The sequence below is a fragment of the Perna viridis genome, chromosome 1, assembly GCF_037379345.1.
Source record: "Perna viridis isolate PV_CMFRI_1.1 ecotype Kerala chromosome 1, ASM3737934v1, whole genome shotgun sequence".
Taxonomy (NCBI): domain Eukaryota; kingdom Metazoa; phylum Mollusca; class Bivalvia; order Mytilida; family Mytilidae; genus Perna; species Perna viridis.
The window spans coordinates 60,216,337-60,323,563 of record NC_142445.1 but is presented as its reverse complement, the minus strand read 5'-3'; the positions used below and the strand labels follow the sequence as shown (position 1 = coordinate 60,323,563).

At 32.8% G+C, this 107,227-nt stretch overlaps 4 protein-coding genes and 1 long non-coding RNA gene across 8 annotated transcripts; 1 reads left to right on the top strand and 4 right to left on the bottom strand.

Moving 5' to 3' along the window:
• Nucleotides 1-17,574: 17,574 nt before the first annotated feature.
• Nucleotides 17,575-22,165, bottom strand: LOC148629656 (BTB/POZ domain-containing protein 19-like). Its single transcript, XM_088564773.1, has 7 exons — nt 22,083-22,165; nt 21,321-21,546; nt 20,713-20,766; nt 19,954-20,082; nt 19,361-19,492; nt 18,421-18,546; nt 17,575-18,127 (listed from the first exon to the last, which is right to left on the bottom strand). Exons 1-7 carry the CDS (start codon nt 22,163-22,165, stop codon nt 17,963-17,965), a joined length of 915 nt encoding a protein of 304 aa, XP_088420899.1. The 3' UTR covers nt 17,575-17,962.
• A 2,605-nt stretch (nt 22,166-24,770) lies between these two features.
• LOC148629655 (BTB/POZ domain-containing protein 19-like) lies at nt 24,771-34,245 on the bottom strand. Its single transcript, XM_088555035.1, has 7 exons — nt 34,059-34,245; nt 31,552-31,762; nt 31,107-31,160; nt 30,308-30,436; nt 29,210-29,341; nt 28,045-28,170; nt 24,771-26,545 (listed from the first exon to the last, which is right to left on the bottom strand). The coding sequence occupies exons 1-7, from the start codon at nt 34,142-34,144 to the stop codon at nt 26,423-26,425; spliced, it is 861 nt and encodes a 286-aa protein (XP_088411161.1). The 5' UTR covers nt 34,145-34,245; the 3' UTR covers nt 24,771-26,422.
• Nucleotides 34,246-34,266: 21 nt separating this feature from the next.
• On the top strand, nt 34,267-62,832 carry LOC148629654 (kynurenine/alpha-aminoadipate aminotransferase, mitochondrial-like). Of its 4 annotated transcripts, none has more exons than XM_088555004.1 (13): nt 34,267-34,403; nt 37,786-37,939; nt 39,829-39,928; nt 42,249-42,317; nt 43,527-43,656; nt 46,084-46,158; nt 50,170-50,445; nt 51,745-51,827; nt 54,205-54,234; nt 56,413-56,509; nt 57,228-57,354; nt 59,345-59,550; nt 62,491-62,832. In XM_088555004.1, exons 2-13 carry the CDS (start codon nt 37,873-37,875, stop codon nt 62,542-62,544), a joined length of 1,314 nt encoding a protein of 437 aa, XP_088411130.1. In that variant the 5' UTR covers nt 34,267-34,403; nt 37,786-37,872; the 3' UTR covers nt 62,545-62,832. The 4 variants fall into 4 exon arrangements, with proteins under 4 accessions (XP_088411130.1, XP_088411146.1, XP_088411131.1 ...); XM_088555005.1 differs by having other exon boundaries at nt 34,304-34,327; XM_088555010.1 differs by lacking the exon at nt 34,267-34,403 and adding an exon at nt 35,570-35,591.
• LOC148629652 (uncharacterized) lies at nt 59,755-106,685 on the bottom strand. Its single transcript, XR_015917074.1, has 2 exons — nt 105,916-106,685; nt 59,755-60,813 (listed from the first exon to the last, which is right to left on the bottom strand). It is a non-coding gene; the product is annotated as an uncharacterized LOC148629652 (long non-coding RNA).
• LOC148629653 (uncharacterized) lies at nt 94,405-95,748 on the bottom strand. The gene has a single exon (XM_088554990.1). It carries the CDS (start codon nt 95,462-95,464, stop codon nt 94,574-94,576), a length of 891 nt encoding a protein of 296 aa, XP_088411116.1. The 5' UTR covers nt 95,465-95,748; the 3' UTR covers nt 94,405-94,573.
• Nucleotides 106,686-107,227: the final 542 nt, after the last annotated feature.

Here is a 107,227-nt window from a genome sequence, read left to right as displayed (position 1 = left end):
TTAGTAAATTTTGATGAACGGAAGGCTCACCAGTAAACATACAATTTTATACTCAAAACAAAGCACCAACCATGGCACTGAAGTAGCTATCAAAGCAAAAAACCAACCATGACACCAGAGCAGCGATCAGTATGAACAAAGCACAAACCATGGCACTGGAGTAGCGATCAGTATGAACAAAGCACCAACCATGGCACTGGAGTAGAGATCAGTATGAACAAAGCACCAACCATGGCACTAGAGTAGCTATCAGTGTGAACAAAGCACCAACCATTGCACTGGAGTAGCGATCAGTATGAACAAAGCACCAACCATGGCACTGGAGTAGCTATCAAAACAAAGCACCAACCATGGCACTGGAGTAGCTATCAAAACAAAGCACCAACCATTGCACTGGAGTAGCGATCAGTATGAACAAAGCACCAACCATGGCACTGGAGTAGCTATCAAAACAAAGCACCAACCATGGCACTGGAGTAGCGATCAGTATGAACAAAGCACCAACCATGGCACTAGAGTAGCTATCAGTATGAACTAAACACGAACCATGGCACTAGAGTAGCTATCAAAACAAAGCACCAACCATGGCACTGGAGTAGCGATCAGTATGAACAAAGCACCAACCATGGCACTAGAGTAGCTATCAGTATAAGCAAAGAGGTAGAAAAACCCATTATCACTGTGGCTGTCAATAAATATCAACTAGGCTTAACTCCAAATCTGCAATCTTACCAACATTTGGTATGCTCCTACTAATGATTCGGATGAAGAAGACCAGAACGAGTGTTATGAACAGCTATACAAACTGTCTACTCCAAGATTCCACAACACGAAATGATGTACATGATTTATATGATTAGAATGTGATTGGAGATTTAAATGTACAGTTTAATCACAAAATACACAAATAAGACAAAAAGGACAATGTATTGACTACAGAGGTTTGGAACAAGTTATACTTTGGGTAGGACATTTCAAAGAGGTTATGTGCAGATCACTTGTCTACAGCAAATCCTACACCAGTGGCTGAATATATCCATGCTTCCAGCAAATTATTCCACAGTCTTTTTAAGAACCTCTGGGAAAAGGAGAGTATACCATCTGACTGGTCAAAAATAATATAAGGACAGGCTTGCATTCAAAAAAATGGCGACGATGCATTGATTAGATTTTCACGATTCGCACGATTTGTAAGCATTGAATGGAACCTGCCTTTAAAATCATTCATATTTATTTACTTTGACATAGCCTCTGACACCATTCAAAGAGGCACCCTGTTGAAAACTCTTGGAGCGTATTGAATTCCAACCAATTTTATTACTTATCAAAATTAATGTTTCTACACAAACTATATTAGGAAATGATTTGTTTTCCTCCTGAACCTCCTTTTTGTTTTTTTATGGTTTCTGGGGAGAGGAGCTGATGTATCACCGAGTGCTCACAGATTTTCTAGTCTTTAACAGTGTTTTACAGTATACATGTACTACTAATTTAACTCACCAGGCGTAAACAATCATATACTGATGCTTTTTAAAGTATATTGATAAGGATAATATATAAGACTTCTTTCTAATAGTCTAAGGATATTTAAGTAGCAGACTTTTTAGATATCAGACAGAAGGTCAACCTACATATCAAAAGCCTACACCATTCATTTTTATTTCTCATTCCCGCCAAAAAACAGTCTTAGATTTTTTTGATATTGTATATATTTCAATTTCAACCATTTTATTCACAGAAATTAATTTCTTCAAGCATGACTTGATTTTGAATATTTCTCCACTCTCAATAGTAAAATTTAGATTTGACATACTCGCTAAAGCTTGAATAGAGAAATAAAATAAAACTAACTTCTACTTAGATGAGAATCTATATGGTATTTCTGTCACGACTTAACTTTAAAATCATGGAAAAACTCTGTGTAATTGTATCCACAAAATGTCTCCGGATACATTGACGTTTTAATAACTTTTATAATGCATTCACTGTATATATTATATAAGTGTTTATCGAAGTCTGACGAGATAGCCATGGCGACCATGTGATTTTTATCTAGGAAGGTAAAATTGACACTTGTTCTGACCTTATGCATCCTATGTTGTTGGACGGACCTAAACTTACCCAAAGAACTCATAACCAGTCTAATACTCATTCAAATAATTCTTTCAAATTGACCTTAGCCCCATAAAATCAAATTTTTGATATCTAAAGAACAAAACATACAGAATCATAAATCGGTGTGAAAATTAACTAAAAGTTCTAAGTAGAGCAGTCTTAACTGCAAATGTTACTAAGACTTGTTTTACAAATGAAACGGAGGACAGATAGCCAAATTTGTTATATGTCATCAATTTCTGGCTTGGCTCAGCACTACAACTGCAGATTAATTGCAGTTTGCTCGTCCTTGATTGTTCAAACGATTTCAGTTAAATTAATTTACTTTAAAGTACATTAAATATAATGGAGATTCCAGTGTAAGCGGAAAGTCAATAACTCAATCGATGACAAAAGCTAATTTCATGATGTAATTTTGACACTGATAAATGGAAACTTGACAAAAAAACTTACATAAAATAACAATATTGTATTTGCTGTCAATTTTTGTCTACGATTGAAGCGGGACACGCAAAGCATTAATCTGCCTGTCATTTCTAGTCACTAAATGAGTATCTTTCTAGCCACCAGGAAAGTGCCCCGACCGTCTTTTAGTGACAACACATGTTTCTTTGTCTATATACTTAAGTTTTCAATTATGTAAAGCAAAGCTTTCAGACAAAACTTTCTTACGCTAGAATACAGTAGTTATTTTCATTAAATGGCAGTTATGACCGTCCTTTTTTATCTACGATAGAAAAAAAAACGATTATGGTGAAAAAAATGCACCAGTGTAGAACATAACACCAAAAGGTTTTCGTGCAGGATTTGAAAACAACGCTCCTCGAAAATTTCATTGTAAGAAGTGCACCAGTACTCCAGGTTTTGAACAATTAAAAGAGTTATCCACTATCAAAATATAAACAAATAAGTTGAAGTTTATTCTTATGCTGGTTTACTTTATCATTAAATCCTGATGAAGTGTTCTCAGCAAAAACGTCCGTGATAATATGTCTAGTTTACGTGTAACACATTTAAGTTTTAAAAAATATTCCAAGAGTAATCATATAATTGATTGCATCAATCTACATTGGAAAATAAGATATTCCAGTGTTTTTAATGAGGAACATGACATTTCATCATTTTTGTTGACTTTTTTGTCGATAAAATTTCTTCGAGTTTGCTACAACAAAAAACTCTGATTAACTTATCTCTGACCTATCTGGACGTTCAATATGCTAAATTGTTACAGTGAGTTGACTGTGACCTCTGACTTTGTTGAACTGGAAAAGTCCAAGGTAAATACTAGCTTTGCTAAATGAATTCATCTACTGACTTATTAACAATAATTCAAACTCTGTACTCATTTAAATAGACACCATTAAACAGCTGTAAGTAGGACATTTTTCCTACAAGATAGGAAATTTTTTACCTACATGAAAAACACTTGGTAGTAGTCAAGTTTGAGCTCCTTATAATTTTTGGATGAAAGTGGATTAGCATTGACTTAATGGTGATAGATTTAAGCTGTATCATTTTTGTATAATTTGTATGACTAGTGGACATAAAAAAAGATTTTGGTTATGTGCAAAAGCTGATATGAAAAAAATACTAATCATTTCTATTATTACATTAAAATAAAAATTACAAAATTTGCAATAGGATGGCCATTTTATCCAGAGTGTATCAAGACTTATTTTCCTCTAAAAATATGATTACACGTAACATAAACTTTTAGAGAATATTGTTATTTGAACACTAATTTCACCAGGATTTTTTTCTTTGCACGTGATCACCTACCTTATAGGTAATATTTTTTCCATGTTAAGGAAAACAAATTCTCCTACTGCATGTATGATCTACCATTCCAACAGATTAATTCATTTAGATAAACTGGTATTTACCTAGAGCTATTCCAGTTCAACTAAGTCGGAGGTCACAATCAAGTCACTACATAAGAAATGCACCATATTTTGTTACTTGATGAAAAATTCAATTTTGCACAAACTGGAGTGAAGAAAATGGTGGATTCCTGAATTAAGAATGCACGGGATAATTGAAGAAAAATCAGATCTCTTTGAACGATGTTAGAACTGTTAAATTTGCAACTCTGACAGTTCTAACATCGTTGGGATTTTTTCAGACCCTGCAAATTTGATAGTTCTAAAATCGTTCCTGGTAACCAATTGTTTTGATTGAAAAACATTCGGGTCATCACGGTTACGAAAGAGTAATCATATCAAAGGAATCAAGATTCTAGCGGAAGTCACCCGATTATAGAGCATATCGCATTCGTGCCATTTCGGAAAGCAAGCAAAAATCAGTGCATAGAATATTTGACGATTAGCGACTTTGAAGACTTCAGTCTGACTTATTCTGTCGCACTCCAGTGGCTATCTACTGAAACCCCTACCAGGTATTTTTTTCTTCGTGAAGGAAAAATCTTTCTTAAGCAGTTTAACTGCATGAGTGAAAGTACTTATTCAACAGATGAGTTCACTTAGCAAAACTGGTACTTACAACAAGGTCAGATCATTTGGTCAACTCGCTTTAATGATGTTAAGGAGCCCAATACTCTGACACAATCCCTTCTTTCTATATCTGAAGGAAGCCAAGAAGGATTAGAACATCGGGATACATGTAGGTTTTACCATTTACTATGAATTTAACAAACGAATCCGACATTTGAGAAGGACAAAATAATCTTGGTTACTAATATTGAAATAGAAAATTTTCAATGTAATTGTTTAATGATAGGAAGGATACGTTTTGTTTACAATTTTAGAATTTTGGGTTTTGTGTCTATTTTTTAATGTTTCCCAACCAATTTTAAAATCGTGTGACTATTCTTGAAGCATCAAGTTGAACTTTTTACTAGTTCCTTTATGTAATGTTGGATATAATTTACGACAAAAAAAATCAAGAATCCCTTTTCTATACCTCAAACGGTTCACTTGCATTCTAACAACCACTAGCTTATTTGTCGACACAATCTGGGCCAACAATCTATTTAGTAATTGAAAAAAATATTACATTGCATTTAAATGATGGAACTGGTAGCCTTTATGAGTATTTTTTTTTAATTTGGTAAACGCAGATCGAAAACATGTCATCTATATAATAATTACACGTGACTAGTAGAGCGGTTCAAAACTACTATGCTACATGTCATTTGCATTTCAAGTACGTGGGCCGAGATAATCCCCGAGCTCCCCAGCCTTATACCTCCCATTTGCGAATCAATATGTCGCTAAAAATAATCTAATTTGTATTTTTTGCCATTTTTTAGGCAGACATCCTATTTTTATTCATCAATCTTCTTCCTACTTCTTTCATAGTCAGAATTTTTCAAAAAATGCTTAAAAAGGGATTTTCGGTTTTTCAATTAGTCATAATTTTTGACTCAACAAGTTATTGTGCGACGAAAACGCTTAAATTGTAGTATCAATCGATAGATACTTTAATTTCCTATATCATGAAACCCATAAAGGTGAACTTGCATGCACGAATTGTCCAAAACAAAGTTAAAATATTTCCCCTACCCCTAGAATCAAATACGTCTGTGTCTCATTATCAAATTGCTTGTTCACAGCATACCGACAATAAAACTCATATTTAGGCATTCATAATTAAGATAATGATGTATCTAATATATCTGGTAAATTAAGGCATTTAGTCTTTCATTTTGGGTTTACAATTTTTTTTAATCGTAAAAATGGTGATTTGGAGAATTTCACATCTTCTAATTTTAAATATTTCGTAGTTCAAACACGCTTTTATATAATACAGTACATTTATGAAGTATCTAAGCTTTCAAATGTCTCCAACTTTTTTCTAGTCCATTTAGGTGAAAAATTGCCACTCTTTCCCCTAAAAAAAATACCTAAACATGAACCTAATTGCTGATTTTTAAACACTGTGTAAAGAAATGTTGGGCACTATTGTTTTACAATGTTTCTAACATATCTGCTCATTTCAGGCGCTTATTTTATGTTCAGTTTTAAGGTAACAATAATGATCTTATCTTAAAAAAGGGAAAGTTTCAAATTTTAGATTTTCTACCATTATTGGCAATTTCATTACATCATTTGAAGAAGCGTATTTTTGACTTACAAAGTATATTTTCTGATTGAACTCGAAATAATTTCCATAATTCTTTACATTATGAAGCCTGCATTTACTTTTGTTTTGACTTATATGTAGTGCCATAACTTTTAGTCAGTGTTTCATGTAGATCATGGACTTCTTGTAAATAATGATATAAAACGTTCCAACGAGCAGACAGTATTTGAAAAAAACTTTATACTTGAATTAATTGAACAAAAATCTTTAACACCAAAAAGCATTTGTGACAAACAAATTTTAAAAATCTTGTAATTGATAGAGTAGTTCGAATTTTGTGTAGCCTTTTTAGAAGTGGATCAATAAATAAAATTGCTAATGTCATAAAAACTAACTGTTTTGTCTGCAAGTATTTTATCCAAACTTCATATGTAGAAGCTATGGTTTTGTAAAAAATGTATTTTTTTTTATCTTTATCCAAACCTACACATTTGATATCTGTTGTATAGTACATCTGTACTAAGTACGTGTAATAGTCGTAAATAAATATAACATATCATATACTTAGCACTTTTCTTTTTTTCAACATTCCAACTATATCAAACTATCTGTGTAGGAGTTATTCAGTAAGATTCTTCAACTAATCATTTTCACAGTTTTTATTCTCATCTTATAAACAAGTTGGAAAATAAGTGTTAATAGAAAATTATTGATATTTGAATGTCTGCTTCATTGCAAATTTTCCGTCAAATTAGATACCCGTTTAAGAGTTTTGACACTTGCAATATCATTTTAGAGTTATTTGATTTCGGTATTATAATTGTTACATGTTGCAGTATGATAATGTTTTTATTACCTGTACCAGTGTGATAATGTTTTTATTACACGTACCAATGTGATAATGTTGTTTTATTTCATGAATTGGTATGATTATGTTTTTTATTACATTTACCGATATAATAATGTTTTTTTATTACATTTACCAGTGTAATAATGTTTTTTATTTCATGTATTAGTGAATTGTTTTTTATTACATGTATCAGTGTGATTATTTTTTTTAATTTTATGTATTAATGTGAATTTGACTGTTTTAATTACATGTATCAGCGTGATTATTTTTTTTAATGTTATGTATTAATGTGAATTTGACTGTTTTAATTACATGTATCAGTGTGATTATGTTTTTTATTACATATATCAATGTGATAATGTTTTTTATTACATATATCAATGTGATGTTTTTTATTACATATATCAATGTGATAATGTTTCATTGAATAACCTTGTTGTGGACTTAAGCATGTAACTTGAAAATCATAAGTTTCAGTTGTTAAAATGATCCTTATGAAAATTGAGCTCCAAGTTGTACGACAACTACTTATTTGAGGAATTGACTTTTAAATGCCAAAAAATATATTCTAACTTATTCATTTGTAGCTTGAAACCCTTGATAGATAAGAAATTCAAACAATGTAATGATTCTTATGACAAAAGAGTGATTGTATCCAATTTAAATAGAGCTGTTGCCTTTGAATTGCCAACAAAGATGTTTTAACCGGCGAGCGAACCAATCCTCTTGTTTGAGGTAGTTCAGTCTTAATATCTCTAGTCAAGGAGTTCTAGTGTATAGATTTTCTTAGTTTTTCTCAAAGTTGATCTTGAATTAACATACTTTAGAATTGTAATGTAATAACTTAGGTCATCGGACTTTACTTTATGAAAATTGAACCTTAATAAAGGCAACTGTTTACTATAATTAATATAGATTATACTGAGAATCTTCACTATTTGGCATATTATTTATTATATAAATCATATTAAAACATTTACGGATTTTCGCTGCTTTGTTAAGAAAATGACAAGGATTTCAAAGAGATGTGGGAAATCTTTTAAGATCTAGTTTCATGCTAGAACAATATGAATAGAAACAAATAATGGGTCAGTGTGCTCGTTTGTGAGGCATAAGCATTTTAACTTTTGTTGGGAAAAGGATTTCTCTGGATTTTCAAAGATTTTGTTTTTAAAAGTTTCGTCTATACAAAACACAGAAGAAATAACAAGAATTTCGTAGAAACTTCCCAAATGGCATTTTATGGTGTGTTTTATAAAATTATGAAAGAAAAATAGGGGTCACTGGGCAAAAAATATTTGTGCTATGAAATGGATGAGTTAAAAAATGAGGAGTTAAAAACTGACAAAAAACACTGAACATAAGCAGCGGACATCCTTAACTGACATTTTTCGATAGTAAAGGAAATCTATTGACCAAACTATACGACAAAGTCGATGACTTTTCATTCCGTATTGTCAACTGTCCTTTCATCTGTGGCAACAGCATTTCAGCAATTGTGTTTGAAGTTTTCATATCGCAACTCATACGTTATTTCAGAGTTTGCCGTAACTACGCTAGACTTATTGCAATCAGGCTTCTGGAACAGGGTTATGTTGCTACAAGATTGAAGTCATCACTACAGAAGTTTTATGGTTGTCATCATAAACTCGTGGATTATTACGATGTATCCATCTGCACCATGAAAATCTGATTTGTTCAACGTGTCATAGTTTTCCATTCCTCTTTCGTCTACCCTGGACTTGACTAGCAACGCGGTGGGTGTTTCTAGAAAAGCAGAGGACGCTTACCCTACCGGTGCACCTGGCCCTTGCTCTCAGGTTTTTATAGGAGTCAGAGTTTCTCATTTACTTTTGTTACTTTGTATGTATTATTTTGATTGTTTTATGTTCTTTGTTGTTTTTTTCTGTTATCCATGTCTGGCCATGGCTTTTGTCCCTGAATTACATTCTTTTGATTTCCGCTGTGATCTTGGTTCCCTTGATTCTTGAGTATTGAGGATTCAATATTTCACAAACGGGAAGAATCTGTCCGGATTTGGACCCATCCGATTCTAAACTTATAGTAAAACTTCTTGATTTTTTCACTATTAATTTTTTTTTCTTAGCTCCTCGCTTCGCGCCACTTATTGAACGGTTAGTGTTCTTTACTTCTAGTGAAATCTAAATATTGTTTTTAGCGCCACCCGATGGATAGGACTACATGTACATCTACTATTTTACAATTTTTTTCAAGAAGAAAATTAATTGCCCTTTCTGCATCCGAGGTTATTTTTTAGTGTAACAGTAATGGCAGAGTAATTCCCTTTGTTATTGTTTTCAATTTTACCAGAAAAAAAAACTTTTACGCCAAACATTCTTTTAAAATTATTTAAATACATTCTTTTTGTATAATTTTAAACACTACTTAAATAATTGAAAATAGATATGTCTGCATGATTTTGCACGATGACCGATCGAAAAGAATGCTCCGTGTAAAATGTATGATCTACCTTAACGTGTGTAGCTATCCGTAGGGCCTAAGATATAGTTGTATAAATTACGCTACCGTGTTTGCATGGTGTATCCGTTGTTTTCAAGGTTGAGATGCTTGAGCTGTTTTTGTTCATTTTTCTAGTCCGTAGAAAGTTGACACAAACCCATGTGTTGTTAGTGCCAAGTAGTTAATAATTTTTCTAATCTTTTTGCACCATTTATAGAGTGGTCGAACCACAATGATGGAAATATAATTAGGTGACACTAATCAATAGCTCTGATAATCAGAAATCAATTCTCTAAACACCGACACAGGACTCTATTATTACATTCCAATTATTGAAGCTCTCTAGTAATGAAGATAAATTTGATATTTATTTGGTGTGGAAAAAACGTGTGTTTACCAGAAAATTGCCAGATTTGTAGATCGTATTAATAGGAAGGGTTCGAACCTTAGATTTTATGATGTTATGTAATTAAATTCTTCATGATATCTTGTATGGGATTCTGGACTATTTAGTTTATTTCATGGTAAATTTTAAGCTCAGGTTCAACTTGTGAAAAATTTGAAGAACTTACTCAGTTACTGTAAAAAATGCGTTAACTTTCAACTGACGACACTAAAAATGGAATTATTCAAAGAAATATGATGTACACATTGTTTTTACTCCTCATTTGGACCTAAGAAGATTCTTTACAAAAATTGGATTCCTTCACCTTGAAATGAATATATTTAAATGACAAATGATGGGACCAAAGGCTACAAAATTTTGTAACACATAGGTCCTGCTATAGATTAAAGAGCATCGGACACCCGAGCCCTTACCTTCAACAGATAACAATTAATGTTTCACTGGAAACTCTAATCTAAACAGAACGAAGTCTTAAGTAATTTGCAGCATACATTCAAGATTGATGTTTCATAATACCACTGTTGAGTTTTGCAAAGCCAGTGCCAATAACTGTGATTTCTTGTAAATACTAAAGGATCGCACATAAACTCTTTTTGGCTTCAAGAGTATATATTTAACAGCTTCATACACTGAATACTGACTTTTCTTCAACTTGGGTAGTTGAATTAGGGTCTTTAGACTTCTGTAACTTATTTACGGTGATTAGAGGTATCCTATTATCCACAATTTATAATGTGTGACGCTGTTTCTCAGTTTGTTTTAAATGGTTTTTTTTATCTATCAAAGCATGGCCACAACCTCATTACGTTTGTCATTTTGCAATTTTATAATTCTTTCCTTACAGTGTCAATTTAATTCAAAACTTTCTCCACTAGACGCAAAAAAGAGGCAATAGCTGTTGATTTTAAAAATGAGACCTAACTTTTCCTGTCAAGAAATCGGACCGGTAAAAATTATGATAGATCCATCAACTTCGTGAAATCTAAGTTTCTCTTTGTATAAAATACTGACTTGTTCCGAATAAGCTCCGGCCAGATTCCGACAAAGTCACAACAAATTTTAATCAGTCAATATTCGAGAACTTAATGTTCACTATAGATTTTTTTTCAAAATGATGCTTAAATTTTCTGAAAATTAAAGAACGTGCTAATACGACCAGGGTAAAATATGTCTTCAAATATCAAAGCTGTTTAGATAAAGTACTGGGATGTATAAAAGTTTAAACGGTTTGTGTTTTTTTTGCGACTGCAATTGTCCATGCAGAGCTTCAAAATTATTCTACCATAATAGCTTAGGTAGGTTTGAAGGATTTATTGTTCTTGTCTGAAGCATTGCTTGCTATCGGAACCTTTAAAGTGTTTGGAAAGCTAATATTTTGTTGATTTGAAAAACAGCAGTAAATTATTTTGGTAAGAGCCGTTTTCAGTTAGAAAACTCTTTGCTTTTTTGGGGGGTGGGGACACAAAATTCGATGTTTGTCACAGATTGATGGGCAGGCTGTCCGACTCAGTTCTGTTACAACCTGAATTAAACCTAGTAGACTGATATTAATGTTTGACAACCAATTTGTGTTTGGTGCCAGTAAAGTTGGAAGTCTGAAAAACATTACAGGTTCTTTTGATTGTCCATGTGTAAAAGCAGATCTCGTCAGGTACTGTAAAAGTTCTGTGATTTCAAGAAAAAAAAGGTTCCTATTAATCAAAAGAAGCTAGTAAATACTGTTAATTTTAAGAAAATATATTCATTAGTGATAATGAATAGTTCGGGGTCTAGGGTTTTAAGGGGGTCTGCATAAGACATTCATTTTGTATACAAATATCTCGCATGCCATATGCATGTTAGTATACAGGTACATAACAGTTATACATGCACACGAATTTTAGAATGGGGAGTTTTTGTGCATTGGCTTCATTTGTAGCTTTTAAAAATCTATTCGAGGTAATTTCAGTAAATAGATATAGAATAAGGAATTGTTAACATTAAAACTCAAAAAATTGTTCAAATGATTTGTATATGAAACATGCATGGAAATGACTCGACCTGACAAACAAAACCGTCTACACATTTTTAAACATTAAGATGCTACACAAGGAATGCGACCTTAATCTACTAATCTGCTCAATTATTCTAAACATATGGCGTACTAAATAATTATGCTTTTCTCACCTCCACTGATCCACAACAGAACATTACAGCTTTCCGCACTTCTTTCGGCAGACAGCAAACCCACGGCAAAAGCATTGATACTCCCTTTCTTATTCCGAAAAGGCATGCCTCCTATGAGTTCCCTTTCAGGGACACATTTATAAAACAGAGAGATAAATATCTGAACATTCCAATGAATAGTCTACCATTCTTAACCTCCCTGGCAGACGACACTTTGCGTTGCTAAACTGTCAATACGAATATTGACCCAAATGTTAGAGAAAGCACAAAAGATTTAATTATTCAGTAAATTATTTTCGTTTCATCGATGTGCTCAATTCAAACACGGAACAATCTTCCTTTTGAAATAACTGCTTTAAATATAATTTGATGAACTGACGAGTGTCGGATTCCCGCCTTCAGAAATCTTACGTTGATAGCTCACGTTCAGTGAAACATCAAATATTTATAAGGATTGTAATGGAGTAACGTGCACAGCGTTTGGTCCGTAACAAGAGAGATGGTCTCTGTATATTATGAAGCCATATTAACATGCGTTGTAAATATCCCTTCCTAATTATTAATATTACAATCCAGGATCAATGAGAATTCTCGGACACAACTTACTTACTGCTATTGATTAAACGTTGTCATGGATACGAAAATGCATTGTCAACTCCATATTTATTGTATACTTACTGTGTATGCAAATATTTGTAAATGTTTGATGTTGAACCGGTCCCGAGTCCTCGTGTTTTCACGTAAAATGTGAAACTGATTTTAATTGTTTATGACATAAACTCATACCGTAAATAATGTAAAAATCAATTAATTTTATTGTGTTTCACACAGATACTCCCAGGATTATTCTGCTACTTAGAACATAAACCTGGACTTAAGACTAAAGTTAAAGGAAGGTACTTGAACGTACGGAGACTTCAAATCTTATCAAATCTCTTAAAGGAAATCAATATTTTGAAGTTTTCCAGCAACATGTCATGCGAGTGTGAAACAAAATACCAATCTCATCTTTAGTTGTTCTCGAGAATCGGCGGAATACTACAGTGCTATTATAGCCTTCAGACACCAATCTAATATAAAACCGTCTTTAGAGGGTAGACATGCATGTTTCAATAACGAATAGTAAAGGAATAGGTTGGAAAATCTTCAAAAAGTAACATTGTAGTATGTAGGATTTTTTATCACGATTATATATAATTTTTTAGAAAAATCGTGAGCATCAAAGAAGATTTTTACAATATGTGTCAATGAAACAAATTTTAATATAGATAAGAATATAAATTTCCTATGTCATTTCATTCATCACGATTTGTTTCCTAATTTCCATGTATTGTTTGTTACTTATATCCTTGCAAGTTTCTTTGGGAAAGCATGAAAATAAGCGGCTATGGAATTCATCTAATGAACTATATTTTTTTCTGATACAGCAATTCTTACTGTAGGTGTCTGAAGACAGGCTATTACCGATATAGACACAGAATGTATCAGAAGATTTAGCAACACATTATAAACGATGCCATCTCATCTCTCAGACATTCTTGGAATCTACTAGTCTGTGTTTTTCTTTTTTACTAACCTTGACAATTTATGAATCTTTGAAATGAAATATTTGCGTAACGACATACACGCCAATGTCGGCTTCTCTTTAATAAAAATGACCGTATATGTTACCTGTCAACCGAGTGGGTTTTTTTTTCAAGATGAATGCTGTGTATAGATTAACATAACTTTTGATTAACATTAATGACAGGTAAGCAGTTGATTAAACTATTGAATAGAAATATAAATAAGAAACGCTCGTCTTAAAATTAAGTAGTATTATTATTTCCCGGTGAGTTTATATACGAGTTTCACATGCACTGTCTCTTCACCTTTCACATATCTCGTTATAAATTGATTTATTTATACCTTAATTGTAATTTTGTATAATTTTCTCATTTTCTTGATGCATATAGTATTTTTATCATGAAGAATCAATCATGTGAAATTAAAACTAGAATCTATGGGGTCTAAAATAAAGACAGTCAGAATTCTGAACGAGAAGTTGGTCAATTTACATTAGGTTTAAAATTGAAAAACAAGTCTAAAAAGAAATTTAAACGAAGAACACATTCTTTATTTTAAAAAATTGACCAACAACAGCCCCATGAAATGATAAATGGTTGCTCCCTAAAATACTTTGTTTATCATTTAATTCAAACACAATGACATATTCAGTTTTTGAGCAAGGTATGGCAAGAATATATTCCATGCAGAATACATATCTAAAATCTAATACAAGTACCAAAGACTTTAATTACGCTTTCATTTTTGAAAAAAAAAAAATCCTCCTCGAAACGATGTATCATTTGTACATGTAGCATAGGATTGGTGTAACAAGATCGATATATTAAAATATGAAACCAAAAACTTCACTGAACGAGCTCAACTTTCAATTTGCTAAAGTTTTAACCTACATTTTCTTTTTATTACATCGTCATCACTGAAAATATGAACTACTAATGATATTTCCTACTTTATGCAAATAATACTTACAGCTCAGTCAAGCCTATTTCCAGGAAAACGCCAGAGCAATTATAAAACTTTAGAATTTCTGTCTCTGTGTTGTGTTTTGCTAGGTGACTAGATTTACCCAGGGAATTTCTATAGCATGGTTAGAAACTAAACGCGACGTTCTTTCAGTGATAACATCATATTTCAATACGATATCGTATGATATATTTCATGTTTCTTTAATGATAGCATGCGAAATACTATGAAGTCTTTTATTCATACAAAGCCGGTATTGATATTTTCTGCTCAATTTATCCGTCTTCGTCTGTTTATTGAGCGAAAGAGGTTGACAATAAAAATTGGCTCCGTAAACTTAGTAAGTTGCCGCCATTAATTCGTTTGATTGTCCAGAAAATAAAGCTAGGAGAAAAACTAATCATCATAGTTGGTCCGAAGTACATTAATGAGATATACGTACATAATATTTATTGTTTGAGTTGAAATGTACTTAGGTTGCATGGTTTATGATTTAGGCAATGATATATAGTGACACTTACGGAAGTTAAAGGAAGGAACCAGATGAAAAGGGACAGATGTGGTGAAACGACGCACCCGCGTGGAACCTTAATCAGAGTGTTAAGAAATACATTTGTGAAATGGGCATGAAATTACTGAATGAAGTCACAAAAAAATGTAATCTGTATTTAAGTCGATATGTGAATTTTTTTAACAAACCTGAAACAGCCTCGTTTCGTTATTTTAAGGCCCAAAATTTCATTTGACAGTTCACGTGACCAGTACCAATTATAGGGTTATAAAACCCAGAAACCAAGCAATTTCTTATGATAGCAATAAGCAAAATATGTTTTCATAAAGATCTCTCAAGTTTTTCTTGCTATACTTTATCGCCTTTTGTAACCTTTATAGCTTGTATTCATAAGTCCTTTTTTTTGTATCTTTTAACGACGCAATACAAAGAAGCTCTGTAGAAAATAGAATATACAAATGCCCTTGGGCACGAGATATGGATGAAGTCGGTGTATGATATGATTAGAACGTACTGTAATAGTTCAGGATTCGTTGACTCGAAGAAAATGTTCAAATCAGCTTTATATCAATTTTTAAGCATATCTATAGAGTCTTTTGGGTAATAGAAGCAATAACTAAATGCTTTGGAATTATCCAATTGGGATAATATTGCTTAAATAAAATTATGATTTGTCGATTTTTTTCTTTACCCTTTATCTGAAGCAACACAGCTTTGTATATTTCATGGCAAGCGTTTTCAATTAGCTTACATATAAAGACGACTTCCGTAAATCAAAATTAAAAATTATACCACTAAAATGATAAGTCAGATGACAACGAAACATTCAAAAACAGCAAAACATAGTGTAAAGCACAAATGCACACACGCGCGCAAAAACTAATATCAATATGATTTATCCGGAGTAACATTAACCAAGTGAGCCGATAGGGTAACAACCATGAAAATTCTCTTATTTATAGTAAAATTTCCAAACCTTGCTAGTACCTGCTTTTGGTGGAAATTTTTTTTTCAATACTATTTCTTTTGACTAATACCGAGTAATATGTTTTAACTACATGTACATTACGTCGTTCAACCCCGTATCGTTTCTGTTACATAAGATTCTGGTCTGATGCACAAAATACAATCGACATTGAGTCAAACATTGATTCATAAAGTTATGTAATTTTTCATGCAAGATGTGCTACATTCAAAGCCAATTTCCTCCTATTACAAATAAATTAGCGCTAATTTTAATGCGTTGGTTGAAGTCAATATTCAATTGTTATATCAATATGTTACGAGGGCTTTTCAAAGAATATTTTATATTGTACTTGTGTTAAAATAGCTCTTTCAATTTACTTCCATTAATATTGAATGGCTTAATTGTATGGTGCTTAGAAAAGGGAAGAAAACAGGAAGGCTGTCATTGCATTGTTATTTATAATTATAACACAATGCAGTTGGGATATGTTGATATACTCGGCTGTCCTGTCTACTGTAACAATTCTTAAACTGCCAGATTTCAGACCTACAGTGCCTAAGGATTGAAATAAAAGACAATGTTGGACAGAACTTTCTAGTGTTTTCATAAACTATTTTAAGGCCTATGTCCTGATAGAGACTATATAAAAGAATCCCAAAGCTTTCGAGAAGATATTTCTGTATAGTGAATAGTGAATACAATGTTGTCTTCGGTTCGTGGCAAGGTTCACTTAAATGATATTTGCATCATGGTTTACCAGTTATTTATTTTTTCCGTGAGCTCACAATTTTGTGTAAAGTGGCATATTCAGTGCCGACTTAATGTTTTCTAAAGGGTCGTCTTCTTAACTTAATTTAATTAAAATGAGCACTTGTATTTTGTCCACTCCGTTTCCTATGATACGCAGTTTCTACTTTTAATGAAAGTGCGCGGAACTGAATTGACAATTCAATAGTTTTGTTATAATTATACACTATGTGCGCTGAGAAAACATCATCAAGTTCGTATAAATTAACTTTTTGTATTCGCCCTCACGAATTTGTTGGAAAGATGTATATACCAATATAAGACCTCTGGTCTTGAGTTCGTTTCTGTTTTATTATGACACCTATTCTCGTTAACTTTTTTACTACTTTAATGTTCATCAAGCTGATTGTTTTATATAAAAATAAATGTTTCAGTAACATAGAAGTTATGTCCGGTATACCCGATAACTGTACAAGTTGCTGATTTTTCACGAGAGAATTGCATTAAAAGCTTGATTGACGATCTTGGTTTCATTCCTTAATCCTTACTTTTAATAGACATTTCTCCTTATCTCTGTTAGCGGTTGATCATATAAGTCAGAAACATGCACAAGTGTACGCAGATCATCCGTTTATCAATAACCCTACGCAGGCTGTTGCTTTGATATTAATCGTCGTGTCCATCTGTAATGGAACTTTGTAAAGCACAAGTCCTCAAGTCAAAGGAGATTTTTTTTATTATACAGGATATTACATATGCATATATTTAAACGCGTGTGAAGGAATAGAATGGGAGATAATCTGATTTAAGAGTTCACGTTTAAAATCAAAGAGGGTGCGGAGTTATGGTCAGCTCACAGATTTAGATTTTTCATTCGTGTCAATTTGGTCATATCTAAAGCTATTGTGTACTTTACGTTTTGAGTCTATTGTCAACGTTTGTAATATGATATTGGAACTAATGATATCTAACCGTCTCGACACGTTTTATAATCAACAGAGCTGTGCTTTGTACTACAGAGTGTAATAATATCATTTATGGACAAAGTTTATTCGTTTAATTAGTCTACACAGTATGATACTACGCTTCCTGGCAAAATTTAAGACCAACACAGTACAATTTATTTTTTTAAGTTCAGACAAAAATAATTTATTTTTTATCTGTTGTTTGCACTTGTGGCACTGGTGGTTGCTCACATGAAAGGTTGGCATGATGTTCTCGACTCTCTGTTCCCTGGCGTACTCTCATTAATGGGTTGTTTGGGTCACCTTTCTTTGTAGCATGGAACTTCCACGCGACACTAAAACACTCAATCTGCAAAAACATTCGAAGCATCAATAATGTGTAAATTACATATTGTGTATAGAATTCTGCGTGTAAGTAACTAAAAAAACTATACCGTATGAAAGCTTATTTGGGTCAAATAAAGCGAGAGAGAAAAAATATCCGTGAGTAGATCGTGGCCATAAAATAGTAAATCGATTTTAAAAAGAAATAATCTGAATATTGTCTAAAACGAGCGTACAGAAATGATCAAGTTTAAAGATCAATTAAAACAATATGCTTAGGTGAAATCTATGTGTTTGAACTCGAACTGGCAGACTTACTGGTATGAATGCTTCCTTTCTATTTTCAGCTTCTATTTTCTCAATTTCCTCAGATGTAAACAACGTCAGTCTGATCTGTTTGACTGCTTTCTTCCCCATTTCTATATAAGGTCTCTTCATTACAACCTAATTAAAACAATGTAATTGGTTTTAAAGTGTTGATAATACTCATTGACTTCCATCAAAAGGTGTAGTTGCAAACAGATCAGTTGTGCAAGTTTAATTCATAAATTATTCAAATTCACCCAGTAGGCAATAATAGTAATCTCTATCTAAATCAATAGATAATTAATTAACTTAAAAATTGTGCATGTACACTAAGGTTTCAACTCCATTTTCAGAATGTAAAATGATGACATGGCTCTAATTTGGTGTGCCCCGTGCAGGTCCGGGTGTTAAAAGAATAGGCCTGCAGCAGCGCTAAGCTTGTCGTATAAGGCAACTAAATAGTGCTCAGAAACCTAGCCGGGGGCTAGGCGCTTTGCCCACAGAGCAACTGGGATGTGTGTCCCAGGTGGTGGAATGGGGTACCCCTGGCGTGTTACATGCTGGGGTTGTCAGGCTATAATACGGAAAACCTGACCGCAAACCATAGTGGTGCACCGTGTTGGGAAAGATGCCACGTTCCTCGCTCGTTAAAGAACCCTGCTGTGGTATTCGATAGGAGTAGGAACCTTTGCGCTCCGCCACAGGAGGCTACATTGCCCGACCTTACCCATCCCCCCTTTTTCCAGTGGCAATCAAAATTTGTCGACCCTATTATCCTTGTGACCCATCCTTTCTTTTTTTTCATTTCATGTTCATTTTATCATCCATTTCATGTTCATTGTCTGAATATAGCTGAAATATTGCTGCTCGGACGTTAAACCCCAACAAACAAACAAACTAATTTGGTGTAAATGGAATATAGAGCAAAACTCCGTTTATCATGTTAGCTTACTGAGTTAACTTGAGCCCAATCTCGGACGAATTTCAGTATCTTAGTTTCGTCCATCTGTAGTCCGTCACTCTTTAATACCTCAACCATGGAGTCCTCCGACAGTTCAGCAAAACCTTTTGATTTGAAAACATCCTAAAATATATAATTGCGTACAAAATGAAGAATATTTGTTGAAATTTGTACCTTCTATGAAACATATAAAAGTATGGAATATCATTGTGAAGGTTTATCAAAGTTTACAAGTCGTGAACAAAATCAGCGGAACTATTTAACAATAACAAATTCATTGGTGTATCTATTAAAAAACGTAAGTACTATACTATACGTACTTTTTGTTTATTTTCAGAATATGGGCAATTTTGGAAAGAAGCATTCCAAGGGAATTTGGAAACGATTAATGGAATAAGGGAAGCGGGGTGTCGGTCAAGAAAGCAATGCACCTCAATGCCATCCATGGCAGTGAAATAATGTTTGTTCTCGTAGGTAGTGTGACTTTTCTCAAGTGTCATTTATATATACATACGGTTAAGCTTGATTCTACCTTGATTTTAAGACACTCCAGCTACCAGTGTAATGGTTGTTAGTTTCCTTACCTCTGTATGGTTGTCTATGTAAGCTATTGATGCTCTCCTCAGTTCTTGTTGAGTATATACTATAGATGCTTGAAGACATTCACAAACATTGTGGACCGCTAAATTCTCTATAAGGTAGTCGCCTGCCAACTGACAAAAGTAATGAAAATGTTAATGACGACTAATATGAGGCAGGTGTAAACTGTAAGAGGAGGAAGTTGAATATATTTATTTTTTTAAATGATATGCCCTTTACAGTTTTACAACAACTAGCTAGAATTTATTTTTCTTCATAATTGAACAAAACTTTAAGACACGAGTACAACCATCTAATGCTGTTAAAGATACGAAACTAAAAATATCCTTGCTTTATATTACACTTGAATTTAAAAGTTAACTTCCTTTCAGACTGAAATCAGACTCTCGGTTGATCACCATTATGAGGACTTCGTCCTCTGTAATCATTTTAAAAGGTGTTTGATTTCAGTTAATATTGAAAGTTCTGTATAATCAGACTTTAAATTTGTTTCACCTTCATGTGTATGCGCGAGAACGTAGCATTATAGCTGTTTTAGGTTTCAGCAAGCCAATTTTGTGGGCACACGAACTGGGGCGAGATATTATATGCGATAATCTCCGAAAAGTTGCGTGTCCGTCCGTCTGTCCTTCCCCTACGGTTTCCAGGTGATTAGTTGTTTTTACTCACAAAAATGTTTGCAAAGTGGCAAGGTTTCAGTTGTCATAATTACATATTTTCCTGACAGAAACTAAAAAACTAACTTTTCTAAGTTCTTCTAAACCATATTCTAGTCCAGCGCCCAACGCATCTATAGCCTGAAAATAGAATGAAGCTTAGATAGTCTACTATCACTATATATTGACTTGTTGTATTTGTTATTCAGACAAGGATGTCATAAAAAAAATCATAGTTGGACTGAAACTCTCCATCTAAAAAATACAAACTTCGATTAGTCAATTTCACATAAACTTTACACAAGACGAAGAAAATATTGTAACATTTTTGTATTTACAAAATGTTTGTTAAGTCAATTTGAATAGAAAAAGGACGGATGGTGAACGCAACAAATGCACCAGCGTATAACCTAAATCCAACGGAAACGATCACCAAAAAGTCTTTAATCAGTGTAAACACAGCTTTAAGTAATCTCTGAAGGGCCCAATAATATCCACGGTACCAGAACGATAAAAATTCTTCAAAATCTGCACTGGGGTTAAGTTGGTTCTTGAAAATTCATAAAGTACTTGCAAATGCCGATAAAGTGATAATCAATTTAACAAAAAAAAGGGGAAAGAAAAAAGCTAATACCAAAAATTAAAGAGTAGTGTACGCATTTTGTCGTTGTAACCCAAAACACATATTTCCTTACGATTTTCGGTGTAAGTGTAACACAGTTAGTGTAGACGAACTCCATCATTGCAAGAAATATGTCTGGTGTCATATCGGCTAGAACGAATGGGATATCTTTGTCCACTTGTCCGGCTCTCTGTGCTTGGTCTTGAAACATTGCCCGGAAAACGGCGCAACGGTTAGCTAAGATACATCTGTGTCCGTATATTGGTTTTCTATTTGGTCCTATCAGGAATTTTATATCACTGCAATTTGTACAATATTTTATAGGTATTCATGTCAAGTCAATTTTATTGCACAAGATATACATGCACAATACGGTTACCATACCTTTTAAATTGCCCATACACTGCTGAAATTTCTTTTAAGATTTGCCCTTGTTGAATGATTTGTGTATAGAAAATGAATTTTTGTATAGGAAATGAATTATTGCAGTCTCATATTTCTTGAAGCGGAATTCTAAAACATTTGTATTATAAATATTTTGTCAAAGATGTTTTAGATTCTTTACCTTTTAAATTAGAATATACAGTGCATATCTCTATCATTTTGTAGAAATTATTAAAATCAGATTGAAAGCTCTGTTAACATACATTACCTGTATATAAATATGAAGATAACTCGAATTGTTATTCAAGACAGGGTACATACATGTAATGTTTTGAATGTCAATATAATAATGGAGGTCACAAAATTTTTTTGATACCCATAAATTCGGTGACTCTTGTCAACAGACAAAATTTATCATAAAAAGGTCAGATGAACTTTTAATTTAACCAACCTTTGTTCCTTAAGGTTCACCAATCTCTTCATCTGCATTGCGAATTCAGCAATATTCCCTTTCATAGTTTTTTCGTTCGCCATTTTTTTTTCTGTTTACTATATTTTTTCTGTGTCGTTCAAACTTGATCTATAAAAATTAACTACTAAAACATATCGTTACCTACTTAATCAGGATTAATTCTGTTTATTATACTGTATAAATCTCTTAGGATTATAGAATTTAATTTAGAATAGGTAACAACCTGTAATTGGGCGTTAATTTTACCAGTTTGATTTACATGAAGTACTTCGAAAAAGGTTGGACTTATAAACAAAATGTCTGACACTCCAAAATGTGACTTCAAAAATAATTTGTTTTTCTGAAAGATGTTAAATAAATCTCCGTGACAACGATGCTATGATGGGATATAGTAATCACCATCGTCCTTTAGCTCTTTTGATTTTTTATTTATCAATATCTTGAATTGGTTCGTACATGAAATTACTCTTAAGCAATCCTAGTTTTTCTTCGAAAATTGAATCGTGTTTACGCAAGTAATTTAGAAATCATTGATGTACATTTATTTGAAAGTTATTGTTGCCTTCATATTCCGTTGTTTTTTTTTGTTTTTTTTTAGGTAATTTCAAATATTTGCTCCCTTGTTTGATTTTTTTTCTACCTGTCTGCATTTACTTATTTATTTTTTCGCTTTGCTTTTCTCACAATGCTTACTTGTTTTATCGATGATTATTTTGACAACACTATGGTCAGATTTCAATAAAATTTTGTAGTTAGATATAGACCAAAGGAGAAGTATATATGACACTTTAAGTATGCAATAATATTTCCAAATTTTTGTCACATAATTTGTGTTTATATCAGATAAGTGGGATTATTATATTTTGAAGCACGAGAATAATCCAAATTAAAAAAAAATCTATTGTGTAATTAAAACTATATGAGAACAGTACTCCCAGGTTCAATCACAACTAAGAAACCGATATTTTTCGTCAGAAAGCAGGTGGCGGTTGCAATCGCTCTGTGACTTTTGATAAGCATATTCATTTAGTGTATAACATAGTAACTTCATTATACCATTGTATCAATTACTTATACCAGTATCATCTATCATGGATCATTTTCAATTACTAGTATAATTACTTATTTTATCAGCAAATTATAAGAATGTATTAATAGGATAATTAATTGGAAGGAGTGTATAACCAAAATATATTCACGAGTGCCGAATAACGCCTAGATTTAACGAGTGAACAATTTTTTGGTTATTCGCGATAACCTCTTGATTATCCTATTTATTATATAGATACCCTCCATTATTCTCAGTTATTTTCAACACAATTTTAAAATTTGTGAACGGTAGAGCCTATGTTTACCTACAGAGCTTATGTTTATTGTTTGATATATCGACTTCAAATAAAGTTGACTTGACTTTTTTTTGGCGGATTGATATTCGTGTTGTGACGTTTTGGCGGGAGAAAGCGCGAGAGTGAAATCACCGAATTTATTTCACAATGTGAATTATCGAGAAAAAAATTACACTGGGAGCAATCGGTAAATCACTGCTATCTATATAATAAATACATTTTATTACAAAAAGAAATCTGAAACATTGCTCTGTAAATTAGGTTAAATGAAATTCTGAATCATTTAAAGATTGTTTTCCGATCGTAATCGATGTGCTGTAATGTTGAAGTTTATCTGTCTCCTGAAAATTTAACTCGGTGTTCCATGTGACTTCCAACCACTTTAGAATGCATTAAGTAAGATTCTTTATAAAATTAGAACTTCTTGATACCAACAAAAAGGAGGATTCATAACTCTAGAAAAGCAGAGGACGCTTACCCTACCGGTGCACCTGGTCCATGCTCCCAGTTTTTAGTGGAGTCCGAGTTGCTCATTTACTTTTGTTACTTTGTATGTATGATTTTAGTTACTTTATGTTCTTTGTTGTGTATGTCTGTTTTCCATGTCTGGTCTTTGTCCCAGGATTACATTCTTATGATTACCGCTATAACCTTGGTTCCCTTGATTACTCTTATATGGTAATACCAAACCTTTTAAGCTTAACAAGACAAAGGTAAAGCTTTTTATAAAAATCCATGTCCAATATTTCATTTGACAAAGAAAAAAAATCCACAAGTAATATCCAGAGATACTGATGACAATACAGCCAATTCCACTTAATTTCTGTTCATCGCATAAAAACTTAAAGAACAAAAACATTTCCCATTTTATCCATGTAAAAATATCCTCTTATTTGCATAACATGAAGCCAAAAATATGAAATTCTCTCTTAGTAGCATAAATAATTTTTTTTAATTTACTCAAAAATGTACCAAAATGTGTAAAACAACAATACATCATCAGTGAAATACCTCACTTTTGTAAAAGAAATTCGTTTTCACAATATTTTCTCTTTCTTTTGACTAGACACACTAAAGCAGGAATCTAATTAGACATAAGGAAAGAATATACCCCCTGAAAATATTAGGTATTTTCCCTTGAAAAGACAATTTCTGTTAATAGCATATTTTTTTCAGGAAAATAGGTTATGCCATCAACAGAAATCCATGGTAATACAGTGTAAATTAGTGTGGAAATTTTTGTCCTCATATTAGGAATGTAAAAATACATGTAAACAATAGTAACATATAATTGGCAACCAGTATGTCAAGGTACTATAAATTCTAGTTTAACAATACTTTATTATATATGACATAAAAAGACAATAAACATAGATCTTAAAATAACATTTTCGGCCACAGATATCAGTAAAAATAGTTAGCAAATAACACATAATCTAGAACGTCTTCATAGAAGTATACATTACACCAAAGTCTGGCATATACCCAGTGATAATAGATGGAGAACAAATAAATATTGTAGAGAGAACCCACAGATCTTTTCATCTCTCCTGATTATGTAATATGGAGGAATAAACAATTACAATACTGTTCGAACATGTATTCATTCCAATATGCAGTGTACCAGATTTATGTCCCATATCCAGAGTTATCTCCCTTTATAGAAGGTCTTTAAAAACACAAAAGATATATGGCAATACCAGACCTTTTAAGCTCCACAAGACAAATGTACAGCTTTTTATAAAAATCCATGTCCAATATTAAGTTAAGAGTAGTCAAGGATATTAAAAACCCCATTAGTAGTAGTACATGTTTCATGGGAAATAAAAACCCCATTATTAGTACATGTAGTACATGATTCATGGGAAATAATCTATATAAATATTTAACTAAAATAGTATCAAATGAAAGTTCTATACAGATTTATCAAGTGCAAGTTACTATTGACATTGAAATCATTTTGTTTTAATAACACTGTATCACAGTTCCTAATAAAGACAACCATAGCACATATCAAATACTTAACAAGTACACAGTTAACACATATAACTGAACAGAATTATTGCTGAAAATTTCTACAAAGATTATTCACACTAATGTATAAGCACCTAATTTGTAAAATTGCTAACAAACCACACTGATTATAAATACTAACAATCAAGACAGTAAGATTTAATTTCTTGGTTTTTGGACAAGTTGAGGTAGGAAGAATTTTATTTGTGAAAAGATAAATGTGTAGTTAAGTTAAATTTTATGTCGTGGTTTCAACTCAAAAGAAAAAAAAAAGAAAACACATTGTCTGAACCAAGAAATATATTTTAACTGTCTGAAAATGTAAAAAATTCAAAATAAGTTCATTCAAATTTGTATAGTTGGCTGACAAAAAAATAAAACAATCATTATAAATGAAAAAATATATAAATATTTGCTGTAGTTGATCATATAATTTGCTAATAACAACACATGTAGATCTTGTCTTTTGACACACATATTATCATTATATAAGACCCACCGGAATCTATCTAAATCAAGTTTATCTGTCATGTTGGTTTGGCTCTGGACTTTAGTCCCTTCACACATTTGAGCAAATGACAAGCTTCTTTTAACAGATGTTTAGATACTAAATCAACACTTCAATATGATAAAAATCTATAATCATACAATTAATCAATCATATATATTGTTTCAAATACTGAAGCCTTACAACAAATAATTTATAAAAATAACAAATAACAGTCTCCTTTCTCAGTGTAACAAGAAAATTCATTAAATTCTTCTTTTGATTTACAAAAAGGGAAAATGACTCTTTAAAAAACCACTTATCACTTGTAAAGTGTTCATGCTGTAAACTGGCTTTTTACCTACCATAGCCAAAACAATGTAAAGTATGAATATGTCCATCAAGTGATATTTTTCCTAGCTTTAATACTAGACAAACCATTTTGATTATCAGTAAATAATATCAAATACTGGTTATAAATCAAGGAATTTTAAGTGATCCCTGTTTTCTGTACCCTTTCTTCTCTTCATTAAAGGATTTGAAGAATCACCCTTCTTGGTTGCATGGAACCTCCAAGCACTGTTAAAACTTTCAATCTGTAAGAAGAAAATATAAGTTTGAATGAAATCCTACTATTTGATTTGACAGATGAAAGGATAAGGTAGGATATGGGCCATATTTGGCCCCCTTTTTACTAAAAAAATGTGTAAATGACAAAAAATGTGTTGTGCACTGTAAAATGGTTGATTAAATTTGTTAAGTATGGTTTTAAATTTTCACCATTTCATTAGTGTTTAGTTTTATGGAAGCCTAAAATATGCCCATAAAAAACCAAGAGGCTCCCAGGAGCCTGAATTCTCACCTAGTTAAATTTTACCTTTCAAGGGCAATAAATTTAACAAGTTGTCCAATAATTTTGACTCAAGAAGATTTTGGCAGTACTTATCATGAGAATCATTTCAGCAACTGAAAGTTTCTTTTTATCTATCATAGTTTTTAAGACATTGGCTGAGAACTTAAAAAAAAACTTTTATCACCTTTCAAGGGCAATAACTCTCACAAGGAGTCACCTGACAACTTTGATCGCTGGAGACTTTTCTAGGCTTTATAATGAGGATCACTTCAGCATTTGAAAGAATTTGGATAAACCTAACGGTTTTGGAGATATATGCGAAAAACTACTGTCTGACCCCTATGTTATATTTTTAGTAACAACAGCCATGTTTTTGATGACTCAAAAATCTCCACACCAGTTTTATGCAGGATACCCCAAGGACCATTCATACCAAGTTTGGTTCTAGTTGGTCAAGTTGTGTCAGAGGAGAAGAGTTTTGAAAAATTACTAACGACGGATGACGACGACAACAACAGACACCAAGTGATGGCATTAGCTCACATGGCCTTCAGCCAGTTGAGCTTAAAATAGGGACCTAAAGATTAATATTGAATTACCTCCCTTTGCTATATGCGAATCTCCACAAATAAAATAAATATATATACAATTTACATAAAAACAAAGTCCTTACATTTTTTAGGAGTATGGAATTCAATGTGCATATTTTTTATGAAATTTAAACAATTAATGTAGGTGATTTTATTTTTGTTTCTAAATAAAAAAAACTTGAGAGTCAACGTCCTATTTCAAATCTTAATAACCATTTTGGAAGGTAAGTAATAGTACAAAGTTAAGTTGGAACAAGTTATACATACTAGGATAAAGTTAAGTTGGAACAAGTTATACATACTAGGACAAGATTTAAGTTACTGTGAAAGTTCATTTATTCGTGGGTACCAATTTTCGTGGTTTAGGGAAAAATTATCAGTTCATAGATTCTTGATTTCGTGTATTTGACAACTCTACCATATAGACGTATAGAAAATTTCTTTTTGTTGGGAACCAAATTTCGTGGTTTACCCAACCCATGAAAACCACAAATATTGGTAACCCATGAACAATGATACTTCCACAGCAAGTAAATAAATACACACTGGTACAAGATTAAGTAAAGTTATACATACCTGAACTTGTACAAGATTAAGTTGAAATAAGTTATACATACTAGTACAAGATTATGTTAAGTGAAGTGATACATACTGGAACAAGATTGTCTTTTTTATTGTCCTTCTCAATCTTCTCAAGTTCTTCAGGTGAGAATAATGCAAACCTAATTTTAGGGATGACTTTCTTCGCTACTTCACTAATAGGCTTCTCCAGTACAGTCTGTAAGAAAGTGGAGATAGTATAATGAAATGAAGATTAAACTAAGGAATTTTGTAAATGACTGCGCATCTCCTGTCTCAAGGTTCATAAATAAATGCCTTAAGTTTATGAAATAGCCCTTGTATAGCACTTGATATAAGTCCCACAATTCTGAAATAAAACAGAAAAACAAAAATTCTATAAAAATAAAATCAAATCTCTCAGAATATTTCTGGATATTTTTTGTATGATAATACATGTAATAACATGTCTTTCAAAATGCAGGCATTTAAATACAGTGGTTATCTTTTTAAACATGAATATGCACATATAAGGTTTGTTGTAGGCTAGTTTTTGCAACTCTTAAGTTTATTAGCAAAGTCAAAACCAAGGGATAGGAGATATGTATTTATTTTGTTTGACCAAGAGGGTTAGTTCTGAAATCATGTACATATATAATAGATTAATATTTTTATACTGTAATCATTCTATCTGAGCAACCAAAATGCATTGACAGTATATATTTATTGATTATATACAGTCAGTGACAGTAGATAACACTTTGGATTCTGCCTACTTTCCTACTATTCCATGAACTACCTGTTTATCTTAATGTCACTATCTGGGGCCACTAGTGGAAGAAATGTAATAAACATGTCGTATAAAAATTAAACATGATTTAAAAAGTGATTAGGTAGCAGTAGATATACATATTCAGCATGTATAAAAAAAATGCCAAGAAAAGCTCATGTTTTACCCTGATTCTAAGCCTCCTCAGTATACTGTTTTTATTTCAAGTCAAAACACTGTTATTGTCTATATTTTCATTCACTTTTCTTAAAGAGTTTATGAGGCACTGAGTACTGATCTACAGCTTGCCTTTGTGTTATATAACATGCAAACATCCCCAGATTTCAGTAAACCTGCACCATATGTATTTTATTACTTCAAAATGTAACAATAAATTTTAATGAATGTAAACCTTTGTCTAAAATCACTATCAGAAGCAAAAAAAGCTTTCCCTTGCTTTGAAGCCTGTTCAGACCAATGTCCTACTTACTGAGTTAATAGTTGCCCAGTCTTTTACATATTTTAGCAAATCAACTTCATCCATTTTCAAGTTGTCACTCTGTAGTATTTCTATCATAGATTCATCAGAAAGTTCCTGGAATCCTTTTGACTTCAATACACTCTAAGGACGAATAAAAGAAACCAATTATTACCATACCTTAAATCAGAAAGAATACACAAGTGCAGGATTCACACTAACTTTCAGTTAGGCACAGGCCATTTTCTTCTTAAAGGGGGTTGGGATTTTATGTTAAGTTAGAATTATTTTCATGCTTGTGTGAAAAAACTTCAATCATATTTTTCACACAAGCACAAAACAGCAACAAATCTACGTTGTTAAGTAATGGGGGAAATATAAAGTCATAATTTTTTTTCTGTCCATGACTGAGTAAAAAAAAAAAAAATTTTTTTGTTAAAATTTTGAATTATTTTACTTTTTTTCAAAATAATCCCAGACCCCCCCCCAGTATAAAAATGGTCAGTTCTGTAGTGGTACAAAGAATCAGTAAAAGGGATAATTAACTAGTTCTCCTGGGCTGTTGTAATTATATGGTGACAAATGGGATAATAAACTAGTTCTCCTGGGCTTCTGTAGTTCTATGGTGACAAATGGGATAACAAACTAGTTCTCCTGGGCTGCAGTAGTTCTATGGTGACAAAAGGGATAATCAACTAGTTTTCCTGGGTTGCTGTAGTTCTATGTTGACAAAAGGAACTAAGCAATTTTAGTAGATACAAAATCCTGCATTCTGAGAGTTCGTATCACAGTTTTGTTATGCAGTATACACACACTGTCTGTATGGTCCTGTATCATCTGTTTATAACACTATCCAGATTCTGGTACATGTGTACATAAAAACAAAAGTGCAAGTTACAAAGTATTCTATGATTCTAGCATTGTTTTTAAATTTTAGAAATTTTACATTTGTTGACAACCAGTAGTCCCAGTTCTTCTAATAAAGCATTCTGTTGAATCTTAAAATTTGTGGCTTCCTTATTTGGTACAAAAAAAATTATAATTTATTTTTCATGTTTTATCCCTTTCACAAAAACTGTAATTACAAACAATGTATACTGCTTGTGTTACCTCTGTATGTTCTTCAATGAACCTGAGAGTAGCACCTAACAACTCCACATTACTGTAGGTAACAGCCACTTGTAAACACTCACAGGCATTGTGTACACTAAGGTTCTCCACCAAATACTCAGCTGCCAACTGAAATGAATAACATCCCATGACAAACAGCAAAGAATCTTTTGAGTAATGGAATTTTGAACTACTACCCCCTTAAAAAACTTGAAGTAAGCATAAACAGTCATCATCACACCCTTACTGTCATTAGCATTGTCTTGTGAGCATTTCAACTTAATTCTTCATGATGTTTAGTAAATTTTGTATCAGATATACATTAAAATATCATTTTGTCTATTCTTTTTTAAAACTGCTACTTCGTCAAGTGTGTGAAGTCTAATACACAGCAAAATGTGCTTATGGCTATCATATGAAAATTATTGAGAAGCAATTATGCAGCACTTTTGGCTATGTATTGTAAACATATAATTTTTTGTGGTTTCATGGCAAATTTGAACTGATTCTGTGAACATATTCCAAGGTATCAATTTTCATGGATCCAAAAATTGATTAGTATTACATGTATATATAGTGTTAAAATTTCACAGGTACTATTTTCCGCGGTTTTCTGTCCAACACAAAAATAGCAAAAATTAGTAAGTTTACAGTATTTAAAATAAAACAATACAGACTCAAATGAAGAAAATCAAATATAGAATTTACTTTAAAATAAATGTGAACTTTTTGCTTCACAGATAACTCTTAAATGTAAAGAGAAAAGATTTTGATTCAGTAAACAAAGTAAAAACTGTACCTTTCTTAATTCATCAAGTCCATATTCAATTGATACTCCAAATGTATCTAGTGCCTTTAAAATAAACAGTCATTTAGAAATTCATTATAAATTACTCAATTTACTTATAAACAATAAGATTTAACTGGAAAAGGAACATTAATGGGTAACAGTTGATAACTTCAAAATGAGGTTGCACTTTTCAGGAGACTGTCTTGATGAAATATAAGTATACATAGATGTTATTTTAAATGTGTGCATATTGCTTGACTTTAAATCTATCTGGTAAATTAGATGATACTATCTTGTAATGGTGTTTTTCAAGTTAATTTTATTCAATATCACATGCCTTGCGTATTAAATGAATAAATTTCCAATTGTACTACTCTTAAATGTTATGCCATACCAGCAATGAATAACAATAAGATATTTAATAGTAGTCTACTATAAAAAATAAACTACTTACAATTTTAGGTGTGAGAGATACACAGTTTGTGTACATAAACTCCAACATAGCTTGGAATATTTCTGGTGAAGTATCAGGTAAGGGAATTTCAACATCTCTGTTGGGAGTCTGCTCAGCAAACAAAGCTTTAAAGATGGCTGACCTGGCAGACAAAATACACCTATGGGCATAGAAGGCTTTTCTGTTTGGACCAATTTTAAACTTGACATCACTGAAAAAATAAGTATATAAAATAATTAAGATTCTTATTACAAACAAGAAATGAAAAAATACTGGTATGCAAGTATTGTTAGTCGTAATAAGAATGAGAGTTACAATCTTCACTGTTAAAGGAGGTTGATCTGGGGATCACAGATATATCCAAGACAGTTTTGAAAATGAGATCTGATAGAAGAAGATGTGATGTTCTATCCAGATGTTGAAAACTGCCACCCCAGTTGATTTGTAGTAACTTGCAAATAAAAAGTATAAGGCAGAAAGTACAATAAATGTTTTGCAAAGCACAGTTAGATATGCCTCAGAGGTTGAACCTTGAACAGATTGGGAAACTACGGACGTAAAATTCAAGCTTGATATATATATATATATATATAATTCACGGTTGTTGATTTATGTGAAACACTTTTATTATTTTAATAAAACATTGTTCACTATTGTACTGTTCAAAGGAAGATTAAATTGTACTGAGTTCCATTAACAAATCTAAATTCATTCATTTAAAAACCTTTTTTTAATCTGATAGAATAACATATCAATTCAACTATCAAAGAAAGTAATATCTACACAATCACGGTTAAATTCTCTTCATTCAATTTGTGTGAATCAATTCAGTTTTAGTCAACTTAAGTTAGACATATTTGATTTTTAAAATCCTCTCGAACTCAAAATGTAAAGCAATTTCATCTGCTATTTCATGAAAATGCAAGTCAAGTTCTAACTGCATTTTTAATTCTAATTTATAAACATTCTTCTAGTGCATCAAAAGTCACCTTTAAAAAAAATCATTAAAACATGTACATGTACCAATATCCAAGAATCTGTGAATGAGGATTGTGCTTTGTGATACCTAAGGATCCCTAGAAAGGCTTCGCCAAGGCTAACAGAGGGATTCATAACAAAGGGCTCAAACTACTTGAAAAACATGTACATGTTCCGGTACTTTTGGTATGAGATTAGTAAGTTGGATATTACACCTCCATATCCACTCCCAATCAAAGCAGACCCCAAAATGTTAATATTCCTGACCTACTAGTATAATTCAAGTATTATTATACAACACCACAAGGGATCTGATAAATGTATGCTAATTCTACCCTGCATCATCACAAATTTATAACTCTGAAGTGAAAAAATGGATAGTTCAATGTGCTGCTGTTGCTAAAATTCGGACAATATAAAAAGGACGGCATAGAAATATCCCTGTTTGAGAATATCTATGTACAGTTTGTAACTCTGGGCAGATTTAAAATGAAGAACATTGCTTGCTTCATTGTACTCACTATGAACAAGAATGACAAAATCTAATGAATACCATAAATACGTGTAAATAAATAAATCCCTGGCTTTATGAAACTTAGCTCTTTACCTAAAATAAATGTTCTTTTATATAGAAAATCAACATCTATTCTGAGAAGTCCTCCACATTTGTATTGAATTGAATTAAAACTATCTAGAGGGATAAGTCTCCAATAGAAAAGTCATGTTATTAATTAACAAACATATACTGTTTTAATATTACAGTTACCTGTCATACATGTATGTTCATTGTTATATTTCTATCTGTTGTAATAGGCCATAACCAAATACAGTTTGTGTTAATAAAAGTATTGTATTGTATTGTTATATGAGGAAGGTGAAACCTTAACTACTCCCAAAGAAACAAATTCAAAACAACTTTCATAATTTTTTCAGGCTTAGTTAATATAATACATCAGTCTTTTTAATTTCCTAAATTGTAAAATTTGTTATAATATATGGTTTTTATTGTCCTAATGCATTCTCAAGATCTTAAATGTCTCATTGTCTGGCATTCATAAGGAACTATGGGTTGTCTAAAATGTCTTTAGGTCGAATTGTCTGTTATTAATAAGCTGTTACATCATTTTTGTAAACAATTGGGTGCCATATTTTGACCATCCCTGTATAGGAAAAAGCTAAGATTCTGTTTGTATTTCATCACTTGAAGCTAGGTAATGATTTCTGAGACTGGTTTAGTTCTCAATTACTTTACAAAGTATACAAGAATAAAGCTGTCGGGATGCTATTTTTAAACTCCTGATTTCACATGCACAAACCTGATATTGATGTTTTTTTCTGGCCGTAAGTATACAGGACCCAGATGATAATACAACCATAAACGTTCCCTATGGGAGCCTATTATTCTCAAAACAGTATTAGATAAATCCTTTGATAAGAGGAAAGGATCCGTTTTTTGTTCAATGAAAAAGAAGACAAGACGTTTCTTTTAAATCTCTTCTACAACTAAAATTAAACTTCATGTTTCAAACCTGTGCTCTTTGTTGTTAATTAACTTTTTCATTTCTTTAGCGAATTCGGCAATATTGCCCTCCATTCTCATTTCGTTCGACATCATGTATATTTCCTGTGCAAGTCTTCCTGTCGATGAACAAAGGATGAAAAAGAGAACAATACTGCCTCTGTATCCAAGCACTTGTTTGGGTGGATGTAGATTTAGTGACGAGCTTTGAATTCTACTTCCGGTTTCTGTAGTAAAGGGTTGATTTATGAAAACTCTCTTGTCCTCTTAACAACATAAGTTCGTAATTACTTAATGTGTTGAACGTTAATTTTTGCCGTCTTATGGGAAAAGACACAAGACCAGTTGTTTTATGGTACATTTAGAATATTTATCAGTATTTTGTCAAAGTTCTATAACATGATGAAAACCACAGGCGCTTGTTTTATGTGGGGGGGAATACTATCAGTATCAATGCCCAAGTCTACTTGATTTGATTGATTTTGATTTTGATATTTTTTTCTCTTGTCTATATTAACATATACTCCTACACTGTAAGAGGTTGGAATTAGTTTTTCCGTCATACTGGCATCATGACATTCATGTCATACAAACACTAGCATTGTGTAGAAATGCTGCTGAAGTGAAGATTTGAAAGTCAAAGATATTCCTATCATATCTTGGTCTGCTATTTCTCTTGTTTAATTGTGACATGTTTTAATGTACCAGAAACATCTTTTTTGCCATCTTGCTGGCATTTGTTTTACCATAAAATATCCACAATTTCTATTTTACCGTTTTTGGATTTCTTCATAGCTACTTCAATCTTCCAATCTTTGTCGTTATCAACAGAATAACTCTCTTGTACTTGAGTTATCTAATGTAATAGGATATTGTCTCCCTTGTAAGTCCTCATTTGTATTTACCATAGCTACTATTTAGTTCTATTACTAACTTACTAACTCACTGAGAATAGGGTATGTTCGTCTCGTTTTAATTTCATTTTCCTTACCGGAATTTCTGATGTAGAACGTATCTACATTTTATTTTTTACTTCTGGGATCTTGAAACGCTGTATTACAATGCAAAATCTTTTATTGAATGCTTTTCTTAACCTTTATATCATGTAAAAAAAATTAAATTTGTCATTTTTTATCAGCATTTTTACACAAAAAGATATTTGCTTTTAATATTGAACTCAAAGCTCTGTAAATGACAAATCTCAATGCATTTGAACGATAGACTAGGACCCATTCTTGTGAAACAATGGAGTCACATGACGAGACTTACATACCCTATTAATCCAAAACATCAAATATAGTACAGACTGTAGCTATGTATAGTCCATTTGGTTTCTATAGGATTATGAAAAAAATTCTTTAAAAATTAGGTTTCATCAGAAAATAAATTTTGGCAAACACATTTCTAACAACATACACTCTGAAAACATTACTGAAAATATCATCATAAAATGAATAAAATTTCTGATTAACCCTAATGCAAAATTTTTACCTAATATTACAATATTTATTGTAGGAACACTCAAGTAAAAGGAGTGGCTCAGGTAAATGTAAAAAAAATAGAAACTATGTGCTTTTGGTATAATTTTAGCTTGAGATGTATTCAATCCACTGAGGGGCTTTTGATATTTAAAATAGGTCATCACATGTCTTACTTAAAATAGAGCAAAAGCACATGGTTTTTGTTTTTTTTATATTCAAATGTTCACTCCTAGAAAACATTTCTAGAAAAGCAGAGGACACTTACCCTACTGGTGCACATGGTCCATGCTCCCAGTTTTTAGTGAAGTTTGAGTTTTTCATTTACTTCTGGCCCCGTGCAGGTCCGGGTGTTAAAAGAATAGGCCTGCAGCAGCGCTAAGCTTGTCGTAAAAGGCGACTAAATAGTGCTCAGAACCCTAGCCGGGGGTTAGGGCGCTCTGCCCACAGAGCAACTGGGATGTGTGCCCCAGGTGGTGGAATGGGATACCCCTGGTGAGTTACATGCTGGGGTTGTCAGGCTATAATATGGAAAACCTGACCGCAAACCATAGTGGTGCACCGTGTTGGGAAAGATGCCACGTTCCTCGCACGTTAAAGAACCCTGCTGTGGTATTCTTCCGGAGTAGGAACCATAGTGCTCCGCCACAGGAGGCTAAATTGCCTGACCCTACCCACCTCTCCCTATTTCCAGTGGCAGTCAAAATTTGTCGACCCCATTGTCCTTATGTCCGATCCCTTTTTCATTTCATCATCATTTCATGTTCATTTTATCATCAATTTCATGTTCATCGTCTGAATATAGCTGAAATATTGCTGCTCGGACGTTAAACCCCAACAAACAAACAACATTTACTTCTGTTACTTTTTATGTATTATTTTAGTTACTTTATGTTCTTTGTTGTGTTTGTTTGTTTTCCATGCCTGGTCTTTGTCCCTGGATTACATTCTTTTGATTTGTGCTAGAGTCTTGGTTCCCTTAATTACTCTCTCATTAACAATATTTTAAAACTGATTCAAGGAACTCATTCTCATATATAGATGAAATGTAAAACAATTAATGCTTGCAGGTATTTACCACCCAATATTTTATGGTAATATTCTTCACAAAGCATGGAAAGCTCAATACTCACCAAATAAGTTGAGTTAACTGTTAAATAGGATTATCTGTAAGGAATAGAGTTATGATATTGTTGTCAAATCATTAAATGTAGCATTTTTAGCTCACCTGGTCCATAGGCCCATGTGAGCTATTGCCATCAATTGGCATCCGTCATCGTAGTTGTTGTTAACAATTTATTCAAACATCTTCTACCTTGAAACTACTTGACCTATTAGAACCAAACTTCATATGAATGTTCGTTAGGATGTTCTGCATAGAATGTTGCTTATTGCACAAGATGAGTGATTCAGGCTCTTTAGAGCCTCTAGTTTGGGATTAACATTGACTCACTCTTAGGGTCTTTACAAAGAAACTAACACACTATACTTCAAAGGAGTTTTCGGCATGACACAGATTGTGTCCTTATTGTATGACTTATGTGGTTCTCAACTCTGCATGGGAAGAATTGGGATTGATATTGCATATGATGAGGACATAACTTTTTGTAGGTTTAATCTGGTCTGAAGGTGGTATGTCTGTTAATTGCTAGTTGTCCTTTGTTTGTTCATTTGTGTAACATTAATCAGTTTCTTTATATCTGTTTAAGAAGGGACTCAGACCGTTTTTGAACTGATTTTTAGGTGTGTTTAATTGTGTAATATTTTTTCCACTGTGGCCTGATTTAAAAGGGGTAGTATTGTGATCACACCAAAGTTCTTTAACCTTGTGCATTTTTTGTGCCTGTCCCAAGTCAGTAATTTCTGGCCTCTATACGAACTGTTTCTTGTTCGCTTTCAGTGTACTTCATGTTGCTGGAGAATATAGGGGCAACTATTTTGCTGTACCTGTGTATAATGTTGTTTTCGGGCCAACTGCAGCTTGTCCTGTGGTGTGAGGATTTCCTCATTGATGATTGAAGACCCATTGATGGCTTTGAGCTGACATTTTTCATCCTGTGGTGTAGTTGTCGCATCAATGTATTCACCATTTCCATTCTCGTTATATGCTTGACTAGTAGCATCAAGTACATTTATACCAATTTGAACATTTCTACCATACTGCTAGCATATGAAGGTATTGATAAATACTTATAATTAATTATTTTCAAAAATTACTTATTATTTATGGTTTATAAGATTGCTTTTTATTTATTTCAGGCTCTGACCATTCACATTAGTCAGTGAATTTGTCAGCAATGACTTGGTTAACTTCGTAAACAAAGAAACTTCAACTTTAAAGCAGCTATGAACTACATGAGATATTTTAACAGACTGAGTTTGGCCAGGAAGCCATCACCTATTCGTATGCTAAGTAAGCATGGTGAACTTTGATACAATACAATAATTTTATTAGTACAAACTCTTACAGTGCATGGATATGGCTTATTACAACAGATAGAAACAATAAACATGACAGATAACTGAGATATTTAAACAGTACATTTTCTTTGCTAATGTGTATTTTCAAAAAGCAACAGTGTCAATTGATATTAATTATATTAATATTAAGTAATAATTGATATTAATATAAATAATAACAATTTTGTCTCAAAATAATCAAAGACATTTTTTTTTACATAAACCTATTAATGGCAAAACTACAAGATCTATATTTATATTGCTCAAAACCAAAAATATATTGAAATAGGAAGCCAATTTCAGCACAAAGAAATTCCACTGAATGAAGTCTAAACAACCCATGTTATGGGAGATAAGTAATATAAATGTAATAGGAATATGAATACTTTTTAAATAACAAGAAAATAAGATTGGTGATCTCTAATTTTCTTTTAAGAATATCAGACAAGTTTTCTTTTTACAAATTAATGAAAAAAATCTAAGTATTCAAGAAATGTGTAAAATTCCCTATGTAGTCTTCATAAAATCTTCCATAATTGATTATCTCAAAATCAAGTTGGGATACCTTTGTTCTTTAGTACTAAAATTTTTAAGTATGTTCATCCAACATTATCTCTGAGAAATAGGAAATTATACAGGCCGAAAATATTAGGCATGATCTAACTCAAACTAAAGTACACTAAACATTGACTGCTGTTCCAAGATATAGATGAATGTGGTGCCTATTTGAAGAACACACAAAACCTTAGTTCACTTGTATGTTATAACAATCTGATGCTTGAGTTCAATGTATTTATTTCATTATACAGTAGCATGATAAAAAAATACACAAACTGAATGACTGTTGTGAAGCATACCTAAATTCTCTCACTAACCTCTCATAGATTCAAGCTGATACAATGTTAAAACTCCTAACAAGTCCTACAACGACCTTAGATATCAAGTTATGATAGATTTTGGTATACATATTTAAAAAAAACTGTTTTGAATTCTTTAAATCAAATGCATCTTCCAGCATCTTTTCAAATAAATATACATGTTTAGTCCGTTTTATAAATCTTCAAAAAAAAAATTCATATAATAATACACTTTTCAGAATATTTTAACTTTTCTACAGCATATCCATTTCTACAGTACTTACTAATTCTGGGAAATATTTTCAGAACTTTATCTCAATAAACAAAAAAATTCCTATTAGGCTTTATGTAATTTCCATTTTGTATATTTCTATTATTTTGTGTATGTCTTAGTACTGAAGGAGCTATTTGAATATTCAGGTGAATAACTAGGTCATATGACATCAACTCATTTGACTAAATATGTCAATTGAACATCACAAAATATCCATTATAATCCTGTATTGACACCTATAGATATTCAGATTACTTGAAGTAACCTAGCTTTATTATGTAGCCTGAGCACATGGCTTTTTGTTTATATTTACATCAAGTATTCAGATAGCTGTTCCAACATTCAAGCAGAGTTATACTTGAATAGTTAAAATTATAACTGCATAAAGCCTAATGGGAATTCCTAAGATCTGTTGTGATAAAATTCTAAAAATATGTCTCAGAGTTTGTATGCACTATAGAAAACCAAATGCGGTTGAAAAATAAAATAATTTCGAAAAAGGATTTTATAAGGATTTTTTTTCAAACATTTATACAACTAAAACGGACTATAGTTTCTTAGAAAATTTTTCAGGATACAAAATTGATTGTTTTATATATTATTTGCTCTCCTCCAGTATTCCGTTAATGCAAATAACATCAGAAATATTCTTAATGTCTGTATTTTCCTAATTTTTTAGAGCATTTCTAATTTTTCTTTATTTCAACACAGCTGCCATATTAAGTAAGAGCTCACCTGACATGATATCAATGGCTGGTGGCATGCCCAACCCAGAGACCTTCCCTATTACTGAGGCTTCATTTAAACTAAGGTGAGGTATGCCCAACCCAGAGACCTTCGCTATTACTGAGGCTTCCTTTAAATTAAAGTGAGGTACCCCCAACCGAGAGACTTTTACTATTACTGAGGCAACATTTAAATTAAGGTGAGGTATTCCCATCCCAGAGACCTTTGCTATTACTGAGGCCTCATATAAACTAAGGTGAGGTATGCCCAACCCAGAGACCTTTGCTATTACTGAGGCTTCCTTTATATTAAAGTGAGGTACTCCCAACCCAGAGACTTTTACTATTACTGAGGCAACATTTAAATTAAGGTGAGGTATGCCCAACCCAGAGACCTTTGCTATTACTGAGGCCTCATATTAACTAAGGTGAAGTATGGCCAACCCAGAGACCTTTGCTATTACTGAGGCTTCATTTAAATTAAGTTGAGGCATGCCAAACTGAGAGACCTTTGCTTTTACTGAGGATTCATTTAAATTGAGGTGAGGTATGCCCAACCCAGAGACCTTTGCTTTGACTAAGGCCTCATATAAACTTTAAGTGAGGTATGCCCAACACAGAGACCTTCACTGTTACTGAGGCTTTCTTTAAATTAAGGTGAGGTACCCCCATATCAGAGACCTTTGCTACTACTAAGTCTTCATTTAAATTAAGTTGTGATATGCCCAACCCAGAGACCTTCGCTATTACTAAGGCTTCAGTAAAATGAAGGTGAGGTATGCCCAATCCAGAGACCTTCGCTATTACTAAGGCTTCAGTAAAATGAAGGTGAGGTATGCCCAACCCAGAGACCTTCGCTATTACTGAGGCTTCCTTTAAACTAAGGTTAGGTATACCAAACCCAGAGACCTGGCTATTACTGAGGCTTCAATTAAATAAAGGTGAGGTATGCCCTATCCAGAGATCTTCGCTATTACTGAGGCTTTGTTTAAGTTAAGGTGAGATATGCCCAACCCAGTGACCTTTGCTATTACTGAGGCTTCCTTTAAATTAAGGTGAGGTATGCCCAATCAAGTGTCCTTTGCTATTACTGAGACTTCCTTTTAACTAAGGTGAGATATGCCCAACCCAGAGACCTTTGCTATTACTGAGGCTACATATAAACTAAGGTGAAGTATGCCCTACCCAGAGACCTTCGCTATTATTGAGGCTACATATAAACTTAGGTTAGGTATACCAAACCCAGAGACCTTCGCTATTACTGAAGCTTCCTTTAATTTAAGATGTGATATGTCCAACCCAGTAACCTTTGCTATTACTGAGGCTTCCTTTAAACTAAGGTGAGATATGCCCAACCCAGAGACCTTTGCTATTAATGAGGCTTCATTTAGATTAAGGTCAGGCATGCCCAACCCAGAGACCTTTGCTATTACTGAGGCTTTATTTAGATTAAGGTAAGGCACACTGAAACAGATTCTTTTACCCTGATAATTTTGTTGTATCTAGTTTGCAGTTTATCATACTAGTACCTGCACATTTGTAACAAGTGTAGAAAAGTATCATATGTCTTCACATAGATTATAAATATTTGAATATTTGCTTAAACAATATACATGTATTAGTAGAAAGAAAAATCTTTCCTCTTAAAAAAGATCTGATAAAAAATTACAAAAAAATAAAAATAACCAACAAAAACTAAGGGAATTAGGGTTACTACCCCATTTTGTTGTCTGTATTATAACTGTAATTTTAAGTAAGAGTAGATAGATGTTAAGTAGTACTCCAGCTAAGAATCATGCAAAATGTGATACATGGTTGGAAAGCCTACATATTTTTGTTTTTGATATCTTGTTTAAAATGCTTTGGAAAACAGGAATTAAAATTTGGTTTTTCATATAACTCGTGCTCATAAGCGATAAAAATTGTGTAGAATGCACAGTAGAATTCAAAAGTAAGGGAGATAACTCTGTAAATGACACTCAAATACAATAGAATCTATTGGATTTTAAATGTTGATTATCTCCTAAGAGCAGGCAGATTTGAATGAATAACATTTTGATAATTTAGACCCATAAAGCAACTTAATTACAAAAATAAAAATATGTAGCCTTTTTTTTTTTAGGTGTATCACATTTTTCATATTTTGCATGATTCTTACAAAGACAGCTACTTAAACAGAAACTTCTATCTATTATTTTTATGGATGGAAAATATTAATATTTTTAAATAACAGCAGAGAATGTACAAACAAACATCCCAAAAGCATACACAAATAACAGACTTATAACAGGATGCTGAAATCAAAACGAAGATATTTTTGTTTAAAAAAGAAGAAAGACAAAAACTTGTTCCTGTTAGAACTGAAATCATATCAGATGGTACATTGTATATTTTTCTCACTTTCAGGGATGGTACAGTAATAGAGCTGGACAAGAAGACAATGAATCAGGGTTTACAGTATGCTCCAACCCCTGGGTAGGATAACAGAACTTATGTTCCAATGAGCATGATTTTAGGTTTTGCCTGCAATAGACAGAGCTATTTGTTCTTAAATTACATTCAGTTTTATTGGTAATCCTTTGTTATGTTATTATATTACTGAAACCTCAACCAGTGGGATAATGCAAGACCTCTTATAACACATAATGTTTGTCTGTGTTAAAAGTTCAAACAATCACATTTTAACTGCATATATCACTTCTGACAAAAAGATTACTAGTTAATGATGTTTTAACGGAGGACCTATATATGTAGGATGTCGCTGATGCTCTATCCCTATTATTTGGATTTTTTATATTTTATTTGATCTTCGGTCACAGCAGAAATTAAGCAAAGCAGCATTTTATGTCTTCTAAATCATGAATTTACTGCTGTTATTTTTAACATTGTTTGACTTATTTCTTATTGTAATTATTTTAACTCCAATATATTGCTGTTTTTCAGAAATTTCCTCAATATTGCAAAACATTTAGGAGTAAAATGCAAATATCTTAATTATTATGTGCTTTCTTATTTACAGTATATAGTTTACATGTACATGTATTTATATACTTTATCATTGAGTGAAAGTTGATATTTTGTGGATTCAAATTTCACAAGTTATAAAACCTTTTTTCTCTGTAATTCACTTTTAATATTTAGCCACTTGACATTGGCATCTGCTGTGGCAGAAATTCTAGACAACATGCATCTTTAATGCTACCTGTTGTTATGGGGAAACAACTTCAGAAATGCAGCAAAGAACCTAAGATTAAAGATATGTCACAAGGTCACTTTTAACCAATTAGATTTTATAGACAATGTGACACAGTCACACAACAACCAATGGCAACTGCAAATTTTCTATATCACTTGTTTGTATCACATCACTTATGGTGTGATATGGCAATCATCTAGCCACCCAAAAAGTAAATAAAACGACAAAATCATATAGAATTATCATAATGAGTGAAAATTGAATATTACAAGGTATCAACTCGAGTTATTTAATTGCAACTTTATACCAACTGAGCCTTGGCCTGTTTGTAATGATGTTGATAATGAATAAAGCCAGTATTAGATAAAAAGACTAAGTCATAGATAATATATATTATAATTTTAATATATTTGCAATATATTAAGAGAAAATTTGTTTAAATATCTTCAGATTCTTATCTTTTTTCAGACAATATTTATATATTTCAGCATTCCCAGTCTTCTTGAATGGATAAAGGAACTACAAACCAAAGTACATAAACCACCAACAATTAATCCACACCATCCAGGTCACATGGATTGTTTAATAACTAATGGTAGTCAGGATGGATTATGTAAGGTATGAATTGAATTGATTAATATGATAAATACTGTTTTAAGATCCACTCCAAAACAGAATAATTTTCTGTTTTTATTCATTTCCGATTCTTGATTTGTAGAAATGAAAACACGACGATACACTTTGCTTCAGTTGTAGTTTTAATTTTGTTTTGTAAAGATCTTAGAGCACTCAGTAAGAACAGGTCTGTTATCACCAAGTTTGAAATTACCTAAGTGAGAATGTTACTAACTATTTGTTACATAATAAAACTTTATTAAAGACTTGGATTTTTTGTGTAAGGTAAGAATATGCTCAGTCTTAATATTCATCGAAACCAATCTGACAAACTGTTGAAAATAGGAGTTATTACTGGATAAAATTAATTTACATTTAGTAGATTCTTATTCCAACCTACCCAGAGATTTTCTTAAAATATTTTTTCTTTATCAACACTTCAAATTTTTTTGTTATCTGTTCTTAATATTGTGAAACTATAACACATTCTTTTCTTTCTTGTTGAAAAAAAACTACAATAGTGATATTTTTATGGTAAAGCAAACGATACTGGACTAATATGAAAATAAATTGAGGCTAGTTTGCATGCAACACAAGTGATATAATGACTGTTTGAGTTGTGGGGGTAACTTAGATCACTAACCTTCCGCGACAGAGATTTTGGCAGAATCACTGAATACATTAGAATAACACAGCAATGATAGTGGTAAGAATTTTAAAATATGAGTTAGAAGTCTAAGATCCAATCAACCATAGCTGAATTGTCACTTAAAAAATTTGCTTTATGTAAAAATCTTCCACACATGACAGTGTTAATGGAGGGGGATCTCCCACATGAACATTATCTACTATCCAAGTTTTCTTGGTCCAACAGTTACCTAAGAAATTTTTCATGTGTAAACAAATATTTTGGGTGTCATCCCATTTGTCCTGCATTTGTAAATTACAGGTAAAGTTTGTAAACAAGTGTAGTGTGTTTTAACTTGTATCAGTAATCAGTTGCACCTTATTTTACAATTACCTGTTCATGGAAATAACAAGGATGTGTCACAAAAGCATAAAATTACATGTTCAAACACCATGAGGCGTTTACAAAAGTTACAACAAGTCTATTTACTAATGTTACCTAAAATATCTTCATTATTCCTCTTTGTACAGGTTGCCATGCATTTAAAAAAAAATAAGGTGACACAAACAAAATCCTCTATCCATTTAGGTTGTCTCTGTTAATTTCTGTCTCCCCTTACAATGGTGGATAGATGTATTGGTTTTGCCCTGTCCATCACACTTATGTAAGCCCAACTCTTCTGAAACTTCTGCACTAAATTTTATGATACTATTATGGTAATTAGAACATTATATGTGTTTGTGAATATTGCCAGGAATTTATGATCCACAGAATTTTGTGGGAGTTTTACCTCTTTGAAGTTTTGAACAGGGAGAGACATATATTTTTGAAGGCAAAAACAAATTAATTCCTATTTTTTTTTGTCCTCCCCTAAATAAGTCTTGTCATGTGACCCAGTGAATTCACGGGTCCAAATCTCCCCATTCAAAAGCAAAGGAAGTGTTTTTTACCAATGGTGACAGCATGTCTAATGGTCTCTCTAATCTGTCTTTCTGTCTGTTCATCCGTCACATTAATGGACACCTACTGTTATGTAGAAATATATTTTTTTCCTACATTTTGAGCACATTGAACTAATTCGTTGTTGTCACTTTATGTTATGAACAGTACCTACTTATACTTTGTGTAATCTGTAAATTAAAAATATTAAAGCGATATTATTTTAACATTGCACAGTGCACCACCTATTATAGAGAAGTTTGGTAATTTCTCCCTACATTTTTAGCATGTTGGACTTCGCCATTTTTTCCCCAGTACATGCTATCATTAGGACATTACATATAGAAATTTGTAACCCACAATATGTTTTTTTTTTATTTTTGTTTTTTTTTTTTTTTTTGTTTCTTTTTTTCATGAATAGTGTTTATATTCATATTTTTAAAAGACGATTTTATACTGACAAATAGATGACAGTGACACAGTTGCAGACATGTATTGGTCTTATTTTATAGAGTAAAGCCTACAGCTAATGAAAACCTCCTATTCTTATATATGATGATAATAATATGACACTTTTTAACTACAACAAGTTTGGTAATGACTGAAAGCTCAAAATAATGTTTGTAACAATGCATCATATTGATAAATACAAATCGGTCTTAAGCTTTGAATGCTTTCTAATGCTAGTAGAAAGTCCAGGTCAAAAATAAATTAAGGACAAGACTAACAATGCCTATTGTTTGTAGCCTTTTTTCACCAAAAAGTCTTAAAAATCACATAAAGTCCTGAAGTGTTGATTAGATAGGTTTCAGGGAATTTAAAAAATTCTTTGCTAATTCTTCCCGAATATCTAAATATTTTAGGTTTTTGAAGCTCTGGTATGTGAAGGAGATAATGTTTTACTAGAGAACCCAGTATATTCAGGTACACTAGCCATAGTAAGTATAAACAGTTCATGAATAAAAAGATCCAAGAAATAACCAAATAGAGATTGACATGAATAAATGGTTAAATAGCTTAAAATATAAAAAAAAAAAGAAGGAGAAGAATGGGTTTTTTTTTACAAAATGTTAGCATTTCATGGTCAGGAAGGGCTTTTTTGTACTGTTTGGTCAATTTAGGTCTTTGAAATTATATAAATTCTGTGAAATATCTTAAAATATCTGAAAATGTCTTGTATGTATTATTTCTCACTTTATATCTTCTTGAAAATAAAAAGTGTCCACATGCAATTTACAGAAAAATGTTTTATCTTAGAAAATTCTCTGAATTTACAAAAATAACCAGGTCAAAAAGGGAGAAAGGGCAATAAAGGCTCCTTTTTGCCTGAAATTATCAGTAAGTGTTAAAATATTTAATTGTATATTCTGAGACTTGAATCCATCACAAATGGGAATTCATAAAGACTTCTGATTATTCTTGCATTTAAAAGACATGACTTGCTTTAAGTTTACCAAAATTCAGATACTCAGTCAATTTCATACTTTTTGGTTTATTTCTGGTCATATTTTTGACAATGCAATGGTGTCCACACCCAAGTAACAACTTCACATTTATACTATGGTGAACACAATCAGTATAATATACTTTATCATATGTGAAAGTATGAAGTTGTTTCTTGGACATAGTTTTTTGGATGTAAATATGCCTGAAAAATTAAAATTTGCAATTCTCAGTAGTCCTTTAATATGGTGTAGGAATGTACATTGCTTATAGAAGCAAGCACTGGGAGATTCAACATCCTAAAACCTATTGAATTTACGACCATCTGAAGCTATATCCTTTAATGATTTAGCAAGTCTAGTTCAGAATTTTTATAAAGTCTACATACATAACCGTTCTCCACAGATGGCGAGAATATTTTACACATAACCTATGATGTAAACAAATGCACACCGAACTATTGCAACTGACAGCTTTACAGAAATTCCACATAATTATGATTGCCTTTCCTATTTTGAAAATTTATGCTTTTATTTGTGTAATACAGTCAGTGCTATATTTTTCAATGGGGGTTAGGTTTTATAATCAGCAAGTGGAATAGCAAAGAGAGATATGCAAGTACACTTGTCAGTGCATGCAACTTTTCCTGAACCTTTCCATGAATATTGCATGGAACTGAAAAAAATAAAAGAGTGCATTGAAAACGACTGTATATTTTCAATGATAAAAATTAACGCTTATCTGTTTTTTTTTATTGATCCTGATGAGTGCAAATTTCTGATTTTCTGCTGCGGAACTTCAGTTTTAAGGCTGTTTCAGCTGACTACCAAACATATTCCAGTTAGGCTGATAGCTATCACTAAGGGCCATCTCAAGAATGCTATTTTTACATACACACTTTTTGAGCTCACTTTGTGCTCGCTATTAAATGACGTATAATTGTGGCACCATTATGACGTTATTACATGAACTAATGCCACAAAACATCTTTTTCTTCATATTTATATATTTTACTATGTTATGAACATTATTTATGTTTTTACAACAAAGTTGGTATTTTTAAGCAATACTATATTATTAAGAATTTGAACATGAAGGTCTAAGATATGATTTGTTTCATTCCTTATTGTTTACACTTCATTTTATTTTCTTTGAAGACCAAAGAATAAATATACAAAATTCTTTAAACATGAAAAGTCATTCCTGAATTATTAGAAAAAACCATTTTTTCAATTTATTTTGTATGGGATCCTGTATCTGTTCAATGCAAGTTACTACATGTATTGGGATCATTTATGACAAAAGAATTTTATTTTTGTATATAATATGTTAAAAAAAATAACAAATTAAAAGAGAATTTGAGTTCTGAAAGTGGTTAAAGCCATTTGGTTAAGGAAGATGGAGTTTGAGCTTTACTTAAGGTCCTAGATTTAGTACAATTTTTAAAGGTTGACTTAAGTAAATTTCACACATCTCTGATTTTATTTTGATAACACCATCACAGTTTTCACAGGTCTAAGAAAAAATTTGTATGGGTGGAATTTATATGCACGTCGTGGTCATACATGAATGTAACTAGTATGCAACATTTTCTTGGTAAACTATTTTTATACAACGGCAAAAAAATTGCAGTCGTATATTACCAGTAGTATGGTACTTTCGTCATCCTTAGACATTTGGTTTTTGTGCGATAACTTGAGTATTAGTTGGTTGATCTTCATAAAAATTTTATTACAAGATTTCAAACCTCCAAAGGAAGGTTGGTATTGATGTAAGGGGTTATAGCCCAAACCATTTTAAAACAAGAGGCTCCCAGGAGCCTTAATCGCTCACCTGGTTGAAGTTTGCCTTTTAAGGGCAATAAATTAAACAAGAAGTTGTCCAACAATTTTGACTCAAGAAAACTTTGATAGGACTTATCATAAGGATCATTTCAGAAAGTCTAAATCTATCATTGTTTTCAAGACATTGGCTGAAAACTGTAAAAAAAAAAAATCGAAAATCCCCACATCATATGCAGGATACCCCAAGGTACATTCATACCAAGTTTGGTTCCAATTGGTCACGTAGTTTTAGAGGAGAAGAGTTTTGAAAAATTGTTAATGACGATGGACAAAGACAGACGCCAAGTGATGGCAATAGCACACTTGGCCTTTGGCCAGGTGAGCTAATTAGGGGCCAAAAAATGGGCCTAAAACAAGCATTCCACAGAAGTCAACTATAAAACTCCAGTAAAAGCATAGAAATGCCTATGATATTGTTTCTCAATATTCTATACCACAATAATCACACTTGGATTGATTTGGGGGGGGCGGTGGGTGGTAGACTTGAACATTTCAGAAATTAGTGGCCAGAAGCGTGCATTTTCCTGATGTCAAGACAATGATTTGTTTATATTTGGTCTGATTTCAAAAATGAATTATTTTTATTGGATGCCTTATGAAATACCCTATCTTGTCAAATTTCAGATATCTCTTACAGTTTTCAAGTTACAAGGGATCAAAGGGTGCCACTCCCTCAAGGCCAACTTTTTTATTTTTGGTCAAATTTTTTTCATTGGATTTTTTATGAAAATCCCTGCCTGCATTTGTAAATCAGATTTCAGATATCTTTTACAGTTTTCAAGTCAGCCACACTCTGCAATGTGTCATTTTTTTAATTTTTGGTCTAATTTTGAAAATTCTTATGAAAATTCCTGCCAGCATTGTTCAGTCAGATTTCAGATATCTCTTACTGTTTTTGAGTTATAAGGGCGTCAAAGGGACCACACCCTAAAAAAATGACTTTTTAATTTTTGGTCTGATTTTGAAAATTTTTCAGTTATATTCAAATTTTGTGTTATATTGTGTCCAAGCCAATTGTTGTGTCTATAATGAATTGTAAGTCCCTATGCTTAAGTGTGTCAAAAACTAATATTGTGTCCACACTTGCCCAAATTGTTCAGAGTTCAACCACTGTAGTAGTGTCATGCTCTGGTCTGCAAAACTCTTTATTCATTTTTCACATTTCAAAGTAGGCAAGCATCCGGAAATATCATTTTTCATACTGTGAAACATACATCATATTTCCCAAAAACCAAGGAAAAACTAATACCTATTAATGTGTTGAATTATTATGATAAATCATGAAATTTCACAGCAGTTTTATTTTTTGCTATTTATGCAATATGATCTGTAGAGGGAAAATTAAACTGTCATGAATATTTTATTCTAAGGACATTTTAATATGAATGTTTGAATTGGTCTCCAAATTAAAATAAAAACTACAGGAAAGTTGATCAATGTCAGAAACAACCCAAATGATGCTGCAATTTTCATGGTTTACAGTAATCCACATAAATTAGCTACTGTCAAAATATATACATTTTCATTTCCCTTTCCTGTGAATTCTAAATCTGTTGGCAATTCGAATATCTGAAAGAATATGTGAGAATGTGATGCAGTAAATTGACAGAGAATGTTTGTTTTGTGCCTTAATTGTACAAGTGATTCTGTTTTAAAATACAGGTTGGACCAATGAACTCTAATCTTCTACCAGTAGATTCTGATGCTCAGGGACTAAATCCTAGTCACTTACGGAAGGTCCTGTCTCGCTGGAGTTTGTCAGATGTTGGTAAATCTGGAAGTGGAATACCCAAAATATTGTACTGTATTCCTAATGGTGGCAACCCAACAGGATCCAGTCTAACTTTAGAAAGGAAAAAAGAAATCTATAAAATTGCTCAGGAATATGATTTACTGATATTAGAAGATGATCCTTATTTTTATATCCAGTTTACAAAGGTATTTATTTGAACATCATACTTTTTCTCTCATATTAAAAGAATTTGTGCTCCAATTAGTAATTTGCATGAAGAACATAGAAAATCCAATAATCTACCAATATTCTAAATTTATATTTAAATTTGAGATAATTTAATGAAACAATTTTTTATTGCATCCAGTTTAAACTTCCAATCTTTATGAGTTTATACTTTTTAAATGATATCAGGCTTTTTCTACAATCTAGCCCTATATACTTAGTCTGATGCCACTTTTTTAGTCCTATATACCTATGCTGTTTTCACTATTTTAGCCCTTTATACATATAGTCTGTTGTCTTTATTTTACTTCTATATACTGAGGCTGTTGTCACTACTTTAGCCCTATATATGGAGTCTGTTGTCCCTTAGCCCTTTATACATATAGTCTGCTGTCTTTATTTTAGCCCTATATACACAGTCTGTTGTCACTATTTTAGCCCTATATACATATAGTCTGTTGTCACTATTTTGGCCCTTTATACATATAGTCTGTTGTCTTTATTTAGGTCTATATACCAAGTCTGTGGTCACTATTTTAGCCCTATATATCTAGTCTGTTGTCACTATTTTAGCCCTATATACATAGTCTGTTGTCTTTATTTTAGCCCTATATACCTAGTCTGTTGTCACTATTTTAGCCCTTCTATACCTACTCTGTTGTCACTATTTTAGCCTTATATACCTAGTCTGTTGTCACTATTTTAGCCCTATATACATATAGTGTGTTGTCACTATTTTAGTCCTATATACCTAGACTGTTGTCACTATTTTAGCCCTTCTATACCTAGTCTGTTGTCACTATTTTAGCCCTATATACCTAGTCTGTTGTCTTTATTTTAGCCCTTCTATACCTAGGCTGTTGTCACTATTTCAGCCCTTTATACATATAGTCTGTTGTCACTATTTTAGCCTTATATACCTAGTCTGTTGTCACTATTTTTGCCCTATATACCTAGTCTGTTGTCTATTTTTTAGCCCTGTATACCTAGTCTGTTGTCACTATTTTTGCCCTATATACCTAGTCTGTTGTCACTTTTTTAGCCCTTTATACCTAGTCTGTTGTCACTATTTTTAGCCCTTTATACATATAGTCTGTTGTCACTTTTTTAGCCCTTTATACCTAGTCTGTTGTCACTTTTTTAGCCCTTTATACATATAGTCTGTTGTCACTATTTTAGCCCTATATATATAGTCTGTTGTCACTGTTTTAGCCCTATTTACATATAGTTTGTTGTCACTATCTTAGCCCTATATACCTAGTCTGTTGTCTTTATTTTAGCCTTATATACCTAGTCTGTTGTCACTAGATGTTGATGGAAGAGTTATCAGATTTGATTCTATGTCCAAGTTACTATCATCAGGGTAAGTATAGAAAATATCTAATTTCTATTCAGTCATGGAAGATGAATCTTTTTATTCGCAATATATATTTATCAATTATGGACTTTTAATGAAGTCAATACGTTATATATCGACCTGTTCAGATTATATTGACGGGGACAAAGTCCAAGGTCAATATAATCTAACAAGTTCATATATAACATATTGACTGAGTGAAAGTCCTTAATTTATATTTTACATATGTAGATAATGTATTTTCGTTTTGTCTGCTTCAGGTATGATTGGCTGAGAGTAATTTTGGAACAGAATGGTTTATATCTGGATCTAAATTTAAAAGTATAGCATCAAAACACATATAAATAGAAACATAGCATCAATATATTTAGACCCGTGCCGGTCCGGGTGTCAAAAGAATAGGCCTGCAGCAGCGCTAAGCTTGTCGTAAAAGGCGACTAAATAGTGCTCAGAACCCTAGCCGGGGGCTAGGGCGCTCTGCCCACAGAGCAACTGGGATGTGTGCCCCAGGTGGTGGAATGGGGTACCCCTGGCGTGTTACATGCTGGGATTGTCTGGCTATAATACGGAAAACCTGACCGCAAACCATAGTGGTGCACTGTGGTGGGAAAGATGCCATGTTCCTCGCACGTTAAAGAACCCTACTGTGGTATTCTCCCGGAGTAGGAACCATAGGGCTCCACCACTGGAGGCTTAATTGCCCGACCCTACCCATCTCTCCCCATTTCCATTGGCAATCAAAATTTGTCGACCCCATTGTCCTTGTGTCCCATCCCTTTTTCATTTCATGTTCATTTTATCATCAATTTCATGTTCACCGTCTGAATATAGCTGAAATATTGCTGCTCGGACGTTAAAACCAACCAACAAACAAACAAACTAATCAATATATTTAAAAATAGAAACAAGGCTTCATGTACGTGGAATATCCATTGCATCCCTTGATCATAATAACCAATGAACAAAGAAGACTGTTACATCATATATACAATGTATACTATATACAACTCAATTTCAATGATACAAAGACAACTTCTGTAATACTCAACATTTCCTAGTATTAACTAAGAGAGGGAATAAATGTAGATGCACACCAAAACACAAATATACAACTCAGAACTCTATTCATGACGCTGCTTCATTGGATCAAATTGATGCAGGGAAGGTAATGTAAGTATAGAAGGGTCTGGAAAATTCCCAAAGATGTTAGAACTGTCAAATTTGCAAAGCAAATTTTTGGTTGTTCCCTCTGCAGGACTCAAACTCATACCACTTGCGACATCTATTGCAACACTACCTTTACAAAGTCCAGCACCCTAGACCACTCGGCCGGCTAGGCTATTTAAAAATTGAGTTGTATATGTATACATTGTTATAAAAAGTGAAACTTCATTTGTTTTGTAATATGATTTTCACTTAAAATCTGTTTCAGTGATAGAATTTCTTATATTAAAAGCAGTCTTTGAAATCATTTTTTCCATTAGAATAAGACTACCCATGGTGGCACATAGAAATTTGTGGATTTATTGTATCAGATACAATTTGACCATTTTTGGGTACATATATACTATGGAACATGTTTTTGCTTGTGGTCATAGAATAACAAACTCCCATATTTAAGGGCCTGTTAGTCTGACCCACATATTTCTCAAGGAAAACTTGTTTTAGATGTATAGCCAATAAACATAGGGATCAACTGTAGATATTTTATTAGCAGTTTAATTAAAATGACAAAAAAAACAAGTTTATCTGCAAATTATATTAAATACGTACCAGTCCACATAAAATTCAGACACTGCCAATGGTAAAGTGATTCATTGTGTAGAAAAATCAACCAAACAAATGATGCTTTTTCAGTCTACATATGCTATATTTGCACGTCGTAATGATTATTTCTGTATTCAGTTTACACGTTTGAGAAAATATAATTTGATACATTTATCTCCCACTAAAATCAACCAAATCAAACCAAATCAAGAAGGATAACTCTTGCGAAGTGCCAATAACATATACAATCTATATAATATTTATATCAAAAGTGCAACAACTAAATGCAAAACTAAGACTGGTCATGTGATCAGTTACTGTTTCTGAACAAGAAATCAAACTGAATTTGGTGGGTTTTTGATATGCATGAATCACCTCCTACCTGATTTTTATGAAGATTGCTACTTAAACAGGAATATTAAAAGATGGGATTATCTAGTTCTATAAACCTTTCCGAAAAGGAGCAAAATAGATATAAATTTTGAACATTATTATTACGCATTGATGAAGTTTTTTGGAAAGATTTTTTCATTTAGTGTATTTATTTATGCAGCCATATTTATTATGAAATCTTCTTGACTTGTTTGATATTTAACAATTTTTTTTATTTATCCAGGGTAGTATGTGGAGGAGAAACTATATCTTGGTATTTCTGAATTGTTGTTAATAGTTTTGTTTTTGATTCCTTTAGTTGAGTGAATACTCTTAACATTTACTTATCTCCAAGTATCATTTATTGAATCATTAAAATGAGCAACAGATATTGCTGTGAATGCTGTTTGTTTTATGAACCCTGAATAAGGGGAAAAATATATTCTAGAGTCCCTTTGAATTCAATTTAAGTAAAACCCTATCATCTTTAGCTGAAGGGGACTTTAGATTTGCACTCTGTCCATCTGTCAGTCCGAAAGAAAGTTGAAATTTTCTGCTCTTTTATCTAAATGCTTACAGATATTGAGCTACTTTAAGGTATGAGAGTCTACCCTTATGAGTTACAGATCAAGTTAAAGTTTTGTTCCGCCCACTGATTTTTGTCTTACCATAGTTATGGCCCTTGAACTTTGAAAAATTTACCTAAATTTAAGTTTCTGCATTTTTTTCAATATGCTTGCAGATATTGAGGGGCTTTTTGGTATGTGGGTCTATCTGTATGAGTTATAGATCAAGTTTACCTTTCATTTCACTCTGCAGATTTTTGTCTGAGTTATGGCCCTTGAACTTCTAAAAATTTACTAAAATTTAAGTTTTCCACACTTTTTTTCTTAAGGCTTGCAGCTGATTTTTTGGTATGTGAATCTACCCTGATGAGTTACAAATCAAGTTTAGGTTTTGTTCTGCTTCGCTGATTTTTGTCGGGGTTTTGGCTATTGAATTTACTGAAATTTAAGTTTTCCACACTTTTTTTTTCTAAATGCTTGCAGTATTGAGCTGATTTTTGGTATGTGAGGCTACCTTGATGAGTTACATATATAGTTCACATTTTGTTCCGCTTTGTTGATTTTTTCCAAAGTTCCCAACTTTCAGTTTTATGCACTGTACTGAAATTTCAGTTTTACAAGCTTTTTTTTTCTAAAGAAAACCTGTTAACATCATCTCAATGTAGCAATATGTTAATATAACAAAAGATCAGGTAATTATTCATTTAGATTGCTATGTAATTTGAAACCTAATTCTGGACAATTATCATTCATTTAGACTGGTATGGAATTTGAAACCTAATCTGGACAATTGACTGTGCGTAAAACTTTGCAAATCTGTATCTCTTAAATTGGATTTGAACATCTTCTTTGTATTTGTCCAGATCCCTTCTGTTCAAACTCAAGGTCATTTCCTCAGTTTATCATTTATACTTGATGATCCAAGGTAGTATGTGGGTCAGTGATATAAACAGCAGGTAGGGGACTATGTATTGTTTTGCAATACTCTCAGAATGCTTGTTAAAACTAGCTATTGAATCAGTTTTGATATAAACCAATACCAGTCAAAAGCTAATAAATTCCTCAGTTCTGAAAGTGTTGGATAGCTTCTTATGTAGTACAAAGGGACTTTGGTATGGCAATGTACAGACATAATTGAATAAAATGTGAAAAGATCGTTTTGAAATGGAGGCATTTATCTAATCTCCAATCACAATTTAAAATGAATCAATATGGTCTTAGCAGTTTAGAGATGGCACTAGTTTGAAAACTTTTATTTTATATTACTTTCTGTTTGACCCAAATGATGAAAAAACTGGAGAGTTTGTACCATGGAATTATAATTTATTTTGGTCCCTTAACACTGTTATTACATTCACTCATTTAAATAGGAACTATTTTACAGTCTCCTTGTCCATCTGTCAGTCTGTCTGTTACACTTTTCTGAAACACATTTCTCAGCTAATATTGGAGGAAATGCTTAGATATTTAGTATATTGCTTTTGCATGATGACTTGTACCATGTCTCCTATTCCAGTTGCCTTGCTTATCTACTTCCTGTGATACCATATGACTTAGTAACTTATTAGGTGATAGGTAATAAACATTTTCATTATAGATTTCTCAGCTTTTATTGGAGTGCATACTTAGGTATTTGGTATACTGCTTTTGCATTGTCTCCCCTCTCCTTGCTCATCTACCTCCTGTTTAACATGTGAAATTGTTAATGGTATACTTGTAGTTCTTTAATGCAAACATTACACATTAATGGTTGTTTTGAGGTAATTTTAGCACAATGCAGGGTGAAACATGTTGTTTTATACTTTTTATGAGAAGTAATATTGAGCAGTTGCTTTAAACTTGATGAATTCCTTTAATGTCAAATCTGAATTTGTTTTGTATTATAGGATGAGAATTGGAGTATTGACTGGTCCTAAGCCAATAGTTGACAGAATCAACCTTCACATGCAATGTTCTGTGATGCATGCCAGTGGACTTTCTATGGTAAAATTTTGAAGTAGTTTTGAACAGGAAATAGGACTTGCTGTTATCTCTTAATGCAAGAGTAATTTAGGACATGCACTTACCCCATAATACATCATATGTATTTTGAGTTTTAATGCAATTTACTTGACTTTTTAGTGGTCAGTGTTGGAATATTCACTTATAAAGGTTTACTTTGATAATGATGTTGGGCATTGATTTTTAGCTCATTTGTACCAAAGGACTTTGTGTCTGTTGTTATCTGTCATTGTTAACATTTCTAAAAAATCTTCTTTTCTTAAACCTTTCAATGGATTGTAACCAAATTTTGCCATCTGCATGATCATTATTTGTAGAATATGTTTTTATTCCCAACGTCAAATATTCATGAAGTGAAAAAATGAGTTCAATGTAATCAATTCAGGCCATATAGGACCTTTAGTTATATTCTGGCTGCAAAGTAGTTAGCTCTATCAATATATTTTATGAAGGAAATATTAAATGTAAAAACTCTGCATTTTATTTTATTTGAATGTCCTGCTAGCCTTCTTGGAGTTGCCTCATTTTTACATTCCATTATCTAACTCAAATATTTTGTTCTAATTTTGGAAAATAGATGAAGCATCCCAAAGAGTATTTAAGGTTTTTTATTTTAAATTTTTATTACCAGTATCATTTTGGTAATCAAGTGGTGCTATATTTATTTGCCTACACTTTCTTTTTTTTTTTTTTTTTTTAGATTTTTCTGGCCAAAATATTTGAACATTGGGGATATGATGGGTTTCTTGAGCATGCTGAAAAGACTGCCAATTTTTACAAAACAAAGCGAGATTTGTGTTTGGAGGCTGCTGAACAACATTTGATGGGCAAGTATTCTTTGTAATGGTGAGGTGAGATTTAAATCACTTATTGGATTAAGAATCATGCCAAATTGTTCAATCTCATCTTGGTCTGAAAGGAAATATGGTACATAATATACTACATATATGCATGTAGATTATCTTTACTTTAAATGACTGAGATTATTTCAGTTGCGTAATGCTATGATAACATTGTCATGGCCCCAGTATTATTGCTGAAGCTGTTTGGATGTCTTTGAGGGTATAATGTCTTTGACCCATCTGTCTTGTCATAAATTTTTGTCACCTGGATTGAGCCTCTATTTTTTTTTTTATCAATTCCTTCATACTTTAGTAAATGGTTAGCACCAATGAAGTCTTGAATGGGACTGATTTTCTCAGAAATCTATCAAGGGGGCCCACATTTTTGGGAGGGGACTTACCAAAACATTAATGATTTAGTCTTGTCGACTGGATAGGGCCTCCATTTTTTGACTGATTTCTTTCTAACTTTGGTATTTGAAAGTAGCAATAAAATCTTTGGTGAGATTTTAACAGAAGTCTATCAAGAAGGACCACTTTATTGGAGAAGAAATTATTAAAAAAAAAAGGCTTGTTGCCTGGAAAGTACCTCAGTTTTATGGTTTTTTTTACCAATTTCCTTCAAACTTCGGTGAATGATAAGTAGCAATGAAAATTTGGTTTGGACACATTTTGACTCATCATTATTGAATCGTAAGTAGCAGTAAAATCTTGAATTGGATTGATTTTCACAGAAATTGGTAAAAGGGGACCACTTTTTAGCTCACCTGGGCCAAAGGTTCCAGTGAGCTTATGTCTTTACTTTGCATTTAACGTCCATCATCTGTTGTCCATAAACTTTTCACATTTTGCTTAACTTAATGAAAACCCTTTGTCCAGTTTTGACTTGGCAGAAATGATATACACAAGAGCTTTTACAAAAGATTTACTGTTAGTTCTGCTTGATTAAATAAAGATGGCTGCCAGCTTCTGATTAACTAATTTCCCAGAATTAAAGACCAACTTCTCTGACACCACAGGTGCCAATGTTTTGAAACTTAATAGGGTTAATGACCTCCTTGCTTTCTACAAATAATCCTCTTTTTCTGTGAATCAGGTGGCTCAGCCAGTGGCTGCGGCCACTCAAAGTTGCCATTGAAACCCTATGGAGAAACACATTTTGGTCTATATCTTTGCTTTTACGGAGCAAATGGTGACCAAAAATGGCAGAAATAATAATAGGGACAAAGTTAACATCTGATACAATTTTGGTTCTGCTTGATTAAACAAGATGGCCACCAGAGGCCATTTAGGCTCTGATTGACCAGTATTCAAAGATGACTCCTCTGAAATCACATGTGCCATTTTTGACACTTGATGTGGTTAATGACCTTATTGCTTTCTACAAAAGATCAACTTTTCATGTAGCTCAGCAGGTGGCTACCACCACTCAAAGTTGCCATTAAAAACCTATTTAGAAACATGTTTTGGCAGATATCTATCTTTTACTGAGCCAATGGTGACCAAAATTGGCAGAAATAATAACAGAGGCAATTTTAACATCTGATAAAATTTTGGTTCTGCTTGATTAAACAAGATGGCCACCAGACACCATTTAAGCTTTAAATGATCAAATAGTATGACCACATGATTGCAAGTTCTCCATATGAGTGATTCAGACTGGGTGGATGCTCAGCGAAGCTTTTTATTCTTTTGAGGGTTAGGCATATGTTTTTATTGCTGTATCGATAGAGTTAACAGGAGAAATAAACTCCCTTATAATTTATCTTGTCCATAAACTGTAAAGAGAAATACCTTTCTCCTCATTGGTTTCTATGGAAATGGACAGAGAACCAAAAAATTACATGTAACCTTTAAACGCCTTTAAGCAAGCTCTTTCCCTTTTCTTAGACAAAATCTAGATGAATCAAAGTTTGGTGTATTTGAAGAAAAGTGTTTGATAATTTCTAAGTGATTGTTTTTTTACCTATCACAGGGTTAGCTGAATGGTCTGTACCAACAGGAGGAATGTTTTTGTGGTTGAAACTGAATATCAAAGATACTAAAAAGATGATAGAAGTAAAGGCTATGGAGAGAAATGTCCTCTTTGTTCCTGGCAGTGTATTCATGATTGACAGCTCACTTCCATGTCCATACATAAGAGCATCATATTCCACAGCAACACCAGAGCAGATGGATTTGGTAAGTTGTGAATGGTAAAATATGTACCTCTCTACACTGTGATCAATAGTTAAAACTTGCCTGGTATTTTGTTGTTGCTATATTTGTATTACCAGATAACTTGTGAATTTGCAGAATGTGGCTTGACATTGCATAGAGGAGTTAAAAACAGTTTTTCCAACACTCTGAAGGTTTTTAGCATACATGCCAAATACAAAAATAACATTACCTATGTATTAATTTATTTGATATACTATTAGGTTAATGTAATGTTAATAGCCAATATAAGCCATCTTGCTTTTTACACTCCTGTCTTTCTAGAAGAATATATTATGGTATACAATTGTCCATCTGTCCAACCCAGTGCTGTTCACATTTTGCATAATAAATCAAAAATGTTTCTTACAAGTTTCATGAAGCTTTGATGAACTGTTTACTTCTTTTGATATGAGCTCCCTTTAATTTTGTGGCGTTTTTTTTTTCAATTGATGTAAACTCCCTATCAATTTTTATACATTATTGAGTTATTTGTCTTTAACTAATAACAAATGTGGTTATTTCCCTATAGGTTTATCGTGTCAGATTCATGCCTTCTACATCAAGCCTTCTATGTCATTTCAGATTCAAGTCCTCTATTATCATGACAAATTCATGCCTTCTGTATTGTGTCAGATTCATGCTTTTTACACCATGTCAGATTCAAGTCTTCTATATCATGACAGATTCATACCTTCTATATCATGTCAGATTCATGCCTTCTATTTCATGTCAGATTAATGCCTTCTACATCAAGCCTTCTATACCATGTCAGATTCAAGTCCTCTATATCATGACAGACTCATGCCTTCTATACCATGTCAGATGCATGCCTTCTTTATCATGCCTTCTATATTATGTTATACCCATGCCTTCTAAATTATGTCAGATTCAAGCCTTCTATATCATGTAAGATTCATGCCATCTATATCGTGTCATATTCATGCCTTCTATATCATGGCAGACTCATGCCTTCTATACCATATCAGATGCATGCCTTCTTTATCATACCTTCTATATTATGTCATACTTATGCTTTCTTTATTTTGTCAGATCCCAAGCCTTCTATATCAAGTCAGATTCATGCCATCTTTATCATGTCAGATTCAAGCCTTCTATATTATGACAGATTCATGTCTTCTATAACGTGGTTATAGCTGATGGTGTAGCTCTTTGATAAAGTCAAGGTCACGAATTAAGGTCCACAGTGGTATGGTACAAATTATCTATCATCAAACTGTATTCACCCTAGAACAGATACAATATTGTTAAGGCAGATTCATAACTGTCATGTTATAATCAGTTTGAACTAACTGCACTTGTTGTATAAATTTGTTTGGTGCATTTGAACGATTGAAAAGATGTAGGCTTTTCATTGGTTCAAATAAATACATTTGCTTAGATCTTTCTAGAAGCATGGAAACAGTTTTATTTTGTAACCATCCCATCAGCATGTCTTTTAGTTACCTTTAACAGCTCCTACTTGTTAACCTTTAAATGTCTCAGTGCAAGAATCTTCCATAAACAAGTCAAATGTCATGATGGTGTCAAACCATGCAGAACCACTTAATGGAAACATACCATGTAAGGTATTGATAGTTCTGACCTTTAAAACTTTTGAGAAAAACAGGATGTTTATAATTTTGGTGAAAATATGTTATTGACTTTAAATGGGTTCTTGCAAGAACAGAAAACTATATGAAAGAAAAAAAACATTCCAAATTTCCAAATAGTAAAAACTTACTTGTGAGAAGCAGGATTTCTACACATGGGAAGAAACATTTTTTAATGACATTTTATACATGGATGAAGGCTTAACCAAGCAGTTATTGTTGAGCTTCAGTGGGCAAGTGTTGAGAAATGTTATATTTCATGAACAAATGCGTTCAAGTCTGCTTCTTCTGTAAGATTTTCACTGTCATACTAAAATTAATGCAAACCATTATCCAAGGACAACAATATCAAATCTTTGCAATCATGGTGTTCCTCCAGAAATGAAGGAATAAAAAGCAAAATAGTTAATGTCACAGAAATAGCTGATATTCCTTTCATAGAATGACCTTCTCCTGATGGACTGCATAGGTAGTTAAATGGAGAATTGACAAGGAGATTTAAACTTTCTATCAGATATAAATACCTATGGTCTCCTTGTTAATTGTCAAGTCTAATGGTCTCCTTGTTAATTGTCATGTCTAAGACATTTCATTGGGTAACGATAATTCATTCAAAGGAAAAAAAATCTATTCTCTAAATTTAACAATTTACTCACATTCACTGTCTTTACTATGTTATCTGAGAATCTTTTCCCCAGTACTTTATTTAGATTTTTGACTTATTAAATGTAACTGAATTTACACTTTGCAATAAAAACGCCTAGATTCATGAGGCCTAAAAATCGACATTTAAACGGAATAGTGAACAAGAAAACTTAACTTTGTTTTAAATTCATAGTTTCCCTCATTCCACTGTTCTCCACTTTGTAGAGACATTATATTACTTATGAACGATTTTTATTGGTTAATGTTATAGTGAAAATTAAAAACTGCTCATTAAAGGGAAAGTTATGTTAACTTCATAATTTAAAGTACACCAAATTGTCATAGGATGACAGGAAAACACTGAAATTTTGCAGCAACAATATATGAAACTCAGTCAGGGCTTTCATGAATCATACATCTATTAAGAATTTTTTGTGATAAACAGTATTGAACTGATGTGTCAACTGGTGGGCTAATTGTCACAATTTAATATTATAAAATATTTTTGTCTGGGGATTCCCCCATTGGTTTATTCTGGTGAACACACAATCTATAATCCATCCATGAGGTATTATAGTATTAACGTGTGAGTACTTTTCTAGGAAAGTTGGCCAAAGTCCTTTTATAATAATTGTTTTACTAGTAATAAACTTTAAATGTTTTGCAGGCTTTCAAGCGATTAGCAGATCTAATCAGAGAAGAAATGAAAGAAAACAGTTGATGGGCTCCAAAAATACATACAAAGACAATAATATTTAAAATCAGAACTTTTCAAATACAGATTTATTAGTAATGTTAAATGGTCAGAAAATCATAAGCAGAACACATTTTAGATTAATGTGAAGTTATTAACATTAATTGTGTTCAGTTTGAATTTGCATTTACACTGTCACTTTTCGGAGGCATGTCACGTACATGTAATTATCATAAAGTGTATATATAAGAGTTTTCGTTCAATATTTGTTATGTAATTTATCATTAATCTTGTGAATAAAGAAATGCTTTTAAAGATATATTTACTCAGATTTCTGTAACATATTTTTATATCTACAAAGCTAGGGACAATTTTGAAATTACATGTATTTTGACTAATATTATTTCTGAAACTTTGTCACATAGTGAAATTTAATAGATATCCATCTTGAACAATTTTAAGAACATATCAAAATAAAAAGTTGGGGAAAAAACATGCAAAGCAAGATCAGCATTCCTGTAAATGGTAATCAGAATATATCCAGTTATGAAAGCTCCTCATATTTTGGTCATCTTTTAACAATGAGTCTCAAGACTAGTACCAGTATTTATTTCCTATATACAACTTTCACCCAGCATCATTTTATTAGGACTTTCTTACTTAGCCAAACAGTATTTTTTATGTAAGCAGACTATTATTCTATTTCACACCTCCTTCCCACATGAATAAATTTCTGTTTATGGGAATACAAGCTATAAGAGGACTTGACAATTAGCAGTGTCACTTTAGTGTAGGAAATTGCGAAATGCAAAGTGTAGGCTTGGCATTATACTCATTACATACATGTGTGTATGGGTATTTTATAAGGGTTAGGTAGGCTTGGCATTACACTCACTACATACATGTGGGTATAGGTATTTTATAAGGGTTGGGTAGGCTTGACATTACACTCATTACATACATTTGGGTATGGGTATATTTAAGGATTGGGTAGGCCTGGCATTACACTCATTATATACATGTGGGTGTGGGTATTTTATAAGGAATGGGTAGGCCTAGCACTATACTCATTATATACATGTGGGTATGAGTATTTTGTAAGGGTTGAGTAGGTCCCACAATATCCTCATTACATCCATGTGGGTGTGGGTATTTTGTAAGGGTTGGTTAGGCCTGGCACTTTACTCATTGTACAAATTTTATAAGGATTGGGTAGGCCTGGCACTATACTCATTCCATGTATGTTGGTATGGGTATTTTGTAAGTATTGGGTAGGCCTGGTACTGTACTCATTCCATGCATGTGGACAAACGCATTAAAATAAGGATTGAGTATATTTGTTTAAATATATAAAAAATAGTTAAGTGGTCAAAAACTTTTGCAACTTAATAATATAAGTGTTATTTGTCCACTTTCATTTCATTCAGAAACTTATGCTGTGTTTAACATTTGATCACAATCCAAATTTAATGTTGAATCAATCATGGATACTATGTCTATAATTCTGGGTTCGACCTCTCTGGTCATATCAAGATGTGTCCTGAAAATTATAACGAATAGCAAAACGAATGCTCAACGAAGTTCAAACAAACATATGGGTTCTTTAAACGATGCCAAAAACGAGGAACAAAAACGCAGTTCGTTCCCAGTTCGTTGGTTAATTCTTCACAATAGGTAAGATCATGTGTTAGTGCTTATAAAATCTGGGTCTTTTTATTGATTAGTACTATATTATGTCCCACTAAAAGCTCGTCTTACTACACGTCCAAAGCTGGACAACGAATGATCCCCTTTGCCGATTTTTTACAGTTGACACGTGTGTCCAGTTTTCTATTGTTTTGTTACATGTGTTTTGTTGTTGATTATTGCGTCTTTCTAAGATGTCTGCTTTGTTATTTTGGCTGCTTAAAGTTCAATTTAGTTAGCTCTTCTCAGCAGTATGTTTTTGGATAAAAACAAATTAAAGGACAACAAGTCAACGGATTCAAATGTATTCGGGGTTACCTATATATGTAACAATTAAGATTATTGACAAAAACACAAAGTTGAAATGCAGCTGTTAAAATGTTTGGGACAGTAATATACGTAAGTGTTCCACTAAAATTTAAAAAAAAAACTATCAATCGAGGAGGGAGGAGGTGTTGGCACACACTGTCACAAACTAACAATTTAACAAACATCAATGGAACAATATGTTCAAATACGGCAAAATCCAAACACATGGCCAGAACGTGAAAATACGATCTACATACACAATGTAGCGAATCGAATAAATAATATTGCATATAAAACTGAAGATAAGGAAACAAGACGTGACACCAAAAAACAGCACTAGCAATACGAACTCCAACAAAAAACTGGAGGTGACACTGGGTGCTCCGGAAGGATAAGCATGTCCAGCTCCGCCAATGGCACCCGTCATATAGTGCGTGATTGTATTTCGGTAATAGTCGATCTATTATGATTATTTTTTTACAAACAGTATTGATCTGTCGTATGGAAAGGTTAATTGTTTCCATACTTACGACATGTTAAATGGAATTACATTAAAAATTTGCTGTCATAATCTACACCAACAAAGTAATTATATATACCGTTATTCCGACCCAGTCGATATTGCCTTCGCTTTGACATCACGTGACATCCATTATGCTTTAATATTGCAACCTAAGCGATGTAGCTTATAACTTCGAGATCGGATTTCATTGAACTTATGTGATATCAACCGTGAAATTTATGGCTCCACTGTGGGCATTGGTGTCCGGAATATTTTCGATCACTTTTATATATCGAATAATTGAAAGTAGTTTACATGTTGAACCAATAAAATAACTGATATACGAAACAAAGTTCAATGATCACACAGTTCATCTGCAAATAAAATCTTAATCAGATTCGGGTATTTACACAGCGGGCATATGCGTCGGTTTTCTTTTTTAAAGATAGTTCTTGTAATAATTTAAAGTAACGTCAGACAAAAGACGTATTTTAATGACGTCATTCGTGACAATGTCGATGAATCGCACGCATCAATAAGGGATTACGCAAAAGAGTTTTTTAGATTTTTTTCATTTTTGTTTACCCACTGAATGTTCATTGTAAATTTGGAGCCAATATAGTTTTGAATCCAAGCCGATTTACTGTCTACGCATGCTACCTTTATGAACTAATACTGGAAGCAGTATACCTCGTTCATGTATATCCCCCATAATGCACCCTTTCATTTACGTTTTATCCGCTGAATGAATTTTGTAGAGCAGCTAACCCTCAGAGGACTGTTGTAGAAATCAGCTGGTAAAAAAAGCCCGTTTTATTTTTAGCGGAGATGCAACGAAGCAAATATTTCTTTTGCACCGTGGTGTATTTCAATTTTTGATGTGCTGTTCTAACAGTACAATATGACAATCTGGATAGTCTGTTTAAAGTTCTTTCCAGTCGATATCGTTGAAACAAAATACAAGAAATGTTTGTCAAACGAAAAAATATCAGATGGTAGAATTTTAAGACAATGGGATCTCTAGGTTTTTAAAAATACTACAAGATGAACAAAGTAATCATGCACAGTAGTTATCATGTAAATTGATGGGTCGTTTAATGGTCTAATCACAGTATGTGGGCTGAAATATCCCAAAACTTATCAAGTGCAATATGATTTTCAGGCACCCTTATAACTCCAATTTACGAATAATTTTGAAAAATATAAAACGGTATCATTCTTTTTTAATTAATTTTACCTTTGAAGCAAAAAAAAATAGTTTGGGGGTATTAGCTCATGTGAGCGATTGCCATCACTTGGTGTCCGTCGTCGTCGTCGTCCGTTGTTAACATTTTTTCAAAACTCTTCTCTGACACTCCTTGACCAATTGGAACCAATTTGGTATGAATGTTCCTTGGGGTATCCTGCATATGTCGAAAAACCTGGCCGCTGTTACTAAAAATATAACATAGGGGTCTGACAGAGCCTCTTGTTATTCAAGCTTCTACATTTTACGACACGAGGTAAATCAATATATGTAGGTATCATTATGTAGCCTATTGTCTAAACTGTCTAATGGTTTCAAGAATGGTGCAGTCACACCAACAGCTTTATGGGTCTGTTCAAATAAATGTAACATGGCCAGCGGATAATCGCTAATATTGATATACCTTTTAACTTTCAAAATCTCTAAAGTATTGATGCTGCAGTATATAACTGGCTTATTTGATATTTTCTGATTGGTAGTGTCACAATTGCTACCTTTGGAAAGACTTTAAGCGACTTTCATAGTCCTAGTTGATCAAATATTGCTAAATACCAGATTTTTTAGTTTTCAAAAACAGTAGCAAAAAGTTGACTCGATCAGCAAATTATTATACGTCAAATTTGACGTCTCAAAAAGGCATCATTCAATGAATATTTTTATTCCCTACAGGTTTGTGATAACATTTTCCAAATTATTGAAATATTACCCTTTGAATCTACAGAACAGGTCTTATTTTTCGGAGCATGCACAAAAAAGACTTATGCGAAGTAAATAGAACATTTTCCCGAAAAAAGATTCAGTAATGATCATTAAAAAAATAAAACCTCTGGAACTGATTCATTGTGTTGGTTCCAACTGGGCTTAACACCTGTCTTTGAAAAATGATTATTAACCAGACATTTATTGTTTTATATTGTTGTCCATACTACAGTATTTGCAGTAACCAAAATACTCCATGAAGTTCAGAAATAACCTTCAAAAATGTTTGATACCGTACCACCTGATTTGTCAAATAACAATAAACAATACAGACCGCGAATTTGCGATGCTCGTCACACGTTTAAAGTAGAATATATATATATATATATATATAAAGGTCTGAAAAATTCCCAACGATGTTAGAGCTGTCAAATTTGCGATGCAACTTTTTGGTTGTTCCCTCCGCGGGACTCGAACTCGTACCGCTGTGACATCTATGGCAACACCGCTCGGCCAGCTAGGCTATATGAAAATATAGCTTTCGGTGGCCGGGTCATTCCTCCTCGTAGGATTAATCTAGGGCTGTAACTTAGTACACGATGTATGGTAGTACGGGACAGTTTATTTTAGATGTTATTATGTAGGATAGAGGATCAAGTTAATGATGCACTAGAGTTCTAGGGCGCTGGACTTAGTGCAGGCGGTGTTGTCATAGATGTCACAGCGGTACGAGTTAGAGTCCCGCGGAGGGAACAACCAAAAATTTGCATCGCAAAACTATACGTTTATATATCTTCCCTGTATCAATTTGATCCGATGGAGCAGTGTAGAGAATAGAGTCGTCACATTCTGAGACGTTTGTATATATATATATATATTTGTTATAATATGGGAGAGGGCAACACACTACAGAAAAAAATGATTAAACTTTGCACAAGCTTTTGTTTCCAGGAAAGTCATACTTTTCATATTTAAATACTCGGATTTAGGGTTTCTGAAAAATACCCAAAGTCACATAGTAAGTAATTCATGTATATGGAATATCAGACCTCATTATACTGAACAAAATAAAATAAAACTACCTTGTGGATGATAAACCATGTCGTACATACATACTTTTTTGGATCGAATTTTTTTAAGTTAACAATATTTTTTTCTTTTACAGTACTCAATCTAAAATATCACGCAATAATTCTTTATTATTCAATTCATATTTTAAAAAAGTTTAGATCATATAACATTGAATTCTCTTCAAGGTAAATGACATCGCTGCAAGAAACAATAGTAGTATTTATTTCCCTGCATTAGGTTGATGAAACGAAGTAGAACTTTGAAAGGACAGATTGGTAGTCCGACAAAGTTTGTAATAATGATTTTTCTCTCTCAGATGCTTACAGGTTTAAAGTCTAACAAAAAATAAGTTTATTATTTTATCCTTAAAAATGTATAGTTATGATTTTTTTTAAAGACTGCATATTACAAATAAGTGCGGAATGAAAAAAGGCAAAACTTCCGGTACCTTCAAATGATGGTGGTTGAAAAAAAGATGGTCAACCCCTATTGCCATGGCGTATGGTCTGCTTTCTCGTAATGAATTTAAAGTCTACATACTGGACATATACACGTAGATTCGTTTTAGGTAGGCGTGGTGTTAAACATATCCAATATCAAGATAGTAATTTAAATCGGTTTCTCCAGTGCCAATTTTAGAAGTTAAAAAATATGAAATGGAGGGATACAACTCGCGAAAATCTACCGGTAAATACGCCCAGTGGTACTTGTAAGATGCATATTACCCCGTGCATATTAAATCCTTTACTCGGAAATAGGAAATGAAGTTAAAGTACGGTAATTATGGAAATAAATAATATGCACAAGTTTTTTTCGGTAATATTATGTTTTAAATGACCATTTTTAATCATGACTTGTTATTGATTAAGATGTATAACATAAAAATAATTTCGGTTTATTTACCATTTCATATCTTATACCCTCAACGACAATATTATTAATGTCTCTCCTAACTCTCCGTTTTCTCGGTTGACATAACCAATACTTCGAAGATTAGTACACGCGACATGCATTAGTTCTTCGACCTGTTCATCTCTGTTCGATCTTGAAGCTCGTTCCATTTTGCCGGCAGTATCATCGATTTATGCATCTGATGACGTCAAACGCAATAGAAAGAACTTGTAAATTGACAATTGTGGGTGTCGCATTATGTTATATTCTATTCAATCAGCGGCGTGACAGATTTGATAAAGATTACCAATGTTATTGAACTATTGTTCAATACCATTAGTTTGTGTTGTGTGTTGTATTTAAGTCGCTGTATTTGCACAAAAGATTTAATGAACAATCTAAATGTCTCGAAATCAATTTTCTTCTGATATTTTCAAAGACACGACCGCAGGTTCAATTATAAAATCTGAAATTATTGAAACCGTTTATTGAAGCCGTTTATTGAAACCGAAAACCAAGATTAGAACAATAGGTATTGCGTCAAGGAAAGTCTTCACAATAATAATTAAAAAATATATATATTTGAAACAACGCAACCACAGAAGTAAAAAAAAAGGAACTAAAAGAAAACATACAAAAACTGCAAGTAAATATCAACTCTGACTTCACCAAAACAAGAACATTATACGCAGTAAGAATATTGTTATATTTCGCTGAATTCTTCTTAATATGTTTAAATTATTCCCTGATTGTCAGAAACTTTTGTTAGTGTCATTAGTGGATTTTCATAATACAATAGCATTAAAACCTATGATTTTTCATCTCTTTATACTCCTATTCTCCATGCTCAGCTAAAATCCCGACTCAAAAACATTATACATCGGTTTTACTCCAAAAAAGACGGAACAACTGGACACAGATATGTAGTACTTGATAGAGTTTTTTTTCATACTTTGTTAAAACGTTTCCAAATCATCATATACCGAGGACGATGTTTTCAAAATGATGAATTTTTTTATCGACAACATATTTGTCCTGTGTGGTGGACTCGTTTCCACAAACTGTCGGCATTCCAATGGGAACAAATTGTGCCCCTCTACTCGCTGGCATATTCCTTCACTCTTATGGAGCTAACATTATAGCTGATCTGATCCAAAGGATGGAACATCGTTTAGCTAGATTCTGGGTTTTAGTTTCCACGATATAGATGACGTTTTATCGTTAAACAATCCTAGTTTCGGGGATTTCATACATCGCATCTACCCCATACAATTTGAGATAAAGGATACTACAGACACTGTGAAGTACGCCTCATATCTTGATCCACACTTAGAGATCGATGGTAAATGAAAACTATTAACCAAAATATACGACAAACGCGATGACTTTTCATTCCGTATTGTCAACATTTCTTTCTTCTGTGGCAACATTCCTACAGCACCTGCGTATTGAGTTGTCATATCACAATCACTACAAGATTGAAGTCATCACTACAGAAGTTTTATGTCGGTCGGGGATCGTTACGGTATATCTATCTGTACTATGAGAACCGATTTGTTCGACGTGCTTTCCGTTCCTATTTCGTCTACCCTGGACTTGACTTTTCATGAGTAACTCGGCGAGTGTTTCTAGAAAATCAGTGTACGCTTACACTACCGGTGCACCTGGTCCATGCTCCAAGTTTTATTTGAGTCCAAGTTAATCATATTTTTGTTGCTTTGTGCGTATATTGTATTATTTTGGTTATTTTATGTTCTTTTTTGTGTGTCTGTTTTTTTACGTCCGGTCTTTCTCGGATTACATTCTTTTGATTTCCGCTAGAATTTTAGTTCCTCGGTTACTCTTTCAATACGTAAAAATAGAAGACCATTATTTAAAGGTGGCATTTTATTGATACTCCGGGAAGAATTGACTAGTAAGAAAGCAGACAAAACGCAATAAATGAATAAAATAATACAAAACAGCAATATGAGCAATCTGGACTCCATACAAAGTGATAGTATGGACCAGATACACCGGTAGAATAAACGTCAACCTGCAAAGTAGCTCATATATGGTGCCTAATCCGGGTGAAAGCGAAAGAGGGAAACTAAGACATTGTAAACAAATATCTCTCGCTCTAACCTGCCCGACACTCCATTAAAACCCTTATCATCGATAAGCAGTTTTTTTTTACAAAAATACGCGGGGAAGAAAAAAGTGGTATTTGGAAAAAATCAATTTGTATCATGATTAAGGTTAACGCGTGCATATATGTTTATTAACGTGCATTATTTCAGGTGAACTCGAAGTAGGGGTTCTAACACTTGACACATATCATTGGCCATAGACCTTTAACCAATGCCTTGCCTTTTTAGATGACGTCAAAGAACACTCAGAGATGAGTTTTGTCTTAGTTGAAATTAACTTTTCAAAATGTCACCAGGAACTAATTTCCATCTTCTTGTCAATTTAAAGTGATTTTACGATAAGACAAAAATGACAATATCATTGTTAAATAGTAAATTATTTCTTCGTGAAGCAAATAAAAAGATTTATAAACATATAACAGTTTCAATTTCTTCAATTGCAGCGATATGTGTCTTGGGGGAAAAGGAGTGATAAAAATGTTTTTAGCCGATTTATTTTATATATATACTAACAAGATGCCCTTATTTAAGAAAGACCTCTAATTTATGAATGTTATCATACATTTATGACATTAATGTTTGTATATGTCTCTACTTTTGTTTCAATTGTTTTGGGTGAAGTTAGTTCTTCACTAAATGTCTCTGAGTTCGTTTTATCAATCAATTTCTAACGTTTGTATATAACGACATGCTGAAACCTAATTAGGGTCGGATCCAAGTTTCAGCTTACAAGAGGTTAAGGGAATATGACAAAATCATTGATGAGCGGGGTCGCTAATATTTTTTATGCAAAATTATGAGAAAATCAAAATTTCAAGTATATTGTATAATTTGAACTCGAATTCTTCCGTGCTTGCTTAGCTCGCAGTAAGTTTAGACCAGATATATTATGTTTTTTATGGATTTTTTTCTTACTCGAGTCATGTTCTTATATTTAGCACAGTGATAAGAGAAGCAGAGATATCCATTTTTAAGTCGCTAATATTGTTAACGACTTCTTGCACTCCTAATTCTGTCTATGTGGAGAAATACTACCAAACAGGAGTCGACTATCGATGCTACTTGGGCATTGCTAGTCGACCCCTGTTTGATAGTATTTCCACACAGAGACAGAAACAAGCGCCTGGGAGTTCGAAGTACTTTTTTCTCAAACCGGCGAAAACAAATAATCAACATTGTCAATTCATTTTATTGATAAAACGAACAATCAATCAAAAGTGATATCGTTCTCTACAAGTATAATTAAACACACGATTGGATTGCTTTTATTTACAAAATTCTCATTCAAACTGCGAATTATTTCTTGAGAACAACCACATCACCAAAACCGCAGCACGTTTATCAAGACTTTGCGTATGTTGTTGGTGTCACATTCGATTGAAGCGCGACTGGTTACGAAAACCGAAATATTGCTATTAGAATGTGGTTATCAAAGGCAATATAGATATTAAAATGTTCGAAAATGGTTGTTGTTTTAGGATTACAATCATAAATCTTTGAAAGATGCCGTTAATTGTGGAGGGAAAGCATTATTCGACTACAAGAACGTCCATTTTCATATGTGGACGGGGTAACAAGTTGTTTCTTGGCGTATTTTGATACAACAAACCTTTTTTGGAAAAAGCAGTTTGTGCTGCAGACGATGTCATATTTTTTATGACGTAATGATAAGATCAAAGCGTACTACAATATCACAAATATCTTCCTTTTGATGTGGACATTGTAAAAATGGAAAGAAACCGATTTGAAGACAAAATGTTAGACATTTTTTTTAAAGTTATGCGAACAGCTTTTTTTAATCGGGACTTTTATTAACTATATTGATATTTTATTACATAACCTCAATGAAATTATATATAAAATGTTCGATCAGTCTTTTTGTTTAAAGCCTTTTGGTCTGTATTTCAATTATGTCACAAATCTTATTTTTTTCAACGTTGGCCATTGGCTACTTTATTGCTTACGGTTGTAAAATATAACAACGAATAGTATTTTTACCAAAGTATATTCACGCTTAAAGGACTGTATAAATAATCAGAATATCATATTAATTCTAAAAAAATAATGACTGTCTAATAGTAGATAAATACGCACGTATGTTGTGACGTCACGTTGTCTTTTTTCCGACGTTTTCTACTCGTTGCGTGCTACCCAGTCTTTATCAAAAGCTTTTTTCGTTAGCTTTGAGTGAACTAATAACTATGAAATTTTGAATTTTACATGTATATATGCTGCAGATAGTATATCTAAAAAATAATGGTACTTGTTTGAATATGTATCTACGAGCAGCAATCTGTGTCTAACCAAAATGTCACATCTAAAATTTGTATATTTTATTTATTCACGCGTACACCATGCGAAATTCGAACGAATTGTTCAAATACTTAAAAATGTATTCATCCTCTTCTATGATTTTATATATATATATATATATATATATATATATATACCGATGTCCCAGCGGTACGGGTTCGAGTCCCGCGGAGGGAACGACCAAAGATACGCTTCGCAAATTTGACAGTTCTAACATCATTGGGAATTTTTCAGACCCTTCTGTAAGTTTACGTTATCTTCCCTTTATCAATTTGATCCGATGGAGCAGTGTAGCGAATAGAGTCGTCACATTCTGAGACGTTGTATATATATATAACCCTGTCTAACAAAAATGTCACAAAGCGCATTTTCGACGTTATATATACTTCTCCAGATGGAATTAACGAGAAAAAATAATTCATTTTTAGGTCTTGGATCTAAGGCTGGTACAGCACTACTTGCTATACTTCAATACGCCGTACTACTATATTTGGACTTTTTATTTTTTTAAATTGTTTTCCACAGTTAATTGTAACTTTGATAAAAAGACCCTCTTTGTTATTTTCATTCAGGCTCCTCATCAGTTGCTTATGTGAGCCTTTGATAAAGGTACAATCACCCACAGCGTACGCGATTCAGCTTCTGAATCTGTTTTGATCTTGAACTTTGTGAGTTTTATGCTCATATAGTTTTATGAGTTTTATGCTGAGGAAGGATATCTGTTATCCGAAATACTCAAGTTAAATATTACCACCTTCTGGTGATGTTAAACATATTTAGACGTTTATTTAATTTATTGTTATGTTTCGCATCGTTTTTAACGATCCATCACCCCGTAAGAGTGATTGTTGACTATTATTTAGACGATTAATTTTTATTTTTTTTTATATATATATGGCCAGCGAAAGCTATATTTTTATCTGGCCGAGTGGTCTAGGGCGCTGGACTTAGTGCAGGCGGTGTTGCCATAGATGTCACAGCGGTACAAGTTCGAGTCTCGCAGAGGGAACGATCAAAAATTTGCATCACAAATTTGACAGTTCTAACATCGTTGGGAATTTTTCAGACCTTTCTATACGTTTACATTTCTCTGTATCAATTTGATCCGATGGAGCAGTGTAGCGAATAGAGTCGTCACATTCTGAGACGTTATATATATATATATATATATATATATATATATATATCCGTGTCTAACAAAAATGTCACAAAGCGCATTTTCGACGTTTTCAAAGTAACGTTCTGTTTTGCGACGTAAAAACTCTTTTAACGTCAAATTTGAAAACAATAGAGAATGATTGAAAAGTTTCAATACTAGATTGAATTATTACGACTGTGGACGTATTGAATAAAAAAAATACGATTTTAGCGAATCTGATAAAATAATGAAAGAAATTTTGAAAACAAAACAGTGCGCGCACTCCTGTCTGTTCATATGCAATGATGTCCTGGTGAAATCGGGATCAGCGTGCCTGCATCAAAGTATTTTGGAATGTGTAGACACGCGCTTGCACATTCGCTAGTGAAATATTGTAAAATCAACGTATTTCATGATCGTCTAATTACCTCTTGACAATTATTTTAGCTATAAGATATAACAAGCTGTACAAATATTGCAAAAAATATATTTTTTTTTATTTTTCTTTCAAATGAAAATGTTTTAAGGCGTTGCTCAACTTTGACCCCCTATAACTTGAAAACGGTCAAAAACACATAAAATCTGCTGTACATTTGTTTAGCCGAATTAAATAAAGAGCACATTAAAAATTAAATATTTAAAATCGAAAAAAAAAAACAACCAATCTTCATGGGTTTTAATAAAATACGTATTTTTTATACACTTTTTGCCCCCCCTTTCAAAAGCGGCCGAGGCAACAAAGTCCAAAATTAAATAGAAATATTCTTAGTTGTTTGTAAAATCATATCAACATTTCAGAACAATTCGTCAACCACAACCAAAGTTATCGCACGGAAACGTATGGAACGCCTAAACTGTCTGATGAGATACACATTTGTTTACGTGTTGTCAATTTTATATTACTTGCTGTGGTTTTATAATTACATATGGTCATTTTGTATTTACGTTATGTAGGAACATCTTCACATTATGCCGTTTTGTCTTTACGTTCTGCAATTTCGTCTTTATGTTCTGTCATTTCGTCCTTACGTTCTGTAATTTTGTCTTTACGTTCTGTCGTTTTATGATTACGTTATGTCAACATATATTTACGTAATGTTGATTTATCTTTACGTGCAGTGGTTTTCTTATAACGTGAGGTCGTTTCATCTTTACGTTATGTCGATCTCTAAATACTTTATGTGCATTTTCTTTTCTTCACGAGGAGTGATTTCTTCTTTACGTGATGTGGACAAAAAAATTCATGATGACGTGTGACCCCGGAACTTTTCGACCGTGTAAAACTTCAAATCAATCCGTAAAAGGCAAAATTGACGTCACAACGCCGATTGGAAAAATGCTGAACGAAATACACTTGGGTAGTCTATCCAATCACCCTAGAGTACTTATTCTGTAGTAAAAAATAGCTTTTTTGTTATTTACGTTCAATATTATCACCATTGATACACCTTGGACTCTGTTGATGACTTGTGGCGATTTTCGTAGTCAGAATATATATTTTTTAATTCCAAAAACATGGGAATTTCCACTCCCGCGAAAATATGCATAAATTCGACTCTACAAGTTATTGCGTGACTAAATTTAATTTTCTACATTAATAAACCACCAAAACTAATTTTCAAGAAAGAATTATCAAAAATGTTAATGATTGATTGATTGATTGACTGATTGATGGGGTTAAACGTCCGAGCAGCAATATTTCAGCTATATTCTGACGATGAACATGAAATGGACGATAAAATGAACATGAAATGAAAAATGGGATGGGACACAAGGATAATAGGGTCGACAAATTATGATTGCCACTAGAAAAAGGGAGGGATGGGTAAGGTCAGGTAATTTAGCCTCCTGTGGCGGAGCGCAAAGGTTCCTACTCCTATCGAATACCACAGCAAGGTTCTTTAACGTGCGACGAACGTGGCATCTTTCCCAACACGGTGCACCACTATGGTTTGCGGTCAGGTTTTCCGTATTATAGCCTGACAACCCCAGCATGTAACACGCCAGGGGTACCCCATTCCAGTTGCTCTGTGAGCAGAGCGCCTAGCCCCCAGCTAGGTTTCTGAGAACTATTTAGTCGCCTTATACGACTAGCTTAGCGGTGCTGCAGGCCTATTCTTTCAAAACCCGGACCTGCACGGGGCCAAAAAAATGTTCAAGAAAGAATTTTCAAAAAATGTTTAAAATATTACCCCTACTCCTAGACAACTGGTCTCAGTATCAAACATAATTCTCATTCACAGCATACCGTGAAACTCATATTTTAGGCATTCATAATTTAAAAGATAATTATTTACCCAAAATATCTGAATAATTCAGGCGCGTGATTTTTTATAGGGTTACAATTTTTGTGTGATACAGTGGATTTGTGTAGTGTGTAAGCTTTCAAATCGGCCAGGTAATTAATTATTTGAACTTTTCCAAGTAAAGTTGGTGCAAAAATTACCGACCCTACCCATGAAAAAATACCTCAATATGAACCAAAATGTTAATTTTTAACATATAAACGGCGTACACTGGGCATGTTGCGGGCGATGGTTTTCATTATCGATGCATCCAACATATTTGCTAATTTCAGGAGCGTAGGCGACAATAATGTAATTTTTTCATAAAAAGGGAAAATTCCGGAATTTCATTTTCTGCCATCTCACCGTTAATTGGCGTATTTTTTTTCAAATACCGTACTTCGAAAGAGCTTTTGTATATTAAAATACAACTATATAGTGTAGTAGCTTTTGTAATGAGCCCAGTATATGTAAGTACTTGAACTTTTCCAAGTCAAGTTAGTGCAAAAAATGCACTACCCATGAAAAAAAATACCTTAATACGGCCCATCTCCTTTGCTTATTAGAAAGCTAAGTTGCTAAATAAATATGTTTAGATATGCAAAGGCATGTTTGAAGTACGGTACTTAAATAAATTGCACAAAACAAGTTTTAAAATGAAAGAAAATATGATATAAAAAAAAAAACTCTTTACTATGAAAAACACAATATTTTCACATTGAAACTAGAAACAATACGCCCCTGAAATGAGTAGATATGTTGAATACGTCGATAATTCATATCACAACTCGTACGTTATGCCAGAGCTTGCCGAAATTACGCAGACTTTTTGTATCGCGCTAGAACTCTAACAAATAGGCTTCTGGAACAGGGTTATGTTGCTACAAGATTGAAGTCATCACTACAGAAGTTTTATGGTCGTCATCATGAACTCGTGGATCGTTATGGTGTATCCATCAGCACCATGAAAACTGATGTATTCAACGGGTCATGGTTTGCCTTTCCTCGTTTGTCTACCCCGGACTTGACTTTTTATGAGCAACTCGGCGGGTGATTCTAGAAAAGCAGAGGACGCTTACCCTACCGGTGCACCTGGTCCATGCTCCCAGTTTTTAGTGGAGTCCGAGTTGCTCATTTACTTTTGTTACTTTGTATATATGATTTTAGTTACTTTATGTTCTTTGTTGTGAATGTTTTCCATGTCTGGTCTTTGTCCCTGGATTACATTCTTTTGATTACCGCTATAACCTTGGTTCCTTTGATTACTCTTAAAACACTAGTACCCAGCATGTCTTTTTAACATCGATTATATGCTAAATATAACATTTTGGTTCATGTTGAGGTATTTTTTTCATGGGTAGGGAGTAATTCTTGCACTAACTTGACTTGGAAAAATTCAAATATTTATAACTTGGGCTCACAAGAAAGCTACTAAACTATATAGTAGTATTTATTTACAAAAGCTTTTTTTTGCAGTACGGTATTTAAAAAAATATGCCAATTAAAAGTGAAATGGAAGAAAATGAAATTGCGAAAATTCCTCTTTTTACGAAAAACACATTATTGTCGCCTTGAAACTAAAATAATACGCCCCTGAAATGAGCAGTGACGTTGGATATATCAATGATGAAAACAATAGCACCCAGCATGCCTATTGTACACCGTCAATAAACTTAAAGCTAACATTTTGGTTCATGTTGAGGTATTTTTTTTCATGGGTAGGGGTGGTAATTTCTCACCTTATTTGACTTGGAAAAATTCAATTATTAATTACTTGGGCTCATTTGAAAGCTTAGAATTATATACATGCACTGTATCACACAAACACTTGTTTAAACTACGGTATTCTGAAGAAAGATAATAACGGGTGAAAAAGAAATTCTGTAAATTCCCCTTTTCTTGATTTTATAGTAAATGCAATTCAAACGCCTGGATTGATCATTTGAAAGCTTAGGCACTATATACATGCACTGTATCACACACACACACTTGTTTAAACTACGGTATTCTGAAGAAAGATAATAACGGGTGATAAAGAAAATCTGTAAATTCCCCCTTTCTTGGTTTTATAGTAAATGCAATTCAAACGCCTGAATTGATCAGATATGTTGAGTAAATCATTATCTTAATAATGAATGCCTAAAATATGAGTTTCACAGTGTCGGTATGCTGTGAATGAAAATTATGTTTGATACTGAGACCAGTTTTATAGGGGTAGGGGTAAGATTTTTAACATTTTTTTGAACATTAAAAATTAGTTTTGGAGGTTTATTAATGTAGAAAATTAAAATTTAGTCACGCAATAACTTGTAGAGTCGAATTTATGCAAATTTTCGCGGGAGTGGAAATTCCCATGTTTTTGGAATTAAAAAAATATATTCTGACTACGAAAATCGCCACAAGTCATCAACAGAGTCCAAGGTGTATCAATTGTGATAATATTGAACGTAAACAACAAAGAAGCTATTGTTTACCATAGAATAAATACTCTATGGTGTATGGCAAGCCGAAGTGGACAAAAATCAATATTTTTTGTATTATTAGAAAATTAATTTCTAATATTACAAAATCATTTTTTTAATATTAGAAAAGATTTTTTAATATTAGAAATTCAATTTTTAATATTAAAAATTAATTTTCTAATATTACAAATTCCTGATTTAGTAATATTATAAAATATCACATTTTGTAATATTACAAATTGAATTTGTAATATTAGAAAATGAATTTGTTATATTAGAAAATGATTTTGTAATATTAGAAAATCAGTCACATTTTTTAATATTACAAAATGATTTGCTAATATTAAAAAATCGTAATTGAATACTACAAATCCATTTTCTAATATTAGAAAATCAATTTCTTATATTAAAAAATCGTTTTTAATGTTAGAAATTCAATTGAATTTTTAATATTAAAAAAATGTTTTGTGATTTTAGAAATCTAATTTGTAATATTAGAAAATGAATTTGTAATATTAGAAAATAAATTTGTAATATTAAAATAATCATTTTTTTAATATTAGAAAACACTTATTTTCTAATATTACAAATTCCTAATTTAGTAAAACTATAAAATACCATACATTTTGTAATATTACAAATTGAATTTGTAATATTAGAAAATGTATTTGTAATATTAGAAAATGTATTTGTAATATTAGAAAATCAGTCACATTTTTCAATATTACAAAGTGATTTTTTAATATTAAAAAATCGTAACTGAAAACGACAGATTCATTTTCTAATATTAGAAAATCAAATAGGTTTAAACATATTTTATTTGTTCAAAACAAAATGGATCGGACACAAGTAAATCATACTTATGAAGTCCTTTCCGCAATACAATATTAACAATGAAACATTTGTACATATGAGCATGCGAGTAATTATTTATATCATTAAACATATAACAAAGTTCTTCTGAGAAGTTAGCTACAAAGGAGAAGAAATGATTTGTACAGACTTGACGGTGTTGATGAGCATAGCCCATCTAAGACATGTTCGCTAGTAGTACATTAGACTATTATGAATCTTTTAGACCGCTTTATGAAAGCGAAAACGTGACTAATAAATAACTAATAAATTAATATCAAACGGGATGTTGTTAGGTAGCCAAACGAGGTCATTGATAAATAATTCCCTGTATTCCCTGTACAAAGGTCATTAAAAAAATAGTGTTGGGCATTTTCAATTGAATATCCACAGCCACAAGCCGGATCTGAGATAATGTTAGCTTTACATAAATCATTGTTTAAAAATGAGGCAGAACATCTTAGTTGTGTAAGTATAATATTAAGTTTTCTTAGACCAAATGAGAAGTATAATTCTGGAATTTCAGTTTTTACAGTTCTTCTTTTTAATGCCATTTTAAAGTGTCCAATTGATTTTGAGTGGCGTATTGAGAGGTCAAGAGTATTCTATTCTATAATTGTTGCAGGTATGATTGAATCCATAGCTGAAGACAATCTACAAAAAGGTACAATGATATCTTCCCCATTTCTTAGGGGGTACATTGTTGTACTTTGTATATTAGGAGGTAAAAGATTACAAAGATAGTTAGGAGCGTTATTTATTTTTCATATTAAAAGCATTGTAGTCTTCTTTTCTTTCTTCTTTCTGCTAATGTTTCCCACCCAACTTCTTTATAGATTAATTCTTTTTTTTTTGTAAAAAATGGCAAACCAGTTACTTGCACATTTTAATTGTAATTGTTCCAATTTATTAGAATTACCAACACCACAGTTCTCCCAAACTTCAGTTGCATACTAAAAAATAGGTCTAATATAAACCAGATACAACTTTTCCAAGGTTTTCCTACCTAATTGATATTTTAATTTACGTAGCACATTTAAGTGTTTGGATATGCTTACTATTGTCAATGTGCATCTGTCATTTTGCATCATCAGAAAAGGTAATACCCAAGTGCTTATGGGTGTTTGTAATTGGAATATTTTTTCCATTTAATTCAAAATTGAGGGTAGGTAATGCATTATTGGAAAATATCATAATTTCTGTTTTATCAGGATTTAAGGACATTTGCCATTTCTTGGACCATTCATCCAGCTTTGCCAGATCTCGATCAATTACAGGTTTAATTTGTTCATGATTTTGACTGGAAAAGTTGGATGAAGTGTCATCGGCAAATAATCTACACAGTGAAGTAAGTGTATCTGCTATATCGTTGATATATATTATAAAGAGCAAAGGGTCAAGTACAGATCCTTATGGAACACCCGCCTGAATATTGCAGGTGGAAGACGAAGATTGGTTTATTAATACCTTTTGGTTCCTTTCAGAGAGGTAACTTTTGAACCAGTTGAATAATGAACCCTTTATCACATAGGCTTTCAGTTTAAATAGTAATCCTTCGTGCCATACTTTGTCAAACGCTTTTGAAAAATCACAGAAAACAAAACAATTTATTTCTCTATTTTCAAATGAATTCAATATGCAATTGTACATTTCTAATAACTGGTGAATTGTGGAATATTTTGGAAGGAAGCATGACTGGTATTTATAAATTAAGTTATTATTGTACAAATGATTATATACAAGTTTGAAAATAATTCTTTCCATAACCTTTCCTACACAGCTCATCACCGAAATCGACCTATAGTTTGAGGGCAATGACTGGTCTCCCTTCTTAAATACCGCAATAACATTTCCCATCTTCCACTCGGAAGGAAATTTACATTGTTGCAATGACTTATTAAAGATTATTTTTAGAGGAATAGCTATTTTTTTCGGGGGACATTTTTAACATTTTATGACTAATGATATCTGGACCAGATGCTTTATTTGGCTCAATTACCTTGATAATATCGATGATCTCATTTGTTTCAATACCAATTTCCGATAAAAAGTTTTCTGTCCTATCACATAATTCTGGAAGAGAAATATTAGTGTCATCTACGCGTGATATATTTGAAAAATATTCATTAAGAAGATTTGATTTGTCATCGTCATCAAAGGCAAAATCTCCAAACCGTGGATCGTGTATGTTTTGTAGTGGGGGCATTTGACTTTTCCCTTCGGAAGATTTAATTAACATCTTCATTAGTTTCCAATAAGTTTTTGGATTGCCGGCATTATCAAGTATAATATTATCTAAGTTTTGCTCGAATTTTTCTTTTGCGCTTTTCTTCAAATTATCGACTTTGTTTCTCTGCTGTTTGTACTTTGTAATATCATTGTCTTTGTTTGTAAGAAGGGAGCGTTTCCGTAATCGGTCTCTTTTCTTTATTTCTCGTCTTAGCTCACTATTGAACCAGGGTTTATCGTTTTTTTTTCTAATAATTACATATTTAGTGGGTATGGAGTCTCAGGCAATTTGTAAAAATTTATCGGTAAAAATGTCACATGCGCCATCAACATCTATGCTGTCACGAAGTAGTGTTGCCCAGTCAACTTCGTCTAGTTTAGCATTAAATTTCACTGTAACAACTCTGTCATAGACCCATATTTCACGTTTATACGATTTTGATTCCGTTTTAGGACATTCAAGAAAAGCGACAGGTGCATCATGATCACTTATTACTCGGGGGATTTCTAGTACATCTGAGTATATACATTTGAGAGAGTCGTTTAAAATTATCGGATCTAGGAGAGTCCTACTATAATCAGTTATCCTTGTTGGCTTTCTAATTACATTATTTAAATTGAAAAGATTGATAGTGTCAAGCAGTTTATTATTATTCATTTTGAATAAGTCTGAGTTTAGGTCTCCGACAACCACAATATTATCACATATTTGATGAGTGATTTAACCGTGTTCGTTAGATCGTCCATCCATTCTGGTCGATATGTATTACAAAGAAGTAGTGTCTGGCCTTTTGTCCTGATTTTTACCCACAGTATTTCATCAGTCTGATTTTCTAATTCGGGTACACGATCGATGCCCACGTGATCTTTAACATAAACGAGAAGACTTCCCCCAAACGTGTTCCTATCTTTACGTACTACATTTGAACTGAATGAGTCGAGTTGGCTATCAGCGTCTTTTATTGCTGGATTTAAATGTGTTTCAGTAATCGTTAATACGTCGAACTCCTCAAAGAAGTCATTTAGGAATTCAAGTTTATTTCTGATACTACGGATATTTATATTACATATAGAAATACATTTATCGTCAGAACTACTTGCTTCGGTTGACGGACCTGGATTTTGTTCCACATTAACAATAATTAAAATGAAGTGGAGTACAAACAGCAGGAAAAACGATGTCAATTTTCGGGAACCCTGACTGGAGTAAAGTCAAAGCTATAATAAAAACTATACAATGTAAGTTAAATTTAATTAGTTCTAAAAAACTGTATTGACGAAGGTATCCGCCGTCTTTTTTTACTCTACAATGAAACAGACCTATGGCAATGCTGTAGGTCACAAGGTCACTACCCATCCCCTTTCAGTTCAAAGGTAGTAACATTGATCAGGGATCGCCATATTTCTGAATTGTAAACGAACAGTGAATAGGCTATAGTGACAATTGAATTGATAAAAGGGGATAATAATAATAGTAATAGTAATAGTATCAATAATATTAACATTGATAATAATAATTGTTATGTGGACCGGTTTAATAATTGTTTTCCAAACTTATTTTTCAATTTCCTCGTTATTATTTAGTATAGCATGACATATGATAGTGTGACATTGAAGTGCTCCAGTTTTTTAATCTCAAATAAGACATAAAACGATGGTTTGTTTTACTAACTATATTAGATGTCTTTGTTGCCGAAAATAGATTTATCGCAGAAAGTTTACTCTACATGTACATGTATTTCTCCCAGTTTTATACAAACAATTTGTTTCAGGTACAATTGTATTGTAACTGTCACGTGTATCAACCAATACAGTACTGTAGAATACCTGGCTAGCTAAACATAGACTGACAACAGTTAATTCACCTGTCTATTGGACAGCTAGTAGAGCGGACCTTAAATTTACATATATTTTAAACAGATACACATCCCGTCGATGGTAAACAAAAAGAAATAATCTAATCCTTAGACATTAAAAATAAGAAATGTTATAAGCATAAATTACAATTGACAAAACAAGAAAAAAAGTCTTTGAGATTTGAGCATTTATGTAGTTAGACACATAGTCTAAATAATAAGTTTATGGATCTGATTGTTGCTCTCTTAGCTTTTTTTCCATCTGTGAAATATCATCATGGGTATTGATGATCTTTTTTTTTGGTTCATCATCAGCAGTTTTGACGAAAGTCCGACCGTCTGCCGTCCAGTAAGCACTGATCAGTTTCTTTGACTTTAAATCAGCCAGTCTTTGTACTAATTCATTTCTAAATTGAGTAAGATTTTCAGTGATGAAAGTGCCATTGGTGTCACCCTTCAGAGCTTTTTTGTTTGTATACACTAAGTTTCTGGTTCTATACGATATAAACCTCACTATTAGTTGTGATTTACCATTGCGTGCTTTTCCGATCACATGGGAACGACTAATATCATTTACTTTAATATCAATGTTCAGTTTGTTTTTACATATATCTATAACAAGTTGGTCAGTGTTTACTGGATGTTGAATTTCACCATGATGGTTGACAGGGACAGGTACATTATGAAACCTGAGGCTTGCTCGGCGTGAATATGGCAGCTGTATTTCAAGTTGGTTTTCAAGGACAGCTACTCATTGGTACAGAAAGTCAATATCATTTGCCAGACTGAGACTGATCTGATGATGCTAATTCAAGCTTGCTGATTTCAATAGCCTGTATACAGTTTTTGTTTTTGTTCATTTATAATTTTTTGTTGATCATTGATTGTGTCATGCAGTTGTTTTGTTTGGTCCTGAACACAATTGTCTACCTCAGATTTAATATCTTCAGAGATGATTTCACTTATTTTTTCAGCAAGTACAGGAATTATTGCATTTAATACGTCAGTACTAGTTAAAACTTCAACAACTTTTTCAGTCATACTTTTTCTGGAAGCTGGTGTTTTTTGGGGTTTGTAAGTTCTTTAATGGCGGTACTGATCTCACTCATATCACCTGTCGAATTTCGTCTTCGAGTTAGCCTAGACTCTTGTTGCACGGTGGCTGGCAGATTATCGGGACTATCAGGACTAGAACGTTTATTATTAGTAGTAGAAGTGGAGGTGGTTGTAGATGAATTGGACTGGGTAAGGGATGGACCAGGGTCATCAATTTGGCTATAGTTATTGTCCATGGCGGCGTCCATATTGTTATCACCCATTGTTTACATTTGTGTTTGTTTGTTGGGGTTTAACGTCCGAGCAGCAATATTTCAGCTATATTCAGACGATTTACAATTGTAAAACTTTCCGTCAATATAGTAATACAAGAGTTAAATGCATCTAAAAAAAGTACACACACTAGTGCTTGCACATTTTAGGAAGTTAATCTATCATCAGTTTGGCAAATAATATGTGAATTTCCAGTATAAACCCAAAATAAGCAGAGAATGGTTTTATCCTACCATATCTGGTGACGCATGCGCTATTGCTATTTCTAATATTCAAAAATAGTTTTTTTATATCAGAAATTCAATTGAATTTTTAATATTAAAAAATGATTTGTAATATTAGGAAATGAATTTGTAATATTAGGAAATGAATATGTAATGTTAAAAAACCATTTTTTAATATTAGAAATTGTTCATTTTTGCCCACTTTGGCTTGCCATAAGGGTGACTGGATAGACTACCCAAGTGTATTTCGTTCAGCATTTTTCTAATCGGCGTTGTGACGTCTATTTTGCCTTTTACGGACTGATTTGAAGTTTACACGGTCGAAAAGTTCCGGTGTCACACGTCATCATGAAATTTTTGTCCACATCACGTAAAGAAGAAACCACATCACGTAAAGAAGAAATCACATAAAGTATTTAGAGATCGACATAACGTAAAGATGACACGACCTCACGTTACAAGAAAACCACTTTACCTAAGGATAAATCCGCATTACGTAAATATATGTTGACATAACGTAATCATAAAACGACAGAACGTAAAGACAAAATTACAGAACGTAAAGACGAAATGACAGAACGTAAAGACGAAATTGCAGAACGGAAAGACAAAACGACATAATATAAAGATGTTCCTACACACCGCAAATACAAAATGACCACATGTAATTATATTTTTTCTTTCCATAGAAACGAAGTGTTCCCAGACCACGACGATGACGACGACTGCGCCATAACATTATACGACCGCGCGTTTTTTTTCGTCGTATAATAATAACGGGAGATTTCGCTCTAAAATTTTCTCGAAGAGGGAGATTTTCCATGGTTTTGTTTTCTCGAAATGTTTAGCAATGTGTTATGTTTAGCAACAGACCTTATAAAATTCCGAAACGAGTACATGTATTCGGAAATATCAACATACATTTACATTAGAGATATAAAATCAAACAGGAAAGATTCACTTTATACGCTTTCACAATATGATTTCCGGAGGGAGGGAATGCGACTTTTTTGCTTGTAGGTTTGTTGGCCTTCTGTTTTAGTGAGGGTGTTTTACTTCTTTTCGCATCACGAAATTTGTTTTCAGATTTCCTAACATTTTTCTCACATGATAAAATGTCCTTCAAATCATTTTTAAATGGTTGATGCCAAACTATTTACCATATCATATATTAATAATCAAGCACACTTCTTTTTATATGTAACGATTATAGAACGATGTACGTCGCAATACAAAAAAGACGTCAAATTTTGCCGATTTCGACGGCACCAAAAATGACACCAACACCGTACACTACGCGCCAGTTTCACGGAAACGGTACTATTTTTAGAACAGGGAAAATACGCGGATTCAGATTCTCAAGGACTTTTAAGGACCTCTCTTGAAATTAAAGTACTTTCAAGTCCTTAATTTTCGATTTTTCGTTTTCAAGTACTTTCAAGGATTTTCAGCACCAGTGCGAACCATGTTTATATTCGCATATGATATGCATAATTTATATATTAATACTCATCATAATGCTGCAGATCTGTGCCGTGTTTACCGGCATAGTGTCATAGTTCTAGTTCATACGAGATAAAAATGTACCCCTTAAATATCATACACGCGTGTTCTACGTGTATTTCTTGTTTGAATGAGAACGGGAAGTTTACATGAGATGATCGGTTAGCATTAAACATTACCCAGTTTTAGTATACATTAGCACGGCCCCAATATCTAGCGGAAGTCATCCGATTTTAGAGCTTATCACATTTGTGCCATTTCAGATGTTGTTCGCAAATTTGACAGTTCTAACATCGTTAGGATTTTTTTTACCATTCTATATATATACATATATATATATATAAACGATATATAAATATTGATTTGTTGTGACATGTATCATTAATTTTATGGACAGCCAATCATTGGTTAATAATTAATTTCTACTGCACAACTAATTTTACAAATATTTTCAAGGTAACAGGTCTAAATTTTGTAGAAATACAGATGTAAACAATTGTATGTTGCACGTTTGTTTATTCAAGATATCAGTTACCTCCCTTATAATTTCAATATTTTAAAAAATTTCCATATCTTCAACAGTAAAGGACATTTTTCATAAATTGTAATTGCAATAGTTACAGAAAAAAATATTTCTTTTATTTACATAAGATTTTGGTATTTAATTGGAGCAATATTGAATATTTGTAACATTTCATGCAACATTTCACCTCACAATAAGTCATAAATGTAAAGAATCACTTGCCCTTATCACCTTTATGTCTTGATACACCCAAGTGTAAGGGCTATGACTAATCTTGATCACACAATACTTAATCCAATCAAAATTGATATAGTAATTCCTTCATAGGGGATCGGAAGGCTACAGAAATACATTTCCAGCATAGTCTCCTCTATATACATGTGTTAAAATACTAAAAGCACTTAGTCACCTGAGAAAGGTCTTTCAATACAATAAAGGTCCCATGCAAATATTAATCATGCAGTCAAATTTACTCAGTTTGCTAATTATGATACGCCCTTCATTTTCAAAACTTGGCAGGTAAGCAATAAGAATACAAATTACTGACTTAACACAAAAACACAAAATCAATGTCCCTTTTTTATTGAAAAAAAACATGCTACGCGTTAAAGTGCCCTCTTCCCTGCACCCCTCTATTTTCAAATCCTAGCTAGAACACTGTATAATAGCCTAGCTGACCGAGTATATATTAGGGCGCTGGACTTGGTGCATACTTGGTTGTCATAGTTGTCACACCGGTACGAGTTCGGGTCCCATGGCGGAGACGACCTAAAATTTGATTCGCAAATTTTTCAGTTGACATCGTTGGGAAATTTTCAGACCCTTCTATGCTTACGTTATCTTCTTCCAGTATCAATTTGATCCGATGGAGTAGTGTAGTGAATAGAGTGGGACATCACATTCTGAGACGTATATTGTTCATATGATTTTTTATGTGCAATTATGATTTCCTTATCGTTTAGGTAAATCTAAAACCTGGTTAGTCTTCATTCTAGACTTTTACGTGTTTTATATACTCTACTGTATATGTCCTAATACTTAATATATTATATTACATATGGTGTAACAGTCTTCTTTGTTCATTGGTTATTATGATCATGTGATGCAAAGGATATTCCACGTACATGAAGCATTGTTTCTATTTTTAAATATATTGATGCTATGTATCTATTTATATGTATGTTGACACTTTAGGTTACAGACCACCAATTCAACCAATGAGCATTTGGAACATACGCAAAAATAGTCCTACGAAGAAATTACCCTCTATTCCTCATAGTGCTGTGAAAAAAGGTTTCATTTTATATTAAAAAAATTAAACAGTTTCTGAAAGGAAAAACATTTCTGTACATTTTATATGTGCATTTTGCTTCTTGTGATGTGAAGCTAAATCTCCATAATGATTTCTAAATATACCCTATCTTGTGAAAATACTGGAATTTTCAATGCTATTTATAGACCCTTCACTTCCGGTGACCAGTACTGCACTGCTACATGCCATTCTAAGGATTGTGAGCTGACGTATGTAGAATCATGCTGATATATAGTCCTCTGCAGGTTAAAGTTAAGGTAAAGTCCAAAGAAGCCTTTGAATATTGTGAAATTAGCATAGAAGCCTATGGGAAGTGGAATTAGTGGTTTCTAGCCTAAACTTCGAAATTTAGATCTGGATATAAACCGTTCCGTTTCGTAGTTACTCTCAGCCAATCACGGCGAAGCTCCGCAAACGAAGCAGAAAAAAAAGAAAATATTATTTCTTTAATTATATGTAATATATAAATTAAGGACTTTCACTCAGTCAATACTTCGTCCACGGTCAATATAATCAGAACAGGCCCATATATACATGTAACGTATTGACTTTGTTAAAAGTCCATAATTGATAAATATTTCACGGAAGTAACATATTATAGTTATTTATTGATGAACCACATCACATTATTCGGGTAGATTGCTATATTGTTTCCATAAATATAAAAGATGGATATCAGTAAAGAGTCACGTTGAAGGTTCACACTGCGATTTGTTGTATTAAGAAACAAATATAGTAGGCAATTTTAATATAGGGTACTAAAATAGGAAGCTTATTATATTTTTAGTATTTATCACCTACTGGTCTTAGAACCAGTTGTATTTTATTGAATATATATATACATATATATCTGGTGTCCTCACTCATAACATTGTTTCATCAATTTCCTATTTATAAACCGGGAAAACTAAATAAACACTTATAGATTAAAAATGAAGTTTTAATATCGAGTAATTTTTTTTTAATACACACTTTGAATTGCGTCAGGTTATTTTCACAAATGGACGTTTATCCAAAGCTACCTGATTAAATTCGATCATATTCACGACATTTGATCTGCGAAGAAACCTGTCAGTCTAACAACTTGAAGGAACATTCAGTATAGGCTATATCAGAAATGTGATCTATTCATTAGAAAGTAGGCTAAAATCGTAAAAATGTCTTATTGAAACTAGTTTACGCTAAAAAAATATTTTATTAAAAGAACTGTATGTCGAATTATGGTTCCAAGCGTGCTTTTTCATTCCAAATATATCATCTAAAAGTTTTCTTTTCTTTTTGACTGTGTTTCTTGCAACCGTCATTTTATCTTAATTGATCATAAGCTTCTTGATAATTCTGTCGAAGTCTTGTCCATGTAAAGTATTGCGGGCATATTGTTATGCCTCCCTGGATTAGAGCAGACTACTGTCTCATTTTGTCATGCTTGATGAATGATTCTATATGAATTGGGCAGCTATTAAAATAAGTACCGACTCTCCGCAAAACACGGTCGAAGCGTTTTCATTATTTATGTTGGAAACTATGGACTAGTATCATGGACATAAACTATAAGATTGCGCGCTACAACGCGGGAACATGGTCAACAATTGGAACTCTCCAGACTTTCTAGTCGCATAAAAGAAAACCCTCGGGGCACTAGGTGGAATAATCTGTCCGTAATTTAACCGATCCGATTCTAAAATCATAGTTTTACTGGTTGGAATTTACACCATTACCTTTTCTTCCTAGCTCCTCACTATTACTAAAAACAATTTTTCAGGAAGAAATTCTCCTTTCTGCGTCCGAGGTTATTTTTAAGTGCAGTGGAAATGGCCGAGTAGTTCTGATTATGATTTATTTCTGTCTGTAGTACTCGGCCATATCAGCAACCCTATAAATAACATGATTTTCTTGCCATTTCAATCAACAGGCACTCCTTTTCATTATTCGACATATGCGACGTATGCATGTGGCTGTCGTAAGAAAACATTTTTTTACGAAGAAAGATGAGAATTACATTTGTCAGACTTTTCGCACGATGTTGCGTTCCGTGCTACAAATAATAGTTTTCTTTGAAAATGAGTGTCACTGTTACATATTCACCATGGAATTGCTTCAATAATTGAATTTTTGTACAAAGTGATATCAAGAAACTTTAATGTTAATAAATATAATAGATAAAAAACAAAAAAATTTATTTGAATATGAAATAATATATAGGTACAAACAAGCATAACATCAAGTTAACCGTTGTCACATGTACAACGGTCGCTTCATTTTCATTACTTCGCAAAAATATTGTTCAAATTTCCGCGAAAATTGGCATGAATTCGGAAATTCCACTTTACACTTTTGATAGTGTACGCTTTCTTTTAAAAGTAACATTTCAAACTTATATATGTCCACTAGTGAGCAAATTACTGGGTAAAACATTTTAGAAACCATTATGTTAAATCATCTACAATTCATCAGTTTGATTCCTTGTACAGAGAATTTTACAATAGTAACTACAAATGTAAATAATTTGGGTATAGCAAACGACCTTAAACGCTTCAATTTAACGTTATTTTAACGTTACGCTGGTGTACGCAACATCTTGCGTAAAACGTCTAAGCACGACGGTTGCGTTGTTAATTGTCACCTTGTAGGCAGTATTATGTAGATTCATACAGAAAACATTGCCTTAAATAGCAGTCTTTGTAAGAATCATGCAAATTCTGTAATATGAGATACACCCCAAAAAAGGCTACACATTTTTATTTTTGTTGTTAAGTTGCTTTATATGTCATATAATGAAATGTATAATTATTCATTTCAATCTATCTGCTCTTAGGAGATAATCCACATTGAAAATCCAATAGTTTCTATTGTATTCTAGTGTCATTTACAGAGTTATCTCCCTTAATTTTGATTTCTACCGTACATTCTATATATTTTTTATCTCCTAAGAGCGCAAGTTGTATGAAAAACCACAAGTAAAATTCTGTTAGCTGTAACATTTAAAAAAAAATATGAAAAATGAAAATATGAAGGCTTTCCAACCATGAATCACATTTTGCATGATTCGTACCCGTAGAACTACTTAATTACTTTTGTAGTTGTCGCTTGTGTAATTTAATTTGCCCACATACACCGGTACTTACATCACAAGCAGTTGCCCAATGTGCTGAATTTCTTCGCTACTTACTTCCATATATCAATAAATTATAAGCAATATTTCGGTGTACTTGCGCATAAAGGTAACTGTTTGCCAGTGTACCAACAAGCTTGCGAAATTCAGTTGATTCAGATATCTAATTATAACTTGCTAATGTTTGAAAATTTTACAGTTATAGCGCGTTTCTTAACATTTGTATACATAATCATTGGACGTTTGACTCGTACTCCTACAACGTTGGAATTCCGTTCCTCCATACCCCAAGGAGGATGGCACCAATTGTACATATACATGTGAAATCGGATAATCATGTTTTTTTTTTGTTAATCACAAACATGTATTTATTGAGTGTATCTACAAAAAAAATTATATATATATATGCACTGTAAGCATCTTATCGTATATTAATATACCTTTAACGTACATTGAGCTAAGTATGCCATTTTCGATCAATACAACTGATGCCTTGACGTGTAACGGTTAATGCCATTTACTTTTTCAATGGACATTAATTATTTTACTAATTGATCATCGAATGGCCAATGACATTTTGGATTCTTAAAGTTTATGGAAACTAGTTCTACACCTACATGAATCATGATTATCCGATTTCCCCATTTTTAAAGACATCTTATGACTTCATGAGCAACTTAGATCTTTACTTATACAATCACATAAATATAGTACCTTAAAGGTCCATTTTCTTGACGGGTATACATTTTCCTTCTAATTCCTATCATTGTCGTTATCAAAAATCGATTTAAAAAGTTTAAAAACAAATAAATAACAATAATAAAAGATGCACACAAATCTTAAACATTAGCACTATTAAACGCCATTTTTGTTTGAAGGGTCATTGGTCTTGAAATTTAACCGATCCTTGAATATTAAACAGAACCTTTTCTGTTACTTACATAAAAATGAATCCACTACTTTAAGCTGCAGTCGCGGTACTCTCTATTGAAATTAAACAAATCTAACAATGTGGCCGAACTAGAACGCAAGGACCTGAAGTAATTGTTACTATAAACGCTGCAGGTTTCACATATAAGATAGGTGACTTGATATGTCCACCTTGAAGATGATAAGGATTAAAATCTTGAATATACATGATATACTCTATGAGAGATTCCAAAACAGATAAGAATTCTGAAACTTCTTTTAACGCATGATGCTTTCACGTAAAATTTTACAAGTACCTGAGAAAGTATAAAATGCTCGAATAATTAGGTACATGTTCTATATCTCATTTTTAGACGTGCTTTGCTTGATGTTATATACAGTTGTAACATGAAGAAATGTTAATCCAACTGAACTCATTCTTTATATCCTATCGCCTGGATATAGCTGAAATATTGCTGCTCGGGCCTTAAACCCCAACATGAAGAAATGTTAATCCAACTGAACTCACTCTTTATATCCTAACGCATGAATATAGCTGAAATATTGCTTCTCGGGCCTTAAACCCCAACAATCAATATTTATATCCTAAGCAGTGTCACAAAAGGGCAGATATAGAAATTGGGAAACAGGGGGTGCATTGACCGCGATATGCTTAAGACCTGGATCCGGCGGTTTAATCCCGGTTTTGACCACATTTTATTACACCAATTATCAGTTAGTTAACTAACACTACAACAATAAAGTTGAAAATGATAGCACTTTCCGTATATCCGTTACACCCTTCATTTCTTCTAGCAGGGATAATTGAGTTGATAATTCGACTGTATTTGTGGATATAAACCACTAAAATATGGGGCTTGTTCCCATATCGCCAACATACCAACATATATATACCAACATCTAATCAAGAGTAATTAGTGTTTATACGACTATATAAACATAGATTTAATTTGTTAATTTGTTGTTTAATACAATTGTAATTGTATATTTTTGTGTAATGTTTATATGTTTTTTAAGTGTTCAAGATTTTATTTATATCACCATATCTTATTCAACTTCATATAGGCACAAAATAACTAAAGTAACAATTTCTATGCTTTATTGGCATGTAATTAATGTAATAGATAGCATAACAAAATCAATTCATCATACATCATTCTCATACTCATTCATAATCATAATTGAACACAAACAAAATTACATCAAAACTTGTCATTGGAAAACAATAAGCTAAATAAATAAGCAAAATGGAATATTTTCACAAACAGTTACAAAAGAAAGCACAATAGTTCATTACTAAAATTAGCACAATATTAGTTTGTTAAATAGCACAATAGTGTTTACTATTTTATAGTGCATTAATAAGCATGAAATGTTCATCTGAATAAAACAATATCACAATATGATCACAAAACTCATAAAGTTCATAGCAATAAATTTTCACTAAACTGTTATCTAATCAAGCTTCAAGATGTAAGATGCTGCGTCACCATACTCAACAAAGTTCTTCTCGACGGTCGTAAGTTGGTTCTTCAAGCGGTGTAGACGGTCTTCTGTGTCACGGTACTTCTTCTCTGGTAATCTTCTTTTGCCACCTGCTGCGTACTGCTCGATCTTGACCTCGTTCGCTGCCTGCTCCTCCTTGAAGGTGTCGATGATCTTGTAGATGCTCGGGTGTGGTGTCGTCACTCTCTTCTTAAGTTTGTTGTGCCATCCCTCTAAGTGGTTGTTGGTTCTAGGCCCGTCAGTTTGGTAGTGGTTCCAGGTTGGTAGTGGGAATCTGCCTTCAATCCATGTCTCTGTAACGTAGTCGGTGAGTTTGGTGCAGTCATCTCGGTTTGGTGCATTCTCTAGTGCATGTAACCAGTAGTCTTCAACCTTGTCGAGTGGTAATAGTAGGAGAGCTGCTGCACGACGGACTAGTCTGTTAACATCTGGTATGTCTTTGTAGTCTCTCTGTAGACCACAATATTGAATTTTCTCCCATATGGCTTTTGAGTAGTGGAACAAACAACCCTTGAGTTCTGCTGCTGGGAAAGTCTCTGTTGTTGCGTTGCGTGATGCACATTCAAAGTCTAGGCTGACTGCAGTTGGAGAGAAGTTCAAGTTGTGGCGCTGGCATACCTCCTTCAGTAGTGTGAAGAGTCTGATGTAGGTGGCTGTGTCCCTCTTGGGTAGTAGTGAGTAAACCAGTGGAAACATCGCTGTTCCGACGAAGGCATGAATGGTGAATATGCTGTCAAACATCGGTGGTGCTGTGTAAAATGTCCCATCACAAGATTCTGTCTGCATTGCTGAGATGAGTAATGTTGTCTGCAGTGGAGAAGATAAGTATCTTGTTGACATCTCCGTCTTCTGCTTCTAGGAAGGGCTCTCCACTGGTAGTTTGTCGAAACTTGCCCTCTAATTTGATGTTAGCCCTTGTAGTTGGGTTTGGTGGTAGTGTCATCTGTCGAGATCTGTAAAGCGATGAATGAAAAGTTGGTAGGTTTGCAGCAATAGCTCTGGTCTGGGCATCCCATGGTGCGTCTCTGAGTTTGGTTATCTCCTCGTCATAAATTGATGGTAGCGGTGTGAGTTCTTCTTTGGCCCTGGATCGTATAGTTTGTTTGTTTGTTGGGGTTTAACGTCCGAGTAGCAGTATTTCAGCTATATTCAGACGATGAACATGAAATGGATGATTAAATGAACATGAAATGAAAAAAGGGTGGGACACAAGGATAATAGGGTCGACAAATTTTGATTGCCACTGGAAAAAGGGGGATGGGTAAGGTCGGGTAATTTAGCCTCCTGTGGTGGAGCGCAAAGATTCCTACTCCTATCGAATACCACAGCAGGGTTCTTTAACGTGCGAGGATTTGCGGTCAGGTTTTCCGTATTATAGCCTGACAACCCCAGCATGTAACACACAAGGGGTACCCCATTCCACCACCTGGGGCACACATCCCAGTTCCTCTGTGGGCAGAGCGCCTAGCCCCTGGCTAGGTTTCTGAGCACTATTTAGTCGCCTTTTACGACAAGCTTAGCGCGCTGCTGCAGGCCTATTCTTTTAACACCCGGACCTGCACGGGGCTGGATCGTATAGAGCTGAATATTCGTCTTCCTGTGAGCAAAATAAAAAAAAAATGTTTCGTATTGAATTATGTAAAATAAAAAAAAAATATGAATATGATTGATTTTTTTCAATTTTACATGATGAATTAAAAGATAAGATAACAGCATATATATCTCATATACAATTACTCCATACTCATGTACATAAACTCCATTCTCGTGTTCATTTACTCCATACTCATGTACATTTACTCAATAGCCCTTTATTCTTTATCCTTCATTTTTCATCGTTACAAAAGTTTACTATATTTGTATCTGGATTTATCATACCTTCAATTGCTGCCTGGTTTGGTAGGTGATTGTGTGGTTGACCCATCTTGCTAGGGACGTCATCTCGAGTACACATAGTAGCTCTGCAAGTTGCTTGGATACATTTCCATGATATCCATGTGTCTCCCTTATTGTTCTGCCTATATGTGTAACCATTCCATAGTAGATGTCTGCCTCCTCTACTGGTCTCTATAAAGTCAACGTGTAGTAGCACTCCAGCCATTGCTATTTGCTTAACTGATGTTTTGGTTGGTAGGTGTTGGGTATTTATACCAAATGTTGGCATTCTGAACTGTTCTCAATTAATTATAATTTATATGATTCTAATGAGAACAGTGTCAAAGCTTTAAGCAAGCTTACAAGGTGATTCAGGTCTTTAGAAATTGTGCTTATTTCATAATTATCACAGAAGCTTTGAAATCAGAATTTTAATTTAGATAATTGATGATTAATATTGTCCTTAATAAATATTCTAATTATATTATTTTAGGCTTTTTGTGAAATTTATTTTTTATTTAATTAAATATGATTAAATGTATTATGGTAAACTTAGAAAATTTACAATAAATCTAAAATATAATTCTGAATTCTACATTTAATTAAATAAGAACATAAATAAATCAAATAAAATCTTAATATTTTGAAGAAAAAATGACTATTTAATCATAATTATATTTATTTCACTGGAAATAAAAATACTTTCTACATAGAAATATTTTATTTTTTATGTTTTATGCAGAAAAATATGCAAAAAATATATAAAATCACATTAAAATATACAAAAAAGTAAAGACAAATTAAATGTTTTCTTAATTATCTTTAATTAGTTATCAAAACATGCCATCAATTAATAACTGTGTTTTTATAATGGATTTATTGTAAATTCCCATTTCGCCTCAGTACTTTTTTTACTTTTTTTACCTGAAATTCACAGCTAAGGCGAAATGGGAACACACCAAATATGGTGTTTTCGGGAAATTATAGTAGTCATGTGACCACGTTCATTCATTCAATTCATTTAAGATTTGATGTCGATCCTTGACCTAGCGATCCAATTTGTGATCTGCACGCATATATTGTGCAGCCTACAGTATTTGCTGAATCTTTAACCCAGCAAAATACTTTTTGGGATAAAATCAACAGTTTCAAGTGCATGTAGGACAGATAGGTAAGTCAACTTATTGGTGCATGCCAGTCAATTGATGAGAAATCCCCAAGGCCGACAAAAATGAAGTTATGTTTCCGATCACCATTCTGAAATTTTGTAGGGTCGGTAGGTAGGAATTTATTTTTATTTAAACCTTTTGAAATGAAATAAGTCATTATAGTGACACCGAATTCAGAATACAATGAAAACTAGATATGCAAAGACTAAACAACTACATTGTAATAATTTTAGACTTAGCCCACGGCCAAATCTTTGGATTCGGCGCTTGAGATATTTTTTGTTTTGGTGGCGGTGGTTTGAGCTCATTTTATTATGATATTGTACACATATGTGCATGCAAGATAGAATACATTGCACATGCTATGTTCTTTAAAAATGTTTATAGCCATAGTGATGTCATTTTTGTAAAGTATTAAAAATAAATGTCTACTCTTTTTCTTTTCTTATATTTGCAGATAGACAAATGTGGATGAATCGCATTTCTGTTAAAAGGATGAAGGTTTTGTTAAGTATCAAGACATTAATACTACACACGTAAAAATAACTAAGTTTTATTAAATTGTGAAGATTTACAGGATTTAATGAAATAGAGATTCTAAAGAAAAGTCAATGACAGTGTTTTGAAATGCTGAATGTACATACGTTGGTTCTGAAACCAAACGATACTGGCACTGCCTCTGGATATATTTTATACAGCTGCAAAACAAGTACTATAGTATACAGTTTTTGTCCAAGGAAACATTTTTCAGGCTACAAATGTATATAACTATTTAGATGTTGATTAAAATTGTTTGATACAAGATTTAGTTGGAATATTGATTTTAAAGTGTTAACTGTGAGCCAGTATCGATGGATTTAGTCTTAAAGTCCTTCATATACCGGTATTGTAATTTATTTCATAAGAATTTCGAATGTTATCTGTTGAGTACATGTCTGTAAGTGAGAATTTTTTTCCATTATGCAGTTTACTTCTCTTTTGCTATAGAATTGTTTAACAAGGACTAATTTAAAAACAAAGACCTTATAGAAGTAAATTATTAGCAAATCGACTACCAAGTTGGTCCTAAGAAAGAGTAATTGACAGGCTTTTTAGGGAATTGAAAATGGAGCATTCCCAAACCCCGAATTAGCCTAAATATATATATATATATATTTAATATAATAATGTCACCATATTGGTATGGTGCTGACAGCGGCGTCACCATCGGCGGCGTCCGTGTCGTCGTCCATATTCACTTGGGTTTGGTACAATAACTATAGTTATAGTTGATCAATTGTTATGAAATTTTGATATGATTTTACTAACCACTAAAGAAATGCTCTTTTTCAGTTTATGGTCCTTACCATTTTAAAATAAAAGCCATCCATGTAACTGACAGATACCACACTGTAGGTTTCTGTTAATATAATATAAAAAACTGGGAGTCCAGAATTGTATCAAGCTAACCGGTATAAAGTGAAATTCTTAACATAACATAGCAAGTTCAAGACATCCATGCAAGTACATCTTCAATGAAGAAGCATTGTAATATGTATATGGCTTGTCTTAATGCAATCCATAGTGGAATATGTTCCCCATTTTAGATGTTTAGTAACAAATCTTAATGGATATTTATCAACATGTGCATAATTCAATTATTGATATCAATAAATGGAGAAGTTTTCTAGACAATGCAAACGTAGGTTCAAGACAAATCGTATATATGTACAAATTTGCTCTTCGGGCAATACCAGTCTGCGTCCATACTTGCCCCTCGGGGAATGACAGTTTGTGTCCACACTTGTTAAATAAACAGAAAAGACAAAGGGTTAACTTACCATAAGATCGTATAGTTTGTTCCAAATATAGAGGTGTCATATTTGTGTGTTTCTGTGTATATAGAAGATTTTGTTTTCACTGTGTAGTTTCTTTTCAATATATAAATGTAAAAAAGATGAATAATATATCTTTATATACTTTATTAATACTTCACTGAAATAAATTACAATTGGTTTGAGCAATAAATATAACCATATTGAAAAGTTATTTACTATTATATTGGACAATCATAGCACATAAATTATTTTGTCTAATTTAAACACAATTTAAGACATATAATGTTGAAAACAAAACATATGAAGCACTATACATAACACAAAAAGATGAATTAACAAATTATACATCTTTCATCACAAAATATATTTAAATAAGCACTGTTGATTCATATTACAAAAATACATTATTTACTATGTCAATCAGAAATCGGTCTTTTAGTCCGAGAGAAGTAGATGGGATGCTGCGTCGGCGTAGTTTACCACTTTGATGAGTTCTTGCTGGTACATGTATTTGAGTAGCTCAAGTCAGGTGTCTTTTTGGTAGGCGTTTGGGTGGGCATGCTGAACTTTCTTCATAATCTTTTGTGCCAGCCGTCCAGGTGGTTGGTGGTGCGGGTCCCTCGGTCTTGTAGTAGTTCCATAAGACCTCAGCCTTGGCTCGTTGTTTCATGGTGTGCATCACTTTTATCACCTGTATCTTTGTTTTGTTGGCTGGGTGATTGTGTGGTGGAGCAAATTTGACTGGGTGACCCTTTGTGTATTTTCTGTTATTGGACAGGCTGGAATACTACATCGCCAGTAAACTCTGCCATTGCGTCTGTTCTTCACTCAAAACTAGCTTTGATGCAGAATACTGTTGATATTATGTCACTAATAAGCTTGGATACTGAACAATTTTATTTTTCAGATTGTTAATTAATTCACTTAAAAAATATGAAATAGATAATAATTACGCAGTTTAACAATAAAGAAAGTTAAAAAAAAATGTATCAGTTTAATTTGAAATTGAACATATTTTATTAAACACGTTAAAGATATTGCACCAAAACCATAGGGTATTTCGGCAAAATTTTACAAATTTTATTTAAAATTAAGCATATATTGTTAAATATGTTACAAATATTTAACTAAAATTATACATATTTTAGCGAATGTGTAAGGATTTTTGTCAAAATTGTATAAGTTTTATTCGAAATTGAGCATATTTTGTTACATATTAAAAATATTTCTCTAATAGCATACATATTTTAGCAAATTTGTAAAGTATTTCGTCAAAATTGAATAAGTTTTACAAATTTTGTTGTTAAAATTAAGCATAATGTTTAGAGTTTGTGAAAGATTTATTGTTAAAATGTGCATATTTCACTTAATTCAATAACAAACTATAGAATTATTTGCAGGTAAAATACAGGTACATTTCAGAAACAAACTTTGTTAAGACAACATAACCCCTATGTTTGATTATACCTGTAATTAAAGAGTAATCACGGGAACCAAGGTTATAGCGGTAATCAACAGAATGTAATCCAGGGACAAAGACCAAACATGGAAAACAGACATACACAACAAAGAACATAAAGTAACTAAAATCATACATATAAAGTAACAAAAGCAAATGAGCAACTCGAACTCGACTAAAAAACTGGGAGCATGGACCAGGTGCACCGATAGGTAAGCGTCCTCTGCTTTTCTAGAAACACTAGCCGAGTTGCTCATAAAAAGTCAAGTCAGGGGTAGACGAAAGAGGAAAGGAAAACTATGACACGTTGAACAAATCAGTTTTCATGGATACATCTGGATAAAAGTGGGCAAACCAGGATGACACAACCTTAACAAAGATTACCGTTAACGAACCAAAACTTACACAATGCAGCTCGTTTGTCTGACATAATCGTAGAGATGTCAGTAATCTCAAAACAAAAGATATACACAGAGAAACATTGGTTTACAAATAGAAAATTAACTACATTGATCATAAAAGTACTGCATTTTCTGTAGAAATCAGTTTGTACCGTCTGGAATCCAAAGAAAACAAAATACTACAAAGTAGACGACTTAGTACTATATGCTAAACACAATTTGGCTGAATATTGTAATAACTAAGAATTAAAGAAACAATTAATTATACCGAATCAAGCTAATTCTGCGTTTCTGTATGTTATTTCTTTAACTGATTTAACAACTATATTATTTTCAGATAAAAAATACAGACTGAATATTTCGTTTGTATTTAAAGACAGATGGTCGGGTCACACAGGTTCAAAACGCATTGATAATTACAAGAGCAATGTATTATGAAATGTTTTCTTTACATCACAAAATAAGTTTTAATCAATATTTGAGTCGTGTTAATGCATGACGCTAGGTCGCAAGATACTAGTGTCACTTGACAAATTACTTTTATGACAACGTTGTCTATATATATGAAATAGGATAATCGTGATTTTTTTTATTTGTCAATCACATGTATTTATTGAGAAATTCAAGACACATATGTCATATACAGTGTTTCTATAATATATATATACATATATATGCACTGTAAGCACTTATCGTATATTTAAAAAAATATACCTTTAACGTACATTTAGATAAGTATGCTATTTTCGATCAATACAACTGATGCCTTGACGTGTAACATTTAATGCCATTTACTTTTTCAATGGACATTAATTATTTTACTAATTGATCATCGAATGGCCAATGACCTTTTGGATTCTTAAAGTTTATGGAAACTAGTTCTACACCTACATGGATCATGATTATCCGATTTTCCCCATTTTTAAAGACATCTAATGACTTCATGAGCAACTTAGATCTTTACTTGTAAGATAGGTGACTTGATATGTCCACCTTGAAGATGATAAGGACGAAAATCTTGAATATACATGATATACTCTATGAGAGGTTCCAAGACAGATGAGAATTCTGAAACTTGTTTTAACGTATAATGCTTTCACGTAAAATTTTACAAGTACCTGAGAAAGTAAAAATGCTTGAATAATTAGTTACATGTTCCATATCTCACTTATAGACGTGCTTTGCTTGATGATATATACAGTTGTAACATGTTAACCCAACTGAACTCATTCTTTATATCCTAAGCAGTCTCACCAAACAAGGGCAGATATAGAAATTGAGGAACAAGGGCGTGCGCTGACAGCGATATACTTAAGGCCTGGATCCAACTTTGCCAAACATTTACTTTATTCTCTTTATCATCGGAGACCTGTGCAGGTCCGGGTGTCAAAAGAATAGGCCTGCAGCAGCGCTAAGCTTGTCGTAAAAGGCGACTAAATGGTGCTCAGAACCCTAGCTGGGGGCTAGGGCGCTTTGCCCACAGAGCAACTGGGTGGTGTGCCCCATGTGGTGGAATGGGGTACCCCTGGCGTGTCACATGCTGGGGTTGTCAGGCTATACTACGGAAAACCTGACCGCAAACCATAATGGTGCACTGTGTTGGGAAAGATGCCACGTTACTCGCACGTTAACAAACCCTACTGTGGTATTCTCTCGGAGTAGGAACCATAGGGCTCCCGACCCTACCCACCTCTCCCTATTTCCAGTGGCAATCAAAATTTCTCGACCCCATTGTCCTTGTGTCCCGTCCCATTTTTCATTTCATCATCATTTCATGTTCATTTTATTATCCACTTCATGTTCATCGACATGATATCAAACAAACAAATTTATCATCGGAACGTCGTGAATTATAACTATAGAAAAACTTACCCAATTTTTTCTGAACAGGCATGATAGTTGAAAAGTGTATATGACTACGATTGAACTAACAGGGATGAAACAAAAAAAATTATACTGAATGGCACAATTGATATTGAATGTTATGATTGCCAGTTAAACTAGTTTTCAAGTACATATACAAACCTTCCAAAGGAATAGATAACCTGCATGGAAGTTAATACACTCCCAGGCAGTGCAGTAGATATCATTCAAACAAGCATCACTTAAAAGCAAAAATCCGTACAATTAGATTTTTTAAAGATAATTTAAGCTTCGCATTATTATTTTATTGATTAAACGTCGAATTGCCATACATGTATATGTTTGATACAAAACTCATTCGACCTACATGGTGCCTCTTGGTCATATCTATAAAGCGTATCTACTCTGGTATCTATCATTGTAAGCACGAAATTAACTTTATTCTTCGTTATGTTTTAATCTATAATAATTCCTTTTTAATTTATATTCTAGCACTTGTCTAAGAAATCTAAGATTATCAAATTAAATTGCTTCAATCAACTGTACACCATCGACAACTAACTGTAGTCAACACATTGCTTTTAATGTGTTTGTTCGGTTCTCTTCAGAAGTACTATTTAACAGATGTACTACTTTCAATCATCAACTCTACAAAGTACTCAATGAAATGGACCAAACCATTCTGATACAAGACGTCATTGATCGCCAGTGAATTCCGATCAATACTCAAGAGAAAGAACATTGTAACATATTTCCCTATTAATTAGTGCAGCAGTTGACGGCCTTCAGGACTTCAAGAGAAACAACGCTAATCAGGGACTTCTTAATTCTCTTTCATCGTGTTTGACATTTCACCGAAGAAATTGACATTTACCGAGCGGCAGCAAACAACATTATGTTTGACGTCAATGCCCAGCCGTGACGTCATGCATAATGAGTCATCAAATATATTAAATAATTGAATTTCAGTTATATCCGCTCGAGGCACTGGATTTATTGATTCTTAATTACACAAGGAATCCGATTTGTATGGAATGCTGTGTAAAACTTGTCGCATTTAACATTAAAGGCAATGGACTGTTAGCGATTAAGAAGGCGAAAAACTTGTTTGCGGAAACTGATAAATAACAACGAATCAATTTAAGTAAATGTCATCTATAGTTTTTACATCAAGTTTCTCCTTCTTAACGAGGTATAGCTATGCAGTACATCTTGTGTAAATCTCATCATGAATGAACAATATTGAACTTTACTCGGTGACGTTTGACTGTAAGAAAGTCGTAAAATTATTTGAGATAATTAACGATTTATTTACTAATATATTTACACTTTCATGAAATAAGACGTTTTGGAAACTTACCGTACGTAATCTGAATGTACATTAGCAGTACGATTTTATCGGTTTTATGTTAAATAATTTCCTCCGTTTGTTATGTAATGGCTATCATTTTGAGTTTAACATTCACACCATGGTTATTTTTTTTCTTGGATTTGTTTCCATTCTTTAAACGTCCTGGTGCAAGTTTTTAACCGAAAATATAATTTTACATTGTTTTTCAATTTCACAATCAAAGCCACTTAAAGTGGCTTATACGACATGACGAATAAGCCACCGAACTGGGAACGAACTGCCATCTTGTTAAACGCTCAGGGAATGTTTGTGGAACGCACAAGTTCGTTCGGACATCGTCTATCATTCGTTTTGCGTTCTTTTTTTGTTAATTATTCTTCTTTTGAGAACATTTCAATTTGTTTCTAATGTTAAAACTTTTTTGCAAGAATATTCACAACACATTCGTTGATCCTTTAGAACATTATCTAGCGATTCCTATTCCTTGTGTTCCAAAACACATTCGTTGATCGTTTTGAATGTTATCAAAGGGATTTCTATTCGTAGCGTTTGTTAGGTACTCGTTATTGAACGCTTTCAGCACGTTAAGCATTAGTTTCCAATTTTGCGGATTACTTTTCAGTATCTATTTTGATATCAAAATACCTAACATTCATTTTGCTTACGTTTTTATTCATTGTTAATCGTTTTAGAACTTTGTAAGTGGGATTTTTTCATTTATTGTTTCACTGTAAGATGAAGTCGCTCCTTTTTAAAGATTCTTATCTTACTTGTAGTATCGCATGCTGTTGTGTATTGAGTCTTTTATACTTGAATTATCGAATGCAACTAAGCTTACTAACAGATCTTCTACATTACTAAAATTAATAAGTAAGTCTGGCAAACAAAATAAAAAAAAACAATCATGTGTTACCAATGAAACTTAGCGGTTTGGTGTTACTGGAACTAGATTGTCAGGATAATAACGATCCTTATCAACTTAAAACAATTAAGTCTGTATCCTTCGGATTTCTTTCCAAATATATTATAAAATACTTGAAAGTTAAGATATAAAAGATCCTGATGATAACAAGAGTTACAAACTACTATTAAGTTTAGTTGACACAACATGAACCTTTTAAGCCGTTAAATAATTAAAATCTTGATACGGAATTTCACACATTAATTTAATGTAATTATGTGAATGTCTTATATGGAATAGTTGAAACCATGTTATTATTGTATGGGAGCTAGGTATCGGCGAAAACTCAACCTTTCGCTTTCTAAAAGCAAGACTAAGAAAAAAGAGAAATGTTTATAATGCAAAGACTCAAGCTATTCAACTAGAAAATAAAAAATTCTACAATGAGGCCCTACCTGGCAATCCACATGAAGTAGAACTCTGTTTTATCAGGCAAGCCTTTATATTTATCGGTATCTAATAAAACCGACCAAATTAAACGACAGCAAACAAGTTTGACTATTCTGAATACGTATAAATAGATAATCAGTCATGAAATGCACGGAAGTTCTTGTGATCTTCTTTGCCATATTTACATCTTCTTACGAGAATAACGTTTTGATCTTCCCTCCTTCGTGTATAATGCGTCATCAAAATATATACTATTTGTTATGTTCATTGCATTTCCAAACAACCATTATGTAAGTTGTGCATTCATTCATTCCATTTATTAACTACTGACTACTCGTGTTCAATGCGCACTAGTCGTTACCAATACGTATTAATCATTAGCAATACTTACTAATAGTTAGCAATGCGTACTAATCGTTATCAATACGTACTAATCATTAGCAATACGTATACAGTACGTTAGTGTTTGTTCCATATTCTTGAAAATGTTCGTTACAATATCTTTCTGAATGCGCTTTACTCGTTGCATTGTCGTTTTAAGCTCGTTCAATATTTTTCATCTGACAGGTGATTGACGAGTGAATCTTCTTTCTTTTCTTCAATTCGTTAGCGGTTCACTTGCTCAGTTCGTATCAGTCAATCAACGCAACAATAAAACAGTAAAATATTTCTCTCCTTTCTTTTCCGCTCTAAAATTCGATATCTAAACTGCAATCTCGGCCCCTTTTAATATCATAAATATATATTTGTTATAAAAGTTATGTCAGTTCTGATATCAGTTATTTATTTATACCAGACGTTATATGTTGTTATAATTTGAATGAGATAAAGAAAAGTGCAGCTTATACGGTTTGTTTAACTTAATTGTGTTATTTTTCAGTTAGGTAGCGATAATTATACGGGATTGTCTGATAACAAGACTCCCATCCTCTGTAAAGGTTCCGCTATTCAGTTTCTAAAAGCTTATGCTCAATGAGAGGAACATTTGGGTATTTGATATGATGTTATTATGGCATACAATAGTAAAATATCGACATTTCAGTACTTGGTACTTTAGCAGAACCTTAACTTACATATTTGTTTAATTGGCAGCTTGTATTGTTGCATTGTGGACATTTCTCTCAGATCATAGTCTTACTGTTGGAACTCAATTGAGTTTTCATTGGTATTTTGGCTCGCTCTCATACAATAAACTGTTCCATATAACATTTATGTATTAATGTTTCAGGATTCAGTATCAAGACTACAATTATCTGCATGTTCTTCACGTAAGGTTAACGTGTTCCTCTGTTGACGCTCAGGCCTACTCTTACACCC

Excerpts from the sequence above, each read along its gene's own strand:
- LOC148629656 (XM_088564773.1), bottom strand. The coding sequence starts at position 22,165 with ATGGCGAACGAAAAAACTATGAAAGGGAATATTGCTGAATTCGCAATG. Across the intron at positions 20,767-21,320 it reads TTACACTTACACCGAAAATC|GCTATAGATGCGTTGGGCGC; the intron begins GTAAGGAAATAT and ends TTCTATTTTCAG. Across the intron at positions 18,128-18,420 it reads GAAAGGAAGCATTCATACCA|ATTGAGTGTTTTAGTGTCGC; the intron begins GTAAGTCTGCCA and ends ATGTTTTTGCAG.
- LOC148629653 (XM_088554990.1), bottom strand. The coding sequence starts at position 95,464 with ATGTCAACAAGATACTTATCTTCTCCACTGCAGACAACATTACTCATC.
- LOC148629655 (XM_088555035.1), bottom strand. The coding sequence starts at position 34,144 with ATGATGTCGAACGAAATGAGAATGGAGGGCAATATTGCCGAATTCGCT. Across the intron at positions 29,342-30,307 it reads TCATTGAAGAACATACAGAG|AGTGTATTGAAGTCAAAAGG; the intron begins GTAACACAAGCA and ends ATTCGTCCTTAG. Across the intron at positions 26,546-28,044 it reads AAAAAGACAATCTTGTTCCA|ATTGAAAGTTTTAACAGTGC; the intron begins GTATGTATCACT and ends TTCTTCTTACAG.
- LOC148629654 (XM_088555004.1), top strand. The coding sequence starts at position 37,873 with ATGAACTACATGAGATATTTTAACAGACTGAGTTTGGCCAGGAAGCCA. Across the intron at positions 46,159-50,169 it reads ATTCAGGTACACTAGCCATA|GTTGGACCAATGAACTCTAA; the intron begins GTAAGTATAAAC and ends TTTAAAATACAG. Across the intron at positions 50,446-51,744 it reads TTTATATCCAGTTTACAAAG|CCTTATATACCTAGTCTGTT; the intron begins GTATTTATTTGA and ends TCTTTATTTTAG.